Here is a 144179-nt window from a genome sequence, read left to right on the forward strand (position 1 = left end):
CCGTCTAAAATATCTCTCCGTCGAAATATCTTTTCCCATCGAAGTATCGAGCCCCGTCGAACATCTCGCTCGGTCGAAAATCCCTCTCGTCCAAACTATACCTGCCGCCGCTACCGAATGAACTATCTGAAAGGTTGTTTGGTTATCTGTACATTATTGGCATTTCGGAAAGACGATCTATGAAGGTTATTTGGATATTTCATTGAGAGACTAATAAAAGAAGATAAGGAGATTTGTTCATTATTGCATTTTATTGTTTTTTTTGGAAAGAAGATCTATGGTTCAAGTCTGACTGATTAAATGGTTACTCGGACATTCGACTGAGAAAAGAAGATAAAGCGACTTGTTTCTTTAACCAAATATCTGGATTGATTTTTTTTGTTTCTATCTTAATTAACTAATTGGTAGTTTTTTCTACTATGTGGGTTCATTTTATATATATATATTTAGGGGAGGGTTCAATTACTTATAATATTATTAATTGGTAGTTTTGAAAATTTACTTGGGTTAAATATGCTATTTACTTTTTTTCTGCCTTTTTCGGGCTTTGTGGAAAGGAAGGTGGGGTTAGAGTTAGGAATTTTTCCCATTGGGTGGTTCCGGAGCATGCGTGTATTCTATGTGGTTGTATTCTTCATCGCCGCCATTTTTGATCATCCCGTATTGGTATGTGCTCTGCGCATGTGTAAAGTAGAATAAAATTATTGTATGATATTTAAACGGATTAATGTAATAAGTTGGAATGTACGTGGTTGGAATCATCCTATCAAACGAAAAAAGATTTTTAAAATTATTAAACGATTCCAACCTGATATCATTTTTGCTCAAGAGACACATCAGGGCGGGTGATCAAAATGGATTTTTTGGATGCTGGAGGGGTGTGCAGTTTCACTCCACTTCTCAGAGTAAAACTAAGGGCGTGTCTATATTTATTAAATCCAATATATTTACTCAAGAGGATATTGAGTCAGTGTTTAATAGTAGATATTTAATTGTTAAAGGAGTGATCTGTAACAGAAAAAGTTGTTTTGGTCAATCTGTACGGTCCTAACTTAGATGAACTTTTTTTTTAAAAAGTTAATTGCTTTACTGCCTGCTATAAATGAATATTAGTTGATAATGGGCGAGGATTTTAACTGTTGTTTAAAACCTTTGATTGACAAGAGCTCAACCAATCAGCGACTTCCAAATCTCCCCGCGACACTTATTCACTCCTTTTTGACCAATTTTGGATTAATCGAATTATGGAGGTATCTGCACCCTGATAACAGATTATATTATAATCTTGCCTAGTGTTAAAAATTGTGAATATGACGCTATTGCTATACCTGATCGTGCGCTTCTGAGTTTGTCTTTTGAATTTGACGATGTCATTCTTGCCCATCCACCATGGCCCATGTCTCAGACATTATTGTAAAACTCTGACTTTGTCGGTTTCTTTGAAACCCAGATAAAATAATTTTTTTACTTTTAATGATATAGGGGGTACGTCCAAATGAATTATATGGGATATATTAAAGCATTTTTACGTGGTCAGATCATTTCTTATTCAGCTAATCTTAAATACAGACAAAAGCAGAATTAGATAAGATTTCAAAACCATTAAAGACTTCGATAATATTTATGCAATTTCCCCTAATATTGATTTATTCAAACAAAGGGTGAATCTTCAATCACAATATAACCTATTATTAACTCATCCCGTTGAAGGCTATTTGCTTAAGTTAAAGAGCCGATTTTATATTTTTGGAGATAAAAATAATAAACTGCTTGCATCTCAATTAAAAACGTCTAGAGCCAAAAGACAAATTTTGAAAGTTCGTAGGAAAGATGGTACCCTGGCTTGGGAATATGAAGAAATTAATAAGTTTTTATACTGAACTTTATAAATCTCAATGTCCAGTAGATTCTTCAGAAATGAATGCTTTCTTACAAAATATCGCTTTTCCTAAAATTTCTGATGAGGATCTTGATGCCCAAATTACGGAAACCGAAAGTTATAAAGCTATTTTTTCAATGCAATCTGGTAAGGCCCCGGGACTTGATGGCTATGCTGTAGAATTTTATATAAGATTTGGAAAATTACTTTCTCCGTATATGTTGGAAATGTTTAAGGATTCTTTTGTGAAAGGTGATTTACCCTCTACTTTCTATGAGGCTTCTATTTCTTTAATTCTTAAAAAACATAAAGATCCTACTGACTGTGCTTCATATAGACCTATTTCATTACTGAATGTTGACGCTAAGATTCTGCCAAAGATAATTGGCCAATCGGTTGGAGAATATTTTAGGTAAAATATTTTTAAAGATGAAACAGGCTTCATTAAGGGTCGTTATTCTTTTTCAAATGTTCGGAGACTATTTAACATTATATATTGGTTCTCTTTTAAAACTCCATAATGCATCGTCTCTTTGGATGCTGATAAAGTGTTTGATCGAGTCGAATGGAATTTTTTTTTAATGTTTTAGAGAAATTTGGCTTTGGTGTTAATTTTCATAATTAGATTAGAATGATATATAAAGCTCCTATTGCTACTGTTATTACTAGCAACTGTAGGTCACCTTTTTTTCAGCTTTCACGGTGGACAAGACAAGGTTGTCCATTTAGTCCTTTGTTATTTAATTTAATATTAGAACCCTTTGCTATTGTTCTTCGTGAACCTAAAAATATTTATGAGATTTTTGTGAATGAGACAATTCATAAGATTTCTCTTTATGCTGATGATTTATTGCTTTATATATCTAATCCTAAGGAATCTATTCCTGTCTTGCTAAAATTATTCAATGAATTTGGAGATTTTTCAGGATATAAAATAAATTTTAATTAAAGTGAATTGTTTCATTTAAGTGAATCTGTCTCTATATATGATAATACTCCTTTCAAAGTCACGGATTCTTTTAGATATTTAGGTGTTATAATCACTAAAAAAAAGATCTTTATGAAGCCAATTTTGTTCCCATGGTAGACTCTATGAAGTATTTATTTAGTAGATGGGGTCCACTTACATTTTAACTTGTTAGTCACATCCATATAGTCAAAATGATGATTTTACCAACATTTTTACATTTAATTCAGAATATCCTTGTTTTTTGACTAAGAAGTTTTTTGATCGGATTGATTCTATTAGCTTATGTTATACTTCGAATAATAAAAGACCAAGAATTAGTAAATGTCACTTACAAATGTTGAAAAAGGATGGAGGTGTCGCTTTGCCTAAGTTAAGAATTTATTACTGGGCTGTTAATGTGCGATACATGTCCTTTTGGTTATATTCGGTTGAGAAGAACGATCGGCCAAATTGGGTAGACCAGGAATTGAAAGCTGTGAAACCGTTTTATTTAACCTCGTTATTGGGAGCTGCTTTACCTATACAATTAGCTAAAGTTGTTAATTTAAACTTATACCCTGTGATTAAGCATTCTTTACAAATTTGGCGCCAGTTCCACAATTATTTTAATCTTAAAAGTTTTAAACTTTGTAGTTTAATTTATCGAAATTACTTTTTTAAGCCTTCTTTGAGTGATCCAATTTTTTTACTTTGGAAAAATAAAGGTATTAATTCTTCTTTGGATTTATTTGAAGAAGATAGATTGATGTGTTTTGAACAATTAGTTGATACATATTCTCCTTCATAGTCACACTTTTTACAATACATTCAAGTTAGACATTTTTTACAAAAATACTTAAGCAATTTTCCTTATATATTGGATGCTGACCTGTTAGATACTATTATGAGTATGAACCCTTCGATGAAGGGTTCTATTGGAAGAATTTATAATTTACTATTACAATGCTATTACAATACTATTAAATGAAAGCGTCCTTTATTTAAGATTAAACAAGATTGGGTAAAGGATCTCAATTTGACTTTTATGACGGAGGACTGGACGCGGATTCTGAAGCTGGTTAACTCTTCTTTAATCTGCGCTAGTCATTCACTGATTCAATTTAAAATTGTACATCATTTCCATCTGACGAAGGAGAGACTGTCTAAAATATTTTCTAATGTTGATAGTTATTGTGATAGATGTAAAACTGAGACATCTGCACTGACACACATGTTTTGTTCTTGTTCTATACTGGAACAGTTCTGGAAGCTAGTTTTTTTCGATAATTTCTAAAGCACTTAAAATTAAGTTACAGCCTAACAAATTAAATGTGCTTTTTGGAATAATTCCTCAAAATATCCGTGGTATCTCTGTGTCTGACCAACACGCTATTGCATTTGTTACATTGGATGCTAGGAATGCCATTTTGTTGAAGTGGAAGGATACATCAGTTCCCATTTTATCATAATGGTTCTCGCAAGTTGTGCTATGTCTTATTTTGGAGAAAATTCGAAGTCGAACCTTTCAACCTAAATGTCTAATTTTGAGAAAAGATGGGGTTCATTTGCTCGTTATTATCATTTGAGTTAATTGATAGATTTCCTCCACGATCTAATTGTAAATTTTTGGTACATTTTTTTTCTTGCTGGCAGTTTGATGTTAATCTTTAGAAGCTTTTTGTATGAGCATGGCTCCGAGGTTGAACACCTAATAGGGTTTTTTTCCCCCACTTTTTCTTGCTGAGTAGGGTTTTTTTATTATCACCAAAAATTTTTCAATCTTTAAAATTATGGTTTTTTTTCTTGAGACATTCTGAGCGTTGCTTACTTCGATGTACTCATGTTAATTTTGGATAATCATAAGAATACAAAGATTTGAAAAGAAAAAAAATCCCTCTCTTCGAAAATCTCTGTCTCTCCCCGTCCCACCTCATACACACACACACACACACACACACACACACACACACACACACACACACACACACATTACCAACTCTGATGATTCTCTCTCTCTCTGCCCTTCCGTTCGATCACTATTTCTCACCAATCGAATCACCGACTGCCGACTACCAGTCAGTCTCTCTTTAACTCTCTCACCAACCCTAAGCGATGACTCTCCCCCTCTCCACAATAAAGCAGAGACTCTTCTGAATACCTTTCAGACTCTTTCCCTTTTTCCCTACACTTCCGGCACCGATCCTTTCGAATGCTTCCCAACTTGTCTCTCTCCACAGCACCGCCACCGAGGACTGTCTGTCTCTAACTCGCTCTCCCTCAGCGCTCGGAGCCCCGACTGTGCCCCCGCTCCGCCTCGATAGCAGGTTCTGCAATGTCGAAACAACGATGGGTTGAGTGTTTCTCAGTTTCTCACTCCGCACTCCGACTCAGTCCGTTATCGACCACCTCTCAGTATTCTTTCTCAACTCGCAGCCCCGGCTTTTGCCTTCAGCCTCGATCACTCCCTCTCTCCACAATCACAGCACCAACTCTGTCGAACATCTATCAGTCTCTCTCTCTCTCACCACTTCCGGCTCCGATTCTATAGACTGCCTCTCAGTCTTTCTCTCGACAATCACAGCACCGACTCTGACGATTCTCTGTCTCTCCAGTCGTAACGCAGACTACGGCACTTGGCCTCGATTTTTCTCACTCACATAATTCCATGCAGCGACTCTGTCGAAATTCTCTCTCGTCGAAATATCTCTCTCTCCCTCTACCCACAATACCGACTCTATGAAGTGATTCTGAGTCTCTCCCTCTAGATTCCCATTACACACTCTGACAACCGCACCTGTCTCTCTCACTGACAGTCTCTCTCACTGACAATCTCTCTCTCTCTCAGACTCTCTCTCTCTCACACACACACACTCTCTCTCACACTCTCTCTCTCTCTCTCTCTCTCTCTCTCTCTCTCTCTCTCTCTCTCTCTAAAACGAGAATATCTGTAGATGCTGGAAATCCAAAGCAAAAACACAATGTGCCGGAGGAACTCAGCAGACCAGGCAGCATCTATGGAGCAAAGTAAACAGTTGACTTTTCGGATCGAGACCGTGCATCAGGGCCTACGAAGGGTCTTGGCACGAAACAGCGACTGTTCCTCTGGCATTTTCTGTACTTGTCAGCCTCGCTCTCTCTCCTCTCGCAGCCAAGGCTTCGGCCCTCAGCCTCGATAACTGTCCCTCTCCCCTATCAAAGTCCGGCTCTGTCGACCGTCTCTCAGTATCTTTCTCAACTCGCAGCTCCGGCTCTTGCCTTCAGCCTCGATCACTCCCTCTCTCCACAACCGATGTTACCGACTCTGTCGAATATCTATCAGACTCTCCCTCTCCACTTCCGGCACGGATTCTGTCGACAGCCTCTCAGTCTGTCTCTCTCCACAAGGCACCGAGTCTGACGACTCTCCGTCCACAGTCCGAGCGCAGACTGCGGCCCCCAGCCTCGATTACACTCTCTCTCTCTCTCTCTCTCCACTATCGAAACACGCACTCCGTCGATTGTTTCTCGGCCTCTCCCTCTCCCTCTCCACACGCCTACCATCGTCAAGTGTCACCACCTCTCGGTATCTGTCTCGACTCGCAGCGCGACTCCCGCGTCATCCTCGACTACTCTGTCTCTCTGTCTCTCTGTCTCTCTGTCTCTCTCTCTCTCTCTCTCTGTCTCTCTGTCTCTCTCTCTCTCTCTCTCTCGCTCGCTACTGTCGAGCAGGAATGCGTGATTAATGTACCAGGTTTTCGAAGATCGGGGAGGTAAAAGAGAGTGGGACAGGTACACTACTAATCAGGGACAATATCACAGGGGAGACATAGTAGAGGGGTCGGACACAGTTCATTCGGATAGAACTCAGCAACAGGAAGGGTGCAATCACCCTGATGGGGTTGCAGTAAAGACCCCTAATAGCCACCGGAACATTGAGGAACAGATATGTAGTCAGATGAATGAAATGTGTAAAAATAATAGGTTTGTTCTCAACGGGATTCCCTCATATAAGCTGGGACCTACTCAGTGCCAGGGTTTTAGATGCGGCAGAATTTAAGTGTATTCATGAAAATTTCTCAAATCGATAAGGAGATGAAGAAATTTGGATATGGAATAGGTAATAGAGATTAGTGTTTGAGTGTTTTTAATTTGCTTTTTTAGCTGGTTCAGCACAACATTGTGGGCCGAATGGCCTGTTCCTGTGCGGTGCTGTTCAATGTTCGATATTCTATGAAACCGAATCTGTCGAGTGTTTCGCAATGTCACTTTCCACACCCCCATTACCCACTTTGACAACTCTCTCTCTGTCTCTCTGTCTGTCTGTCTCTCTCTCTCTTCACATGCCGAACTCCGACGATTCCGCGGCCTCTCGATTTGTATCTTCTCTCGCAGCTAAACCTCGGCTCTCAGCCTCGATTACTCTCTTTTCGCTACATGTTGAAACTCTGATTCCGTGCACTGTTTCTCGGTCCGTCTGTCTGACTGTGTCTCTCTCTACACCCACTATCCACACCGGCGAGTGATTCTCAGTCTCTCTCTCTCTCTCTCTATGTTCCCATTACACAACATCCCGGAGGAGCTCAGCAGTCCAGGCAGCATCTATAGAAAAGAGTGAACAGTCGAGTTTGCGGGTCGAGACCGTGCATCAGGGCCTCAGAAGGGTCATACACATGAGTTAAAGTTCCATCTTCCACCCTACCCTCAAATTTACTTAACCATTTTCAGCACCTCCCTTCCCTTTCTGAATCTCTCTGTATCCATCTCTGGAGACAGTCTACCTACTGATATCGTTTATAAACCCACTGATTCTCAGAGCTACCTGGACTATACCTCTTCCTTCGCTATCACTTGTAAAAAATGCCATCCGCTTCTCTCAGTTCCTCAGTCTCTGCCGCACCGCACTATCCTCCACGTCCAGCACATTCTTCTCCATAAGTTCTGCATCCCCCACCACCAAGCACATCTTTTCCTGCCTGTCCTCCGACTCTCTGCAGGGATCTCTCCCTACACAACTCACTTGCCCACTTGCCCACTTGCCCCTCCCCACTGATCAACCTCCTGGCACGTACTTATCCTTCCAAGTGGAACAAGTACCATACCTGTGCCTACATCTCCTCCCTCACTACCATTGGGCTCCAAACATTTACCTCCAGGTGAGGTAACCTTTCACCTGCAAGTCTGGTGGGGTCATCTACTGTGTCCATTGCTCCTAGTGTGTCCTCCTGTACATCAGTGAGACCCAACGTAGATCGGGAGACCGCTCCGACGAGTACCTGTGCTCTATCTGCCAGGAAAGGTGGGATTTCCCTACTCCCATTCCCATTCCAAACTGTGAGTGAATGGCCTCTTCTAATGCTGTGATGAAGCCTTACTCAGGTTGGAGGAGCAACACCTTGTATTCCGTCCATCCTGATGGCATGAACACTGATTCCCTGAACTTCCAGTAACTGCCTCCACCTTCTTCTTTAACACTTCCCACTCCTATTTCCCTTTCACCTCATCTCCTTACTTGCCCATCACCTCTGTCCAGTGCTCCAACTTCTTCCCTTTCTTCCATGGTAATCTATAGTCTCCTATCAAATATCCCTTCTCCAGCCCTTTATCCTCCAGTTTCACATATCACCTGCCACCTTGTACTTTTCCTCCCCTCCCCACACCGTTTTACTTTGACTTCCCTCCTTCCTTTCCAGTCCTGAAGTAGGATCTTGGCTGAAAAAGTCGATTGTTTACTCTTTTCCATACATGCTGCCTGGCCTGCCGAGTTCCTCCTGCATTTGAATGGGTTGCTTTGGATTTCCAGCACCTGCAAATGCACACACTAGGAAATCTGCAGATGCTGGAATTTCAAGCAACGCACATCAAAGTTGCTGGTGAACGCAGCAGGCCAGGCAGCATCTCTAGGAAGAGGTACAGTCGACGTTTCGGGCCGAGACCCTTCATCAGGACCAACTGAAGGAAGAGTTAGTAAGAGATTTGAAAGTGGGAGGGGGAGGGGGAGATCCGAAATGATAGAAGACAGGAGGGGGAGGGATGGAACCAAGAGCTGGACAGTTGATTGGCAAAAGGGATATGAGAAGATCATGGGACAGGAGGTCTGGGGAGAAATAAAAGGGGGGGGGAGCCAAGAGGATGGGAAAGGGGTATAGTGAGAGAGAGAGCGGGAGAAAAGGGGGAGAGAGAAAAAAAGAATGTGTGTATATAAATAAATAACGGATGGGGTACGAGCGGGAGGTGGGGCATTAGCGGAAGTTTGAGAAGTCAATGTTAATGTATATAAATAAATAAACAAACATAAATATACAAACAGACCCTCGGTGACCCATCTTTAATTGTGGATGCATCACTTTGCCCTTGTTTATATTGAATTCCATCTGCCTCTCTCTGAAAAACTTCCCCTCTGATCTGTATCCGCAACAACCTTCCTTGCTCTCCACAGCACCATTAACCTGTGTTAGTCACAAACCTAGCAATCATGTCTCCAATATTCACAACTCAGTTGCTAACATATTACACGAGTTACACTGTGGTACGCTACAGGTCACAGACTTTAATCCGAAAAGTATTCCCCCCCCCGCCACCCCCAACGAATACTTGCTATCTCTGATCACCAGGCAAAGTTGGATCAAATTATCCAGTTTGCTCTGGACCAGCCCTCCCTATCAAAGATCTTACCAAAGTGTATGAAGATGACATCTCCCTTACTGCCCTCCTTGATCCTCAGGTACCTCCTCCAAAAAATTCTGTCAAATTCTGATTGGGTGAAGGATGTCCCCATTCAACGAAGAGCTGAAATGCCTGTATTTCTGCTGCATTATTCAGTGACATTCCAGCCCAAGAGCTGGTCGGGTTCCATGGTTGTCTCTCGGGGCGTCCCACATAAAGGGAATATCTGGACTCCTGGATGAATGTGAATGTCTGGGTCAGCTGCGTAAACACCACTGGGCCACATTTACCAAGCATGGGCTTTGCTCACCTGGGACTAATTCCAGCCTCTTTCTCAAATCTGTCAGGGATTTGGATGCGGGATTAATGAAAGTATCTTTCTGGGATGTGAACACCAACTAACCTGGTGTGAAAAGCATCAGTATTGTAAATTTTCTCTTTAGTTGACTTGTATGCAGAGGAAATAGTGTTGTTCGTTAAATGTTCACAATCCAAATACTGAGAGTATACCAGGTCTCGAGGATTTCAAAACGTATTTTCCAACATTCCGTCTTCTGACGACCATCTAACTGATGCCAAGCCAGCATGAGACGATTCCTGTGAAAACATCTCACTGCTGCTGGGTTGTTAAAAAAAAATCACTGTTTTATTTGGCAGTGAAGATAATCAGTGTGTATCATTTTATCATGGGGGGTTTTACAGAATGGAGAGGTATGCCATATGTTCCTCATTGCTGCTAGAAATACAAGAGAGTCTCTACTTTCCTAGATGTTTGAAGAAATTTGGGCTGTCATTGAAGACATTGACAAACTTCTACAGATAGTTGCAAAGAAAATGTTTGTGAACGCTTCGAAATTACCTGTTTTTCTGTATTAATTACTCATAAAATGCAGTCTGATCTTCATCTACATCATAATAATTGACAAACACAATCTGCCTAAACTAATAAAACACAAACAATTGTACTTCTCATCAATACTGGGTACACCATTTTAAAATCGATAAGATAATATTGGAGGTGTAGGTGGCAGAGGTGCCCTGCCATACAAAGAAGACACATAAAGTCAGGTTACTGATAGAGCCTGCTCTTCTCAAGAAAGATCGCTTTAGGTGCACCGTGCCTCGATCAAAGCAACTTTCCAGGGGACTCTAGAAGGAGAACTGTGGAGATGCACACAGCTGGAAAAGGTCACAGAAGCATTTCTAAAGACCTGAGTGTTCATCTGTCCACAGTCAGGTAACTTGGCTACAAATGGAGGAAATTCATTACTGTTGCTACTCTCCCTGAGATTGGGCAAAGATCACACCAAGAGCACAACGTGCAATGCTGAAGGAAGTGAAAAAGAACCCAAGGGTAACAGCAAAACATCTGCAGAAATCTCTGGAACCTGCTAAAGTCTCTGTTTATGTATCCACTACTGTGTAAGAAATACACTGAACAAGAATGTTGTTTATGGAAGGACTGCTTTCCAGAAAAAAAAAATTCCAGCATGTCTCAAGTTTGGAAAAGATCACTTGGATGTCCACAATGTTTCTGGGACAATGTTCTGTAGACAGATGAGACAAAAGTTGATCTTTATGACAGAAGTGCACTGCACAACAACACCAAAACTTCATCCAAAATGTGAAGCACGGTGGAAGGAGCTTCATTGTTTAGGAGCTGCTTTGTTCCCAGGGCCACACATGGAGACGGCCTCAAATACCATCTATAGATTTGCTGATGATACAACCATTGTTACCAGAATCTCAGATGGTGACGAGAGGACGTACAGGAACGAGACTCTCCCTGGGATTGGGCAAAGATCACAACAAGAGCACAACATGCAGTGCAGACTCCCACCCCGCACGCTGTTGTCCAACACCTCTTCGACTATACTTCATTGAGAGTTTGAAGGGATTTGGTATGTCAACAAATACACTCAAAAACTTCTATAAATGTGCCGTGGAGAGCATTCTGACGGGCTGCATCACTGTCTGGTATGTGGGTGGGGGGGGGGGGGGGCTACTGCACAGGACCGAAAGAAGCTGCAGAGGGTTGTAAATTTAGTCAGCTATATCTTGGCTACTATCCTACAAAGTACCCAGGACATCTTCAAGGATTGGTGTCAGTGACCATTATTAAGGACCTTCAGCTCCCAGGGCTTGCCCTTTTCTCAGTGTTGCCGTCAGGTAGGAGGTACAGAAGCCTGAAGGCACCCACTCAGCGATTCAGGAACAGCTTCTTCCCGTCTGCCATCCGATTCCTAAGTTGGACCTGTGAAAACTACCTCAATTTTAAAATATACATTATTTCTCTTTTTCAGGATTTTTTAATCTATTCAATATACGTATACTGTAACTGATTTACTTATTTATTTAATATTATTATTTTGTTTCTTCTTCTTCTACATTACGTAGTGCATTGAACTGATGTTGCTAATTTTAAAAATTTCACGATACATCCCGGTGAAATTAAACCTGATTCTGAATTAAAACGTGAACTGTGCGGCACTGGTGAAAATTGTAGAACAGAGACACCTAGCGGCAGAGGAATTTAATGCACTAACAGTAGTCATACGGGTAAATAGGGCGGTGAAGAGGGTGTTTGGCACACTGGCCATCATGTGTCAGGGAACTGTGTACAGGAAGTGGGACGTCATGTTACAGTTCTACAAGACATTTCTGAGACCGTGCTGGGAGAATTGTGTGAGCTCTGGTAACCCAACAATAGGAAGGATGGAATTAATCTGCAGATGATGCAGGAAAGATGAGGATGTTACCGGGACTGGAGGTTTTGAGTTAGGTACAAGGATCGGATGAGACCTCGAACTTTTATTGTACCTGGTCTCTCAAGCTTCATTGTGATTCATCAGTAAACATGTGGTTTCCCTGACCAGTCACTGATACAGATGGGGACGATGAAATGGAGTTGAGAGTGACCGACAGAGAAAGCAACAAGTTCCTTATCCCTCACCCGCTCTTTCCCTCCCTCATTCTATCGACCACTTCCACCGCCATCACCCAATCCCCGTTCGCCACCCTTCCTCCTGCTGCTTTCCAGTCTCCTCACATCCATCTCCGTCCCTCTACAGTCCCCACCCCAGTTGCCCGAGTAACGGTATGGACTGCATTGGGGAGACGTACAAATTCGAATCTGCGACCGAGCCAGCGCCTCCGCATTCATTGGTAGGAGGTGGGATATCTAGATGGGCGGGGATTATATGGATAACCAATAGGAGGCCTGAGTGGCGGGGGGGGGGGCGGGGATTACTATGGCGCGAAAATAACCATGAGCGCGGGAAATGTCCATCTGTTGTCAGGAAGAGAAGACTCGGGACTCTACAGCCCCGCGCTGAATGGAGACAACAGATGGAATCTGTATCCATGGATTCCGGAGAGGCTGCGGGAAATCAGCAGGTACTGCGATGTCTGTGGAGGCAAATTGGACTGTCTACGTTCCCAGTCGGACACTTCCAGTGAGTCAGTCTGAGGGTTTGCGAGACTGAACAACATCTGTGGGTGTGGGAGAGATGTCCGTGTGTGAGTGAGAAAGATCGACTGTACCCCAGAGGACAGGAAGGGGTTGTGTGTGAGAGAGACAGAGAGATGGTATGAGACGCAGGGCGGATCAGAATCAGGTTTCTTTATAAAGGTGAAATTTGTTGTTTTGCAGAACAGTACAATGCAAAGGGTTAAAATCTCTAAATAATGCAGAACAAGGTGCTGTTGGCGGTTTGCGCGTCTCCTTTATCTCCGCTCCTTTGGGTTCCTTTCTTCACCTCCTCCGTTGGGGAAGAAATATTTGTCCGATAACAGGAACCAAAACTGCTCAATACTATAACCGCGGCCTCACCAACGTCTTCAGTACACTGCATTATAACCTCCCAACTCCTACACCCAGCGCCCTGACAAATGGAGAACAGCGTGATAAGCTCTTCCTTCCCCACCCTGTCTACGTGTGACGCCGCCTTCAGTGAACTATACACGTACTCCGAGGTCCCTCTGTTCCATTGCAGAAAATAGTCTTCACATTTATTTTCACTACCAAAGTGCATGACCATGTATTTTCCAACATCGGATGTCATTTGTTTTCTCAACACTAGCTCCCCCTCCACCGATAATCATATCATCTGCAAACTTGGCAACAAAGCCATCTATTCCACATTCTAAATCACTGATATACAGCACAAAAAGTGTCCAATCTCTGATCCCTGTGGAACAGCACAGCCAACCAGAAAAGAATCCTTTTATTCACAGTCACTGCCTCCTACCACTCGGCCAATGCTCTAACTATGCCAGTAACTTTCCTGTAATGACATGTGGTCCTATCTTGCAGCCTGATGTGAGGTACCTTGTCAAAACCCTTCTGGAAGTCCAAATATGCAGCATCCACGGCATCCCCTTTATCTATCCTATGTGTAATCTCCTCAAAGAATACAAGCAGGTTTGTTAGGCAAGATTTTCCCTTCAGGAAACCATGCTGACTTTGTCCGATCTTGTCTGGTGTCACCAAGTACAATGCTTCTTCTGTAATTTTTTGAGGATGTAACTATGAAAATGGACAAGAGAGAGCTAGTGGATGTAGTGTACCTGGACTTTCAGAAAGCCTTTGATAAAGTCCCACATAGGAGATTAGTGGGCAAAATTACGGCACATGGTATTGGAAAAAGAGTACTGACATGGATTAAAAATTGGCTGGCTGACAGAAAACAAAGAGTAGCGACTAACGGGTCCCTTTCAGAATGGCAGGCGGTGACCAGTGGGGTACCGCAGGGTTCAGTGGTGGGACCGCAGCTGTTTACAATATATATTAATGATTTAGATGAGGGAATTAAAAGTAACATTAGCAAATTTACTGATGACACAAAGCTGGGAAGCAGTGTGAAATGTGAGGAGGATGTTATGAGAATGCAGGGTGACTTGGACAGGCTGGGTGAGTGGGCAGATGCATGGCAGATGCAGTTTAATGTGGATAAATGTCAGGTTATCCACTTTGGTGGTAAGAATGGGAAGGCAGATTATTATCTAAATGGAGTCAAGTTAGGAAAAGGGGAAGCACAATGACATCTAGCTGTTCTTGTACATCAGTCACTGAAAGCAAGTATGTAAGTACAGCAGGCAGTGAAGAAAGCTAATGGCATGCTGGCATAGTTATTGTGCTCCTCAGGGCTCTTATATCTTAAGCTCCCTTATCACCTCTGGTTCATTACATAACGCCCAATCCAGTATAGCTGATCCCCTAATAGGCTCAATGACAAACTGCTTTAAAAATCCATCTCATAGGCACTCCACAATCACCCTCTCTTGGGATCCATTTCCAACCTGACTTTCCAAATTGACCTGCATGTTGAAATCTCACATGACTAACATAACATTGCCCTTTTGACACGCCTTTCCTATTTCCCATTGTAGTCTATGGTCCACATCACCGCTGCTTTTGGGAGGCCTGGCACCAGGGTCCTTTTACCCTCGCAGTTTCTTAACTCAACCCACAAGAATTCAACACCTTCCAATCCTATGTCACATCTTTCTACTAATTGGGTGCCTACTTTCCTATCCCTCCGAGGCAACATGTGACCTTGGTCATTCAGCTCCCAACTACAACAATCCTCCAGCCATGATTCAGTCATGGCCTCAAGGTCAGATCTAATAATCAGTAATATTGCAACAAGATCATCCACCTTATTTCCTATACTACACGCAATTAGATTAAACACCTTGAGTACCGTATTTACTGTCCTTTCCAACTCTGTATCCCCAATGATTTCATACTCAGCTTGTTGGCTGCAACTACATCCCATCACCTGCCCACCCCTCCTGACAATCTGACGTGCACCGGTTTCCAACACCCTGCCAAATTAGTTTCATCCTCACCAACAGCTCTAACACACTGACTGTGAGAACATTGGCTCCCCTCGGGTTCAGGTGCAGCCCGTCACTTTTGAACAGGTCATGCCTCCCGTAGAAGCGACACCAAATATCCAAGAACCTGAAGCCCTGCCCCCTGAACCAGCTTCTCAGCAAAACCACTTTCTGCTTTCCGTTGCGATCGCTCCCTACGCAACTCCCTCGTCCATTTGTCCCTCCCCACTGATCTCCTTGCAAGCAGATCTAGTACAACACCTGTCCCTACATCTCCTCCTTCACTACCCTTCAGGGCCCCAAACAGTCAGTGAGCAAGAGCGTCTTCTGCTCTCTCTGCAAGGAAAGCAGTCGGTCTTCAATCAACATGGGAACATTGACTGGGAGACGCTTCGCCAAGCACCTACGCTCTGTCTGCCAGCAGAAGCGTGATCTCACAGTGGCCATCCATTTTAATTCTTCTTCCCATTCTGATATGTTAATCCATGGCCCCCTTTACTGTCATGATGAGGCCACACTCAGGTTGGAGGAACAACACCAGTCATCCCCTGTTACCCCTCTCACCTCATCTCCTTGCTACCATCACCTCCCTCTGGTGCTTCACCCCCTTTTTCTTTCTTCCAAGACCTTCTGTTCTCTCCTGTTGGACTCCCCATTCTCTAGCTCTGTATCTCTGTTACCAATCAATTTCTCAGCTCTTTAGTTTATCCCTCCCCATCCTGGTTTCACCCATCACCTTGTGCTTCTCTCTCCTCCTCCCCCACCATTTAAATCTACTCATCATTTTTTTCCTCCAGTCCTGCCAAAGGGTCGGTCCGAAACGTCGACTGTACTTTTTTCCCACAGATGCTGCCTATCCTGTCGAGTTCCTGCAGCACTTTGTCTATGTTGCTCTGAAGAACCGTTTTGTGTTTAAAATTAACATGAAATTATATAATTGCTGTTGTTATGTTTATTTTATCTAAATGCAAACAAGGCCACAGCAGCCACTTTATTCTTCCCCTTTCTGATCGACGTCTGAACCTCAGCCTGCAGGCTTCAATGCATTGAGTTGCTGCCACATGATTGCCTGATCAGATATTTGTGTTAATCAGGTGAAGGTAAAAGTGGCTACTGAGGGCAAATGTATCACTCATCTCCCCTGGCCATTTAAGGAGCACCTTGTATCTGCTGCCTATTTCCGGAGCATTGGTAACTGGTTTGCAATTCTCACAAATACCAAGACACAGATCACGCGTTCATCTTCTTGGGTATGAGAAGTTTGGTGATGGCGGGACAGAGGTTGTCCTCGAGTCTTGTTGGACCAGTTTCAAATATTTGTATCTTCTGCTGACGGGTAGTGGAAGAGGAGAGAATGTTCAAGTGCCAAGGGTCCTGAATTCTGCTGTTAGTGGGATCTCACTGTGCGTAGACGCCCCACAACATTCTGTCTGGTCCAGCCTTTATCACGAGCCACACATTCTGCACCTGCATGTAGAACAGAAGGCCATGTGGAGAGTCTGATCACACGGTGATAGAGGTAGGGAGTGATGTTGAGGGAGAGGAGGTGAGATGGGGAGGGGGTTAACAGCTAGACGGGGAACTGAAGAACGGAAGGGGTACAGCGAAGGAACGAATGGTGAGCTCTGGAATAGAGATTCTCCAGGAATGGATGTGGTCACTTACCAGAGAAAGAGAAGCACAACCACAGGCACACAGACTCCCACCGTCACTGGGGAACAGAAATATTATAATTAGAGCAAATTGAGCAGAAACCGACAGTATAAATGTGGAACAGTCTGTTTACATCCACCCCTCACCGTGCAGTTCCATCTATTCCATTGTGCACTCTGGATTGGAATCGATGGAACCGGGTGGTCTTGCCGATGTTGTTTGTTGCTCCTTCTGTTCTGATTTGTACATTTACTGCAGACACCAGAATGTGTGGTGACAATTGCAGGCTGCCCCCTGCACCTCCTTCGGCTGTTAGTCGTTAACACAAACGATGCATTACACTGTATGTTTCAATGTACATGGAACAAACACAGTGAATACAAATTCTCCCACCCTATCCCACTGCATTTTGTGTCAAGAAATATATCCATTGCCTTATGTGTCAAGTGAATGTTTTGTACGCAGTGGCACAGGTAGACAGGAGTGCTGGCCTTCGTCAGTCAGGAGATTTACAATATTGATCACCCTGCTGTTGGACAGATGCCGTTCAGCTGCAAAGAGAGCCGAGGGGATTTGACGATGTTGCCCAGACTCAAGGAACGGAGCTATTGAGAGAAGCTGAACTCGTTGGGATTTTATTCACAGTAGCGCTGGAGACGGAGAGTTGATCTGAGAGAGGGGCATAAAATTTGAGGGATGCAAATAAGGTGAACACATTCTTCTGAACCCTGAGTTGTGGAATCGAGGAGACAGGGGTTTAAGGTGAAAAGAAACATTTAAAAGGGAGCACAGGGTTGAGAAAAATCAGCCGCTGTTCAAATAGCAGCACAGACTCAATGGGCTGAATGGCCTTATTCTGCCCCCTTGTCCTCTGTTGTCAAACTGCCCAGCACTGCAATGGGGAAAAGAGCAGGAGGAGGGGAGAGACCCACTCACTTCTGAGAGTCATTTCAACCTCACCTCGAATTCCCATCAGCATAATAATGTCCCACGTTTCTCCTCTTTTGGAGCTGTCCGTCCTGGTGGACACAATCTCAGAATCCTTGCGGAATGCAGAGAGAAGGGGGGAGGGAAAGATGTGCTTAGTGGTGGGATCCCGTTGGAGGTGGCGGAAGTTACAGAGAATAATATGTTGGACCTGGAGGCTGGTGGGGTGGTAGGTGAGGACCAGGGGAACCCTATTCCTAGTGGGGTGGCAGGAGGATGGAGTGAGAGCAGATGTACGTGAAATGGGGGAGATGCGTTTAAGAGCAGAGTTGATAGTGGAGGAGGGGAAGCCCCTTTCTTTAAAAAAGGAAGACATCTCCCTCGTCCTAGAATGAAAAGCCTCATCCTGAGAGCAGATGCGGCGGGGACGGAGGAATTACAAGAAGGGGATGGCGTTTTTGCAAGAGACAGGGTGAGAAGAGGAATAGTCCAGATAGCTGTGAGAGTCAGTAGGCTTATTGTAGACATCAGTGGATAAGCTGTCTCCAGAGACAGAGACAGAAAGATCTAGAAAAGGGAGGGAGGTGTCGGAAATGGACCAGGTAAACTTGAGGGCAGGGTGAAAGTTGGAGGCAAAGTTAATAAAGTCAACGAGCTCTGCATGCGTGCAGGAAGCAGCGCCAATGCAGTCGTCGATGTAGCGAAGGAAAAGTGGGGGACAGATACCAGAATAGGCACGGAACGTAGATTGTTCCACAAAGCCAACAAAAAGGCAGGCATAGCTAGGACCCATACGGGTGCCTATAGCTACACCTTTAGTTTGGAGGAAGTGGGAGGAGCCAAAGGAGAAATTATTAAGAGTAAGGACTAATTCCGCTAGACGGAGCAGAGTGGTGGTAGAGGGGAACTGATTAGGTCTGGAATCCAAAAAGAAGCGTAGAGCTTTGAGACCTTCCTGATGGGGGATGGAAGTATATAGGGGCTGGACATCCATGGTGAAAATAAAGCGGTGGGGGCCAGGGAACTTAAAATCATCGAAAAGTTTAAGAGCGTGAGAAGTGTCACGAACATAGGTAGGAAGGGATTGAACAAGGGGGGATAAAACCGTGTCAAGGTAAGCAGAAACGAGTTCGGTGGGGCAGGAGCAAGCTGAGACAATGGGTCGGCCAGGACAGGCAGGTTTGTGGATCTTGAGTAGGAGGTAGAAATGGGAAGTGCGAGGTGTGGGAACTATAAGGTTGGTAGCAGTGGATGCGAGATCCCCTGAGCGGATAAAGTCGGTGATGGTGTGGGAGACAATGGCCTGGTGCTCCTTAGTGGGGTCACGATCGAGGGGTAAATACGAGGAGGTGTATCACGTACATCTGCTCTCACTCCATCCTCCCACCACCCCACGAGGAATAGGGTTCCCCTGGGCCTCACCTACCACCCCACCAGCCTCCGGGACCAACATATTATTCTCCATAACTTCCGCCACCTCCAACGGGATCCCACCACTAAGCACATCTTTCCCTCCCCCCACCCTGCATTCCGCAGGGATCGCTCCCTACGCGACTCCCTTGTCCATTCGTCCCCCCCCATCCCTTCCCACTGATCTTCTTCCTGGCACTTATCCGTGTAAGCGGAACAAGTGCTACACATGCCCTTACACTTCCTCCCTTACCACCATTCAGGGCCCCAAACAGTCCTTCCAGGTGAGGCGACACTTCACCTGTGAGTTGGCTGGGGTGATATACTGCGTCCGGTGCTCCCGATGTGGCCTTTTATATATTGGCGAGACCCGACGCAGACTGTGAGACCGCTTTGCTGAACACCTACTCTCTGTCCACCAGAGAAAGCAGGATCTCCCAGTGGCCACACATTTTAATTCCACATCCCATTCCCATTCTGACATGTCTATCCACGGCCTCCTCTACTGTAAAGATGAAGCCACACTCAGTTTGGAGGAACAACACCTTATATTCCGTCTGGGTAGCCTCCAACCGGATGGCATGAACATCAACTTCTCTAACTTCCGCTAATGCTCCACCTCCCCCTCGTACCCCATCTGTTACTTATTTTTATGCACACATTCTTTCTCTCACTCTCCTTTTTCTCCCTCTGTCCCTCTGAATATACCCCTTGCCCATCCTCTGGGTCCCCCCCCCCGCCTTGTCTTTCTTCCCGGACCTCCTGTCCCATGATCCTCTCGTATCCCTTTTGCCTATCACCTGTCCAGCTCTTGGCTCTATCCCTCCCCCTCCTGTCTTCTCCTATCATTTTGGATCTCCCCCTCCCCCTCCAACTTTCAAATCCCTTACTCACTCTTCCTTCAGTTAGTCCTGACGAAGGGTCTTGGCCTGAAACGTCGACTGCACCTCTTCCTAGAGATGCTGCCTGGCCTGCTGCGTTCACCAGCAACTTTTATGTGTGTTGCTTGAATTTCCAGCATCTGCAGAATTCCTGTTGTTTGCTTTAATTTTTTCTCGCTTTTCTAATTGTTGCCATTAAATGCCTGAAGACGCACTTAACACATCCGGGACAGCTCCTCCCCCTCTGCCATCCGATTTCCAAATGGATGTTGCACTTTTATTATTTCTGTTTTTGCGCTGTTTCTTCATGTGACTATTTAATATACATGTATAAAGTTGCTTTAGATCATTTATTTTTCTATATGTTATCATGTATTACATTGTACTTCTGCTGCTAAGTTAACAGATTTCACGACGTATGTGTGTGATTTTAAAACTGATCCTGAATCTGACTTTGTAAGTTTTCAATCACAGACCCATTTTACTGAGATTGCTTTACCGCCCTATCAATTGTCTGGAAAGTGGTCTCCATATTCCACTTCTCTGCCGGTATCTGCATCCCACTCTATCCTTTGCCAGACTTGTACACAATATTATTCACAATACCAGTGAGCTGTCTACAAACCAAAGTCAAAGTCCTGTCCCGAGCCTTTGTGGCTCATCAGCCCGGTGCTTATGCCAGTTTCTGTGGCGTGAAGCGACTGAGAGTACGAGACTCTCCACCCTGGATAGCACGCCAGTCTATCGCGAGGTTGACCCCCAGCATTTTTTGCCGGTACCCATTGTTCAGCTGGGTACACTGGAACATTGTGTGGTTAAGTGCCTTGCTTAAGAACACACGCTGCCTTGTCTGGGCTCGAACTCATGAACTTCAGGTCACTAGTCGAACACCCAAACCACACGGCCACATGCCACAAACCACTCAGCTATATTCTCATCCAAGTCATTGCTATTATCACCAACAGTGACCCAGAGAGATCCCTGCGGAATACCAGTACACATGGGTCTCCCGCCTCTACTCTGACTTCTATGAAACCAAATGGCCAATTCACTGTGGATCCCATAAGACCATAAGACAAAGGAGCAGAAGTTGGCCATTCAGCCCATCGAGTCTGCTCCGCCATTTTATCATGAGCGGATCCATTCTCCCATTCAGTCCCACTCCCCTACCTTTTCACCATAACCTTTGATGCCCTGGCTACTCAGATACATATCAATCTCTGCCTTAAATACACCCAATGACTTGGCCTCCACTGCTGCCCGTGGCAACACATTCCATAGATTCACCATCCTCTGGCTAAAAAAATTTCTTTGCATTTCTGTTCTGAATGGGCGCGCTGCAATCCTTAAGTCATGCTCTCTCGTACTAGACTCCCTCATCATGGGAAACAACTTTGCCACATCCACTCTGTCCATGCCTCTCAACTTTCGAAATGTTTCTATAAGGTCTCCCCTCATTCTTCGAAACTCCAAGGAATACAGTTCAAGAAAGGACAAATGTTCCTCATATGTTAACTCTCTCATTCCCGGAATCATTCTAGTGAATCTTCTCTGTACCCTCTTGAACGTCAGCACATCCTTTCTTAAATAAGGAGACCAAAACTGCCCACAGTACTCCAAGTGAGTTCTCACCAGTGCGTTATAGAGCCTCAACATCACATCCCTGCTCCTATACTCTATTCCTCTAGAAATGAATGCTAACATTGCATTCGCCTTCTTCATTACCGACTCAACCTGGAGGTTAACTTTAAGGGTATCCTGTACAAGGACTCCCAAGTCCCATTGCATCTCAGAACTTTGAATTCTTTCCCCATTTAAATAATAGTCTGCCCGTTTATTTCTTCTGCCAAAGTGCATAACCATACACTTTCCAACATTGTACTTCATTTGCCGCTTCTTTGCCCATTCTTCCAATCTATCCAAGTCTCTCTGCAGACTCTCCATTTCCTCAGCACTACCAGCTCCTCCACTTATCTTTGTATCGTCCGCAAACTTAGCCACAAAGCCATTGATGTACAATGTAAAAAGAAGCGGCCCCAACACTGATCCCTGTGGAACACCACTGGCAACTGGCAGCCAACCAGAATAGGATCCCTTTATTCCCACTCTCTGTTTCCTGCCAATCAGCCAACGCTCTATCCACGTATGTAACTTTCCCGTAATTCCATGGGCTCTCATCTTGTTAAGCAGCCTCATGTGTGGCACCTTGTCAAAGGCCTCCTGAAAATCCAAATATACAACATCCACTGCATCTCCCTTGTCTAGCCTACTGGTAATTTCCTCAAAAAATTGTAATAGGTTTGTCAGGCAGGATTTTCCTTTAAGGAATCCATGCTTGCTAAGTTCTGCTTATCTTGTCAAATGCCTCCAGGTACTCTGTAACCTCATCCTTGACAATCGACTCCAACAACCTCCCAACCACCAATGTCAAGCTAACAGGTCTATAATTTCCCTTTTGCTGCCTTGCCGCTGCCTTAAATAACTGAGTGACATTTGCAATCTTCCAGTCCTCCAGAACCATGCCAGAATCAATCGACTTTTGAAAGATCATTGCTAATGCCTGTGCAATCTCCACAGCTACTTCCTTCAGAACACGTGGGTGCATTCCATCTGGTCCGGGTGATTTATCTACCTTTAGACTATTCAGCTTCCTGAGCACTTCCTCTGTCGTAATTGTGACTGCGCACACTTCTCTTCCCTGCCACCCTTGAGTGTCCAGTATACTGCTGATGTCTTCCGCAGTGAAGGCTGATGCAAAATACTCGTTCAGTTCCTCTGCCATCTCCTTATCTCCCATTACAATTTCTCCAGCGTAATTTTCTATCGGTCCTATATCTACTCTCACCTGTCTTTTACTCTTTACATACTTGAAAAAGCTTTTAGTATCCTCTTTGATATTACTTGCTAGCTTCCTTTCATAGTTAATCTTTTCTCTCTTAATGACCTTCTTAGTTTCCTTTTGTAAGGTTTTAAATACTTCCCAATCCTCTGTCTTCCCACTAATTTTTGCTTCCTTGTATGCCCTCTCCTTTGCCTTAACTTTGGCTTTGACTTCTCTTGTCAACCACGGTTGCATCCTTTTTCCATTCAAAAATGTCTTCTTTTCTGGAATATACCTGTCTTGCACCTTCCTCACTTCTCGCATAAACTCCAGCCACTGCTGCTCTGCCATCTTTCCAGCCAGTGTCCCTTTCCAGTCAACTTTGGCCAGTTCCTCTCTCATGCCACTGTAGTTTCCTTTGCTCCACTGAAACACCGACACATCAGATTTCGGCTTCTCTTTTTCAAATGTCACAGTGAACTCAATCATGTTATGATCACTGCCTCCTAAGGGTTCCTTCACCTCAATCTCTCTAATCACCTCCGGTTCATTACACAATACCCAATCCAGTACAGCCGATCCCCTAGTGGGCTCAACAACAAGCTGTTCTAAAAAGACATCTCGCAGACATTCTACAAATTCTCTCTCTTGAGATCCAGTGCCGACCTGATTTTCCCAATCCACTCACATGTTAAAATCCCCAACAATTATAATAACACTGCCCTTCTGACAAGCCTTTTCTATTTCCTGTTGTAATTTGTAGTCCACATCCCTGCAGCTGTTTGGAGGCCTATAAATAACTGCCATCAGGGTCCTTTTACCCCTGCTATTTCGTAGCTCAACCCATAAAGATTCTGCACCTTCTGATCCTATATCACCTCTTTCTAATGATTTAATATCATTTCTTACCAATAAAGCCACACCTCCCCCTCTGCCTACCTTCCTATCCTTCCGATACACCGTGTATCCTTGGACTTTCAGCTCTCAGAGACATGCATCCTTTAGCCACGTCTCAGTGATGTCCACAATATCATACCTGCCAATCTGTATCTGTACGACAAGATCATCCACCTTATTTCTTATGCTGCGTGCATTTAAGTATAACACCTTAAGACCAGTATTTGGTACTTTTCGATTTGATTTCACTGCAACTTTATTGCACTGCAACTCGTCCCAATGGCTACAAATTTGCCCCATCACCTGCCTGTCTTTCCTGACATCTTTACTGCTCACTATCTTAGATTTATTTCTGTTTTCCCCTTCCTCCGCTCTATCATTCCGATTCCCATCCCCCTGCCAAATTAGTTTAAACTCTCCCTAACAGCTCTATTAAACTTTCCCGCCAGGATATTGGTCCCCTTCAGGTTCAGGTGCAACCTGTCCTTTTTGAACAGGTCATGCTTCCCCCAGAAGAGATCCCAATTATCCAAGAATCTGAAGCCCTGCCCCCTGCACCAGTCTCTCAGCCATGCATTCATCTGCCTGATCCTACTATTCTTGCCCTCGTTAGCACGTGGCACAGGTAGCAATCCCGAGATTACTACCCCGGAGGTCCTGCTTCTCAGCTTCCTTCCTAACTCCCAGAAATTTCTCTTCAGGACCTCCTCCTTTGTCCTATCTATGTCATTGGTACCAACATGTACCAAGACAACTGGCTGCTCACCCTCCCCCTTCAGAATATTCAGGACCCGATCCGAGACATCCCGTACCCTGGCACCTGGGAGGCAACACACCACGCGGGTATCTCTGTCAGGCTCACAGGATCTCCTGTCTGTTCCCCTGACTATGGAATCCCCTACGACTACCGCATTCCTCTTCTCCCATGCATTTTATCTTCTGGATGAGAGAGAGAGAGAGAGAGACCGATGGTCGGTGTGAGAGAGAGAGAGAGAGACGGACGGTCGGTCCGTGTGTGAGATAGAGTGGCAGGGACAGTCGGTGTCTGAAAGAGAGAGACTGTCAAACTCCAGCCTCGGCTCAGCACAGTTTCACTACACAGACTCTTCACCTACGCCTCACCTTGCCCCAATGGGACTCCCGCTCCAGGATCCCCACTTTGGCAATCGCTGCCTCTGTTGTCGGAAGAAAAACCTCACCATCCCGATCCTGGGATCTTTACCTGAGGGTATTCGGCTGTGGGATGATGCCATTCTCCAGGGGGACAATCTAGACACAGTCAGCCAAACAGAATAGGCCACTTTATTCCCACTCTTTCCTTACTGCTAGGTATCCAATCTTGTATCCATGCAAGTATTCTTCCTGTAATACCGTGGGCTCTTAACTTGTTAAACTGTGTCATGTGCAACACCTTGTCAAAGGGCTTCTGAAAGTCCAAATAAACAATATGAATTGGCACTCCTTTATCTATCCTGCCAGTTAACACCTCAAGGAATTCCAATGGATTTGTAGACAAGATTTCCTCTGATGGAAGTAATGCAGATTTTGGCCTATTTAATCTTGTGGCTCCAAGTACTCTGAAGCTCAACCTTATTAACGGACTCCAACATCTTCCCAACTACTAAAGCCAGTTAAATGGCCTATAATTTCCTTTCTTCTGCCTCTCTCCCTTCTTAAGTAGTGGAGTGACATCAGTCCCGAGGACACATTCCAGATTGTAGTGATTCTTGAAACGCCTCCACAGTCTCTTCAGCAACTTCATTTAGAATCCTGGAGTGTTGGTAGTTCATCTGGGTCCAGCTGACTTCTCTACTTTCAGACCTGCCAGTTCCCCAAACACCTTCTCCCTAGTAATGGCAATTTCACTCACTTCTGTCCCCTGACACTCTCGCATTTCTGGCATTCTGCTATTGTCTTCTAAAGTGAAGAATGAAGGAAAATACTGTTTAGTTCATATTTTTGTCCCCATTACTACCTCTCCAGTGACATTTTCCAATGGTCTGATATTAACTCTGGCCTGTCTTGTATTTCGGGGAAAATATTTTGTACCCTCTTGCTTACTATTGTCTGGCTTACCTTCATATTTCATCTTCCTCAGCCCCCATGTTTTTTTTTGCTGCCTTCTGTTGGTTTTTAAAGCTTCCCTATTATCCCACTAATAGTTGCTCTACTAAATGCCCTCTTAGCTGCGGTTCCCTCATCCTCGCTTTAGAATACTTCTTCATCTTTGGGACTCGGGATTCATATGCATAATGTTGCAAAGCACTCTGGTACAATTTAGGTTCCATTTTGTTATGACAAGTAAAATACATTTCCAGATCGCCTCCTTTTTGTCACTTAATGACAACACTACATTTCACCAAATACAGTAATTGAAATGATGCAGTTTCAAAGCCCAACCCCAAAATTCCCTTTTCATCCGTCCACCTTAATGAGTGCCAATTCCTTTCTTTAATATCCTCTCCTTTATCCTGCTATTTCACACAATAATTGTAAAAGAATACCAGCCATTTCTATAATTCCGATAGTTATACCTGTACCAGAACACAGAATGGTTGCCCACCATGCTTCCAGTGTCCTGAAAGTCCGCCATCCACCTCCCAGAGTGTAATAGTTGTCATATTGATCCCCCCCTCTTTCCTACTCTCTTTGGTAGCTTCTCCAATGTGGTTTGCCAAGTTAGTTCTATTTTCTGATTGTTCAGGTTTGTAAGTACAGCAACACAGGTGATCCCTTTCTCTGAAAGAATAGAATCCCAAGCCATTCTGTCCTGTAATGCAAGTGTACGAGCAGCCATTGGTTCTGCCGACAACTTGGTTAATGCTTATTGGGTGTGATCAAAGGCAAGTGTAGTTTCATTCATTATTTTCTACAAATCCGATGCATATTAATCAATTCGCAGGACAGTCTTGCAGTCCCATATCCCAGAAAGGCAATCATCCAGAATCACTTGGCCTCTGTTATGGATGTCTGGTGCCACCAGACCAGAGGGTGGTGAGGTAGTGACGCCAAGAATTGCATGTAGAGGACCACGTAGGCATAATAACCACAGCCCTTTCCAGGCCACAACAGTCTCCACTATCCTTCATATTCAGGGAACATGTACAGCAGCCAAGGGTGGGTCTGGTAACCACATACCCAGTAAGTACTGTTCAGTGGACGAGGAGGGCTGTGATTTATCAGATCTGTATATAGACCTTTACTGCTCCCTGGGAGAGGCATTCACCCTCCAAGTTGCAGTGACATGCTACCTGATGTCAGTACTTTGGTCACAGAAACAGCTATTTCAATCAAATCTACTGCTAGAACAACCTGTGTTAAGACTAGTCAAAACCAAAAAAGAATCTGAACAAATTATAACTTTGCAAGGACAGATTTCCTCCACCCACTATAAGCTCAAAACAATGGCAACCAGTTCTGCATTATACACTGATAACTAGTTAGTAAGGCATTTATTGTTACTTTATTGTAATTCAGGCACAAACACAACCACACTGACATTCCCTGTTAAATTATCTTTTGATCCATTAGTAAAAATGGTTAACATATCACAATAATTTACATTAACATACGGATGAACCAACAGACTCAGGCTTATCAGGATCCTTGGATTTCATTAAATCATGCAATCTAAAATCAACTAAAGCCATTGGAAAAAATCATGGTGGGGTTAATGAAAAAGCTACAGTGGGACAAATTACATAATCCAGCAAACCCATATTCCTAGCGTGATGAGAACCCAGCCAACGAAAACTAAAAGCACTCTCCTTGTGATGTTCCCAACAGTCTTGAAACACAATTTTAACAGGGTGATCATTCCTCTGCCCCCTCAAATTAACCCAGTATGTTAACAACAACTTCATCCTCCACAACTGCAAGGGTAATTGTCCCTTTTCAACCAGTAAAGCTGAAACAGGGGATGACCTTACTGCACCACAACACAGTCTTAAAGCCGGAGCTGGTATCACATCCAAACATTTTAAATTTGAAGATGAAGCTGATGCATAACCCACACAGCCATAATCAAGTACTGTACCGATATAATTAAACAAATATATAAAGTCAACAGAAATTTTCGGGTAGCATCCCAAAAATACCCACATGCCTTTTTACATTTGTCAAGAATCTTACTGATATATTGTTTCAATGCCAGCTTATTATCCAGCCAGATACCAAGAAATCTTACCACTGACGCTTCTTCAAGAGTTTGACTATGCAATTTCAAATTGAGTGCTGGTCTATTGATCCTCCTTGTAAAAGATATAAATTGTGTTTTACCTACTGAAAGCTTAAAATCCCATCTATTTGCCCACCGTTCGAACTTATTAATCGCTAATTGTATCCTACATACAGTTAAATTGATTTTTATCCCCTCTGATCCATAAAGCTCCATCATCTGCAAAAAGTGCCTATTTCGGACAAAATGGCATTAAACAATAAGCGGCTACAAATACCGCTTGTGCAGTCCCATTCTCTAGCCGTCTGAATATAGCTTTCATAAATTTACACAAAGAAAACTCTACATCTCTAATACCATCATTGCTACAGCTAACTTCCAACACATTAGGGTATTCACTTAGAATCTTATCTCTACATTGCTTAGCTTCTTCACTTCAATAATCTTGATTATGAATTGCAATAAATGACCAAGCCAGTAACTCAACCTTCTCTGTTTCAGTAACAATCGTACTACCTTTAATCAATATTGAAATGTTACTAGCCCTATGAATTACCCCACCACTCATTTTTAATCATTCCCCAATTATCTCCAAGTTTAATATCGCTTCTAATACTATCAGAATACGACCACCCGTAAAACCTTTTTCGCAAACTTCACTATTTTCCTCACCAGGGCCTGTACCTTTTATACTGAACGCGGTGCGGAGCTCGCCGGCAACTGTACCTCTCCGGGAACGAACCAGCCGCTGTCAGTCACAGATGTATAGCCAATCAGATGGATGGATCAGACAGACGGTGCAAAAAAACCCGGAATGCATTGATTGACGGGAGGTGTTTGCGGCGGCAGGGTCCGCACTGAATGATGTGGAGAGGTGAGAAGTCGTGTTTCATTGTTCATCCCGAGCAGTTGAGTGACAGAGGACTCTCACATCTCCGGGCTGTTTGCAGGGACACACAAGGAGACGGACGTCAATTGCAGCCGGCAGATCATCAACTCGGTGAAAGGCGCCTTTGGTCCGCCCGACCTCATTGATCATCGAGATGTCCGTGGATGGGAGCTGCCGAATGGCGACAAGACACCGTGCTGAGGGAGGCGCTGAAGCCGGGTTCAGGCACCGCAGGGCTAGATGAGGAAGCGCCACAGTGTAGTGTTCCTTCACTACTGGAGAGGGAGGGGCGGGGTTGGTTGAGGAAGCCCCTCAATTACTGTAGTAGTGTACATGATTGATAACGTGGTGTGATGGTGTTAAGGAATGTAATCGAACACGAATGAAAGCATTGACTACCAATTTAAGAACGAAAGGCGCTTGTTCTTGTTTCTTTAAAATTATGAATAAAGATATATTTCAAGTATAAAAATGTTGCAAAACCATTGGGAATCCTTCTAAGCCAACATCTCTCACCACAAATCCATCGGACAGTGGTCTGCGCGGAACTTTCTGCCGACACTGCGGGACAGCGACCGTGGGGTGAATCGCTGAGCAAACGGCCGAACGCCGCATCGCCAGATCTCAGTAACAAGCACAAAGACATCGCTTGGCTGGCGGTGAAAGTGTCCCTCCCGGTAGGAATCTTCCTCTATCATTACCACAACACGTTACCTTCGGGACGGCTGTGATCGGGAACTCACGGTCACCACCTCTCAGCAGACCGTGGAGACAGATGCAAGGGTCCGTGTACCGGTTCATCCCAATCAGCTGTGAAACGAAGGATTCTCTGAGAAACAGACTATTTCCCAGGTCACACACAGACGGGCATCTGGAAGATCATCGGGTCGATGAAGGACGTCCTTTGGTCTGTCGGAAATTTGTTGGTCTCTCCTGACAGTGAGATGTCGGTGGGAGAAAGCTGGTTACTGGCACAGTCCAGGCTGCAAGAGGAGGTACTTCAGGAAGTGTCCTGGGTCCTCCAGCAGTGATGGGGCTTTTTCTCCACTGTCCCTGTCGCCTCAGAGTCCGCACTTTACGGAACGACCGCCAGGGGGCGCTTGGTGCGCTGGTTCGCTGTTGCTCTTTGGGAGCCCGTACACGGTGGTCAGGAATAGGAGTGCGAGCGTCTTCAGGACGAGCAGGATGTAAAAAGGCAGTGGCTCCCGAGGAGAACCTGAGAGTAAGTCGGAGTTCAGAGTGAGACGGTTTACCGAGGTGAGCTAGGGATGGGTTGTATTCTGAGGGTTCAGGGGTTTATATATTGAATAACATTGTTGCGAGTGGGTTACAGGGTGGGATGTAATCCAAGCGTTCTGGGTGAGGGGGTTATATATGAAATAAGAGAACTGGACCTGCGATCCAGTCCCAGGAGGAATCAGGGAAGTGGCGGTGAAAGGTGATACCGGCGACTCACCTCGTACCAGGACCACGGTCCCGTTCCCTCGGAGCAGCAGCTGCCGGTCGGGAAGATGAACGGACGCCAGGCAGCGGTAGGTGTTGGAGTGGCTCGGACGGAGGTGCCGGAGTTGGAGGGAGAGTCCCGTGCCGATCTCACTCTCAGGGAGAGCATCTTGCCGCCGGGATCCCTCGGGGGGCGGATAGACGACACGTTCCTCTCCCTCCTCCTCTGTCCCGCCGACCACCCAATAGTGGTAGATGATCACCCGGGACTCCGTCAGCCCCAGAACTTCGCAGTGCAGCGTCACGTTGGAACCACTCGGGACCTCCAACCTCCGAGGCCACTGGGACACGGAGAGGGTGGCGAGCGAGATGTCTGTAACACAGTGAGGGAGGGAGAACGGTGAGCGAGCGTCTGTAACACATGGAGAGAGAGAAAGAGAGCGAGAGAGTAGTGAGGGAGCGTCTGTAACACAGAAAGGGAGGGAGTGGTGTGAGGGAGCGTCTGTAACACAAGGAGGGAGAGAGTAGTGAGGGAGGGTCTGAAACACAGGGAGGGAGAGAGTCTGTACAGAGAAAGAGGATGGGAGGGGCAGAGATTGAACGTGGAGTGATATCAAACTGTAAGGAAAGAGTTAAACATGATTCGTCCTTGGTAAGTGCTAAAATAAAAAGGAAGTCTGCCAGACAACATGGTGTTAACCCGGAGTGGAACTGATTTGAGAAAGTGGAAGGAGTACAAGTCTCCAGCCGAGAGAGTAGAACATGATTAATACAAGTTTGAGCGGGGAAGGCGAGGCCTTTGTTCAGGTACCAAATAGTCACCCATCAGGGAGAGTTCTGGGATAAGAGTTATGTTGGAGTTTTAAAGGGATATTGAAGGATGTTAATACGGGTAAATCTTTGTGCAAGTGGGGAGAATTTTCCATCAGAGCACGTTAGGACCAGTGATAACGGTAAGAGTTGGGGAAGATAGACACAGTTACGTCCAGAGAGAGAGAGAGTTTTCCATCCGGCATTTGCAGATCAGCTCGTTCAGTGGACGGGAAGTGTTTGTTTTTCGCTACATCATTAACCCTTCTTTTTCCTTTTTGCATTGCATGGTTACATAGTTCTAATAAAACAATTTATTGTAGTTTAACACGTGTACAGTTGTCCCCTTTGTTTGCAAACACAGACCCGAGTGCTTATTGCTAACTCAGGAAAGAACACAACGAATTTTTAAACAATTATCGTTACGCAAGCACAACCCGAAATCGGGCAAACTCTGCCTAACACCCCCATTTTCCCCATGTCCCTCCTCCCATTCATCCCGTTTCCATGACATTTCCCTCTCGTCCTCAGGCGTTCCCTGCTCCCTCTCTCCCAACCCAAGTCCCATTTCCACATCCCACTCACAACTCCACTATTCCCCACTCGCACAATTTGTACACAGACACACACACAATTAGATACACTAATATACTCCCCAAGATCGGGTTACAGATGGAATCTTCTCTAGTGCTTCGACGGAAATGTATCTATGGAAAAACTGCACCGAATACGGGATCAGCTCCCAGGAATGATGCGGGAATCTGGGGGCAGCTTGCGGGGAACGAGGGCAGTGGGACCGGAGACTCACCTCGTACCAGGAGCACGGTCCCGTTCCCTCGGAGCAGCAGCCGCCGGTCGGGAAGGTGAACGGACGCCAGGCAATGGTAGGTGTTGGAGTGGCTCGGTCGGAGATGCCGGAGTTGGAGGGAGAGTCCCGTGGCGATCTCACTCTCAGGTAGGGCGGCTTCCTGCCGGGATTCCTCTGGGGCTGGGTAGACGACACGTTCCTCTTCTCCCTCCTCCGTCCCGCCGATCACCCAATAGGGGTAGATTATTACCCGGGGCTCCGTCAGCCCCAGAACCTCGCAGTGCAGCGTCACATTGGAGCCACTCGGGACCTCCAACCTCCGAGGCCACTGGGACACGTAGAGGGTGGCGAGGGAGCTGTCTGTAACACAGTGAGAGAGAATAGTGAGGGAGCGTCCGTAACACATAGAGGGAAGGAGAGGGAGCGGTAGATGAGAGAGTTCATGTAACACAGTGAGGGAGGGGGATGGCGAGTCTGTAATACCTGGAGAGAGAGTAGTTAGGGAGCGTCTGTAATACAAGGAAGGAGGGAGTGGAGTGAGGGAGCGTCTGTAACACAGGGAGGGAGAGAGTAATGAGGGGGCGTCTGTAACACAGAGAGGGAGTAGTGAAGGACCGTCTGTACACAGGAAGAGGACGGGAGGGGCAAAGATTAAATGTGGAGTGATAGCAAATTGTAAGGAAAGAGTTAAACATGATTCGTCTTTGGTATGTGCTAAAATAAAAAGGAAGTCTGCCAGACAACATGGTGTTAACCCGGAGTGGAACTGATTTGAGGAAGTTGAATGAGTACAAGTCTCCAACCTGGAGAGTAGATCATGATAAATACAAGTTTGTGTCGGGAAGGCGAGGCCTTTGTCCAGGTACCAAACAGTGATCTATCAGGGAGAGTTCTGGGGTATGAGTTATGTCAGAGTTTTAAAGGGATATTGTAAGGGTGTAGGTACGGGTAAATCTTTGTTTAAGTGGAGAGAATTTTCCATCAGACCACGTTAAACTAGATTTGCAGGTGGAGGGGAACCAGAGTGTTAGAGCAGATAGTGAGGTGGAGGAGGATAAAGGTCATGTGAGAACAGCAAGTATAGTGCATGGAGTAAAGCCAGTCTAACATATAAACATGCTTTGAGGAAAGAGAAACAGAATCAAGGGTGTAAAGGTAGTAAGGTAGAAGGGCTAAAGTGCGTGTACTGCAATGCAAGAAGCATCAGGAACAAAGGTGATGAACTGAGAGCTTGGAAACATGCATGGAATTTTGATGTCGTGGCCATTACAGAGACTTGGATGGCACCAGGGCAGGAATGGATACACAATATTCCTGGATTTCAGTGCTTTCAAAGAGATAGAGAGGGGGGAAAAGGGGAGGAGGGGTGGCATTATTGGTCAGGGATACTATTACAACTACAGAAAGGGTGGGCAATGTCGCAGAATCCTCTTTTGAGTCAGTATGGGTGGAAGTCAGGAACAGGAAGGGAGCAGTTACTCTATTGGGAGTATTCTATAGGCCCCCTGGTAGCAGCAGAGATACCGAGGAGCAGATTGGGAAGCAGATTTTGGAAAGGTGCAAAAATAACAGGGTTGTTATCATGGGTGACTTTAATTTCCCTAATATTGATTGGCACCTGATTAGTTCCATTGGTTTAGACGAGGCAGAGTTTGTTCAGTGTGTCCAGGACAGATTCCTGTCACAGTATGTTGACAGGCCGACTGGCGGGGGATGCCATACTAGATCTAGTATTAGGTAAAGAACCGGGTCAGATCACAGATCTCTCAGCGGGTGAGCATATGGGGGACAATGACCATCACTCCCTGGTCTTTAACATTATCATGGAAAAGGATAGAATCTGAGCGGACAAGAAAATCTATAATTGGCGAAGGGCAAATTATGAGGCTATAAGGCTAGAACTTGCGGGTGTGAGTTGGGATGATGTTTTTGCAGGGAAATGTACTATGGACATGTGGTCGATGTTTAGGGATCTCTTGCAGGATGTTAGGGATAAATTTGTCCCGGTGAGGAAGATAAAGAATGGTAGGATGAAGGAACCAATGGTGACAAGTGAGGTGGAAAATCTAGTCAGGTGGAAGAAGGTAGCATACATGAGATTTAGGAAGCAAGGATCAGATGGGTCTATTGAGGAATATAGGGTAGCAAGAAAGGAGCTTAAGAAGGGGCTGAGCAGAGCAAGAAGGGGGCATGAGAAGCCCTTGGCGAGCAGGGTAAAGGAAAACCCCAAGGCATTCTTCAGTAATGTGAAGAACAAAAGGATGACAGGAGTGAAAATAGGACTGATTAGAGATAAAGGTGGGAAGATGTGCCTGGAGGCTGTGGAAATGAGCGAGGTCCTCAATGAATACTTCTCTTCGATATTCACCAATGAGAGGGAACTTGATGATGGTGAGGACAATATGAGTGAGGTTGATGTTCTGGAGCATGTTGATATTAAGGGAGAGGAGCTGTTGGAGTTGTTAAAATACATTAGGATGGATAAGTCCCCAGGGCCTGACGTAATATTCCCCAGGCTGCTCCACGAGGCGAGTGAAGAGATTGCTGAGCCTCTGGCTAGGATCCTTATGTCCTCATTGTCCACGGGAATGGTACCGGAGGATTGGAGGGAAGCGAATGTTGTCCCCTTGTTTAAAATTAAGGTAATTGGGATAGTCTGGGTAATTATAGACCAGTGAGCCTTACGTCTGTGGTGGGAAAGCTGTTGGAAAAGATTCTTAGAGATAGGATCTATGGGCATTTAGAGAATCATGGTCTGATCAGGGACTGTCATCATGGATTTGTGAAGGGAAGATCATGTCTAACAAACCCGATGGAGTCCTTTGAGGAGGTGACCAGGCATATAGATGAGGGTAGTGCAGTGGATGTGATCTATATGGATTTTAGTAAGGTATTTGACAAGGTTCCACACGATAGGCTTATTCAGAAAGTCAGAAGGCATGGGATCCAGGGAAGTTTGGCCAGGTGGATTCAGAATTGGCTTGCCTGCAGAAAGCAGAGGGTCGTGGTGGAGGGAGTACATTCGGATTGGAGATTTGTGACTAGTGGTGTCCCACAAGGATCTGTTCTGGGACCTCTACTTTTCGTGATTTTTATTAACGACCTGGTTGTGGAGGTAGAAGGGTGGGTTGGCAAGTTTGCAGACAACAAAAAGGTTGGTAGTGTTGTAGATAGTGTAGAGGTTTCTCGAAGATTGCGGAGAGACATTGATAGGATGCAGAAGTGGGCTGAGAAGTGGCAGATGGAGTTCAACCCGGAGAAGTGCGAGGTGGTACACTTTGGAAGTACAAACTCCGAGGCAGAAAACAAAGTAAATGGCAGGATACTTGGAAGTGTGGAGGAGCAGAGGGATCGGGGGGTACATGTCCAAAGATCCCTGAAAGTTGCCTCACAGGTAGATAGGGTAGTTAAGAACGCGTATGGGGTGTTAGCTTTCATAAGTCGAGGGATAGAGTTTAAGAGTCACGATGTAATGATGCAGCTCTATAAAACTCTGGTTAGGCCATATTTGGAGTACTGTGTCCAGTTCTGGTCACCTTACTATAGGAAGGATGTGGAAGCATTGGAAAGGTTACAGAGGAGATTTACCAGGATGCTGCCTGGTTTAGAAAGTATGCATTATGATCAGAGATTAAGGGAGATAGGGCTTTACTGTCTAGAGAGAAGGAGGATGAGAGGAGACATGATAGAGGTATACAAGATATTAAGAGGAATAGATAGAGTGGACAGTCAGCGCATTCTCCCCAGGGAACCACTGCTCAATACAAGAGGACATGGCTTTAAGGTAAGGGGTGGGAAGTTCAAGGGGTATATTAGAGGAAGGTTTTTTACTCAGAGAGTGGTTGGTGCGTGGAATGCACTGCCTGAGTCAGTGGTGGAGGCAGATACACTAGTGAACTTTAAGAGACTGCCAGACAGGTACATGGAGGAATTTAAGGTGGGGAGTTATATGGGAGGCAGGCTTTAAGGGTCGGCACAACATTGTGGGCCGAAGGGCCTGTACTGTGCTGTACTGTTCTATGTTCTATGTTCTGTGTTACGACCAGTGATAATGAGAAGAGTTGGGGAAGATAGAGCTAAGTGTGGTGAGGTAGCGTCTGTATTTCCGGTGAGGGAGCGGAGCGGGGCAGAGAGTGACCCGGATGCAGCGTCCAAAACAGCTCAAAGTCAGGCAGCTTCTGCTCAATATCAACCAGCACTTCTCCCCACGATCCATGACCTTTCCCGAATCCATGACATTCCCCTGTCAACAACACACACCCCTTCTCCTTCTCCACTACATTGACAGCGTAACTCTTTCACCCCCAAACGACGGAAATTCTTCCCAACACTCCGACCCTTCATGCATACTGTCACTCTATGGGGAGCTGGCCCCACAGACACAGACTCTTTCTGTCATTTTTCAATCTCTCTCTCTCACACACACACACACACACACACACACACACACACACATACACACACACACACACACACACATACACACACACACACACACACACACGTGTCCCGAGCAGTAAGGAGGTTCTTACCCAACAGAAGGAGGAGCAAGATCAGTTTTCGAAGCTGCGCCCTCATCGCCCAAAGTATTTTCAATTAACACAACTCTGAGGGGGCAAAAAGAAATATCTTAGCACAGTTTTGCCGGGCCGAAGGGACATAATAGCTTGCTGTAGTGAAAATAATGATCTGTATGGACATGAATTTCTGAACAAATTTCCGTGTCTTTGGTGAAATACCAAATCTCATCAAACTCCTAATGAAATATATATACCACTGCATCTTTGTAATTGCATCGATATGCTGGGCCCAGTCTAGATCCTCAGAGATATTGACACCCAGGAACTTGAAATTGTTTACTCTTTCTTCTTCTGATCCGTCTGTGATGACTGATGTGTGTTCCCTTGTCTTACCCTTTCTGAAGTCTTTCTGAGATTGAGTGCAAGGTTGTTGCTGTGACACGACACAACAAACTGATACACCTTGTTCCTGTACGCCCTCTCGTCACCATCTGCGATTCTGCCAACAATAGTTGTACCATCTGCAAATTTATAGGTGGCATTTGAACTGTGAGGGTGTAGAGAGAGTAGAGCAGTGGGCTAAGGACACGTCCCGGAGGGGCTCTGATGTTGTCAGCTAGGTGGAAATGCTATTTCCGATTCAGACAGACAGACTGTGGTCTCCAGTTCAGTAAGTCGAGGATCCAGTTGCAGAGGGAGGTACAGAGGCCCTGGTTCTGCAGCTTATTGATCAGAACTGGAGGACAGATTGTGTTAATTGTTGAGCTGTAGTCAATAATCAGCATCCTGTCACAGGTATTTGTAATGTCCACGTTATCCAAGGCCGTGTGAAGAGTCTTTCAGATCGCATCCGCCGTAGACCTTCCTCAACCCGTCCCTTTCCAATCTACGTTTCTCTCTCTCTCTCTCTCTCTCTTTCTCTCATTTTTCTGCCCTTTGGTTTTTCTCTCTCGTTTCCAATCTCGGGCTCTCGTTCCCCTACTACCCCAAGATATTTTTCCAGCCCACACTCCCTCCTTATATATTTCCCTCTCTCTTCTTCACCCCATCCTCCTCCTCTCCACTTTTCTCCTCCTCACACTGCCCCTCTCTCTCTGCTCCCTCGCTCTCCCTGCACCCCCACTCACATCCCCCACCTCCGCCTGGTGTCATCTACACCACATCCTGTTCACCACGTCTCCCCCTCTGCTGTGTTTCGCTGTGACTAATTCACTGACCGCACACTGGCAGGCCAGTTCCGTTCCGCAGTACTGTAACTGTGTGTGGTGCGGACTCTGTGACAACACTCTCACCCGATTTGCTTCAGCGCTACCGGGTCTCAGCGGCACTACATGATCCCGGGCACCGGAAGATGGCCCGCCAGTTATACAAACGGGAACGGGAACCTCTTTCTCCTGAGTTACCTCACTGGTCGTGCGGCCCTCACTTGCCCTATCTCCTCACCGCCCCTCCCGCTGTGGTTCCTCAGCCGAGGAGTTCAAACTGATCTGCACCGAGAATCGCCATCTTTGTGATTCAAATCAGAGTGACAAGACACAGAGAGAGGGAAAGAGCAAGGGCGAGAGTGATGAAGAGAAAGAGGGAGGGAGATGGGGTCATGGAGATGTGGGGAGACAGAAAGAAGTGGTTAGGGTTAATGGAGACGGAGAGACAGGCAGATACTCATAGAGCTCCGGGCCGCCAACAGCTCCTCACCCGCCCCCTGCTCATAGGCTGTCCACTGAGTTCAGTCAGCGCCTCCGACCTGTCGCTCCCTTCCCCACCAGGCGAGCTCTCCTCTTCGGTTGGGACCAGCCGATCCCACTGGAGCTGCTTTCCTCTCGGGGTCGAGCGCTGGCGCTCCGGACACCCGACACGAAAGGAGCAGCTGCCGCTCACCCGGGACAGGAAGGTGCGGCAGCGAAAGTCAGGTCCCCTTTCACTGTCTGACGTCCTGTCCGGGGGCCGGACTGTACCTGACCGTCCGGAAACTCACAACACAGTTCCATCGGATGTGGGGGCGGGTGGAATAGCCGCCCTGAGGCGGACCGAGGGAGAAGACTTGAAGAGGGAACGTCACGGAATAAGCGGCGAGGAGTGAGAAAGGGACGGAACACAACGGCCACTGCATCCCTTTCATTTACCCTCTTCCCCTATTCCTCATCGCTACAAAGCCTTCCTTCACCCCTCCCGACTCCCTCCACCCGAAGCCCTACCCTCCCCATTCTGCCCCCCACACAGACAATGGTGCGAGAAACACAACACATCCAGTAAATGGCAGTTCTATTGGTGAACCCGCCTTGTTAATGAGAGGTCAGACTGGTTCAAGCTGACGGGTTGGGGACAGTAACTCAAACAATCACGCGATACAACAGTGTGTGCAAAAGCCCCCCTGAATGCCCAACACATCGAACCTTGAAGTGGATGACGCAGGTCACGAGCACACGGTCAGTGGCCACTTTATTAGGTACAGGGGTTCCTGATGAGGCGTCCGCTGAGCGTAAGTGGTAACGGTGCCATGGTGCAAACTACTGGATCAACCGAATGACACGAAATTTGCATAATATGTACAGTATTCTATTATGAATAAGGTTTATTTTTGAAATTAAAATCGTTCCACAGTCTGCTGGATAATTGAAGTTTTAAACAAGGCCAAGTCTAAAGTGTGAACTGTTAAGCGTTGCAGACAGAGACTAGTGGTATAAGATTTTAATTCACTGATAAACTGGGCGGTGAAGGTGTTTGGCACACCAGTCGTCATGCGTCAGGGAACTGAGTACAGGAAGTGGGACGTCATGTTACAGTTGTATAAGACATTGCTGAGACCGTACTGGGAGAATTGTGTGAGTTCTGCTGACCCAGCAATCGGAAGGATGTTATTAATCTGGAGATGATGCAGGAAAGATTTATGAGGATGTTACCAGGACTGGAGGTTTTGAGTTATGTATGACAGAACGGGAGTGTTTTCTTTGGAGCGAAGAGGGCTGGTGGGGGGTGGGGGGGTGTAGCTCATCGTTTTTTTGAACATAATGAGGAAAGGTTTAGAGGGACGTGGGCCCAAGGCAGTGAAACGGGACCAACCCAGGAACACAACTCAGTCGACATGGATAATTTGGGCCGAAGTTCTCTGCTCTGTATAGCTCCAGGACCTTTATTGTGCCTGGTCTCTCAAGCTTACTAAATGACTACTGTGATTCATCAGTAAACATCTGATCTCCCTGGCCAGTCACCGATACAGATGGGGACGAAGGAGATGGGCATTGACTCTAGGAAGCGGGCAGAGTACACGTCCCTGTCCCTGCTGAGGTGCATATAGTTGAGAGGTTCAGGTTCCCAGGAGTGAACATCACCATTTCTCCTGGTCGAACCACATACACCCTGTGGCCAAGAAAGATGCCAATGTCTGTTCTCCTCACAAGGCGAAGCATCGCCATAGCGTAGCGGCCAGCTCGTGGCGTCGGAATTCAGAGTTCAATTCCAACGTTGTCTGTGAGATAATTGTACGTCCTTCCCATGAGAGTGTGAGTTTCCCCAGGCAGTCAGGGTTCCTCCCACAGTCCAAAGATGTAGATTAATAGGTCATTATAAATGGTCCGGTAATTGGGCGATGGTTAAATAGTTGTATTACTGTGCGGAGCGACTCGTTGGACAGCTTCTGTGTCGTATCTCGAAATAAATGAAAAAAAACAAAAACTTCCCTCTCGACCTTCCTATCTCTGCCACTTTTTCCCGGAACTCCTCTCTGACCCCTCTCACTCTACCTGGCCCTCTGTCCTCCTGCCCCTTTCCCCCTTTCCCTTCGCCCTCCTACCCTTTTCACCCTCTCTGTGCTCCTGCCCCCTAACCCCTCGCCCTCTATCCTCCTGCTCCTTTCCCCTCTCCCTTCGCCCTCCTACTCTTTTCAGACTCTCCCTCATACCCTTTCCCCCCGTCTCTGCCTACGCATTCGTTGCCATGCTTCGTAATGCCCCCGCTCCTCCCCTCTCCCTCTCTCTGACCCTCCCTGACCACCCCCTCTCTCTTGTGTTCTTTTCTGATGTAGCAAATGACATTAGCAAACAAACGAGACATTGTACACGTATAACATCGGCCGGTGCTTTCGTGGCATCAGCACCAAACTTCAACCCCAAAAGGTATCTGGTTCGAATTCGGCCGGCTCTCTCCACCCTTTCTATCCGTGCTGCGATGAGCTTCGAGTTAGCAACTCGACCTCGTAAAAGAGGCAATTGCCAAGGAAACAGCAATGAATACCGTCCGACGCAAGAAGGAAGAACAATTTGTTAGTTCTATAAAACATGTAATGAAGCATTACTGAAATACTTTTCATCCACTGTATGAGCTGATCCACAGAATGACAACAAACTTTTTTCTTTCTCCTTCTCTCTCTAATTACACCTTTTATATCGCCTCGAAAATCCCTTACTCTAGTACTTTTCATGCATTAGGTACCTGCACCTGCCTAGTGATCTCCCCTTCTCCAGAAAAACATGTTATTCACCATTATGGCTGTAGACTTGTCCCCCTTAACTTTCTGAAATAGTGGACTGGTTCTTTTGCACTTTCTCAAAACACTGCAAGCTAACACCAACCTTCCACTCTATTTTAGCGAAAGGAAGGGAGAATCACATTTAACTTTTTTCTTTTCCATATTATGAATTGAACTAAAATCACTTCCATAACTTAGTAAAGTATTTAAATGAGAACTGTCAACCCCCAAAGCTTGTAGTGCAGATGTGTTCAACTATTTCATAATGTTGACAACACCTACACACCCCAGAGTGATGTTTTGCAACAAGATATGAGGAATAATGAAGCATGGTAGAGTATGCCCAATTCTAAGTCGAGTCAATATAATTATTTCCCTTCTTGTCTTACCTCCTTCTCCCGTCAGTCCTACAGTTTCATGTATTCTATAAAGGTGTCTCTCCTGATTCCCATTATCCCACAAGTCTTATCATCATCCCCTGTCTTACCCCCACCAACCCCTTAGCTTCCGATTTGCTTCATGGACGGACTATATCCACAGATGAACTTTTAACAGCTCCTTTGGTCAAACAATCAACTCACTCATCCCCCTCAACACCTCTATGTGCAGGAACCCATAAGAAGAGACATGTAGATCAATACTTTAAAGGTGAAATAAAGTTTGAAGAGCTTCCAGCAGTAAATCTGACCTACTGCTAAAATAAACTGCTTTAAAACGAGCCTAAACAGAAAAAGAATCTTAAATAATTATAAATTTGTAAGGACAGATTTCTTCCACTCACTGTAAGCCTAGAACGATGGCAACCAGTTCTGCAGTATACACTGATATATAGTTAGTAAGGCATTTCTTCATTGTTACCTGTAATTTAGGCACAAACACAGCACACGGTTATTTCCCGTTATATTATCTTTTGATCCATCAGTAAAAATGGTTAACATATCACAATAATTCTCTCTAAAATACTGATGAACCCACAGACTCTCGGGCATTTCAGGAACTTCGGATTTCATTAAAACATTCAACCTATAATCAACTAACGCCATTGGGGAAAAACCATGATGGGGTTACCGAAAAACATACAGTGGGACAAATTACATAATACAACAAACCCATATTCCTAGCCTGATGAGAACGCAGCCAACGGAAACTGAAAACTCTCTTCTTGTGATGTTCCCAACAGCCTTCCAGCAAACTTTTAACAGGGTGATCATTCCTCTGCCCCCTTAAGTTAGCCCAGTATGTCAACAACAACTTCATCCTCCACAACTGCAAGGGTAATTGTCCCATTTCAACCAGTAAAGCTGAAACTGGAGTTGACCTGACTGCAGCAAACTCAATTCTTAGAGAATGTGCAAAAAGCATTCTTAAAGAATGTGAGTGGGAACGGCAGTGGGTGTGGAGGCAGATCGGATGTCTCTGATCATGTGCACAGCATTTTGAAGTGGGAGGGTGATCAGCCAGATGTCATGGTACACATCGGTACCAATGACATAGCAAGAAAGAGTGAGGAGGTCCTGGAGAGTGAGTATAGAGAGCTTGGTAGGAAGTTGAAAAGCAGGACCTCGAGGGTGGTAATCTCAGGATTGCTACCTGTGCCACCTGCCAGTGAGGGCAAGAATGGGATGCCTCTGGCAGATGAACACGTGGATGAGGAACTGGTGTAGGTGGCAGGGTTTCAGATTTCAGGATCATTGGGACCTCTTCTGGGGCAGGTGGGACCTGTACAAGAGAGACGGGTTACACCTGAACTACAAGGGGACCAATATCCATGCAGGGAGGTTTGACAGTGCTGTTGGGGAGGGTTTAAACTAGATTTGCAGGGGGATGGGAACCAGGGTGCCAGAGCAGATAGTGAAGTGGGGATGAAAGTAAATGATGTTAAAGGTTCATGCAATGTCACAAATTGAAGGGTTGTGTGTGGTTGTAATAATCTTCTGAGGTGTATCTATTTCAATGCAAGGAGTATTGTGGGGAAGGCTGACGAACTGAGGGCGTGGACTGACACATGGAATTACGACATTATAGCCATTAGTGAAACTTGGCTGCAGGAGGGGCAGCACTGGCAGCTTAATGTTCCAGGGTTCCGATGTTTCAGACGTGATAGGGGAAGAGGAATGATGTGTGGGGGGTTTGGCATTGCTAGTCAAGGAAAATGTTACTGATCCTGATCCCGGGATCTTTATCTGAGGGTATTCTGAGGTGGGATGATGCTATTCTCCAGGCTGGCAATTTAGACACAGTCAGCCAAACACAATAGGCCCCCTTTATTCCCACTCTTTCCTTCCTGCCAGGTATCCATTCTTCTATCCATGCAAGTATCCTTCCAGTGATATCATGGGCCCTTAACTTGTTAAACTGTCTCATGTGCAGAACCTTGTCAAAGGGCTTCTGAAAGTCCAAATAAACAATATGAATTGGCACCTCTTTACCTATCCTGCCAGTTATCACCTCAAGGAATTCCAATGGATTTGTAGGCAAGATTTCCTCTGATGGAAGTAATGCAGGTTTTGGCCTATTTAGTCTTGTGGTTTCAAGTACCCTGAAGCTCCTCCTTAGTAATGGACTCCAACATCTTCCCAACTACTAAAGCAGGTTAAACGGCCCATACTTTCCTTCTGCCTCTCTCCCTTCTTAAGTAGTGGAGTGACATCTATATTTTTCCAGTCCGGAGGATGCATTCCAGATTGTAGTGATTCTTGAAATCCTCCACAGTCCCTTCAGCAACCTCGTTCAGAATCCTGGAGTGCTGGTAGTCCATCTGGGTCCAGGTGACCTTTCTACTATCAGACCCGTCAGTTCCCCAAACACCTTCTCCCTAGTAATGGCAACTTCACTCACTTCTGCCCCCTGACACTCTCGCATTTCTGGCATTCTGTTATTGTCTTCCACAGTGAAGACTGATGGAAAATACTAATTAATCCATCCACCATATCTTTGTCCCCATTACTAACTCTCCAGTGACATTTTCCAACGGTCTGATATTAACTCCCGCCTCTCGCATATCAGGAGAAACATTTTGTACCCTCTTGCATATTATTGGTTAGTTTGCCTTCATATTTCATCTTCCCCAGCCCCCATGATTTTTTAGTTTTGCTGCCTTCTGTTGGTTTTTATAACTTCCCAATTATCTAATTTTTCACTAATTTTTCCTCTAATAAATGCCCTCTTCTCAGCTATGGTTCCCTCGTCCTCGCTTTAGAAAACTTTTTCATCTTTGGGACTCGGTATTCATATGCATAATGTCGCAAAGCACTCTGGTACAATTTAGGTTCCATTTTGTTATGACAAGTAAAGTATATTTCTGGATCGCCTCCTTTTTGTCATTTCATGACAACACTACATTTCACCAAACAGATGCAGTTTCAAAGTCCAACCCCAAAATTCTCTTTTCATCCATCCACCTCAATGAGTGCCCATTCCTTTCCTTGATATCCTGTCCCTCATCCTGTTATTTCGGTTGGTGTGTGTGCGAGACAGATGATCGGTGTGTGAGGAGCTCGCCGGCAACTTCACTTCTCAGGGAATGAACCAGCCGCTGTCAATCACAGATGTATAGCCAATCAGATGGATGGATCAGACAGACGGTGCAAAAAAACCCAATGCAATGACTGACGGGAGGTGTTTGCGGCGGCAGGGTCTGCACTGAATGATGTGGAGAGGTGAGAAGTCGTGTTTCTTTGTTCATCCCGAGCAGCTGCGTGACAGAGGACTCTCTCATCTCCGGGCTGTTCGCAGGGACACACAAGGAGACAGACATCAAGTGCAGCTGGCAGATCATCAACTCGGTGAAAGGCACCTTTGGTCAGCCCGACCTCATTGGTCATCGAGATGTCCGTGGATGGGAGCTGCCGAATGGCGACAAGACACCGTGCTGAGGGAGGCGCTGAAGCCGGGTTCAGGCACCGCAGGGCTCGGTGCTGAAGCGCCACAGTGTAATGTTCCTTCACTACTGGAGAGGGAGGGGCCGGGTTGGGTAAGGAAGCCCCTTAATTACTGTAGTAGTGTACATGATTGACAACGATCCTATTGGTGTTAAGGAATGTAATCAAACACTAATGAAAGCATTCACTATGAATTTAAGAACGAAAGGCCGCTTGTTCTTGTTTTCTTTAAAAAAATTATTAATAAAGATATTTTTCAACTACGAAAACATTGCCACACTATTGGGAATTCTTCTAAGCCTACACCTCTCTCCACAAATCCATCGGGCAGTGGTCTGCGCGGCACTTCCTGCAGACACTGCGGCACAGCGGCCGTGGGGTGAATAGCTGAGCAAACGGCAGAACGCCGCATCGCCAGATCTCAGTAACACACGGTCACCACCTCTTCGCAGACCGCGGATTCGCTCGGGCGGTGTGGAGACGGATGCAAGGGTCCGTGTACCGGTTCATCCCCATCAGCTGTGAAAAGAAGCATTCTCTGAGAAACAGACTATTTCCCAGGTCACACACAGACGGGCATCAAGTTCTACTAGAAGATCATCGGCTCAATGAAGGACGTCCTTTGGTCTGTCGGAAATTTGTTGGTCTCTCCTGACAGTGAGATGTCGGTGGGAGAAAGCTGGTTACTGGCACAGTCCAGGCTGCAAGAGGAGGTACTTCAGGAAGTGTCCTGGGTCCGCCAGCAGTGATGGGGCTTTTTCTCCGCTGTCCCTGTCGCCTCAGAGTCCGCACTTTACGGAACGACCGCCAGGGGGCGCTCGGTGCGCTGGTTCGCTGTTGCTCTTTGGGAGCCGGTACACGGTGGTCAGGACTAGGAGAGCGAGCGCCTTCAGGACGAGCAGGATGTAAAAAGGCAGTGGCTCCCGAGGAGAACCTGAGAGTAAATCGGAGTTCACAGTGAGACTGTTCACCGAGGCGAGCTAGAGATGGGATGTATTCCGAGGATTCGGGGGTTTATATAGAGAATAACATTGCTGGGAGTGGGTTACAGGCTGGGATCTAATCCAAGCGTTCTGGGGGAGGGGTTATATATGAAATAACAGAAATGGACCTGCGATCCAATCCCAGGAGGAATCAGGAAAGTGACAGTGAAAGGTGATAACGGCGACTCACCTCGTACCAGGAGCATGGTCCCGTTCCCTCGGAGCAGCAGCTGGCGGTCGGGAAGGTGAACGGACGCCAGGCAGCGGTAGGTGTTGGAGTGGCTCGGTCGGAGGTGCCGGAGTTGGAGGGAGAGTCCCGTGCCGATCTCACTCTCAGGGAGAACATTTTGCTGCTGGGATCCCTCGGGGGGGGGGGGGGCGGATAGACGACACGCTCCTCTCCCTCCTCCTCTGTACCGCCGACCACCCAATAGGGGTAGTTTATCACCCGGGGCTCCGTCAGCCCCAGAACTTCGCAGTGCAACGTCACGTTGGAGCCACTCGGGACCTCCAACCTCCGAGGCCACTGGAACACGGAGAGGGTGGCGAGCGAGATGTCTGTAACATTGTAAGGAAGAATCGTGAGGGAGCATCCGTAACATATAGAGGGAAGGAGAGAGAGAGAGAGAGAGAGAAGTGGATGAGTGAGTTTCTTTATCACAGTGAGGGAGGGAGAATGGCGAGTAATCGTCTGTAAGACCTGGAGACTGTTGTGAGGGAGGGTCTGTAATGCAAGGAGGTAGAAAGTGTAGTGAGGGAGTGTCTGTAACATAGGGAGGGAGGGAGAAAATAGTGAAGGACCGTCTGTACACAGGAAAGAGGAATGGAGGGGCAGACATTAAACGTGGAGTGATATCAAACTGTAAGGAAAGAGTTAAACATGATTCGTCCTTGGTATGTGCGAAACAAAAAGTAAGTCTGCCAGACAACATGGTGTTAACCCGGAGTGGAACTGATTTGAGAAAGTTGAATGAGTACAAGTTTCCAGTCTGGAGAGTAGATCATGATGAATACAAGTTTGTGTCAGGAAGGCGAGGCCTTTGGCCAGGTACCAAACAGTGACCCAGCAGGGAGAGTTCTGGGGTATGAGTTATGTTAGAGTTTTAAAACGATACTGAAGGGTGTAGGTACGGGTAAATCTTTCTGCAAGAGGGGACAATTTTCCATCAGACCACGTTACGACCAGTGATAACGGTAAGAGTTGGGGACGATAGAGACAAGTACGTTGAGAGAGAGAGAGAGATGTAAGTTTGTGGGATCTGCGATGTCTTCCGGAATCTGCAAATCAGCCCGTTCAGTGTGTTTATTGCGACATCATTAACCCTTGGTTTTCTTTTTTGCATTGCATGGTTATATAATTCTAATGCTGTAAAATAATTTATTGTAGATTAACACGTGTACAGTTGTCTCCTTCGTTTGCAAATACAGACCCGAATGTCTATTGCTGTAACAGGAATGAATACGGAACGAATTTTTAGACAATTATCGTAGCGCAAACACAGCCCCAAATCGGGCAAACTCTGCCTAACACTCCCATTTTCCCCATGTCCCTCCTGCCATTCATCCCGTATCCATGACATTTCCGTCTCGTCCTCAGGCGTTCCCTGCTCCCTCTCTCCCAACCCAAGTCCCAGTTCCACATCCCACCCACGACTCCCCTATTCTCCACTCGCACAATTTGTACAGTTACACACACAAATAGATACACTGATATACTCCCCAAGATCGGGTTAAAGATGGAATCTTCCCCAGCGCTTCGACGGAAAAGTATCTATGGAAAAACTGCACCGAATATGGGATATTGTCCCAGGAGTGATGCGGAATCCGCGGGTAGCTAGTGGGGAACGAGGGCAGTGGGACCGGAGACTCACCTCGTACCAGGAGCACGGTCCCGTTCCCTCGGAGCAGCAGCCGCCGGTCGGTAAGATGAACGGACGCCAGGCAGCGGTAGGTGTTGGAGTGGCTCGGGCGGAGGTGCCGGAGTTGGAGGGAGAGTCCCGTGCCGATCTCACACTCAGGGAGAGCATCTTGCTGCCGGGATCCCTCGGGGGGCGGGTAGAGGACACGTTCCTCTCCCTCGTCCTCTGTCCCGCCCACCACCCAATAGGGGTCAATTATGACCCGGGGCTCCGTCAGCCCCAGAACTTCGCAGTGCAGCGTCACGTTGGAGCCACTCGGGACCTCCAACCTCCGAGGCCACTGGGACACGTAGAGGGTGACGAGGGAGCCGTCTGTAACACAGTGAGAGAGGGAGAAAAGTGAGCGAGCGTCTGTAACACATGGAGAGAAGTGGAGAGAGAGTAGTGAGGGAGCGTCTGCAACACAGAGAGTGAGGAAGTGGAAGGAGGGAGCGTCTGTTACACAAGGAGGGAGAGAGTAGTGAGGGAGCGTCTGCACACAGGAAGCGGATGGGAGGGGTAGAGGATAAACGTGGAGAGATAAATAACCATGATTTGTTCTTGATATGTGCCAAAATAAAATGCAATGCTGCCAGACAACATGGTGTTAACCCGGGGTAGAACTGATTTGAGGAAGTTGAATGAGTACAAGTCTCCAGCCTGGAGAGTAGATCGTGATGAATACAAGTTTGTGTCGGGAAGGCGAGGCCATTGTCCAGGTACCAAATACAGGTAGTGAAAATTAAGGAGAGTTCTGGGATAAGAGTAATGTTAGAGTTTTAAAGGGATATTGAAGGGTGTAGATACGGGTAAATCTTTGTGCAAGTGGGGACAATTTTCCATCAGACCACGTTACGACCAGGGAAAATGATAAAAGATGGGGAAGATAGAGATAAGGACGTCGAGTGAGAGAGAGATGAAAGAGTGTGGTATCTGCGAATCCTTCTGGCATCTGCAAATCAGCTCGTTCAGTGGACGGGATGTGTTTGTTTTTCGCGACATCATTAACCCTTCGTTTGGCTTTTTGCATTGCATGTTTATATAACCCTAATAAAACAATTTATTGTAGTTTAACACGTGCACAATTGTCACCTTTGTTTGCAAATACAGACCTGATTACCTATTGCTGTATCAGGAATGAGCAAGGAACGAATTCTTAAACAATTATCGTCGCGCAAACGCAGCCCCAAATCGGGCAAACTCTGCCTAACACTCCTATTTTCCCCATGTCCCTCCTCCCATTCATCCCATATCCATGACATTTCCCTCTCGTCCTCAGGCGTTCCCTGCTCCCTCTCTCCCAATCCAAGTCCCAGTTCCACATCCCACTCTCAACTCCACTATTCTCCACTCGCACAATTTGTAAAGAGTTACACACAAAACTAGATACACTGATATACTCCCCAAGATCGGGTTAAAGATGGAATCTTCCCCAGCGCTTCGACGGAAAAGTATCTATGGAAAAACTGCACCGAATATGGGATCCGATTGCAGGAATGATGCGGGAATCTGGGGACAGCTGGTGGGGAACGAGGGCAGTGGGACCGGAGACTCACCCCGTACCAGGAGCACGGTTCCGTTCCCTCGGAGCAGCAGCGGCCGGTCGGGAAGGCGAACGGACGCCAGACAGCGGTATGTGTTGGAGTGGCTCGGGCGGAGGTGCCGGAGTTGGAGGGAGAGTCCCGTGTCGATCTCACTCTCAGGGAGAGCATCTTGCTGCTGGGATCCCTCTGGGAGCGGGTAAACGACACGTTCCTCCTCTCCCTCCCCCTTCTCACCGACCACCCAAAAGGGGTAGATTTTCACCCGGGGATCGGTCAGTCCCAGAACCTCGCAGTGCAGCGTCACGTTGGAACCACTCGGGACCTCCACCCTCTGAGGCCACTGGGTCACGTAGAGGGTGGCGAGCGAGATGTCTGTAACATAGTAAGGGAGGGAGAATGGTGAAGGAGCGTCCGTAACATATAGAGGGAAGGAGAGAGAGAGAGAGGTGGATGAGAGAGTTTCTTTAACATTGAGAGAGGGAGAATGGCGAGAAATCGTCTGTAACACATGGAGGCAGTTGTGAGGGAGGGTCTGTAATACAGGGAGGGAGGCAGAACGTAGTGAAGGACCGTCTGTACACAGGAAAGAGGAATGGAGGGGCAGAGATTAAACGTGGAGTGATATCAAACTGTAAGGAAAGAGTTAAACATGATTCGTCCTTGGTATGTGCTAAACAAAAAGCAAGTCTGCCAGACAACATGGTGTTAACCCGGAGTGGAACTGATTTGAGGAAGTTGAATGAGTACAAGTCTCCAGCCTGGAGAGTAGATCTTGATGAATACAAGTTTGTGTCGGGAAGGCGAGGCCTTTGGCCAGGTACCAAACAGTGACCCAGCAGGGAGAGTTCTGGGGTATGAGTTATGTTAGAGTTTTAAAACGATACTGAAGGGTGTAGGTACGGGTAAATCTTTGTGCAAGTGGGGACAATTTTCCATCAGACCACTTTAGGACCAGTGATAATGGTAAGAGTTGGGGAAGAGAGCGCTTTCCATCCGGCATTTGCAGATCAGCTCGTTCAGTGGACGGGATGTGTTTGTTTTTCGCGATATCATTAACCCTTCGTTTTCCTTTTTGAATTGCATGGTTATATAATTCTAATAAAGCAACTTATTGCGGTTTAACACGTGCACGCTTGTCCCCTTTGTTTGTAAATACAGAGCCGAATGCTTACTCATGAATCAAGAAAGAACACGGAAGGATTTTTTAAACGATTATCGTTACGCAAACACAGCCCCAAATCGGGCAAATTCTGCCTAACACTCCCATTTTCCCCATGTCACTCCTCCCATTCACCTCGCATCCATGACATTTTCCTCTCGTCCTCAGGCGTTCCCTGCTCCCTCTCTCCCAATCCAAGTCCCAGTTCCACATCCCACTCTCAACTCCACTCGCACAATTTGTACAGAGTTACACACACAAATAGATACACTGATATACTCCCCAAGATCGGGTTACAGATGGAATCTTCCCCAGCGCTTCGACGGAGATGTATCTATGGAAAAACTGCACCGAATATGGGATCCGACTGCAGGAATGATGCTGGATTCTGGGGACAGCTGGTGGGGAAACGAGGGCAGTGGAACCGGAGACTCACCTCGTACCAGGAGCACGGTCCCGTTCCCTCGGAACAGCAGCTCCCCGTCGGGAAGGCGAACGGACGCCAGACAGCGGTATGTGTTGGAGTGGCTCGGGCGGAGGTGCCGGAGTTGGAGGGAGAGTCCCGTGCCGATCTCACTCTCAGGGAGAGCATCTTGCTGCTGGGATCCCTCTGGGATCGGGTAAACGACACGTTCCTCCTCTCCCTCCCCCTTCTCACCGACCACCCAAAAGGGGTAGATTTTCACCCGGAGATCGGTCAGCCCCAGAACCTCGCAGTGCAGCGTCACGTTGGAACCACTAGGGACCTCTAACCTCCGAGGCCACTGGGACACGTAGAGGGTGGCGAGGGAGCTGTCTGTAACATAGTGAGGGAGGGAGAATGGTGAGGGAGCGTTTGTAACACATGGAGATAGGGAGAGAGTAGCGAGTGTAGAGGTTGGGAGGGGCAGAGAGTAAACGTGGAGTGATATCAAACTGTAAGGAAAGAGTTAAACATGATTCGTCCTTGGTATGTGCTAAATAAAAAGGAAGTCTGCCAGACAACATGGTATTAACCCGGAGTGGAACTGATTTGAGGAAGTTGAATGAGTACAAGTCTCCAGCCTGGAGAGTAGATCGTGATGATTACAAGTTTGTGTCGGGAAGGCGAGGCTTTTGTCCAGGTACCAAATACAGGTAGTGAAAATCAAGGAGTGTTCTGGGATAAGAGTAATGTTAGAGCTTTAAAGGGATATTGAAGGGTGTAGATACGGGTAAATCTTTGTGCAAGTGGGGACAATTTTCCATCAGAACACGTTACGACCAGGGAAAATGATAAAAGATGGGGAAGATAGAGATGAGGACGTCGAGTGAGAGAGAGAAAGAGAGAGAGATGAAAGAGTGTGGTATCTGCGAATCCTCCTGGCATCTGCAAATCAGCTCGTTCAGTGGACGGGATGTGTTTGTTTTTCGCGACATCATTAACCCTTCGTTTGGCTTTTTGCATTGCATGTTTATATAACCCTAATAAAACAATTTATTGTAGTTTAACACAATTGTCAGCTTTGTTTGCAAATACAGACCTGATTACCTATTGCTGTATCAGGAATGAGCAAGGAACGAATTCTTAAACAATTATCGTTGCGCAAACGCAGGCCCAAATCGGGCAAACTCTGCCTAACACTCCTATTTTCCCCATGTCCCTCCTCCCATTCATCCCATATCCATGACATTTCCCTCTCGTCCTCAGGCGTTCCCTGCTCCCTCTCTCCCAACCCAAGTCCCAGTTCCACATCCCACTCTCAACTCCACTATTCTCCACTCGCACAATTTGTACAGAGTTACACACACAAATAGATACACTGATATACTCCCCAAGATCGGGTTAAAGATGGAATCTTCCCCAGCGCTTCGACGGAAATGTATTGTGTCGGGGTCCTGAATTACCCCCTATGAACTGTACTTTTGAAAAGAGAAAGAAAAAGAGAGAGAGAAAGGAAGAGAGAGAGAAACGAAGACTAACTTTTACGGTCACTTTAAGGCATGAGGAACTTTTGGATTTCTGCTGAGTTGGAGATGGCACCCAGAAGTTCCCAAGTTGCTACGGTGACCGAAGGCGACGTTATTTGATGGACAATCGATATTATGATTTTTCGATAGCGTGTTCATACTTCTCAAGGACATTCGCCTGCTTGTGCATTTCTAACACAGAGAAAGGAAGGAGGAGTTATTCGAATGACAGTTGGTACTCAGTACGGTGAGATAAATAGGAGGTCAGATGATATAGACCTCAGACACCTGTTCTGGACACTGAATGAGCTTAGTTGTGCACGCAAAAAAAAAGTGGGTTATTGGAGGATCGATCAGGCAGATCGATCTGTGGCTCTTGCACAAGTCTGCAATGGCACGTGGGAAGAGCATACTGCAGCGGTAGAAAAACTGTTTGACAGACTTTCCAAGGCCACTCTTACTGTGAACCTCGCTAACAGCGAGTTTGGCCACGCCACAGTTACATATCTTGGCTATGTAGTAGGCCAAGGCCAACTGGCTCCTGTGCAGGCCAAGGTTCAAGCTATTGCTGAGGTACCTGTTCCGACAGGTAAGAAAGCTTTGAGAAGGTTTTTTAGGAATGGTTGGGTCTTATTGTAAGTTTTGTAAGAACTTTGCTGACATTTCTCTCCCCCTAACAAAACTCCTAGGGAAGAGTGAAAGATTTGTATGGAATGACCTTTGCCAGGGGGCATTTGAACGTCTGAAAACCATCCTGTGCTCAAAGCACCTGATTTTTCCAAGCCATTTTCTATAGCAACAGACGCTAGTGACGAAGCTGCTGGGGCAGTACTGTTACAGAAGGGTGTGGATGACATTGAACACCCAGTAGCTTATTTCTCTAAGAAATTTAATTTGCACCAGAAAAATTATTCAACTGTTGAAAAGGAATTACTAGCACTTATTCTGGCCGTACAACATTTTAAGGTCCATGTTCAGAGACCTCAAAATCTTTCTGGTGCCTAGAGACCACTTGTGATTTACATGGTCCATAATCCGTTGGTGTTTCTAACTAAGATGAAGGATAAGAATAGAAGGTTGTTAAATTGGAGTCTGATATTGGAAGAATGTGACTTAAAATCAAACATGTGAAAAGTACTGACAATATTCTAGCTGATTGTTTATCTAGATGTTAAGTTGGTAATTGAACACGTTTTTCCTCTGTCATCTGATGATCAGACATGTAATGTTTTAAAATCTGTAATTTACATTTGGACTAAAAAAATTTTCGCCTTCATCAAAATTGTTTTTTCTGAAGAAAGGGGCTGTAATGGGGTCCTGAATTACCCCCTATGAACTGTGCTTTTGAAAAGAGAAAGAAGGAGAGGGAGAGAAAGAAAGAGAGAGAGAGAGAGAAGAAAACTAACTTTTGGATGGTCACTTTAAGGCACGAGGAACTTTTGGATTTCTGCTGATTTGGAGATGGCACCAAGTAGCTCGTAAGTTGCTATGGTGACCACAGGCGGCGTTATGTGATGGACAATCGATGTCATGATGATATAGACCTCAGACACATGTTTTGGACATTGAATGAGCTTTGTTGTGCCCGCAGAAAAAGTAGGCTTTTGGAGGATCAAGCAGGCAGTTCAATCAGTGGCTCTTGCACTGAAAAGAAAAGGCAGTGACCGGTGGGGAGTTATCCATGTGTCCACCCTTGCCTGGGTAACAGCTCCACCACAGGAAACCTGTCCCTTTGTTGTGGACACTGTCGGTGAATTTTAAAGGATTTCGGAGGACAACGAGAAGATCGACGGCGTTAGCTCACCTGAAGACTCAAATCTCTGCCCCTCTCTCCATCACTACTCAACTCAATACCACGAACTGAACTGAAATTTACTCATCATTGTAAGATTGTAACTTCTTACCCCGACTTGAAAAAGCTTGATTTTCATATATTTCCACACTTACTGATTTACTTACCTATATATAATCATTGCTAATCTGTTTGATTTACCTACATTTATATTAGTGTATTGCGTAGTTATTAATAAATATTATTAGTTAATAGCAATGCTGGACTTCGAAGTGTTTTCTATTTCTGCTGGTTCTTTATTCCCGTCACGGCGTACGTGACAGTATCTATGAAAAAACTGCACCAAATATGGGATCCGATCCCAGGAATGAGGCGGGAATCTGGGGGCAGCTAACGGGGAATGAGGACAGTGGGACCGGAGACTCACCTCGTACCAGGAGCACGGTCCCGTTCCCTCGGAGCAGCAGCTGCCGGTCGGGAAGATGAACGGATGCCAGGCAGCGGTAGGTGTTGGAGTGGCTCGGGCGGAGGTGCCGGAGTTGGAGGGAGAGTCCCGTGCCGATCTCACTCTCAGGTAGGGTGGCTTCCTGCCGGGATTCCTCTGGGGCTGGGTAGATGACACGTTCCTCCTCTCCCTCCCCCATCCCGCTGATCACCCAATAGGGGTAGATTATCACCCGGGGCTCCGTCAGCCCCAGAACTTCACAGTGCAGCGTCACGTTGGAGCCACTCGGGACCTCCAACCTCCGAGGCCACTGGGACACGTAGATGGTGGAGAGGGAGCTGTCTGTAACACAGTGAGAGAGGGAGAATGATGAGGGAGCGTCTGTAACACATGGAGGGAAGGAGAGAGAGACGGATGAAGGAGTTTCTGTAACACAGTGAAGGAGAGAAAGCGGCGGGCATCAGTAACCCCTGGAGAGAGAGAGTTGTGAGGAGGATCTGTAATACAAGGAGGGAGTGAGTATAGTGAGAGAGTGTGTGTAACACATGGAATGAAGGAGAGAGAGTAGATAGGGAGCGTCTGTAATACAAGGAGGGAGGGAGTGAGTGAAGTGAGGGAGCGTCTGTAACACAGGGAGGGACGGAGAAAGTAGTGAAGGACCGTCTGTACACAGGATGAGGATGGGAGGGGGCAGAGATTAAACGTGGAGTGATATCAAATTGTAAGAAAAGAGTTACACATTATTCGTCCATGGTGTGTGCCAAAATAAAAAGGAAGTCTGCGAGACAACATGGTGTTAACCCGGAGTGGAACTGATTTGAGGAAGTTGAATGAGTACAAGTCTCCAGCCTGGAGAGTAGATCATGATGAATGCAAGTTTGTGTCGGGAAGGTGAGGCCTTTGTCCAGGTACCAAATAGTCATCTATCAGGAAGAGTTCTGGGGTAAGAGTTATGTTCCAGTTTTAAAGGATGTTGAAGGGTGTCGATACGGGTTAATCTTTGTGTATGTGGGGAGAATTTTCCATCAGACTACGTTACGACCAGTGATAGTGATAAGAGTTGGGTAAGATAGAGACAAGTACGTCCATTGAGAGAGAGAGATGAAAGATTGTGGGATCTGTGATCCTTCCGCCATCTGCAGATCAGCTCGTTCAGTGGAGAAGAAGTGTTTGTTTTTCGCGACATCATTAACCCTTCGTTTTCCATTTTTCATTGCATCCTTATATAACACTAATAAAAAAATTTATTGTAGTTTAACACGTGTACAGTTGTCCCCTTTGTTTGCAAATACAGACCCGAATGCTTATTTCTGAATCAGGAAAGAACACAGAACGAAATTTTAAACCATTATCGTTCCGCAAACACAGCCCAAAATCGGGCAAACTCTGCCTAACCCTCCCACTTCTCCCCATGTCCCTCCCCAGGATACAGACAAGGAGCAGGGACAAGAACGCAGATTTGGGCTAGGACATGGACTAGTCACAGGGAACCCGGACAAGGAACTATGAACTAGGAGCCTAGGCTTGGACTCCGAGCCAGAGACTGGACAAGGACCCAGGACCTGGGTCTTGCCTCGGGCTCGGACCCCAGAACTAGGCAAGGACATGACATGGCTACAGGACAGGACGTGGCTGGGAGTCTAGAGGCTTGAGGCTGGGGTCTTGGCTCTTGAAAACAGAGGCTGATAACTCGGAGGCTGGAGCTCGGAAACAGACTGGGAACTGTACATCAACAAAGAGCCGGGACTTATTCATCGAAAAGCTGGAACTCATCTTTAACACGACACCAACATGAGACAGGACAGTACATGGACAGAGAGCCGGGACTTATACTTAGACAAGCTGGGACTCAACTTCTTCTCCACACCAAAGTGGGACAGGACCATCCGTCGGGTAACGGCAGAATGGCCGGACTTACCCAACAGAGGCAAAGACATGACAAGGCACGACAGGCCCCCGCAGGGCAACGGCAGAATGGCCTGTTGTACCCCATGGAGGTGAAGACAAGACAAGACAGATCCCTCCCGCAGGGCAACGGCAGAACGGCCTGACTTATCCCACGGAGGCGAGGACAAGACAAGACAAGACAGATACCACCGCAGGGCAACAGCAGAACGGCCTGACTTACACCATGGAGGCGAGGACAAGAAGAGATAAACACCGAAGAATGAGAAACAGTTCCATCTCTGCATCGGGGTTGATCCAAGTAGCAGTTCGGCCAGAAACTTCAACTGGCTACGGAAACAGCCGGATCCCAACCTAGCTCGGAGTGGCTGGCAGCCAGTCAGCTGGCCCAGGAAACAGCCGAATCCATACCACAAGGACAGCTCCGACTACTGACAGCAAGGGTCCATGAAGCGATGGTTCTCCAACACGGCCTAAAGAGGACAAGTGGCCGCTCAAGCCTTCCACCAGCAGGTTGCTCCCAGGGGATCTTGACAAGACAAACCAGCAGCCCACAGTTGTCCCCAAGGCTACTTATATTCCAAGCCCCAAGGTGGGAATCAGGTGCCTATGATTAACTCAACCAAAACAAGGGACAGCTGGAATACCCGGAGTCCTGAATCCACAGACTGGACCGTGAACTGGAATGTGGACTTCACGGACCGGACAATGACATAAAAGGCACTTGATTCGGTTAATTGGAACTTTCTTTACCGAGTTTTACATAGGTTTGGTCTACATGACACAATTATTAAAACTATACGACAATCCTACTACCAGGATTAAAATCAATGGATATTTATCTAATAGCTTTACCCTAGAAAGGGGCACTAGACAGGTTTGTGCATAGTCACCGCTACTCTTCGCATTATATCTGGAACCACTAGCTCAATACATCAGACAAAATGAAGATATCAGGGGAATTACTATTAAAGGGACAGAGCGTAAATTGGCCTGTTATGCCGATGACATTTTGATCTATCTAGGGCAACCAACATACTCTTTACCTAAATTGATGCAATCCTTTGAACAATATGGGCAATTATCAGGATACAAGATCAACATAGATAAAACCCAACTACTTTCATATAACTATAGCTCACCAAGAGAAATTGAAAGTAGATATCCTTGGGCATGGGAAACAGGGTCCGTCAAATATTTGGGCACCATTATGCCAAAAGATTCGGCAAAATTATCAGAATGCAATTATCAGCCTATACATAAAAATTAAGGAAGATATAACAAGATGGAACCTAATTCCTTTTCGTGGTCTCAGTTTAAGGATTGAATCTATTGAAATGAATATACTGCCCAGACTATTATATCTCTTTCAGACCCTAACAATAGAGATTAACCAAGATCAGTTCAATGAATGGAACAAGATGCTATCAAGATATATATGGCAAGGTAAAAGGCCTAGGGTTCGTCTCAAAACTTCGCAATTAGCCAAGGAAAAGGGGGGTGGGTCCTACCTTCTCTTAGAGATTATTATTTTGCAGCAGAGTTGAGAGCTGTGATAAGCTGGTGAAACCCATCATATGACGCTCAATGGAAAAACATTGAGGAGAGGATACTTTCCTTCCCCATACAGGCAATTTTGGTTCATAATAGCCTACAAAGTTACATAAATAATAATGACAACCTGATGCTGAAATGGACTCTTAAAATATGGAAAACTATTATAAAAGAATATAAACTAGAGAGAGAGGTTGCAATTCTTAAATGGTGTGCATATGACTCGGATTTTACGCCGAATAAACTGGTGCTAGATTTAAGGACTGGACAGCTGAAGGAATAACAGCTATTTGCAATATAATGAAAGAAGGAACACTGTTCAGATTTGAAATGCTCAAAGAGAAACACTTATTAGAAAAACAAGACTTTTACCGGTATTTACAGATCCGACAATACGTTAATAGGACGGTTAAAAATGTAACCAAGGCAAGTACATGTCTGACAGAGCTATTTAGAAAAGCATATAATTCAGACAACGGTAGTAGAATAATTTCAAGTGTGTATAAGGGTTTGTTAAATTTTAAAACACATTCAATTTCATACATTAATACAAAATGGGAGAAGGAAGGAGGGATAATAATATCTGAGGAAGACTGGGCAATAATATGGAGGTATCAATGGAAGTGTACCAGTTCACAGAAATGGAGGGAGTTCAGGTGGAAAAACTTGATAAGATATTTTATTACACCCTCTCAGAAATCCCATTATGATAATAACCCCCCTGTTTGCTGGAGAAATTGTAGAAATCAAAATGCAAACAATTATCATATTTTCAGGGAATGCCCCGTTATAAAAGACTATTGGATTTGGATACATAATGCCCTACAAGACAGCTTTAAATGTGAAATACCCTTAGAGAGTAAGACCATATATTTTGGGTATATACCTCAAGAATGGTTGAAAAGAGATTAATATTTAATGAATAGACTGCTGGTGGCTGGTAAAAAGACCCTTACCAGGAAATGGTTATCACAGGAGAGCCCAACTTTAAATGTATGTATGGAAATTACAATGGACATTTACAAAATGGAGAAGATAACAGCATCGGTTCATCATAAATTGGAACAATTTTATTCATACTGGAAAAAACGGTTTAACTACGTAACACCTGATTTTATTCTCACAAGTCAATGAATATGTTGTAAAAAAAAGATCACTCCCTAATCTGTACATAGTTTTCTCCTTTCGATTGTTCTTTCTTTCCTCTCCTTTTTTATAAGTGTATACCTCAGATAAATATTATGTGGAGATTTGTGACAAATATGGTATCATATATATGTACATTATCTGAAATACATCTTATGGAATTGTTTGTTTGATGATGAAATTCAATAAAAATAAATTACCAAAAAAAACGCTGAACAAGAAATGGAATCGGAAAGCGGGAACTGGGGGCAGCTAGTGGGGAAAGAGGGCAGTGGGATCGGAGACTCACCTCGTACCAGGAGCACGGTCCCGTTCCCTCGGAGCAGCAGCCGCCGGTCGGGAAGGTGAACGGACGCCAGGCAGCGGTAGGTGTTAGAGTGGCTCGGGCGGAGGTGCCGGACTTGGAGGGAGAGTCCCGTGCCGATCTCACTCTCAGGTAGGGCGTCTTCCCGCTGGGTTTCCTGTGGGGGCGGGTAGACGACACGTTCTTCTTCCCCCTCCTCCGTCCCGCCGATCACCCAATAAGGGTAGATTATCACCCGGGGCTCCGTCAGCCCCAGAACTTCGCAGTGCAGCGTCACGTTGGAGCCACTCGGGACCTCCAACCTCCGAGGCCACTGGGACACGTAGAGGGTGGCGAGCGAGATGTCTGTAACACAGTGAGGGAGGAAGAATGGTGAGGGAGCGCCTGTAGTGCATTGGAGAGAGGTGGTGAGGGAGCGTCTGTATCTCAGGGAGGGAGGGAGTGTAGTGAGAGAGCGCCGTAATACAAGGAGTGAGGGAGAGAATAGTAAAAGATTGTGTACATAGGGAAGTGGATTAGAGGGCAGAGAGTAAACGTGGAGTGATATCAAACTGCCAGGAAAGAGTTAAACATTATTCGTCCTTGGTATGTGCTAAAATAAAAAGGAAGTCTGCCAGACAACATGGTGTTAACCCAGAGTGGAACTGATTTGAGGAAGTTGAATGAGTACAAGTCTCCAGCCTGGAGAGTAGATCATGATGAATACAAGTTTGTGTCGGGAAGGCGAGGCCTTTAGCCAGGTACCAAACAGTGACCCATCAGGGAGAGTTCTAGGGTAAGAGTTCTGTTAGAGTTTTAAAGGGATACTGTAAGGGAGTAAGTACGGGTAAATCTCTGTGTAAGTGCGGAGAGTTTTCCATCAGACCACGTTAAACTAGAGTTTCAGGGGAGGGAACCAGAGTGTTAGAGCAGATAGTGAGGTGGAGGAGGATAAAAGTCATGCGAGAACTGCAAGTATAGTGCATGGAGTAAAGCCAGATCTAACATATAAACATGCTTTGAGGAAAGAGAAACAGAATAAAGGGTGTAAAGGTAGTAAGGTAGAAGGGCTAAAGTGCGTGTACTTCAATGCAAGAAGCATCAGGAACAAAGGTGATGAACTGAGAGCTTGGAAACATGCATTGAATTATGATGTCGTCGTCTTTACTAGACTTGGCTGGCACCAGGGCAGGAATGGATTCTCAATATTCCTGGATTTCAGTGCTTTCAATGCAATGGGGTGGGGAGGGGGCGGGAATGGGAGGCAGGGTGACATTAATGGTCAGGGATACTATTACAGGTACAGAAAGGGTGGGTAATGTAGCAGATCCTCTTTTGAGTCAGTATTGGTTGAAGTCAGGAACAGGAAGGGAGCAGTTACTCTATTGGGAGTATTCTATAGGCCCCCTGGTAGCAGCAGAGATACCGAGAAGCAGATTGGGAGGCAGATTTTGGAAAGGTGCAAAAATAACAGGGTTGTTATCATGGGTGACTCTAACTTCTCTAATATTGATTGGCACCTGATTAGTTCCAGTGGTTTAGACGGGGCAGAGTTTGTTAAGTGCGTCCAGGATGGATTCCTGTCACAGTATGTGGACAGGCCGACCAGGGGGAATGCCATACTAGATCTAGTACTAGGTAATGAACAGTGTCAGGTCACAGATCTCTCAGTGGGTGAGCATCTGGGGGACAGTGACCACTGCTCCCTGGCCTTTAAAATTAACATGGGAAAGAATAGAATCAGAGAGGACAGGAAAATCTTTAATCAGGGAAGTGCTAATTATGAGGCTATAAGGTTAGAACTTGCGGGTGTGAATTGGCATGATGTTTTTGCAGGGAAATGTACTATGGACATGTGGTCGATGTTTAGAGATCTCATGCAGGATGTTAGGGATAAATTTGTCCCGGTGAGGAAGATAAAGAATGGTAGAGTGAAGGAACCATGGGTGACAAGTGAAGTGGAGAATCTAGTCAGGTGGAAGAAGGTAGCATTCATGAGGTTTAGGAAGCAAGGGTCAGATGGGTCTATTGAGAAATATAGGGTAGAAAGAAAGGAGCTTAAGAAGGGGCTGAGGAGAGCAAGAAGGGGGCATGAGAAGGCGTTGGCGAGTAGGGTAAAGGAAAACCACGAAGCATTCTTCAATTATGTGAAGAACAAATGGATGACAAAAGTGAAGGTAGGACTGATTAGAGATAAAGGTGGGAAGATGTGCCTGGAGGCTATGGAAGTGAGCGAGGTCCTCAATGAATACTTCTCTTTGGTATTCACCAATGAGAGGGAACTTGATGATGATGAGGACAATATGAGTGAGGTTGATGTTCTGGAGCATGTTGATATTAAGGGAGAGGAGGTGTTGGAGTTGTTAAAATACATTAGGATGGATAAATCCCCGGAGCCTGACGGAATATTCTCCAGGTTGCTCCACGAGGCGAGGGAAGAGATTGCTGAGCCTCTGGCTAGGATGTTTATGTCTTCGTTGTCCATGGGAATGGTACCGGAGGATTGGAGGGAGGCGAATGTTGTCCCCGTGTTCAAAAAAGTTAAAAGAGATAGTCCGAGGAATTATAGACCAGTGAGCTATACGTCTGTGGTGGGAAAGCTGTTGGAAAAGATTCTTAGAGATAGGATCTATGGGTATTTAGAGAATCATGGTCTGATCAGGGACTCTATCACTCTATGGGGAATGGGTCCCACAAACACAGACTCTTTCTGTCATTTTCTCCATCTGTCTCTCTCTCTCTCTCTCTCTCTCTCTCACACACACACACACACACACACACACACACACACACACACACACACACACATATCTTTCTGTCTCTTTCTCCATCACACACATACATACACGTGTCCCGAGCAGTAAGGAGGTTCTTACCCAACAGAAGGAGGAGCAAGATCAGTTTTCGAAGCTGCGCCCTCATCGCCCAAAGTATTTTCAATTAACACAACTCTGAGGGCGCAAAAAGAAATATCTTAGCACAGTTTTGCCGGGCCGAAGGGACATAATACCTTGCTGTAGTGAAATGATCTGGATGGACATGTATTTCTGAACAAATTTCCCTGTCTTTGGTGAAATACCAAATCTCATCAAACTCCTAATGAAATATATATACCACTGCATCTTTGTAATTGCATCGATATGCTGGGCCCAGTCTAGATCCTCAGAGATATTGACACCCAGGAACTTGAAATTGTTTACTCTTTCTTCTTCTGATCCGTCTGTGATGACTGATGTGTGTCCCCTTGTCTTACCCTTTCTGAAGTCTTTCTGAGATTGAGTGCAAGGTTGTTGCTGTGACACGACACAACAAGCTGATACACCTTGTTCCTGTACGCCCTCTCGTCACCATCTGCGATTCTGCCAACAATAGTTGTACCATCTGCAAATTTATAGGTGGCATTTGAACTGTGAGGGTGTAGAGAGAGTAGAGCAGTGGGCTAAGGACACGTCCCGGAGGGGCGCCGGTGTTGTCAGCGAGGTGGAAATGCTATTTCCGATTCAGACAGACTGTGGTCTCCAGTTCAGTAAGTCGAGGATCCAGTTGCAGAGGGAGGTACAGAGGCCCTGGTTCTGCAGCTTATTGATCAGAACTGGAGGACAGATTGTGTTAATTGTTGAGCTGTAGTCAATAATCAGCATCCTGTCATAGGCATTTGTATTGTCCACGTTATCCAAGGCCGTGTGAAGAGTCTTTCAGATCGCATCCGCCGTAGACCTTCCTCAACCCGTCCCTTTCCAATCTACGTTTCTCTCTCTCTCTCTCTCTTTCTCTCATTTTTCTGCCCTTTGGTTTTTCTCTCTCGTTTCCAATCTCGGGCTCTCGTTCCCCTACTACCCCAAGATATTTTTCCAGCCCACACTCCCTCCTTATATATTTCCCTCTCTCTTCTTCACCCCATCCTCCTCCTCTTCACTTTTCTCCTCCTCACACTGCTCCTCTCTCTCTGCTCCCTCGCTCTCCCTGCACCCCCACTCACATCCCCCACCTCCGCCTGGTGTCATCTACACCACATCCTGTTCACCACGTCTCCCCCTCTGCTGTGTTTCGCTGTGACTAATTCACTGACCGCACACTGGCAGGCCAGTTCCGTCCGCAGTACAGTAACTGTGTGTGGTGTGGACTCTGTGACAACACTCTCACCCGATTTGCTTCAGCGCTACCGGGTCTCAGCGGCACTACATGATCCCGGGCACCGGAAGATGGCCCGCCAGTTATACAAACGGGAACGGGAACCTCTTTCTCCTGAGTTACCTCACTGGTCGTGCGGCCCTCACTTGCCCTATCTCCTCACCGCCCCTCCCGCTGTGGTTCCTCAGCCGAGGAGTTCAAACTGATCTCCACCGAGAATCGCCATCTTTATGATTCAAATCAGAGTGACAAGACACAGAGAGAGGGAAAGAGCAAGAGCGAGAGTGATGAAGAGAAAGAGGGAGGGAGATGGGGTCATGGAGATGTGGGGAGACAGAAAGAAGTGGTTAGGGTTAATGGAGACGGAGAGACAGGCAGATACTCATAGAGCTCCGGGCCGCCATCAGCTCCTCACCCGCCCCCTGCTCATAGGCTGTCCACTGAGTTCAGTCAGCGCCTCCGACCTGTCGCTCCCTTCCCCACCAGGCGAGCTCTCCTCTTCGGTTGGGACCAGCCGTTCGCACTGGAACTGCTTTCCTCTCGGGGTCGAGCGCTGGCGCTCCGGACGCCCGATACAGGAGGAGCAGCGGCCGCTCAGCCGGGACAGGAAGGTGCGGCAGCGAAAATCAGGTCCCCTTTCACTGTCTGACGTCCTGTCCGGGGGCCGGACTGTACCTGACAGTCCGGAAACTCATAACACCGTTCCATCGGATGTGGGGGGCGGGTGGAATAGCCGCCCTGAGGCGGACCGAGGGAGAAGACTTGAAGAGGGAACGTCACGGAATAAGCGGCGAGGAGTGAGAAAGGGACGGGACACAACGGCCACTGCATCCCTTTCATTTACCCTCTTCCCCTATTCCTCATCGCTACAAATCTTTCCTTCACCCCTCCCGACTCCTTCCACCCGAAGCCCGCACCCTCCCCATTCTGCCCCCCACACAGACAATGGTGCGAGAAACACAACACATCCAGTAAATGGCAGTTTTATTGGTGAAACCGCCTTGTTAATGAGAGGTCAGACTGGTTCAAGCTGACGGGTTGGGGACAGTAACTCAAACAATCACGCGATACAACAGTGTGTGCAAAAGCCCCCCTGAATGCCCAACACATCGAACCTTGAACTGGATGACGCAGGTCACGAGCACACGGTCAGTGGCCACTTTATTAGGTACAGGGGTTCCAGAAGTGCTGTGGGAACAAACTAAAGTTAACGTCCTGACGAAGGGTCTCAGCGGAGATATCAAAAATTGATTAATTTCCCTTCTTGACTGTTGACTCTGCCTGCTTTAATGCGTTGAGTTCGTGCCACATGATTGACCGATTAGATATTTTCATCACCAAGTCGGTGGAGCTAATAAAGTGGCCACTGAGTGCACTAATGTCCTGTACTGTTGCAAGAACTCATCTTTGGGACATTTATACCCGGGTTAGGTCCGCCATGACAACTTACAGATAACGGCAATGAATTTGACATTAGATTTTTGAATTTAATAAGCTTATCCTCGAGTCTGGTAGGACCAGTTTCAAACTTTAGTATCTTCTGCCTGACGAGAGCGGGGAGAAGAGAGAATGTCCCGTGTAGGAATGCTCTTTAATACTGTTGGCTGCTCCTCCCATTCTTGCGGGGCCTTGGACACGGTATAGGGGGCTCCGAGTTGCAGTGGGGACATGAGTGAGAGATTGAGAGAAGATTTGGCAAACAGACCCGAAGTATCCCCAGTAGTGTCCAAGCCTGAAGGGTTTAGGTGAGGGGGTACGGAGGTCTCGGAGGATTAGGAAACTCCCAGATAGGTTGACCTATGTAGCGCCTGAGGGACAGGGCATAAGGTCTACTGTTCGGGGAGCAATGTTTCTGTTTGTACCCGGATTGGGTTCTTGTGCCTGCAGGAAGGGTTGGCGAGTTATTTAGAAGTCATGAGGACATGACTAAATTTGGTGGGGGGAGAGTGTAATGGGTTTCTTCTTTTATGTTACTGCTAAGGCTAATAAAATGGCTTCGTTGTTATGTTATAATAAAATGGTTTCTCTGTGATGTTAACTGCTGAGACAGTGGTTCTCTATAGCAGCTTGTTTTGGGTCATAATTACTGATAACGAGAACTGTATTCATTTGCTAACCAATTGGGATAGATGTCATTCTTTCTTGTGTGTCTATAAGCTATTGTTTTCACGGGCATTGGGCAGAAGGCGCGATGGGGACAGAGAGAGGAGACGTGATGCTGTAAGCTGGGCGAAGGAACGGACCCCAAGCAGGAGTCCGAGGCCCAGTGTCTTCGGCGATGAGAGGAGACACAGACAAACTCGAGTAGAGTGTTTGGTTGATCACCGAGGGTTGTCCCATTCGTGGGTTGGCGGAGTTTGGAGGACATCGACTGGAGAAAGGGGGACCCGGTTCTGTAAGAGCTCCAACGATGTGCACTGCACACAAACTGGATAATAATAATGTCTCCTTTAAAAAAAACAGTTAAACAGTTCTTATTTTGTTCCTTTACTATCTACATAGTCAAAGTAAGAGTTATAAAGTGTAATCATTTAATCGCATATGGTGTACTGTCTGTTATTTGGCGTGGTGGGATACATCACACAGCATCTACACAAACTTGATGACACAGTTTGGCGGGGACCAAGGCCACTCCTCCTAGGCGAAAGTGAGCTGAGCGAGCCTGAGGCTTACCAGGGGGCTACATATATTCCAGTCCTCTCAAAATGAATGCTAACATTGCATTTGCTTTCCTCACCTCTTGACTCAACCTATAAGTTAATGTTTAGGGAATCGTGCATGAGGACACCCAAGTCCATTTGCATCTTAGATTTTTGAATTCTCTCCCCATTTAGAAAATGGTAATTTCTTAGACCGTTCTCCTAATCAGTACAAGTCTTCAGTCTCCCTGCTACTTCAATTCTATCTGCCCCTCCACCCATCTTTATATCATTGTGAAACTGGAGCACAAATCCACTAATTCCGTCATCCAAATGATTTACATACAACGTGCAAAGAAACGCTCCCTAAAACAACTGGCACAGACCACTAGAGACTGGCAGCTTTAATTCCCACTCTTTGCCTCCTTCCAATAGCTAATGCTGTATTCATGCTCGTTCTTTTCCTGTCATACCATGGATTCTTATCACTTATCTTATCTTAACATGTGCAGCACCTTGTCAAAGGCCCTCTGAAAATCCAAGCACAACATCCACAGGTTATCCTTTGTCTATCCTGCTTGGTATTTCCTCAAAGAATCCCAAGAGATCTGTCATGCTAGGCTTTCCCTCAAGCAAACATATGCTGACTGTGGCCTGTTTGATCATGTGCCTCTGAGTTGTCATGGTCCAATCCGTGAAGTCCGCTTTCCAGTTCACGGTCCGGTCCATGGACTCAGGACTCTGGGTCTTGCAGCTGTCCCTTGTTTTGGTTGGGTTATTCATAGGAACCTAATTCCCATCTTGGGGCTTGGAATATAAGTAGCCTTGGGGTCGAGTGTGGGCTGCTGGTTTGTGTTGTCAAGATCCCCTGGGAGAAACCTGCCGGAGGATGGCTAGAGTGGCCACTTGCCATCTTCAGGTCGTGTTGGACATCTGTCGCTTCATGGAGCCTTGATGTCAGTAGTTGGAGCTGTCTTTGCTGTATGGATTCCGCTGTTTCCTGGGCCAGCTGAGTGGCCATCAGCCACTCCAAGTGAGGTAGGGATCTGGCCTTTTCTGTAGCCAGCCGAGGTTGCTGGCCGTAACTGCGACTCGGAGCAACCCCTATGCAGAGATGGAACTGTCTGTTGTGCATCGGTGTTTGTCTCTTGTCCTTGCCTCCAGAGGGTAAGTCAGGCAGTTCAGCTGTTGCCCTGTGGGGCATTTGTCTTGTCTTGTCCTCGCATCCGTGGGGTAAGTCAGGCCGTTCTGCCATTACCTGACGGATGGACCTGTCCCACCTTGGTACGGAGATAAAGTTGATAAAGTTGAGTCCCCACTTTTTGAAGGGTAAGTCCCAGCTCTATGTTGATGTACAGTTCCCAGTCTCTGATCCCCAGCCTCTGAGTTACCAGCCTCCAGCCTCAAGCCTCAGACTCCAGAACCTAGCCTCAAGCCTCAGGACCCAAGACCCCAGCCTCAGCACCCAAGACCCACGATCCCAGCTTCAACCCTCCAGCCTCAGGACCCAAGACCCACGACCCCAGCCTCCAGCCTCAAGCCTCAAGCCTCAGGACCAAAGACCCAGGACCCCAGCCTCAATCCTCAAGCCTCAGGACCCAAGACCCACGACCCCAGTCTCAAGCCTCAGGACCCAAGACCCACGACCCCAGCCTCAAGCCTCAGGACCCAAGACCCACGACCCCAGCCTCAAGCCTCAAGCCACAGGACCCCAGACCCATGACCCCAGCCTCAAGCCTCAAGCCTCAGGACCAAACACCCATGAACCAAGCCTCAAGCTTCAAGCCTCAGGACCTAAGATCCACGACCCCAGCCTCAAGCCTCAGGACCCAAGACCCAAGACCCACGACCCCAGCCTTAATCCTCAAGCCTCAAGCCTCAGGACCCAAGAGCCACGACCCCAGCCTCAAGCCTCAGGACCCAAGACCCATGACCCCAGCCTCAAGCCTCAAGCCTCAAGACACAGGACCCAAGACCCACGACCCCAGCCTTAATCCTCAAGCCTCAAGCCTTTCCGACAATACCGTGCGGTGATTGTTGAAGTGGGGTTCCCGGTGCAGGAGTCGTGTTGTGGTGAGGTGTGCAGGCGTGGGGTGGGGGTGGGGGTGGGGGGAAGAGCCTGTGTAGCAAAACAGCTGATCTGACGCCGGTGGATCTACCTGGAACGCGACCTGTCACTACCGAAGGAAGCGGGGTTTGAGTTAGGAACTGGACCGTCGGGAGGAATAGTGACAGAAAGTGTCGGGGCAAAACACACAAAATGCTGGAAGATCTCAGCAGGCAGCATATATGGAAGTGAATAAACATTCGATGTTTGGGGCCGAGAGCCTTGCTTTCCAGTCCTGCTGAAGGGTCTCTGCCCCAAATATCGAATGTTTACTCTTTTCTATAGATGCTATCTGGCCTGCTGAGTTCCTCCGCATTTTGTGTGGTTGCTTGGAGTTCCAGTTTCTGCAGGTTTTCTCGACTTAGTAAAACGTGTGAACGACAGAAAGTTAACGACACTTGTAAAGCTAATCGTAAGAATCGCCAAACATGCGATAAACTACAAAAACATGATAGTGAAAAAATAATCTAAAAAGCAAATTTTTGCATGAACCGTAAGGTGTTCAGTATAGATATGAAGTTTCGCTTGGGTGGATGCTCAGCTTGTGCAGAACGCCTCGGGGAATGGAACATTCAATGCCACTGTACGTATAGCCTACATTAGAATAAGGAACTACTTTACGTTAGATAATGCATGTGTTGAGTTATACTTGTGCGTATGGAGTACGCCGTAGGGCTGATTACTTTTGTGTAGCCCTATGCCGTAGCGAGCATGCGTAGTTGTGTCTGCGTCGCTCTGAATACTCGCAATCCGCGTAGGTCACTTGCAAATACAAAATAATCTGCAGATGCTGTAAAAGATCAAAGCAACTCTTTCAGTATGCTGGATGAACTCAGCAGGTCGGGCAGCATCAATCAAAACGATGAGTCGATGTTTCGGGCTGGAACCCTTCGTCAGGACTGAAGAATGAAAGATGGGGAAGGATTTAGTCATAGTCATAGTCATACTTTTTTAATCCCGGGGGAAATCGGTTTTCGTTACAGTTGCTCCATAAATAATAAATAGTAATAGAACCATAAATAGTTAAATAGTAATATGTAAATTATGCCAGTAAATTATGAAATAAATCCAGGACCAGCCTATTGGCTCAGGGTATCTGACCCTCCAAGGGAGGAGTTGTAAAGTTTGATGGCCACAGGCAGGAATGACTTCCTATGACGCTCTGTGTTGCATCTCGGTGGAATAAGCCTCTGGCTGAATGTACTCCTGTGCCCAAACAGTACATTATGTAGTGGATGGGAGACATTGACCAAGATGGCATGCAGCTTGGACAGCGTCCTCTTTTCAGACACCGCTGTCAGAGAGTCCATTTCCATCCCCACAACATCACTGGCCTTACGAATGAGTTTGTTGATTCTGTTGGTATATGAAGAATGCTTGTAGCGTCATTTGAGAGACCAGTAATTTGAAAGACAAAGGGGTGGGGAGGGGAAGCAATGACGTCATAGCCCTGAAAACAATGGGTGGTAGAAGAAGGAGGCGGAACCATGAGGGAGTTGGGAGAGGGGGTAGAGTGAAATAGGGATAGAGGAAGGGAGGGGGAGGGAATTACCAGAAGTTGGAGAATTCTATGTTCATACCAAGGGGCTGGAGACTACCTAGACGGTATATGAGGTGTTGCTCCTCCAGTCTGAGTTTAGCCTCATCATGGCAGTAGAGGAGGCCATGTATGGACATATCTGAATGGGAATCGGAAGCAGAGTTGAAGTGGGTGGCTGCCGGGAGATCCTGTCTGTTGTGGCGGACAGAGTGGAGATGCTCGACGAAGCGGTCCCCCAATCTGCGTCGGGTTTCACCGATGTAGAGGAGGCCACACCGGGAGTACCGGATGCAATAGATGACCCCAACAGACTCACAAGTGAAGTGTTGCCTCACCTGGAAGGACTGTTCGGGGCCCTGAATCATTGCAAGAGATGAAGTGTAGGGACAGGTGTAGCACTTACGCTTACAGGGATAAATGCCGGGTGGGAGATCAGTGGGGATGGACGTGTGGATAAGGGAGTCGTGGAGGGACCGATCCCTGCGAAAAGTGGAGAGGGGTGGAGAGGGAAGGATGTGCTTAGTGGTGGGGTCCTGTTGAAGGTGGCGGAAGTTGCAGAGGATAATGTGCTGGATCTGGAGGCTGGTGGAGTGGTATGTAAGGACAAGGGGAACACTGACCCTGTTGTGGTTGCGAGAGGATGGGGTGAGGGCCGAAGTGCGGGAAATGGAGGAGATGCGAGTGAGGGCATCATTGATGACGGTAGAAGGGAAACCACGATCCTTAAAGAAAGAGGACATTTGAGATGTCCTGGAATGGAAGGCCTCATCCTCGGAGCAGATGCGGCGGAGATAGAGGAACTGGGAATAGGGAATGGCATTTTTGCATGTGGTGGGGTGGGAAGAGGTATAGTCGAGGTAGTTATGAGATTCAATGGGCTTGTAGAAGATGTCAGTGGACAGTCTGTCTCCAGAGATGGAGACCAAGACATCGAGAAAGGGGAGAGAAGTGTCCGAGATAGACCAAGTGAATTTGAGGGCTGGGTGGAAGTTTGAAGTAAAGTCGGTGAAATTGACGAGCTCAGCATGGGTGCAGGAAGCAGCACCAATGTAGTCGTTAATGTACCAAAGGAAAAGTTAGGGAGCAGTACCAGAATAGGTCTGGAGTACAGACTGTTCCACATAACCAACGAAGAGGCAGGCGTAGCTGGGTCCCATGCAAGTTCTTATAGCTACACCCTTAGTCTGAAGAAAGTGGGAAGAGCCAAAAGAGAAGTTATTAAGTGTGAGAACCAGTTCTGCCAACCGAAGGAGGGTAATGGTGGTGGGGAACTGGTGAGGTCTATTATCCAGGAAGTAGCGGAGGGTTTTGAGGCCTTCTTGATGGGGAATGGAGGTGTATAGGGATTGGAAATTCATAGTAAAAATGTAGCAGTTGGGACCAGGGAATTGGAAGTTATTGAAGAGATGGAGGGCATGGGATGTTTCCTGGATGTAGGTGGGGAGGGACTGAACTATGGGTGACAAAATGGAGTCCAGGTAGGCAGATACAAGTTCGGTGGGGCAGGAGCAGGCAGAAACTATGGGTCTACTGGGACAGTCAGGCTTGTGGATCTTGGGGAGGAGGTAAAACCGAGCAGTGCGGGGTGTGGGAATTCTGAGTTTAGTGGCTGAGGATGGAAGGTCTCCTGAGTTGATAAGGGCGGTGATGGTGCGGGAGACAATGGTTTGATGTTTTCTGGTGGGGTCCTGTTCCAGGGGTAAGTAAGAGGAGGTGTCAGAGAGCTGCCGTTTTGCCTCAGTGCGGTAGAGGTCCATCCGCCAGACTACTACGGCACCACCTTTGTCAGCAGGTTTGATGGTGAGGGTGGGATTAGTGCGGAGAGAGTGGAGGGCAGTGTGTTCAGAGGGAGTGAGGTTGGAACAGGAGAGAAGAGTGGTGAAGTTGAGACGGTTGATGTCTCGGCACCAGTTGGAGATGAAGAGATCGAGTTCAGGTAGGAGGCCCGGGCGGGGTGTCCAGGAGGAGGAGGAGGGTTGAAGACAGGAGAAGGGGTCATCTATAGCGGGAGGGGAATCCTTGCCAAAGAAGTAGGCTCGGAGATGTAGGCGACGGAAGAAGAGTTCAGTGCCATGGTGGGTACGGTATGATAGGTATGGTAGGTCACTTGCGTAGGCTACCGCGTCGAGTTAACGCAGAAGTATAATCATTCACCACCAAAGCGCTAGTTGGCTGTGGGGTTTCTATGCCACTGTGAGTTTCTTCGTGAGGGCAAGGAAATGCATTTCAAATATTATCGGATGTCGGCAGGTAGAGTTGATGATTTGGTTCGTCGTCTCCGACCATTTATTTCGCGTCAGGGTACAGACATGATGGAGAAAAGCAACTGGAAATGCATAGGAGGAAATGCGATGCTACCAAGCGGACCAATATCAATTGTTGTGGTCTGTGTCGCCACGACGCGTGATTGCGAGGTGCACATCACCCTACGGCGTACATTTGACGCTGAAGTATAAATTGGGCTTAAGGCGCATATTGCTATGTGTGTGTGTGTGTCAAGTTCGGACTATAGCAGTAAAGAACCATGAAACTTAGTTCCCATCTCCAGTGTTTTTATTAATAACATAGTTATGTAAATAGGCCACATACACAACAAATTGGTGATGAGAATTATGAACCTACATCTTATCAGAACGCTGTGTTTTAGTTGATAAGGTCACGTACCCCGTGACGGGAATAAAGAACCAGCAGAGATGAAAAACACTTTGGAGTCCAGTATTGCTATTAACTAATAATATTTATTAGTAACTACACAATACAGTAATATAAATGTAAATAAATCAAACAGGTTAGCAATGATTATACAGAATAATATATAATATGCAAGTATATCAGTAAGTGTGGAAATATATGTATGAAAAACCAAGCTTCTTTAAGTCTAGGGGTAAAAAGATACGCTCTTATGATGATGAGTAAAGTTCAGTTCAGTTCAGTTTGTGGTATTTCGTTGAGTAGTGATGGGAAGAGAGAGAGAGAGAGAGAGATTTGAGTCTTCAGGTGAGCTGATGCAGTCGATCTTCTCGTTGTCCTTCGAAATCCTTTAAAAGTCACCGACTGTGACTTTAACAAAGGGGACCGGTTTTCTGTGGTGGAGCTATCCCCCAGGCGAGGGTGGACACATGGACAACTCCCCACCAGTCAACCCCTTTCTTTTCCACTGCAAGAGCAATGGATCAATCTGCCTGATTGATTCTCCAAAACCCACTTTTTCTTCGGGCACAACAATGCTTATTCAGTGTCCAGAACATGTGTCTGAGGTCTATCATCTGACCTCCTATTTTACCTTCCCGTGCTGAGCATCAACTGTCACTCAAATAACTCCTCCTTCCTCTCTCTGTGAAGAAAATGCAAGCAGGCAAAAGTCCTTGAAGAAGTATCAACAACCTGCCGAAAATCATAACATCAATTGTCAATTTAATAACGCCCTCAGTCACCATAGCAACTTATGAGCTGCTTGGTGCTATCTCCACTTTAGCAGAAATCCAAAAGTTAACGAGTTCTTTCTCGTGCCTTAAAGTGACAGTATAACAGTCAGTCTTTGTCTCTCTCTCTTCAAAACAAGATATCGATGTTAAATATCTCTCTCTCTCTTTTCAAAAGCACAGTTAATAGGGGTAATTGAGCACAGTTCAAAGGGGTAATTCAGGACCCCGTCACAATAATGACACTCGGAAAAGAGAGAGAAGGGAGATGAAAAGGAGTGACACACACATCCAGACGGAGTGCGCTCGTTGCGCTAGCAAAAAGGACATGTGAGTCAAGTGAAACGTGCAATGACGTGTCCCTGAAATGTGTAAAGAAAACAAGGAAAAATGGGCTAAATTATCATAACAAAGATGGCGATGATTGGAGTCATTACAGTATTTGATAGTGGCATTGAAAACTGGGTAACTTACATTGAAAAAGTGGAGTTATATTGTGATGCTAACAGTGTTAATGATGAAAAGAAAGCCAGCGTCTTACTCAGTGTTATGGGAGCAAAAACATTGGGGCTGCTGTGGAGCTTGTCAACCCCTGAGAAGCCAGCTGACAAAACGTTCAAGCAAATAGTAGACACTCTCAAAACAGCATTCAAACCCCAAACCACTGGTAAATATTGTTGAAAGATTTAAATTTCACAAACGGAATCAGAGCAAAAATTAAAGCATTTCTGAATATTGTGCTGAGTTGTGCAAATTATCAGAACATTAACAGTTTGGAGCTGGTCTATCGGACACATTGAGGGACAGGTTAGTGTGTGGCCTGCACTGTGAAACCATACAGAAGAACCTCCTGTGTGAAAAAGACCTTACATTAGAGAATGCGCTGAACATTGCAATATCACTGGAAATAGCAACAAAAATCTCTGGAATATGCTGCAAGTAAAATGTCACTGAACAGAAATGAAGGGAAGAAATGTTACCGCTGTGGGAGCATGTCACATGACACAGAGGACTGCTAGTTTAAAAACAAAGAATGCAGAAACTGTGCTAAACAGGGCCATATTGGCAGAGTATGCAAAGCTAGTAAACAGCAGAAAAAGGACAAAGTACAGAGAAACAAGAAACCCCAGAAAGGGAAACACAACAGTACACAAAATGAAGGAAAGCAGATCTGATGAAAATGACTCAGACAAAAGTGAATTGTCTTGTCTGCAACTTCACAGTGTGAAAGAGACAGATGATCGAAGAGTAATATGGATCACTCCACAAGTGACAGGCACGAGACTGAAAATGGAGTTGGACACAGGCTCAGCTTTAACAGTGATCTTTGCACACGACTACAAATGACTGCCTCTCACATACCTCTGCAACAAATGAAACTACTGCTAAAGACTTACACAGGACAGGGAGTGTGTCCCAAAGGTAAAATTAAAATGACAGTGACCTACAGAGACAAAACACAGCAGCTGAACCTCTATGTACTGAAAACTGGAGGACAACCATTGCTGGGACGTGAATGGCTCAGGAAAATCCAGTTGGATTGGTACACCATCAAGGCACTAGATGTGTCAACAAAGGAGGGCAGCAAGGCTACATCTGAGAGACTGTCACAAATACTTGCTGACTCTGAGGAAGTTTTCATGACAGGAACAGGAACACTTCAGGGCATGAAGGCAAAGACTGAGATTGAGGAAAATGCATGTCCAAAATTTCACAAAGCCAGACCAGTGCCATCTGCAATCCATCCACAGTAGAGGCAGAGCTGAAAAATCTGGAGCAGACTGGGGTCCTGCCAAAGGTGAGTTAGAGTGAATGGGCCACGCTTATTGTTCCAGTGATGAAGAAAACCTCCAGCACAAAACCAGGAAAACCAAGCAAGATGCGCATATGTGGAGACTTTAAAGTGACTGTTAATCCAGTTCTCCGCACAGTACAGTATCCTCTACCTTGTATTGAGGACATCTTTGCTTCTCTCTCAGGAAGGGAACATTTCACAAAAATCAATTTGGCCCAGGCTTATCTCCATACGAAAATCGATGAAGCATCTAAGAAATGGCTGAAATAAATGCACACAAAGGACTTTATCAGTACAATAAGTTGCTGTTTGGGATAGCATCAGCTCCTGCAATCTGGCAAAGGGCAATGGACCAGGTTCTTCAGGGGATTCCAGGGACCAGTGTTACCTAGATGACATCATTGTCACCAGCAAAGATGATGACGAACATCTTTCTAAACTTGAACAAGTGCTCACCAGGTTATGAGAATATGGGCTCAGAGCTAATCAACAGAAATGTGAGTTTTTCAGAAAGGAAATCTCATACTGTGGGCATGTGATCAACAAGGATGGCTGACACGTGTCTCAAAACAAGAGAGAAGTGGTGCTTAGGCACCGTCACCTGAAAATGTGTCGCAGCTGAGAGCATATCTTGGACTAGTGAACTGTTACCACAAGTTCTTGCCTAACCTATCCACAGTCCTACACCCACTAAATGTACTATTACAGACAGGGACACGATGGAAGTGGACTGAGAGCTGTGAGAGAGCGTTTGAAGAAACTAAAATACTCATAACTTCAGAAGGGGTGCTCGCACACTTTGACCCCTCTTTACCAATCCGACTGGCTTGTGATGCCTCACCCCATGGGATAGGAGCTGTGTTATCGCACAAGTTTCCAGATGGCTCAGAAAGACTTTGCCTCGAGAATGCTAACTTCAGCTGAACGCAACTACGTACAGATTGACAGAGAGGCCCTAAGCCTCATGTGGGGATTCAAGAAATTCCATCACTACCTGTATGGTCAAAAGTTTACCCTGTTGACTGACCATCAGCCTCTCGTGTCAATCTTCAACCCAAGAAAAGGCGTTCCAGTGATGACACAGTGATGACAGTGATGATTGAACACAAGGGGACCAAGCAACATGGCAACGCAGATGGCTTGTCATGTTTACCACTACTGACTTCGGTGATAACTACACAAATGGATTCAGCAGAGGTCTTTCACACAACAATAGGTGAACAAACAGCCTCATTGAAAGAGAAACACGCAATGACCGTATGTTGTCAAAAGTGTATGACATCACAGTAAAGGGATGGCCAGCACGTGGAAACACTGTTTCCAGACTTCTCAGCAAGGAAGGAGCAGTTGTCAGTGTGTCGGGGAACAGTAATGTGTGGTTAAATGAAGACAATCACATAGGAAAATACCATTACAGTTCTGAGGGCCATGTTCGCCAGGAATGGCATACCAGAACAAATCTGCACAGACAATGGATGACAATTTGTCTCTGAAGAATTCCAAAGTTTTGTGAAGAACAATGGAATCAAGCACTTTACATCTGCTCCTTACCATCCATCCACAAATGGCTTGGCAGAAAGATTTGTGCAGACATTCAAGAAAGCCGTCAAGGCAAGGGACAGCGAAAATCAATCACTGCAACACAAGATACACAACTTCATCCTTGCCTATCATAATGCAGTACATGCAACCACTAATCAGACTCCAGCGATGATGTTTCTGAACAGGAACCTGAGATCCCGCATAGATCTTCTCCAACCAGATGTACGGCGTGATGTGGAGAACAGACAGTTCAAACACTTGAACGCTAAGTCAACATGGAGCTTCAGTGAGGGACAGTCAGTTCTTGCACGTGATTACTCGACTGAAAAGTGGCAGCCGGGTACAATTTCCGCCATAGACAGGCCACTGATGTATGCAGTGGAGGTGGGAGAGAACGTATGGAGACGTCATGTGGACCAAATCCTGGATGCTCAGGTGAAAAACACAACACCTCGCCCAGAATCCCCTGACATAGAAGCAACACTCCTGATGTGACCACATCAGCCTCATCTACAGATAAGCCTGTCATCAGTGCTGATGTACCAGTGGAGACTCATTCCCCAAAGCAAACGTTTCAGGACAGACGTTACCCGGAGAGGCAGAGAAGGCCTCACCAGAGACTTGAGCTATAAATGAGTCTTAGACCAAAAGTAAAAAGTTAAAAAAAAGCTTGTTATAATTTGATATTATTAAGTTACTTTGTTATAATTTGTAAACAAATGGTAGGCATTTATATGTTAAGGGTAAACATATTTGCTTAGCATAGTGCCCCAGATTTTAAAAAAACATTTAAAATAAAAGGGGAGGAGTGTACCGTATAGCTTACATTATAATAAGTGACTACTTTATGTTTTACTAACGTGTTGTTGCATGCGCTATTAGGCGAGTATTGATCTGTTGTGTGTGTCAAGTTCGGACTTTACCAGTAAAGAACCATGAAACTTAATTCCTGTCTGCAGCGTTTTTATTAATAACATAGTTGTGTAAACAGGCCACATGAGAATTACAAGACTTCGGGAACAGCGACACCGAGGAAGTATGGAATGGACACGATATGGACTCTGCAGGAGCCCCTAGCAGCTCACATGAGAATGACAGTGATGAAACAAAAAGATTGTCAACTATGTCAGATGAAACTATTGCTAATTAATTTATTGACAAGCTAGTGGCAGATCGATCAACTATTGCTCATTCACCTGCTGAAGGATGAACCTCTGATTCTCAAAGAACAACTGAAAGTTGACAATGTGTTCTGTCCTCCATTAAGTATCTGATACAGCTGTACTAAATTGTCAATGAGAAACAAATGATAAGTCTTAATTCAAGAACAGGAGACTGACAGCATCATATTAGTTATTACTCTGCCAAAGATTTGATCCTATTCACTGAAGGTTCCTCAGTAATTCAAAGGGTTTCAAATGCCTGTTACTGGAACGGAGGGTTTGATCAGGTAACATGAAGGGTGAATACCTGTACCTGGGGAGCAGTAAAGCTGTATGTATGGAATTGATCAATCTCAGTTCTCCCTGTCTGCTGAACAGTACTTATTGGGTATGTGATTACCAGACCTACCCCTGTTCCCCTAGTAGGAGGGGAGGAGAGAGCCGTGTCCCCGGAAGGCCAGCTATATCTTCCTTACAAAGTGCCCCACATGTGATATTTGGCAGCACTACCTCACCAGCCTCTGTTCCAGCACCAGAGGTCAATAAGATCCAGAGATTCTGATCAATTGGTCCATATCCCTGTTCATGTATATATCTAAGAGCCTTTTAAACACTCGTCATATCAAATTCAACCGGCACATTCCAGGAATTCACCATGAATGAAAACCTGCCTCGCACATCCCCTTTCAACCAAATTTATAGCTGCATTCCTCCTAGTGTTAGCCATTACAATCCCAAGGAAAAGATGGCGGCTGTCCATGCCTCTGGTAATGTCATAAGATGTCCCCTCACTCTCAAACGCTCCACAAACAACCCCGTCAAACAGTGCAGCCACATTCTAGATTCCTCTGTACATCAACAGTGTTAATGGTCTGGCCTTTAACCGTGCACTGTCCCTTTACATTTGATCTCACAAACTCCAACACCTCAATTTGTCAGGACTGGACTTCATTGACTATCATCTGTGAACACATTGACCCATACATCCAGCAGAAATTGTAGTACAGAAACCCTGCAGAACACCTCCAGTATTCCAACTGGAAGTCATTGACACCTGATCAATCACTATCCTGTCTTCTAAATCCAAACAGCCAACTTCTGATTCACAGCCAACTCACTGTTGATCCACGTATCTTAATCTGGATGAGCTTCCCATCAGGGATGTTGTCATAGACCTTGTAGACAACATCCACAGCTCGACCTTCATCAATCACCCTTGTCACCTCTTCAAAAAATTCAATCAAGTCAAAAGAATCACACGACTTACTATACACAATTCAGCCATGGTTTTCCAATGAATACTAACCCAAAGGAACAGTAAGAGCAGACAGTTGGACAGTTTCAGCTGTTCATGACTATCTGAGGTGGGATCAGATTCTGCGGAGTTCACTCCTCACTTCAACCTATCTTTCTCCTCAGGTCCATCGCAGTCTGTGTGTGGCTGTTCATGGTCGTATCGGCTGCTCGTAAGTACAGCATAGCATAGAGAGAGAATCATTCTGTGTCTGATCCCTGTGATAGGACAGTGTGCAGGGAACTGCATTTCATCAGACCCATGGAGTGGGCAATGGGACATTGCAGAGGGAGTTTCACCCTGTATCTGGTTCCAGTATGGTATTATGGGGCAGTAGGGAGAGGGAGAGATTCATTGTTTGTCTGACCCTGAGGCTGTGATAGGGCAGTGTATAGGGAACCACTCTATGAAGGGGAGGAAGACCTCCCTCTGAACCCACTGACTAGATGCTCCTCTCCTGACAGGTGAACAGAGCCCCTGTAAGTTCATTCCAAACACCATCTCCCTCAGCTGTCCCTGCACGATATCCTGGTCCCAGATCCTGTGGCTTCACAACCTCCGACAGTTCCAGGATAACTGCACCAGAGGCAAAGGCAACGAACTCCACTGTCAGATTGCCAGCCAGGCCAGGGTGGAAGCTGACAGAGTCACCCTGAACTACACCCGGGTTATCCCTGGCACCGTCTACTGTGAGATCTCCAGCAACACATCAGGTAAGTGCCAATGGGAGAGAGAGTACCGTGAGGGTCTGATACTCCAGACTGCCACCATTCCGATGTTTATTCTCTCCGTGCCATTAGAGCAAGACTCTAGTTTCTAGATTCAGAACAGTACAACACACGAACAGGCACTTTGGCCCAAAATACTTTGTCAAATCGATTAAACCAGTAATTAACTCAGAACTAAATAACTCTCTTCTGCCTGCCCGATGGCCACGTGGCTCCAGTCTCTGCCTGATGGTCCATATCCCTTCCCAGTCACATCAGCTTCTAATAGGTTCCTTCACGTCTTAATCATATTAGAAATCAGAATTAGTTTATTGTGTCATGTGTACCAAGATAGTGAAAAGCTTGTCTTGCTCACTGTCCATACAGATCAGATCATTACACAATAGAACAAGGTTAAATAATGACAGGAAGCAGAAAAAAGTGTAGCAGCAACAGAGAAAGTGCAGTACAGGTAAACGATAAGGTGATTGATGATAATCTATCTACCTATCATGACGAGGGTCATGGATGGGGTGAATACACATAGCCTTTCTCTCATGGTTATGCGGAGTTTTAAGCAGCATTTTCACCCAGAAGAAGGTCCATACATGGAATGAGCAGCCAGTTTGGTGCCGGTTACAATAACAACATTTAAAAGTCACACAGAAAGGTACATGGATGGGAAAGGTTTCAGAATGAATACAAGCCAATGGGACTGGCTCTGTTGGTTTGTCCCCAAAGGGCATGTTTCTATGGAGTGTGATTGTGTCACTGAGTCCTGGGACAGACCAGCTCTGTGGGACAGGCTCACCCCTTGCTCCCTTTGCACCGAGCTCACCGCTCCTCCCCACAGGACTCATCCGACCTCGGAGAAGCGCGGATCGAAGGACAGCAGCTGGGCTCTGAGATGTACCTGCTGTGTTTTGAAGGTGTGGAGTGTCCCAGGCAGAGGACACAAGTAGACCAGTTGTCTATCCCACCACAGACAACATCTCGGAAGCCAGTATCCACTGAGACAGACGGAAGACAGGTGCAGGACAGAATTACGAGTGCACATGAGAAGATAGTAATTGCAGGTGAATTTCCACAGATTTAACAGTTTCTGAATGGTGAAATTCCTCATCATAATTCCAAAGTGACTTCCCTTTATCCCATCACAAACAGGAGAAAAGCTGCAGATGCTGGATATCCAAGCAGTGCACACAACATATTGGAGGAACTCGGCAGGCCAGACACCACCAATGGAAAAGAGTATGTCATTCAGGATGAAGGATCTCGGCCTGAAACATTGACTGTTTACTGTTTTACATAAATGTTGCCTGGCCTGCTGAGCTCCCCCAGCATTTTGTGTGTGTCCTTTATCCTGTTGCTGTTTCCTCGGATTCTGATGGAAATGTCCTCCCTGTGTCCACTCTATCCAGGACTTTCTGTATCCAGGAGGCTTCAATGAGACCCCCTTCCCTCATCATTCAGAACTCCCAGGAACATCAAACACTTCTCAGGAGTTATTGTGAACTTCTGGACTGACCCCCCGAATGGCACCTTTCATTCAAAGTAACTAGAAACACACTGACCAACACAATATTCCAAATGCAGCCTCACCAATGTCTTGCACAACTGCAATGTAATGTTCCAGCTTCTATACTCAGTGACTTGACTGATGAAAGCCAGTGTGCCAAACACCTTCTTCACCATCCTGTCTACTGGTGACACCATGCCTACAGAACCCTGTACTTGCGATTTAGAAAGGGTTTGGAGAGATACAAAAGGCAGTGAAGATGGGGAGTAAGTGGGAGTATGGGATGGATGGAGGTACAGCCGGGATGGGTGTGGATGGTGATGCAGCCATGGGAGTGGGGAGGAGGATGGGTATCAGACTTTCCCATATCAATCGAGTATGTTTCTGGTCAAACCAGTCTAATTGTAACATTTCCATTCTACAGGGGTGGTGGGAGTCAGTGTGCTGGTTGTCCTGGTTGTCGTTCTGTGGTAAGTAACCTTGTTGCTTCCTGGGGTAGCCTAGTGTTCAGCTCTCTCAACTGCGGCATCCTCGCTCGCCGTCCCTCCGGTGCCCCACCTCGCTCACTGTCTCCGTGACCCATCTCTGTCACTCAGTGAACAGACTCTCAGTGACCTTCCCCTCTGTTGTACCTCCAGGAAACAACGTCATAAAATGTGTCCAAGATTGTTGGCCCGAATGGAGATGCAGAGGGTGCCAATGCACAGGGAGATCCCCACTATCAGCAATGTCGATACCTCAAGCAGTAGGTCCATCAGGTCTCCCCTCAGCCTCCGATACTCCAGAGGAATCTGCTCCAACCCATCCAATCATTCCACGTGACTAAAGCCCCCACCACCTGATCCCGACAACATCACAGGGTATCTCCTCGGCTCTCCCTCCAATGTGAGGCCAGCCTTCCTGTAGTGCAGTCAGCTGAAAACACAGTGATTGAAGTGCAGTCTGACCAGTATCTTGTCGAGTTCTAACATAACATCCTAACTTTTACATTGCATACCCTGATCCCAGGGGTCTCTGTAATTGTATCCCACGGACTCTCTGTTCCACACCCCCAGTGCCCCATCATTAATTGTGGATGTTCTTCCTGAATTTGACTTGCCAGAATACATCACCTTGTCCTCATTTGTATTAAACTCCATCTGCCTCTCTCTGCCCAACTTTCCACCCGATCTGAATCCAAGCCAACCTTGTCAATTCTTATAGTTACCTCTTTAAAAAAACTTGTGGAGGGGAGGAATTCCCCTGTGCAAGGATGAGCTGAAAGGCCTGTATCTGTGCTGTATATTTCTGTGACATTCCAGGCCAACCTATTCCGGGTTGGAATTGACGGTTGTTTGTCTCCCAGGGGTCCAATGTATGGGGGGTGGGGGAGAAATGCTGGACCCCTGGGTGTACGTGCATCCCTGGGTCATCAATATAAACCCTGGCATAGGAGTCCTCGATATCAAAGATCTTACTAAAGTGTATGTAGATAACATCTACCTCACTGCCCTTATCAATCCTTTTACCACCTTAAAAAAACTCAGGCAAATTAGATTGACAGGATGAGCTACAAAGATGAGCTGAAGTGCCTGTATCTGGAAAATTCCGTGACTTTCCCAGCCAAAAGCCAGTCAGATCCATGGTTGTCCCTTGTAAATAGCACATCTCCCAGGATGTGCCATGTACAATTTTCTCTCTAATTTTTAGTAGTCAGTGTGTGCAAAAATCTTACGTTGTGCAAATTTTTTTCCTGTGACAAAAGTATGTGTGCACTGAATGCACACATGGCATAGTTTATGTAGGTTTACTAAATATTTGACATAAAACGGCACAGAATAACAACAAAATCACATACGTATTTAAGTCACTCAGTTATTTTTTTCTCCCTCCTGTCTTTGGCATTTACCCATTCTTTGTAAATTCTATCAAGACTGATGGAAATTCTATCCAATTGATAGCTTTTGACTCTCATTAACATACCCAAATGACATTCCCTAAACGGTTTCTCAGCTTCTTTTTGAGTTGATTCATTAAGCTAAAACCTCGCCCACAGTCCGCGCTAGACGCAAGAAAGGTTCCCCCAGCATGTACCAACTGTGCAAGGTCACAAAACTGTTCATTTTGAAGTCCAAATGTCACCATTTGAGCAAAGTTTGAAATCAGTTTGGATTTAATTTTTTCTTGCATGGAAAATTTGAAGTCATTAAACTGTCTAACTATTACAGTATTTTCAGCTGGTAAATCCCAATATTTTATACATAAGGCATTAACTTGTTCATCGCTAAATGTGAAGTCACAATCAGCAATTGCAGAGAAATCAAAAGCTGACCATTCTTGTACCTCACCTTCAGGAAACCTGTCTTCTATAGAACACAAAGACAATTTATAGAAGTCAGCAGCGAACTTGTATCTACTGTGGCATTTTCTTCATGTTGTTCGCTTAGCAAAACTCTAACTTTGTCACCCCACAAAACATTGTCCCCTAGATACTGCTTTCTTATCTTGTTAATTTTGCCTCTGTCTTTAAGAACTTTGATCTCCTCTGGGTTGGATGGTTTTTGCTCTCACTCATCTGTACTCAACCATAACACGCGTAGCACTCCTGTAACAGGTTGTTTCTCGTAGCTGAACGTTCATGACCTCATGAGCTTTCAGTGTAGCAATTTCTACTATTAAGCCATTCAACTTTTAAAAAAAATTGCAGTTCTTTTGCACTTCACGCACTTCACCTCTTTTGAATTCGACATAGTGAAATAATTTTTTTTCAATAAGAACTTAGTAAGCTATCTGCAGGATTTGAAACAGATCTTTGTAAGCTTTACGATATAAACACTGTCCGCCAAACATGGCTGCCAACGTGATGCAGCTGTACAAACCGGAACAGGAAAGGTGAGGTGACGTAAATTTGTGAGGTGCATTGTGGTATTTGAAAAAGCGACTAACTAGTTAACAGAAACAGTGAGCTAAAAGATTATTTTTAATAAGTATAGTTATTAATTACTACATTATTTTAGGTAACTAAACTTTTGTGTGCACATTAATTTCCTTTGTGCGCTGGTTGAAAAATGTGTGCGTGCACAGCTTAGAGGCAACATAGGCCATGTGTAAGGGAATCTGCAGACCCCTGGGTGAGCATACACCTCTGTGTCAGCTCTGCAAACCCAGGGGTGGGATTTGCACACAGTCCGGGATCTCCTGGAAGTAATTCCTACCTCTTTCCCAAATCTGTGGGAATGACGAAGGTAGTTTTCTGGAATGTGAACAGAAGCTACTCCTGGTGTGAGAGGGATCAGAGTTATAAGTATGAATTTTAATATTTATGGTTATAAATTATTCTTGTATTTATGACAATACATTATTAAATTAAAGTATTCAGCCTGGACTGAATATTATTTTTTGATCACACATGCCCAAATGGAGAATAATCTTCTACAGCGAACTCTCTCGTGTGCCATTGTAATTTTGAGCAGAGTTTATGATTGATTACTTTGTAACAATAAATATGTACTTTTTCCTTAAAGGATGTCCCACTGTTTATTGACATGTATTCACTGTTTCACTATTAATAGAAGTATAACAGGCAGATTGCCATTGACAATTCTGTCCCGTCTCGAAATCAGAAGGATGTTGTCCCAATGCCGTTCGTGCACTGCTGCAGGTTTAGAATAAATCAGAGTGCGGCGTAGCACCTTCCAGTTTCAGCAATTCTCGAAGTACAACAGGAGGAATGCATGAAGTGGCGGGCAGTGAACAAGGGGAGAGTAAAAGTAAAAGCGTGGTGAGGGAGCACCTACAACACAGGGAAGGAGTTTGATCAGTCAGCTCAATCACACGTGCACACACACACACTCTCTACTTTCTTACATTTAGACCATAATAGATAGGGACAGGATAAGGAACTCAACCCATTGAGTCTACTCTACCATTCCATCAAGGCAGAACACACCACCTTGTCCTCCTTTGTATTAAACTCCATCTCCCTCTCTCTGCACAACTTTCCATCTGATCTGTATCCGAGCCAATCTTCCTCACTCTCCACAATACCATCAACTTGTCTTTGCCACAAACTGACCAATTATGTCTTCAACATTCACAACTCAGTTGTTATCATATCACACGAGTTACCCTTTGATACATCACAGAGTAACGGACATCAATCAGAACTGCAACCTCCCAACTCTACCATCAACTTCTGATCACCAGCTAATGTTGGATCCAATTAACCAGCTTACCTTGGACCTCAAGAGCCTCTGGACCAGCTCTCCCTATCAAAGGTCTAACCAAAGTGTATGTAGGTAACATCTACCTCACTGTTGTTGTCAATCCTTACAGTTACCTCCTTAAAAGATTTTGTGGGAGGGGTTGAATTCTCCTGTGCAAGGAGGAGCTGAAGGGCCTGTAAAGTTCTGTGACATTCCAGGTCAACCAATTACCGTTTGGAATTGATGGTCGTTAGTCTACCAGGCATCCAATGTATGGGGGAACTTCTGGACCCCTGGGTGCATGTGCGTCCCTGGGTCAGTTATGTAAAACCTGGCTTCCAGGCATTCAACTTCATATACTAAGAATGGGCTTTTCACGCAATCCACAATCTCATAGGAGTAATTCCTGCCTTTCCACACATCTCTCAAAGGATTGGATGTGGGAATGACAAAGTCTGCTTCCTGGGATGTGAACACCAACTATCCCTCCCTGCTGCGAGAGGGATCAGTGTTGTAAATATTTCTTGTAGTTATGGCAATATATTATTGTTATATTGAAGTGTTCGGCTCAGAGTGAGGGAGTGGGGGATGGAGATTGGAAATGTAATCCGGAAAAGATGGAAACATTCAGCAGGTCAGGCAGTATCTGTAGGAGCTCTTGTACGAGTCTTGTGACTTCGCGATCTTCCAATGAGCACATTGCGGCCCTGATTGTGTACCTGCACCCGATTTTCTCTGTAACTCTAACACTATTATGTATTCTGTTTCCCATTTGCACTGCCCTGATGAGCTGATGTAGACATGATCTTTCAGGACAGGACAGCACACAAATTAAAGCTCCTCACTGTTCCTCAGTACAAGTGAGAATAATAAAGCAATTATCAAAATGCAGAAGTGGGTAAATTGTAAATTCTGTTTGTGGAACTGCGGGGGGGAGTGGGGGTGGAGGATGTCTCTGATGGGATAAAACCGGGGTAACCACAGGGAGAAGGTGCTGACAAGCTCACCGAGTGATTGGGAGCAGTTAGGGAGTGAGAACAGACAGGAGACCATACGTCACAGGTTTACAAACACCTAATCTACAGACACCCTCATGCTGTTCAAATAAGTTTGCACATATCACCAAATATGGTGAGGTAATGGGCAATGAAGGGTGTTATCTCACGTGATAGTGGGTTCCAGATGACTGGGAACTGAATCAAGGAACTGCAGATGGAGTTTAACTCAGGGAAGTGAAACACATGTTTGTGTAGGGGAATACTTTGCATCTAGTGATCACAATGCCATTAATTTCAAGGTATTTATGGAAAAGGATAAGTCTGGTCCTGGGGATGACATTCCAAATTGGAGAAAGGGTGATTTAGATGTACAATATCAGAAAGATCTAGCAAGTGTGGATTTGGATAAGGTATTTTCTGGCAAAGGTAACATGGTAAGGGGGAGGCCTTCAAATCTGAAATTTTCAGAGGACAAAGCTTGTATTTGCTAGTCAGAATAAAAGGCAAGATGAACAGGTTTCTGGAACCTTGCTTTGAGAGAGATTGCTGTCCTGGTTAAGGAAAAAAGGAGGTGCATCGCAGATAGGAACAAATGAGGTAGTTGAGTTGGAGGAATGCAGAACACTAAAGAAAGAAATCAGGAGGGCTAAAAGAAGGCATGAGCTTGGAATAACAGACAAGGTGAAGGAGCAAAATGATTGCAAGGCAGAAAATTTGCCCTCTGGAAGATCAGAATGTTCATCAAGGCTTGGAGCCAAAAGAAAGAGGGGAGATCTTAACTGGACGTTTTGCATATGAATTCAGTCAGGAGATCGACAGAGTCGATGGGAGAGAGGTGGTGGATTCTGTGCACGTTACAGAGCAGGAGGTGCTTGTTGTCCTGAGGCAAGTCAGGGTGGACAGATCCCCAGGGCCTGACAAGGTGTCCCTTTGAAAAGCAGGTGCAAAAATTGCAGGGGCCCTAGCAGAGATATTTAGAGCAAGTGAGGTAGCCGGTGATTGGAGAATAGCTAATGTTGCTCTGCTGTTTCAGGAAGACTCTGTGAATAATCCAGGAAATTATAGGCCAGTGAGTCTGACATTAATGGTGGACAAGTTATGATAAGGTATTATCGGGACTGGATGATTGAGTATTTGGATTGACATGGACAGATTAGGGACAGTCAACAAAGAGGGATATAACCAGGAAAAAGGAGCAAAATGGTGAGGTAGACCATGGGTTCATAGACCATTCAGAAATCTGATGGTAAACTGGAAGTTGTACTAAAAAGGTATTGTTTAAATTTTTATTTAGATATAAAGCACAGTGACAGGCCCTTCCAACTGGACAAACCTGCACTGTGCGTTACTCCGTACAAATCTGTCCCTTTTGGAATGTGGGAGGAAACTAGAAACCTGAGCACCCGTCGGATCCCATGCGGTGACAGGGAGAACATACATCTCCTTAAGAGACGGTGGTGGGAATCGAACCTGGGTCGCTGGCTCTGTAATAGTGACCTGCTACCCGTTATGCTACTGTGCTGTCCATGATGAGTGAGTGTCCTCAGTCTCCGGTACCTCCTCCCTCACAGCAGTAATGAGAAGAGGGTGTGGTGAGCAAAGCGACTTAGACCATAAGACAGAGGAACCAATTTGGTCATTCGGTCCATCACGTCTGTTCCGCCATTTGACGGTGGTTGATCCATTTCCCTCTCAACTCCATTTACTTGCCTTCTTCCCATAATCTTTCATGCCCTGACTCATCAATAAACTATGAACCTCCGCCTTAAATACACCCCGGCCTCTACAGCCACATGCAGCAATAAATTTCACGGATTCATCACGCCATGGCTAAAGAAATTCCTCCAGACCTCCTTTAAAAATGAGCAGCTAAGGATGTGTACTCTGGTCCCAGACTCCCTCACTGCAGGAACCATCCTCTCCACATCCACTCTATCTGGGCCTTTCAACATTCGATAGAACTCAATGAGATCCCCCCTCATTCTTTTGAATTCCATTGAGTACATGACCAGAGCCGTCAAATGCTCCTCCTAAGATAGGCCTTTACTTACGGGGATAATTATCATGATCCATCTCCAATGTCAGCACATCTCAGATTTTTGAATTCTCTCCCCATTTAGAAAATAGTAATTTCTTTGCCCATTCTGTGAATCAGTGCAGGTCTTCTGCAGTCACCCTGCTTCCTCAATTCTATCTGCCCCTCCACCCATCTGTATATCATTCGCAAACTAGGGCACAAAATCACCAATTCCATCATCCAAATTATTTACCAGCCAGAGACTCTGGTTTCTAGACTTAGAACAGTACAGCATAGGAATAGGCACTTTGGCCCAAAATACTTCAGATTGATTGAACCAGTAATGAAACCCATAACTGAACGGATCTCTCCTGACTGCACATGGTCCAAATCCCTCCATTCTCTGCACAATCACATCAGTTTCTAAGAAGTTCCTGAATATCTTAATCATATCAGAAATCAGAATTGGTTTATTGTGTCATGTGTACCGAGAGAGTGAAAAGCTTGTCTTGCACACTGTTCATACAGATCAGATCACTACACAATAGAACAAGGTAAAATAATGACAGGAAGCAGAAATAAGTGTAGCAGCGACAGTGAGAGTGCAGTGCAGGTGAACGATAAAGTGCAGGATCATAATGAGACCCAGACAATCTACTGCACCGAGGAACCACACAACAGTCTGAGAAGAGAAGGGCAGAAGCTGACTTTGAGTCTGGTGGTACGTCTGTCAGATTTCTGTGTCTCTGACTTATGGGAGGGGATGGAAAGAGACTGTCTGGGGTGGCTGGAATCTTTAACACAAGTGATTCAGCAGATACTGGAAATCCAGAGCAATTCTCACAGAATGCCAAAGGAAGTCAGCAAGTCAGGCGTCATATGTAAATCATTAAACCGTCGAAGTTTCGGTACTTCCACAGGACTGAAAGGGAAGAGGAAAGAACTAAATGGTCGGGGCGTGGGGGGGGGCGGGAGGGAGAGGAGATCTAGACAGAGGTGAGGGGTGAAGGCCGGTGTTTGGGAAAGGGAAAGGGCTGGGGAAGAGGGAATCTGTTGTGAATGGAGAATGGATCATGGGAGAAAGGGAAGAAAGGCACGTGGGTGAGGTGGGGGACAGATCAGGTGAAGAGGTAGAGATCAGAGTGGGGAATAGAGGAATCTGTCGTTTGTCTGTACAGCTGTCGAGCAGCCAGCATAATCAGTCCATGGATGGGAGGATGGTTTCTGTGATATGTCGAGCTGTGTCTACAGATTACTACAGTTTCATCTGATCCTGTACAGAGCATCTGCCGTACCAAATGTGAAGGGTACGTACAGGATGTTTTCAGTGATGTCTTAATAGATTGGTAAGGGTCAACAGAGTAATTTATTTTGCCTCCTGAGGAAGTAAAGGTTCCCACCAGCACCACAACTTGGTTCATTGCTAAGTGCAGTCTTTGTAGTCCCATATGGCAGGTGTTCTTTGTCTTCATACTTCATGGCTCATGGGCAGGTTGGCCCAGAAATAATGCTGTGGGGCGTCTACGCGCAGTGAGATCTCACTATCAGCAGAGGACGGGAGGGTCAGCCTTATCCCACTCAACAGAAATCAGGACCCATCCAACCCTGAGCATTCTCTCCTCTCCCACCTCCTGTCAGGCAGAATATACAAACATTTGAAATTCATCCGACCAGACTCAAGGACAACGCCTGTCCCACCAGGACCAAACCTCTCGGACCCAAGAAGATGAACTCGTGATCTGTGTCTTGGTACATGTGACAATTGGAAGCCTCTGGAAACAGGCAGCAGACACAAGGTGCTTATTAAATGGCAAGGAGGGGTGGTATCTCTGATGGGGCAAAAACAGGGTGCCCATGGGGAGAAGATGCAGATGGGGTCACCAAGTGAATGGGAGCAGGTAGAGAGTGAGAACAGAGCCCCAGATTTACAAAACCCAGAAAGTCATAACGTAATTAAATCCAAAAGTCTGATGTCAAGCTAATTATTGTTGTCTCTCAGATTGTCACAGCAGCCACACCTCAGGTATAAATGTCACCAAAATAGCTTTTCCCAGCTGCAATACAGTACAGTAAGTTTGCATTCAGCAAGTTAACTACAGTTGTTGGTTACTGTAAATAAGGAATCAGCCAATCATGTATCAGCAACTCAATGCATAAAGTTCTGCAGACTCAAGAGTTTGAGATGTTGTTCAGACCAGACATCAGAATGGGGAAGAACAAAGTGGCAGCTGTGTGTAGTTTGCATGCTCGCATTTAAACAAAATAAACACAACAGCTATTATATACAATTTCTTGTTAATTTTAAATACACAAGTTCTTCAGAGCAACACTGACAAAAATGCTGGGCAAATCAACAAGACAGGCAACATCAATGGAGGGAATAAACAGTCAACATTGAAGGTTTCACCCGGGATCCTTCATCAGGATATTAATTTTAGTTTGTAAACTTTGGAAACCCGACCTTCCAAACAGCAGGGAGTCTGCAAAAGGACTTGGACAGATTGGGAGAATGGGCAAAGAAGTGACAGATGGAATTTAGTGCATGGAGATGCATTTCCATGGACTTTGGAAGAAGGATAAAGATGTAGACTATTTACTAAACAGGGAGAAAATTTAAAAATCAGGAACCAAGGGGCTTAGGAGATCATGCAGGATTCCCTGAAGATTGCTTCTGTGTGTTGGAAGGCAAATGCAATGTTAGCATTCATTTTTGGGAGGACTAGAATATAACAGCAAGGCTGTAATGCTGAGAATTTATAAGGCATTGGTCAGACTGGGGTATTGTGAGCAGTTTTGGGCCTCTTATCAAAGAAAAGATTAGCTGCCATTGAAAAGGTTCAGAAGAGGGTCACGATAATGAATTTGTGAACTAATGGGTTAAAGAATGAGGGGCATTGAATGGTTATGGTCCTGGACTTGCTGGAGTTTAGAGGAATGGAGGAGGGAGGGGAGGAATATTGAAAGGCCTACACAAGAGGGCACAGCCTCAGAAGAGAAGGGCATCCATTTGAAACAGAACTGAGAAGGGATTTCTTTAGCCAGAATCTGTGGAATTCACTGCCATGGGTGGCTGTGGATGCCAGGTCATTGCGTATGCCTAAAGCAGAGGTTGATGCCTTCTTGGTTCAGGCATCAAAGGTTACAAGAGAAGGTGGGAGAATGGGTTCAGAGGGATAACAAATCAGCCATGATGAAACAGTGGAGCAGACACGATGGGCCAAGAGGCCTAACACGCTCCTATGCCTTATGGGATCCAGGAGGAGACAGTGGGCTGGATTTAGAACGGCTCAGTGGTAGGAAGCAGTGTGTGATGGTCAAGGGTTGCTTGTCGAACTGGGGGCCTGTGTCCAGTGGAATTCCACGGGGTTAGTGCTGGGTCCTTTGCTGTCTCTAAGTCATATAAATGATTTGGATGTGAAATAGGACACAAGTGATAGGAACTTTGCAGACGACAGTGAAACAGGTACTGTTTTGGGAGATCAGACAAGGGTTGAACTTGTACAATGAATGGTAGGGTCCCTGGGGAGTGCAATGGAATAGAGGGACCTCCAAGTACGAGTAGAGTTCACTGAGAGCGGAGTCACACGTAGACAGGGTGGGAAGGAAGAGCTTGGCTCGCTGCTCTCCATTAGCCAGGGCGCTGAGTACAGGAGTTGGGGTTGTAATGCAGTTTACATATGACGTTGGTGAGGACTCGGTTACAGTCCTGTTTTGGTTTTGTTTTGCAGTTTTGGTTCCTCTTTTCGGACAAATGACTCTTCCCCAATGGAGGGGGTGAAGAAAACTCCCCATAGGGGCGGTGAGAAAGGAGACGCGCGAACTGTCAACAACGCCTTGTTCTGCATTATTATTTAGAGATCTTAAGCCTTTGCATTTCACCTTTATAAAGAAACCTGATTCTGATCCGCAGGCAACAGGCAAAACCCTGCGCCTCATACTGTCTCAGCTCCGGGGTAATTCACCCCTGGGTCCCGCCTTCCTGAGGGTGATTCTACCCCTGATTCTGTCCACTCGTAATGCCGGCCTGGCCTGACCCAAGCCCACCTCCCGCTGCTCGCCACTGATCGTACGGTTCCCGAGTTCCTCTGTCGGAATGTTTCCACAAACCCAACTCCTCCGATTCTGGGGCATGTACCTGTAGTGGGATGATACTGTGCACTCGTCCCGCTTGATCGCAGCTAATGTCCGGGGACGGGTTTGGATCCAGCCGCTTCTTCCCTCGGCCGGGAGACATTTTCCGCAGTTCCTGTTCCAACGCAGAGGGAGAGACCGCTGTAATTCCGAGATGGGACAGCGGGCGGAGCAAGATCAAAACCCCAGCTCCGCAGGCGGACGGGACTCGTCACAGGAGGACCCTCACTGGGGTCGAGTCCGTGTCGGTGTCTCTGTCTCCGTCTCCGTCTCCCATCTCCATACGTAACCCTAACTGGGGAACGAGTCTGTCTCTCACACAGAGCAATTGTCCCCCACCCACTCCTCCCGCTACCCTACATCTTGAATCACTGGAAGTGTCCGACCCAGAACGGGCATTCCATACAACCATAGAACATTACAGCACATAAACAGGCTTTTTGGTCCTTCTTGGCTACGCCGAACTATTTTTCTGCCTAGTCCCACTGACCTGCACCTGGACCATATCCCCCCATACACCTCTCGTCCATGTACCTGTCCAAGTTTTTCTGAAATGTTAAAAGTGATCCCGTATTTACCACTTCATCTGGCAGCTCATTCCATACTCCCACCACTCTCTGTGTGAAGAAGCCGCCCCCCCATGTTCCCTTTAAACTTTTCCCCCTTCACCCTTAACCGATTTCCTCTGTTTTTTCCTCCCCTAGCCTCAGTGGAAAAAGCCTGCTTGCATTCACTCTATCTATACTCATCATAATTTTATATACCTCTATCAAATTTCCCCTCAAGTTTCTCAAGTCCCGGCAACATCCTTGTAAACCTCCTCTGTACTCTTTCAACCTTATTAATATCCTTCCTGTAATTTGGTGACCAAAACTGAACACAATACTCGAGGTTTGGCCTTACCAATGCCTTATACAACCTTATCATAACGTAACATTCCAACTCTTATACTCAATACCTTGATTAATAAAGGCCAATGTACCAAAAGCTCTCTTTAGGACTCTGTATTCCCAGATCCCTCTGTTCTACTGCACTCCTCAGTGCCCTACCATTTACCTTGTATGTTCTACCTTGGTTTGTCCTTCCAAAGTGCAATACCTCACACTTTTCTGTATTAAACTCCATCTCCCATGTTTCAGTCCATTTTCCAGCTGGTCGAAATCCCTCTGCAAACTTTTAAAACCTTCCTCACTGTCCACTACACCACCAATCTTTCTATCATCAGCGAATATGCTGATCCAATTTACCAATCATCCACATCATTGAGATAGATGACAAATAACAATGGACCCAGCACTGATCCCTGTGGCACACCACGAGTTACAGGCCTCCACTCAGAGAAACAATCCTCCACTACCACTCTCTGTCTTAATCCATTGAGCCAATGTCTAATCCAATTTACTACCTCTCCATGTATACCCAGTGACTGAATCTTCCTAACTAACATCCCATGCGGGACCTTGTCAAAGGCCTTACTGAAGTCCATATAGACAACATCCACTGCCTTCCCTTCATCCACTTTCCTAGTAACCTCCTTGAAAAACTCCAATAGATTGGTTAAACATGGCCTACCATGCACAAAGCCATGTTGACTCTCCCTAATAAGTCCCTGTCTATCCAACTACTTGTAGATCTTATCTCTTAGTACTCCTTCCAATAATTTACCTACTACCGACGTCAAACTTACTGATGTATAATTTCCCAGATTACTTTTAGAGCCTTTTCTAAATAACGGAAGAACATGAGCTATCCTCCAATCCTTCGGCACCTCACCCGTAGATACCGATATTTTAAATATATCTGCCAGGGCTCCTGCAATTTCAACACTAGTCTCCTTCAAGGTCCGAAGGAATACCCTGTCAAGTCCTGGGGATTTATTTACTCTGATTTGCCACAAGATAGCAAGCACTTCCTCCTCCTCAATCTGTATTGGTTCCATGACCTCACTACCTGTTTGCCCTATTTCCATTGACTCCATGCCAGTTTCCTTAGTAAATGCAGACACAAAAAACCCATTTAAGATCTCCCCCATTTCTTTTGGTTCCATAGATAGCCGACCACTCTGATCATCAAGAGGACAAACTTTATCCCTTACTATCCTTTTGCTCTTAATATACCTGTAGAAGCTCTTTGGATTATTCTTCACCTTGACTGCCAAAGCAACCTTATGTCTTCTTTTAGCCCTCCTGATTTCTTTCTTAAGTTTTTTATTGCACTTTTTATACTCCTCAAGCACCTTATTTACTCCCTGTTTTCTATACATGCCATACATCGTTCTCTTCTTCTTTATCAGAGCTCCAATATCACTTGAGAACCAAGGTTCCTTATTCTTATTCACTTTGCCTTTAATCCTGACAGGAACATACAAACTCTGCACTCTCAAAATTTCTCCTTTGAAGGCCTCCCACTTACCAATCACATCCTTGGCAGAGAACAACCTGTCCCAATCCACGCTTTTTAGATCCTTTCTCATTTCTTCAAACTTGGCCCTTTTCCAGTTTAGAACCTCAACCCGAGGCCCAGATCTACCTTTATCCATGATCAAGTTGAAACTAATGGTGAAACTAATTGATCATTGGAACCAAAGTGTTCCCCTACACACACTTCTGTCACCTGTCCTAAATCATTTCCAAATAGGAGATCTAATATTGTATCCTCTCTAGCTGGTACCTTTACATATTGATTTAGAAAACTTTCCTGAACAGATTTTACAAACTCTAACCCATCTAGACCTTTAACAGTATGGGAATCCCAATCAATATGTGGAAAATTAAAATCCCCTACTATCACAACTTTATGTTTCCTGCAGTTGTCTGCTATCTCTCTGCAGATTTGCTCCTCCAATTCTCGTTGACTATTGGGTGGTCTATAATACAACCCCATTAATGTGGTCATACCTTTCCTGTTTCTCAACTCCACCCATATGGCCTCGGTAGACAAGCTCTCTAATCTGTTCTGCCTGAGCACTGCTGTAACATTTTCCCTGACTAGCAATGCCACCCCCCACCCCTCATTCCTCTGCCTCTCTCACGTCTGAAACTTCGGAATTCTGGAACATTAAGCTGCCAGTCCTGCCCCTCCTGAAGCCAAGTTTCACTAATGGCTATAATGTCGTAATTCCATGTGTCAATCCATGCCCTCAGCTCATCAGCCTTCCCCACCATACTCCTTGCATTGAAATAGACACTCCTCAGAAGATTATTACCACCAGACACAACCCTTCTCTTTGTGACTTTGCATGAATTTTTAACGTCATTTATATTCACCCCCACTCCATTATTTGCTCTGGCACTCTGGTTCCCATTCCCCTGCAAATCTAGTTTAAACCTACCCCAAAAGCAGTAACAAACCTCCCTGCAAGGATATTGGTCCCCTTGTAGTTCAGGTGTAACCCGTCTCTCTTGTACAGGTCCCACCTGCCCCAGAAGAGGTCCCAATGATCCTGAAATCTGAAACCCTGCCACCTACACCAGTTCCTCAGCCACGTGTTCATCTGCCAGAGCATCCTATTCTTACCCTCACTGGCAGGTGGCACAGGTAGCAATCCTGAGATTACCACCCTCGAGGTCCTGCTTTTCAACTTCCTACCAAGCTCTCTATACTCACTCTTCAGGACCTCCTCACTCTTTCTTCTTATGTCATTGGTACCGATGTGTACCATGACATCTGGCTGATCACCCTCCCACTTCAAAATGCTGTGCACATGATCAGAGACATCCGATCTGCCTCCACACCCACTGCCGTTCCCACTCACATTCTTTAAGAATGCGTTTTGCACATTCTCTAAGAATTGAGTTTGCTGCAGTCAGGTCAACTCCAGTTTCAGCTTTACTGGTTGAAATGGGACAATTACCCTTGCAGTTGTGGAGGATGAAGTTGTTGTTGACATACTGGGCTAACTTGAGGGGGCAGAGGAATGATCACCCCGTTAAAAGTTTGCTGGAAGGCTGTTGGGAACATCACAAGAAGAGAGTTTGCAGTTTCCGTTGGCTGCGTTCTCATCAGGCTAGGAATATGGGTTTGTTGGATTATGTAATTTGTCCCACTGTATGTTTTTCGGTAACCCCATCATGGTTTTTCCCCAATGGCTTTAGTTAATTATAGGTTGAATATTTTAATGAAATCCAAGGTTCCTGAAATGCCCGAGAGTCTGTGCGTTCATCAGTGTGTTAGAGAGAATTATTGTGATCTGTTAACCATTTTTACTGATGGATCGAAAGATAATATAACGGGAAATAACCGTGTGCTGTGTTTGTGCCTGAATTACAGGTAACAATGAAGAAATGCCTTACTAACTATATATCAGTGTATACTGCAGAACTGGTTGCCATCGTTCTAGGCTTACAGTAAGTGGAGGAAATTGTCCTTACAAAGTTATAATTTTTTAAGATTCTTTTTCTGTTTAGGGTAGTTTTAAAGCAGTTTATTTTAGCAGTAGGTCAGATTTACTGCTGGAATCTCTTCAAACTTTATTTCACCTTTGAAGTATTGGTCTACATATCTCTTCTTATGGGTTCCTGCACATAGAGGTGTTGAGGGGGATGAGCGAGTTGATTGTTTGACCAAAAGAGCTGTTAAAAGTTCATCTGTGGATATAGTCCGTCCATGAAGCAAATCAGAAGCTAAGGGGTTGGTGGGGATAAGATTAGGGGATGATGGCAGGATTTGTGGGATAATGGGAATAAGGAGAGAGACCTTTATAGAATACATGAAACTGTTGGATTGACGGGAGAAGGAGGTAAGACAAGAAGTGAAGGAATTATATTGACTCGACTTAGAATTGGGCATAAGTCAGGTGCGGGTATCTAATGTATGGGAAAGTAGGGTAAGGGATTTTCGAGGCGATATAAAAGGTGTAATTAGAGAGAGAAGGAGAAAGAAAAAAGTTTGTTGTCATTCTGTGGATCAGCTCATACAGTGGATGAAAAGTATTTCAGTAATGCTTCATTACATGCTTTATAGAACTAACAAATTGTTCTTCCTTTTTGCGTCGGACGGTATTCATTGCTGTTTCCTCAGCGATTGCCTTTTTTACGAGGTCGAGTTAATAACTCGGAGCTCAACACAGCACGGATAGAAAGGCTGGAAAGAGCCGGCCGATTTCGAACCAGATACCTTTTGGGGTTGAAGTCCGGTGCTGATGCCACTAAACCACCGGCCGGTGTTATACGTGTACAATGTCTCATTTGTTTACTAATGTCATTTGCTACATCAGAAAAGAACATAAGAGAGAAGGGGTGGTCAGGGAGGGTCAGAGAGAGGGGAGGAGCGGGGGCATTACGAAGCATGGCAACGAATGCGTAGGCAGAGACGGGGGAAAGGATATGATGGAGAGTCTGAAAAGGGTAGGAGGGTGAAGGGAGAGGGGAAAGGAGCAAGAGGATAGAGGGCGCGGGGAAAGGGGGCAGGAGCACAGCGAGGGTGAAAAGGGTAGGAGGGCGAAGGGAAAGGGGGAAAGGGGCATTAGGACAGAGGGCCAGGTAATGTGAGAGGGGTCAGAGAGGAGTTCGGGGAAAGAGTGGCAGAGCTGGGAAGGTAGAAGGGGAAATTTTTGTTTTTATTTTTTATTTATTTCGAGATACGACACAGAAGCTGTCCAAGGAGTCGCTCCGCTCTGTAATCCACCTATTTAACCATCGCCGAATGACAGGACAATTTATAATGACCTATTAACCTATATCTTTGGACTGAGGGAGGAACCATGAGTGCCTGGGGAAACCCACACTCTCATGGGAAGGATGTACAAACGTCTCACAGACAACGTTGGAATTGAACTCTGAATTCCGACGCCTAGAGCTAGTAGCTGCGCTATGGCAATGTTTCGTCTTGTGAGGAGAACAGATGTCGGCATCCTTCTTGGCCACAGGGTGTATGTGTTTCGACCAGGACAATTGGTGATGCTGACTTATGGGAACCTGAAGCTCTCAACTATCTCCACTTCAGCAGGGACAGGGACGTGTACTATGCCTGCTTCCTAGAGTCAATGCCCAGCTGTTCCCCAGCTGTATCGGTGACTGGCCAGGGAGAAAAGATGTTTACTGATGCATCACAGTAGTCATTTAGTAAGCTTGAGAGACCAGGCACAATAAAGGTCCTGGAGCTTTACGGAGCAGAGAACAGGCCCTTCGGCGCAAATTATCATGTCGACTGAGTTGTGTTCCTGGATTCGTCCCGTTTCACTGCCTTCGGCCCACGTCCCTCTAAACCTTTCCTCATTATGTTCAAAACAACGATGAGGTACACCCCCCCACCCCCCGCCAGCCCTCTTCGCTCCAAAGAAAACACACCCGTTCTGCCATACATAACTCAAAACCTCCAGTCCTGGTAACATCCTCATAAATCTTTCCTGCATCATCTCCGGATTAATTACATCCTTCCTATTGCTGGGTCAGCAGAACTCACACAATTCTCCCAGTACGGTCTCAGCAATGTCTTGTACAACTGTAACATGACGTCTCACCTCCTGTACTCAGTTCCCCGACGCATGACGACTGGTGTGCCAAACACCTTCACCGCCCAGTTTATCAGTGAATTACAATCTTATACCACTAGTCTCTGTCTGCAACGCTTAACAGTTCACACTTTAAGACTTGGCCTTGTTTAAAACTTCAATTATCCAGCGGACTGTGGAACGATTTTAATTTCAAAAATAAACCTTATTCATAATAGAATACTGTACATATTATGCAAATTTCGTGTCATTCGGTTGATCCAGTAGTTTGAACCATGGCACCGTTACCACTTACGCTCAGCGGACGCCTCATCAGGAACCCCTGTACCTAATAAAGTGGCCACTGACCGTGTGCTCGTGACCTGCGTCATCCACTTCAAGGTTCGATGTGTTGGGCATTCAGGGGGGCTTTTGCACACACTGTTGTATCGCGTGATTGTTTGAGTTACTGTCCCCAACCCGTCAGCTTGAACCAGTCTGACCTCTCATTAACAAGGCGGGTTCACCAATAGAACTGCCATTTACTGGATGTGTTGTGTTTCTCGCACCATTGTCTGTGTGGGGGGCAGAATGGGGAGGGTAGGGCTTCGGGTGGAGGGAATCGGGAGGGGTGAAGGAAGGCTTTGTAGCGATGAGGAATAGGGGAAGAGGGTAAATGAAAGGGATGCAGTGGCCGTTGTGTTCCGTCCCTTTCTCACTCCTCGCCGCTTATTCCGTGACGTTCCCTCTTCAAGTCTTCTCCCTCGGTCCGCCTCAGGGCGGCTATTCCACCCGCCCCCCACTTCCGATGGAACTGTGTTGTGAGTTTCCGGACGGTCAGGTACAGTCCGGCCCCCGGACAGGACGTCAGACAGTGAAAGGGGACCTGACTTTCGCTGCCGCACCTTCCTGTCCCGGCTGAGCGGCAGCTGCTCCTCTCGTGTCGGGTGTCCGGAGCGCCAGCGCTCGACCCCGAGAGGAAAGCAGTTCCAGTGGGATCGGCTGGTCCCAACCGAAGAGGAGAGCTCGCCTGGCTGGGAAGGGAGCGACAGATCGGAGGCGCTGACTGAACTCAATGGACAGCCTATGAGCAGGTGGAGTGTGAGGAGGTGATGGCGGCCCAGAGCTCTATGAGTATCTGCCTGTCTGTCCGTCTCCATTAACCCTAACCACTTCTTTCTGTCTCCCCACATCTCCATGACCCCATCTCCTTCCCTCTTTCTCTTCATCGCTCTCGCCCTTGCTCTTTTCCTCTCTCTGTGTCTTGTCTCCCTGATTTGAATCACAAAGATGGCGATTCTCGGTGCAGATCAGTTTGAACTCCTCGGCTGAGGAACCACAGCGGGAGGGGCGGTGAGGAGATAGGGCAAGTGAGGAATCGCACGACCAGTGAGGTAACTCAGGAGAAAGAGGTTCCCGTTCCCATTTGTATAACTGGCGGGCCATCTTCCGGTGCCCGGGATCATGTAGTGCCGCTGAGACCCGGTAGCGCTGAAGCAAATCGGGTGAGAGTGTTGTCACAGAGTCCGCACCACACACAGTTACTGTACTGCGGACGGAACTGGCCTGCCAGTGTGCGGTCAGTGAATTAGTCACAGCGAAACACAGCAGAGGGGGAGACGTGGTGAACAGGATGTGGTGTAGATGACACCAGGCGGAGGTGGGGGATGTGAGTGGGGGTGCAGGGAGAGCGAGGGAGCAGAGAGAGAGCAGCAGTGTGAGGAGGAGAAAAGTGAAGAGGAGGAGGATGGGGTGAAGAAGAGAGAGGGAAATATATAAGGAGGGAGTGTGGGCTGGAAAAATATCTTGGGGTAGTAGGGGAACGAGAGCCCGAGATTGGAAACGAGAGAGAAAAACAAAAGGGCAGAAAAATGAGAGAAAGAGAGAGAAAGAGAGAAACGTAGATTGGAAAGGGACGGGTTGAGGAAGGTCTACGGCGGATGCGATCTGAAAGACTCTTCACACGGCCTTGGATTACGTGGACAATACAAATACCTGACAGGATGCTGGTCTCTGTTGGAAGAACGGCCGATCTGCTGCCTGTCGTATTGGGGCTAGCCCATTGGGCGCAGAGGGAGAGAGGGAGGGAGTTGAGAGGACTGTGTGGTAAATGGAGCCGGCGTGTATATGGGAGATAGTAATGTCATGGCTACGGATAGAAGGTTTGGGTAGGGGATCACGGGGAGAGTTGGGGACGGTTATTGTCCAGAGGTTGCCAGTCTTTGGACCCCGTCACCCTCCGCACCTTCCCCTCCATCCCGGTGTTTCAGATGCTCCCTCACTACCCTCTCCCTCACCACAAGCTCGTTAGGGACTCCGAGTAGCTCCTACGTGAGAGTCCACAGCGATGTTCGGGGAATGATGGACCTACGGGCTTTGATCTACTCCTAATCGTTTAGTTTATCCGTGAGAGATCCCGACTGGGTGCAGCCTTCACTGAAACTGAGATTGGCTCCGGGACTCCCTCCACTTCGCCTTCTCCCACCGAGCCACTCTAACACCGACCACTGACTGGCGTCCCGAATGGCAGCCGCTGCTCCGAGGTTTCAGCAGAATTCCGGTAATCCACAACCAGTTGTTCAGGGCCCTGATGCTTCAAGATACCCGTTTCTCGCTCCGTTTGAACCCAGCGAGGTCCATTTCCCGCTCCTTTTTCAACCCACCACGACCCCGTTTTCCGCTCCCTTTAACCCCACAGGGATCAGTTTCTCCCTGTCGTTAAACCGACCGGGACCCGCTTCCCGCTCCATTAACGCACAGTTTGTTCCTCTCTTCAAATACACCGAAACCATTTCCTGCTCTCTTTAACCCACAGGGACCATTTGCTCGCTCCCTTTAAACCCACTGGACCCGTTTGCCGCTCCCTTTAAAACCACAGGGACACAATTTGTTGCTCCCTTTAAACTGAACTAATTCAATATATAAATAATATTCTCTGCGTGAAAGATCATTTCAATGTGCTGTGCCAGGCAGCCCACTGGGCAGTTTCGCCACTTAGGATGCCCACAATTTACTAAGATTGCTTTCAAGACCAGAGTTATTTGTCATATGGACGTGGAAATAGACAGTGAAATGGGTTGGTTGCATCGATGACCAACACATTGCCAGGATTGTACTGGGCCCACAAATGTCTCCATGCCTCCCGTGCCAACATAGCCTGTGCAAAACTGACTAATCTGTACCCGTACGCCTTTGGAATTTGGGAGGAAACCGGAGCACCCAGAAACCCAAATGTTTGGGTAGCGACGGGAATCGAACCCGGATTATTCTCGAAATGACGTCTTCCTGCAGAGTTAAGGTTGTTTATCAAACAATTTTGGTGTAGTATGATCAAATTCGTAGAGAGATTGTAGATGACAGGTTTGCAAAGGGGGGTTTTCAGTTCTGTGCCAAATTTCAGCAACGTTGGACAGAGGAAACAAGCAGTGTGTGTGTGTGGGGGTGGGGGGCGTGGGGGGAGGGGGTTGCACATCAGTCCTTGGAGACCTGATGTACAGATTCGAGCAGGTCCACAGCTCCCTGAATGAGACAACGTGTGCATGGGGTGGTGAAAATATGGAACTGGTAAGTTGGTTTATCATTGTCACAGTGAAAAACTTTGTTCTGCACGTCAGTCCAGATCATTTCACTACAGCAAGGTATTTCGTCCCTTCGTCCGCCGACACTTGCTAAGGTGTTTCTTTATGCGTCCTCAGAGCTGTGTTAATTGAAAATAGTTTGACTGTGCGATGATGAGGGCGCAGCTCCGAAAACTGATCTTGCTCCTTCTTCTTCTGGGTAAGAGAACCTCTCTTTCTGCTCGGGACACGTGTGTATGTGTGTGCGTGTGTGTGTGTGTGTGTGTGTGTGTGTGTGTGTGTGTGTGTCTGTGTGTGAGAGAGAGAGAGAGAGAGAGAGAGAGAGATTGAAAAATGACAGAAAGAGTCTGTGTCTGTGGGGTCCGTTCCCCATAGAATGACAGTATGCATGAAGGGGCGGAGTGTTGGGAAGAATTTCCGTCGTTTGGGGGTGAAAGAGTTAGGCTGTCAATGTAGAGAAGAAGAAGTGATATGTGTTGTTGACAGGGGAATGTCATGGATTCGGGAAAGGTCATTGGTTACGGGGAGAGGTGCTGGTTGATATTGGGCAGAGGCTGCCTGACTTTGAGCTGTTTTGGACGCCGCATCCGGGTCACTCTCTGACCCGCTCCGCTCCCTCCCGGTGATACAGACGCTCCCTCATCACACTTGTCTCTATCTTCCCCAACTCTTACCATTATCACTGGTCGTAACGTGGTCTGACGGAAAATTCTCCCCACTTGCACAAAGATTTACCCGTATTTACACCCTTCAATATCCCTTTAAAACTCTAACATAAGTCATACCCCAGAACTCTCCCTGATGGGTCACTGTTAGGTATCTGGACAATGGCCTCGCCTTCCCCACACAAACTTGTATTAATCACGATCTACTCTCCAGGCTGGAGACTAGTACTCATTCAACTTCCTCAAATCGGTTCCACTCCGGGTTAACCGTTGTCTGTTGTCTGGCAGACTTCCTTTTTATTTAGCACATACCAAGGACGAATCATGTTTAACTCTATCCTTACAATTTGAGATCGCTCCACGTTTACTCTCTGCCCCTCCCAACCTCTACCCTCGCTACTCTCTCCCTGTCTCCTTGTGTTACAGACGCGCCCTCTCCACTCTCTCTCTGTACCACTCTCCATGTGTTACGGACGCTCCCTCACTATTCTCTCTCACTGTGTTACAGACAACTCCCTCGCCACCCTCCACGTGTCCCAGTGGCCTCGGAGGTTGGAGGTCCCGAGTGGCTCCAACGTGACGCTGCACTGCGAAGTTCTGGGGCTGACGGAGCCCCGGGTGATCATCTACCCTTATTGGGTGATCGGCGGGACGGAGGAGCGAGAAGAGGAACGTGTCATCTACCCGCCCCCACAGGAAACCCGGCCGGAAGACGCCCTACCTGAGAGTGAGATCGGCACGGGACTCTCCCTCCAACTCCGGCACCTCCGCCCGAGCCACTCCAACACCTACCGCTGCCTGGCGTCCGTTCATCTTCCCGACCGGCGGCTGCTGCTCCGAGGGAACGGGACCGTGCTCCTGGTACGAGGTGAGTCGCCGGTCCCACTACCCTCGTTCCCCACTAGCTGCCCCCAGTTTCCCGCTTCCCTCCTGGGATCCGATCCCATATCATGTTCAGTTTTAATATATATAATTTTCCTGACTTGCTGGGTTAGATCCTAGTCTCTAACCGGGTCACGGGTAGTGTATCTGTGTATCTTTGGATAAATTGTGGAAATCTGAGGGAATGAGGGAGCTGGAGAATTGTTGTAGGAGAGAAGGAGGAGGGGACGCCTGAGGAGGAGAGGGAAATGTCACGGATACGGATGGAATGGGAGGAGGGATATGGGGAGAAGTGGGAGGGTTAAGCAGACTTTGCTCGATTTGGGGCTGTGTTTGCCGAACGATAATTGTTTAAAATGTCGTTCTGTGGTCTTTCCTGATGCAGCAATAAGCATTCCGGTCTATATTTGCAAACAAAGGGGACAACTGTACACATGTTAAACGACAATAAATTGTTTTACTAGGGTTATATAAACATGCAATGCAAAAAGGAAAACGAAGGGTTTATGATGTCGCCAAAAACAAACACTTCTCGTCCACTGAACGAACTGATCTGCAGATGCCGGAAGGAATCACAGATACCACAAACTTTCAGTTCTTTCCCTCTCTCTCTCTCTCTCTCACTGGACGTAATTGTCTCTATCTTCGCTAACTCTTACCATTATCACTGGTCGTAACGTGGTCTGATGGAAAATTCTCCCCACTTGCACAAAGATTACCCGTATCTGCACCCTTCAATATCCCTTTAAAACTCTAACAGAACTCATACCCCAGAGCTCTCCCTGATGGGTCACTGTTTGGTACCTGAACAAAGGCCTCGCCTTCCCCACACAAACTTGTATTAATCCATGATCTACTCTCCAGGCTGGTGACTTGTACTCATTCAACTTCCTCAAATCAGTTCCACTCCGGGTTAACACCATGTTCTCTGGCGGACTTCCTTTTTATTTTGGCACATACCAAGGACGAATCATGTTTAACTCTTTCCTTACAGTTTGAGATCACTCCACGTTTAATCTCTGCCCCTCCCATCCTCTTTCTCTGTACAGACGCTCCTTTACTACTCCCCCCTCCCTGTGTTGCAGACGCTCCCTCACTACTCTCTCCACTTCTCTCCATGTGTTACAGACGCTCCCTCACCATTCTCCCTCTCTCACTGTGTTACAGACATCTCGCTCGCCACCCTCTCCGTGTCCCAGTGGCCTCGGAGGTTGGAGGTCCCGAGTGGCTCCAACGTGACGCTGCACTGCGAAGTTCTGGGGCTGCCGGAGCCCCAGGTGATAATCTACCCCTATTGGGTGGTCGGCGGGACAGAGGACGAGGGAGAGGAACGTGTCGTCTATCCGACTCCCGAGGGATCCCGGCAGCAAGATGCTCTCCCTGAGTGTGAGATCGGCACGGGACTCTCCCTCCAACTCCGGCACCTCCGACCGAGCCACTCCAACACCTACCGCTGCCTGGCGTCCGTTCATCTTCCCGACCGGCAGCTGCTGCTCCGAGGGAACGGGACCGTGGTCCTGGTACGAGGTGAGTCGCCGATATCTCTCCCCTCGTTCACTTTTCACCGCCGCCTACATGATTCCTCCTGGGACTGGATCGCAGGTCCATTTCTGTTATTTCATATATAACCCCTCCCCCAGAACGCTTGGATTGGATCCCAGCCTGTAACCCACTCCCAGCAATGTTATTCTCTATATAAACCCCTGAACCCTCAGAATACAACCCATCCCTAGCTCGCCTCGGTAAACCGTCTCACTCTGAACTCCGATTTACTCTCAGGTTCTCCTCGGGAGCCACTGCCTTTTTACATCCTGCTCGTCCTGAAGACGCTCGCACTCCTAGTCCTGACCACCGTGTACCGGCTCCCAAAGAGCAACAGCGAACCCGCGCACCGAGCGCCCCCTGGCGGTCGTTCCGTAAAGTGCGGACTCTGAGGCGACAGGGACAGCGGAGAAAAAGCCCCATCACTGCTGGCGGACCCAGGACACTTCCTGAAGTACCTCCTCTTGCAGCCTGGACTGTGCCAGCAACCAGCTTTCTCCCACCGACACCTCACTGTCAGGAGAGACCAACAAATTTCCGACAGACCAAAGGACGTCCTTCATCGACCCGATGATCTTCTAGTAGAACTTGATGCCCGTCTGTGTGTGACCTGGGAAATAGTCTGTTTCTCAGAGAATCCTTCGTTTCACAGCTGATGGGGATTAACCCGATCACAGCCGTCCCGAAGGTAACGTGTTGTGGTAATGATAGAGGAAGGTTCCTACCGGGAGGAACATTTTCAGCTCAGCCTAGCGATGTCTTTGTGCTTGTTACTGCGATCAGGCGATGCGGCGTTCTGCCGTTTGCTCAGCGATTCACCCCACGGCCTCTCGTTCTTAAATTCATAGTGAATGCTTTCATTAGTGTTCGATTACACTCCTTAATACCAATAGGATCGTTGTCACTCATGTTCACTACTACAGTAATTAAGGAGCTTCCTCACCCAACCCGGCCCCTCCCTCTCCAGTAGTGAAGGCCCTTCCTCATCCTGCCCTGCGGTGCCTGAACCCGGCTTCAGCGCCTCCATTAGCACGGTGTCTTGTCGCCATTCGGCAGCTCCCATCCACGGACATCTCGATGATCAATGAGGTCGGGCGGATCAAAGGCGCCTTTCACCGAGTTGATGATCTGCCGGCTGCGCTTGATGTCCGTTTCTTTGTCTGTCCCTGCGAACAGCCCGGAGATGAGAGAGTCCTCTGTCACGCAACTGCTCGGGATGAACAATGAAACACGACTTCTCACCTTTCTCACCTCTCCACATCATTCACTGCAGACCCTGCCGCCGCAAACACCTCCCGTCAATCAATGCATTCCGGGTTCTTTCCTGCAGCGTCGTCTGATCCATCCATCTGATTGGCTATACATCTGTGACTGACAGCGGCTGGTTCGTTCCCGGAGAAACACTCGCAACGCGCTGGAGGAACTCATCAAGTCGGGCAGCATCCGTGGAAAGGATCAGTCAATGTTCCGGCCCGAAACGTTGACTGATGCTTTCCACGAATGCTGCCCGACCTGCTGAGTTCCTCCAACGTGTCGTGCGTGTTGTAATAACATTTCAGTATTGATTAAAGAAGGTAATACGATTGTTACTGAAACAGAGAAGGTTGAGTTACTGACTTGGTCATTTGCTGCAATTCATAATCAAGATTATTTAGGTGAAGAGGCTAAACAATGTAGAGATAAGATTCTAAGTGAATACCCTGATATGTTAAAAGTTAGCTACAGCAATGATAGTATTAGAGATGTAGAGTTTTCTTTGTGTGAATTTATGAAAGCTATTAATAGTACAGGTCAGACGGCTCCAGGAACGGATGATGGAAAACATCACTCTGGGGTGTGCAGGCGTTTTCATTATTACGAAACAGTTGAACACATTCTTCTGCAATGTGAAGCATACAAGGTGAAAGAAAGCAATGCAGGCTGCACTACTAGCTTTGGGGGTTGACAGTTTTCATTAAAATACTTTTCTAAGTTATGGAAGTGACTTTAATTTAATTCACAATATTGTCTTCCATGATTTGAAATCTATAGGTCTTCTCGGGTAATTTAGTTTTCAGTTGATAAAGAGCTAGGAGGGATGTTATTTCCCAACACTCTACACCACACTGCAGTCCCGTTGGTGGCAGTCAAGCACATTTAAGTTGAACTGCCAACTGCCATAAAAAGGAAGAAGGAGGAGGATAATAATAATAATAGAACCATAGAACACCACAACACAGAAACCAGGCCCTTCTGCCCTTCTAGTCTGTGCCAAAAATTTATTCCGCTAGTCCCAATAACCTGCACCCAGTCCATAATCCTCCAGACCTCTCCCATCCATGTATCTATCCAATTTATTCTTAAAGCTTTAGAGTGAATCCGCATTTACCACGTCAGATGGCAGCTCGTTCCACACTCCCACCACTCTCTGAGTGAAGAAGTTCCCCCTAATGTTCCCCCTAAACCTTTCCCCTTTCACCTTAAAGCCATGTCCTCTCGTATTTATCTCTCCTAATCTAAGTGGAAATAGCCTACTCGCATAACAATATTAATAGACCGCCATGGCGGAGCTCAGTCTGACGGTACAGAGTCCTGTGATGAGGAAGCGCCCCTGAACCAGGAGGGAACGCTGCTGGGAGTGCCGAAAGAGAGTCCCTCGGTAGTGGAGCGTGTGGGGATCAGGTAGAAAGCAGCGCTGGGTCAGAGAACAAGTAACACAGGGCCGATGAGGGAGCGTCTGTTGGTGAGCGGGATGAGGGAGAGGAAAATGGAGTAAAATCCGGTCGCATTTCGAGGGTTTTTTTCATACAAAATATCTTTATTACAAATTCAGTGTTATATATACAAAACAGTGACTAACACAATTACTTCACTACTAATAGACAATACACATTAAACCAAAATGTTTCCATCTCTATCAATGATGGCAATTACCACCCCGCGGAGCCCAACGGTCCCGGAACGCCTTCATGGTCACCGTGGACTGCCCGTGTTCCTTCTTAATATTTACCCGAGCAAGAACATACTCCCTAAGCATTTCTAGGCAGTCTACCCGGGAAGCAGCCCACGCAGATACGCAAAAAGGGGCTGCAGCCTCACATATTCCATGTACATGTGGTAGACGGTCTGCTCCAGCCCGCAGAAGTGACATGCGACTGGGAGATCCGGGAACAAACTAAAGAATTTATTACAAGGCACCGCTCTATGCAGCAGCCTCCACCCCAGATCCCCAAGGTGCTTGGGAAGAACTCCCTCATAAACGGACTTCCATTGGGGACCCCCCTCACCTCGGGTTGACTCTCTTGAACAGCGTGACGTTGTCCTCTGTCACAGGGTCACTGGGTGACTCAGGGATCCGTATGTCTGTAGTTCTATTCTCCCTTTCAAACCGTGCATAAAAGGCGTTGAGTACGCCTGGGAGTGAAACATCACCGCCATTCATGTTCTAAAGTTTCGCTTTCTAGGAAGCAATGGCCTGTAAACCCTGTCACTACTGATTCGCATCCGAGTTCGCCTCCAACCTCGTTCAGAATTTTCCCTTAGCTCTTGAAATAGCCCTCTGCAAGTCCTACCTGGTTTTCTTGTCCGGACCTGGGTGGCCAGACTTGCATGCCACAGATCTAGCCCTTAGCGGAGGATGGACCTCCTGGTTCATCCACGGCTTCTGATTTTGTATGTGAACACACACTGAGCCACATGCGTTTTAATGAAGTCAGTGACAGCAGTGGTGTACTCATTCTGAGTCGAAGATGAATCCCTGAAGACAGTCCTGTCCGCTGTTTCAAAGCAGTCCTGTAGGAGCTCCTGCACCTCCCTTGACCGTACCTGCTTGGTCCTCACTACTGGTGCTGCAGTCTTCGGTCTCTCTCTATACTCAGGAAGAAGAAGTACAGACAGGTGATCAAACTTTCCAAAGAGTGGACGTGGGATGTCACAGTAAGTGCTCTCGATGGTGGTGTAACTGTGTGCTGTTTAAAGACTGTTTCAAGCTGGCCTTATTAAAATCCCCAAAACGATGTGGATGACATCAGGATGCGCTGTTTCATGCCTGTTGATTACATCACTCAGTTCGTCTAGAGCCTGTTTTACACCGGCCTGAGATGGGATGTACACCGTTACCGAGAATGTACCCTTTGCTTAACAAAATCAAAATAAATGCTAAGTTTTCAATCTTCATTCTAAATATTCATAGTATGCATATTACAAAAGAAAACACACATTTTATCCACTGATGTCTATTCCAGACACTCTGATTCTCGTAGCTCGCTGGACTATACTTCCTCCCATCCTGTCACTTGCAAAAATGCCGCCCCTTCTCTCAATTCCTCTGTCTCCACTGCATCTGCTCTCAGGATGAGGCTTTTCATTCTAGAACGAAGGAGATGTCCTACTTCTTCAAAGAAAGAGGCCTCCCTCCTTCCACCCTCAACACCGCCCTCATCCGCTTCTCTTCTATTTCATGTACATCTGCTTTCAGCCCGGCCTCCGAGCAGCCTACCAGGGATACGGCTCCTCTTGTTGTCACCTACTACCCCAGCAGCCTCTGTGTCCAGCACATAATTTCCCTGAGGGGTGCAGTAGAACAAAGGGATCTGGGAATACAGGTCCACAATTTATCGAAAGTGCTGTCACAGGTGGTTCGGGTCATGAAGAAATCATTTGGGACACTAGCCTTCATAGATCAAATAACAGGGGATGTGATATTTTGTTGAAGTAGTATAAGACATTGGTGAGGCCTAATTTGGAGTACGGGGTGCTGGGTTGACGAAAATTTACAAGGGTGTTGCTGGACCTGAGTTATAAGGAAAGACTGAACACGTCAGAACTTTATTCCGTAGTGCATAAAGGGAGCATAACAGTGAGATAGTGTTCATGGGTTCACAGAATGTTCTGAAATCTGATGGTGAAGAGTATAAAGCTGTTCTGAAACTGTTGCTAAATTTTTATATAAAAGTAAAGCACGGTAACAGCCCCTTGCAACCCAACAAACCTGCTCTGCTCAATTACACCGTGTGAACAATTCATTGGAATGTGGGAGGAAACCCGACAATCCAGAGGAAACTCAAGCGGTGACAGGGAGACCGTACCAAGCTACAAGGCTGGGGAACTGGAATGAGAGTTTGATGTTCCAGGGTTTCAATGTTTTAGCAAAGATACAGAGGAGATTAAGGGTGGGAAGGGAAGGGAGCTGCACGGTTAATCAGGGACTATATCACAGCCTCCCTCAGAGAGCACATAATGCAGGGGGAGGTGATACAGGACCTGGTGTTGGCCACGTGACTGACATTCCCACGGGAGAATTGGTCAGGGAACAGTGACAAGTCCGGTCAAGATGGTGCCACTGAACAACGCTTTTTTGATATTCCATGAAACAGCTCAATTCGTTTCTTCAATGTTTGCTTTTTATCTTAAATGTGTTCCTGGGGCGTTCTTGTTCCTTGATGTTCTTGTTGCTGTTTGCGTGATATTTTTTTCAGATGCGGCGGGGTGGGGGGGGAGTTGGTGGTTGGTGACTGTGTTGCCGTTGCATGCTATTCGTTTATTTTGTGTGTGTGTGTGTGTGTGTGTGTGTGTGTGTGTGTGTGTGTGTCGGGTAGGGGGAAGGGTTTGACGCTCTTTCCATTTACATGATTTGTTTTTCTGCGTGGCGGGGTTCGATGTTGCCATTTGCGTGATGTTTTTTGCAGGGAGTTTGACGACTCCCATGGGTTTCTTTGTTCTGTGCAGAAGACGAATCCCAGAGCTGTACAGTGCATCCATACTTTGATGGTGAACCTTTGATGATAGCTCTCGATAAGGGTAAGTACGGATCATGTGAGAGAGTATTAAGTCAGAGCACATCAAATTACGAAACGATCAGGCAGGATCGAGGGAGAGTCAGCTGCGAACAGTAGCTCTAAGACAAGTCCACATCTGACATGAAGAGGGTGTTTAAAGACCAACTGCACAGAGTACTGGACAGGTTTGTACCTGTAAGGGGGACAAGGAAGGCAAGGTGAAGGAATCTTCGATGTTGAGAGAGATGGTGAATTTAGTCAAGAAGGAAAAGGAAATGTAGCTAATGCTTACAAATGTAGAATCATACAGAAAATGAGAATTATAAAGAAACAGAAAAGAACTCGAGGGGAATTAGAAAAACCAGGAGCGACTGTGAAATACCTCTGGCAAGTTGGTGAGAATCCAAGGCACTCTACTCATCCAGACGATCAAGAGCAGAGTGTAAAAGGGAGAGGGTAGGATCACTCACGGGTTAAGGAGGGAACATGTGTTTGGAGGTGGACGATGTGGACAACGTCCTAAATGAGTAACTTACATCAGTATTTACCAATAAATGAGATTAATGTGGACTGAGCCAATTTAATTCATCCTGAGATATAGAGGAGGAGGTAGTGTTGGGTTGTTTGAAGAACATTAAGGGCGGTTAAGTCCCCAGGCAGGACGTAAACAAAAATGTCAGGGCCATGGAGAATTTTATAGATCAGACAGACCAATATGCAATTTATAACAAAATAAACAATGACACTTGTAGAAGTTCAGAATCAGATAAAGTTTATTATCACTGATATATGTTATGAAATTTGTTGTTTCCAGTCCGTGGCTCAGGGGAAAGTTACAGTGCCTGTAAAAAGTACTCACCCCACTTGGAAGTTTTCATGTTTTATTGTTTTACATCATCAAATCACAGGGGACTTAATTTGGCTTTTTTGACGCTGATCATGAGACAAGAACACTTTCATGTCAAAGTGAAAACAGATCTCTACAAAGTGATCTACATGAATTCCAAATATAAAACACACAGTAATTGATTGCATAAGACACCCCCTTCAAGTCAGTATTTAGTAGATGCACCTTTGTCACCAATTACATGTGCGGGGGCGGGGGGGGGGTGTTGAGTACTTTTTATAGACACTGTGTATAAACGGCAATAAATAAATTGTACAAAATTGGAGCAAATTAGTAAAGTAATGTTCATAGGTTGCAGACCATTCCGAAATCTGATGGTGAACTGGTGGAAGTTGTTCTGAAAATGCTTTAGAGAAATTTTATTGAGATATGAAGCGGAGTAACAGGCCCTTCCAAATGGACAAACCTGCAGTGCTTGTTACTCTCTACAAAATCTGTCTCTTTTGAAATGCGGGAGGAGACCAGAAACCTGAGCACCCGTCGGATCCCATGCGGTGACGGGGAGAACATACATCTCCTTACAGATGGTGGTGGGAATCGAACCTGGGTCGCTGGCTCTGTAATAGTGACCTGCTACCCGTTATGCTACTGTGCTGTCCATGATGAGTGTGTGTCCTCAGTCTTCCGTACCTCCTCCCTCACAGCAGTAATGAGAAGAGGGCGTGGTGAGCAAGGCGATTTAGACAATAAGACAGAAGAACAAATTAGGCCATTCAGTCTATAACGTCTGCTCTGCCATTTGATCGTGGTTGATCCATTTCCCTCTCAACTCCTTTTTCTTGAATTCTTCCCATAACCTTTCACATCCTGACTTATCAATAATCTATGAACCAACACCTTACATACACACAATGACCTGGCCTCCATAGATTCATCACCCTCTGGCTAAAGAAATTCAAACAACAGGAATTCTGCAGATGCTGGAAATTCAAGCAACATACATCAAAGTTGCTGGTGAACGCAACAGGCCAAGCAGCATCTGTAGGAAGAGGTGCAGTCGACGTTTCAGGCCGAGACCCTTCGTCAGGACTAACTGAAGGAAGAGTGAGTAAGGGATTTGAAAGCTGGAGGGGGAGGGGGAGATGCAAAATGATAGGAGAAGACAGGAGGGGGAGGGATAGAGCCGAGAGCAGGACAGGTGATAAGCAAAAGGGGATACGAGAGGATCATGGGACAGGAGGTCTGGGAAGAAAGACAAGGCGGGGGGGGGGGGGTTGACCCAGAGGATGGGCAAGAGTATATTCAGAGATTTCCTTTAACAATGGACATCTGAGATTGTGTCCTCTGGTCCTAGACTCCCTTACTACAGGAAACATCCTCTCCACATCTACTGTATCTGGGCGTTTCAACATTTGATAGGATTCAATAAGATCCTTTCTCAGATAAGGAGCCCAAAATTGCTCTGAATCCTCCAAGTGAAGCTTTACCTGTGCCTTAGAAAGCCTCAGCATTATATCCTTGTTTTTATATGTAAGGGGTTTATTTTATGTTACTGATAAGGCTGATGAAATGGCTTCTTTGTTATGTTATAATAAAATGTCTTCTCTGTGATGTTAACTGCTGAGATAGTGCTTCTCTATAGCAGCATGTTTGGGTTATAATTACTGATAACGAGAATTGTATTCATTTGCTAACCAATTGAGATAGATGTTATTCTTTCTTGGGTGTCTATAAGCTATTGTTTTAGAGGGTTCTGGGCAGAAGGCGGATGGGGACAGAGAGAGGAGACGCGATGCTGTAAGCTGGGCGACGGAACAAACTCCGAGCGTTTTGTCCATCACCGAGGGTGGTTTCAATCGTGGGTCGGCAGAGTTCGGAGGACATCGATTGGAGGAAGGGGGACCCGGTTCTGTACGAGCTCCAACGATGTGTGCACAAACTGGTTAATAATAATGGCGCCTTTTTCTTTTTTTTAAAAACAGTTAAACAGTTCTTATTTTGTTCCTTTGCTATCTACATAGTGAAAGTAAGAGTTATAAAGTGTAATCAATTAATCGCATATGGTGTACTGTCTGTTATTTGGCGTGGTGGGATACATCACACAGCATCTACACAAACTTGATTACACAGTTTGGCGGGGACGAAGGCCACTCCCCATAGATGAAAGCGAGCTGAGCGAGCCTGAGGCTTACCAGGGGGCTACATATATTTCAGTCCTCTCAAAATGAATGCTAACATTGCATTTGCCTTCCTCACCTCTGATTCAACCTATAAGTTAATGTTTAGGGAATCGTGCATGAGGACACCCAAGTCCATTTGCATCTTAGATTTTTGAATTCTCTCCCCATTTAGAAAATAGTAATTTCTTAGACCATTCTCCTAATCAGTACAAGTCTTCAGTCTCCCTGCTACTTCAATTCTATCTGCCCCTTCACCCTTCTTTGTACCATTGTCAAACTGGGGCACAGAACCAATTCTGTCATCCAAATGATTTATATACAACGGACAAAGAAACGTTCTCTAAAACAACTTGTGTAGAGCACTAGAGACAGGCAGCTTTAATTCCCACTCTTTGCCTCCTTCCAATAGCCAATGCTGTATCCATGCTAGTTCTTTTCCTGTCATACCATGGATTCTTATCTCTTATCTTATCTTAACATGTGCAGCACCTTGTCAAAGGCCCTCTGAAAATCCAAGCACAACATCCACTGATTTTCCTTTGTCTATCCTGCTTCGTATTTCCTCAAAGAATTCCAACAGATCTGTCATGCCAGGATTTCCCTCAAGCAAACATATGCTGACTGTGTCCTGTTTGATCATGTCCCTCCAAGTTGTCATGGTCCGATCCGTGAAGTCCGCTTTCCGGTTCACGGTCCAGTCCATGGACTTCGGACTCCGGGTTTTTCCAGCTGTCCCTTGTTTTGGTTGGGTTATTCATAGGCACCTGATTCCCATCTTGGGGCTTGGAATATAAGTAGCCATGGGGTCGAGTGTGGGCTGCTGGTTTGTCTTGTCAAGATCCCCTCGGAACAACCTGCTGGAGGAAGGCTAGAGCGGCCACTTGCCATCTTTAGGCCACGTTGGGGAACCATCCCCTCATGGATCCTTGCTGTCGGTAGTTGGAGCTGTCTTTGTGTTATGGATTCGGCCGTTTCCCGGGCCAGCTGAGTGGCCGTCAGCCACTCCAAGCAAGGTAGGGATCCAGCTGTTTCTGTAGCCAGCCGAGGTTGCTGGCCGTAACTGCGACTCGGAACAACCCCAATGTAGAGATGGAACTGCCTGTCGTTCTTTGGTGTTTGTCTCTTCTTGTCCTCGCATCCGTGGGGTAAGTTAGGCCGTTCTGCTGTTACCCTGCGGGAGGATATGCCTTGTCTTGTCTTTGCCTCTGTTGGGTAAGTCCGGTCGTTCTGCCGTTACCAGACAGATGGACCTGGTATGAAGATTAACTTGTCCCCACTTTTTGAAGAATAAGTCCAGGCTCTATGTTGATGTACAGTTCCCACTCTGTCTCTGAGCTTCCAGCCTCTGAGTTACCAGCCTCTGGCCTCAAGCCTCAGGACCCAAGATCCCAGCCTCAAGCCTCAGAACCCAAGACCCCAGCCTCAAGACATCAAGACCACAGCCTCAAGCCTCAGGACCCAAGGCCCATGACCCCAGCCTCAACCCTCAGGACCCAAGACCCACGACCGCAGACTCAAGCCACAACAGCCAGGACCCACGACCCTATCCTCAAGCCCTAAGCCTCAAGCCTCAGGATCCGAGGCCCACGACCCCAGCCTCAAGCCTCAAGCCTCAGGACGGAAGACCCACGACTCCAGCCTCAAGCCTCAAGCCTCAAGCCGCAGGACCCAAGAGCCACGACCCCAGCTTCAAGCCTCAAGCCTCAAGCCACAGGACCCAAGAGCCACGACCCCAGTCTCAAGCCTCAAGTCTCAAACCTCAGGATCCAAGACCCACGACCCCAGTCCCCAGCCTCAAGCCTCAAGCTTCAGGACCCATGAGCCACGACCCTAGCCTCAAGCCTCAGAACCCGAGAGCCTCAACCCCAGCCTCAAGCCTCAAGCCTCAGGACAGAAGACCCACAATCCCAGCCTCAAGGCTCAAGCCTCAAGCCTGAGGACCCAAGACCCACGACCCCAGCCTCAAGCCTTAAGCCTCAGGACCCAAGATCCACGACCCCAGCCTCAGACCTCAAGCCACACGACCCAAGAGCCACGACCCCAGCCTGAAGCCACAGAGCCAGGACCCACGACCCTCGCCTCAAGCCTCAAGCCTCAGGACCCAAGAGCCACGACCCCTGCCTCAAACCTCAAGCCTCAAGCATCAGGACCCAAGAGCCAAGACCCCAGCTTCAAGCCTCAAGCCTCAGGACTCAAGACCCACGACCCCAGCCTCAAGCCTCAAGCCTCAGGACCCAAGACCCACGACACCAGCCTCAAGCCTGAAGCCTCAAGCCTCACGACCCAAGAGCCACGACCCCGGCCTCAAGCCACAAGCGTCAGGACCCATGAGCCACGACCCCAGCCTCAAGCCTCAGGACGCAAGAGCCAAGAACCCAGCCTCAAGCCTCAAGAGCCACAACCCCAGTTTTAAGCCTCAAGGGTCACGACCCAGCCACGTCCTGTCCTGTAGCCATGTCATGTCCTTGCTTAGTTCTGGGGTCCGACCCCGAGGCATGACCCAGGTTCTGGGTCCTTGTACAGTCTCTGGCTCGGAGTCCAAGCACAGGCTCCTAGTTCATGTTTCCTAGCCCTGGTCCCGCTTTCCTGAGCCCAGGCTCCTAGTTCATAGTTCCTTGTCCGGGTTCCCTGTCTAGTCCATGTCCTAGCCCAAGTTTGCGTTCTTGTCCCTGCTCCTTGTGTGACGTCCCTACTCTAGTCAAGTCCTGTTCCTAGTACTTCCGCATCTGTGTCTTGCATTTGGGTCCGTTCCCAGTGCCCACCTTGTGACACATGTACCCTGAAGCTCTGCCTTATTAACGGACTCCAACATCTTCCCAACTAACAAAGCTGTCTAACTGGCCTACAACTTCCTTTCTTCTTACCCTCCCGTTCCCTTCTTGAAGAGTGGAGTGAAAATTTCAATTTTCCAGTCCTCTGGAACCATACAGAATCTAGTGATTCTGGAAAGATCATTACTGCTGCCTCCACGATCTCTTCAGCTACAACTTCCTGAACCCCAGAGTGTAGTCCATCTGATCCAGGTGGCTTATCTACCTTCAGAGCATTCAGCTTCCCAAGCACATATTCCCCCGTGATAACGACTGCACTCTGTTCTCCCCTCTGACACTCTGAAGCCTCCAGCGTACTGTTAGTTCCTTCCACGGTGAGGACTATTGCAAAATACCTATTCAGTTGGTCCTCTATTTCCTTGTTTCACCACCCCCCTCCACCACTGCCTCCCCAATGTCATTTTTCAGTGGTCACTTTCTAGTCTTGCCTCTTTTACTCTTTATATAACTGTAAAAAAATTGGTATCTTTGATATTATTGGCCAGCTTACCTTCATACTTCATATTTTCCTTCCTTGTGGCTGTTGTAGTTGCCTTCTGTTGGATTTTAAAAATTTCCCAGTCCCATTTTGCCAGTGAGTTTCACCTCACAGGACCTTAAGAGAAACATATTTGGACATAGATAGTGACTGGTTGATCGGGTAACAGACAGCAGCCAATAGAAAGAAGTTGGGGTCAAGCGGACTAGGCTTTTTGGAGTAGGAATGTGGAGATGCGATCGGGGGTCAGCAGGCTCCGGCATGAAGAGGCTGAGTAAGTGGCCCAGGGGTGGGGCGTGGCAGCAGAGAGAAGTGAGAAGTCGCAGGTAAGAACAGTCGTAAAATGTTTTATTTTGCTGTTGACCTTTGGCATTTTTTTCAGTGCAGGATTACAGGATGGTAGTGTTGGATTAGTGTGTAACAATGTTCTTTTTCTTCTAGTTTGCTTATAATGTTTATATAAGCACCTGTATGAGTTATTGTTCATTGAATTTTCGGTAACAGTAGTATAGCCTGAATCTGTACTTTTGCAGAAGTTTCTTTGCAGTCTGTGTCATGCAATTGAACCTGACCAGTTGATAGGTAACTCCTTATTAGTGGAATGTCTTATTAACTCTCTAGTCTGAGTTAATCTTGCTAAAAATTACAACTTCTTTGGTCTTTGTTCATCTTTCTTTGTTCTTCCTTCTCTCCCTTCCTTGCAGTCAATTAAGCTGTTAACCGTTAATTTTGTTTTTGATATCAACACCTAATTAACGGCTGTAATTGCAGATTCCAGAGGAAGTTCACAAGAATGATCCCAGAGATGAAAGTGTTACTTATTGAGGAGCATTTGATGATTCTGGGCCTGTACTCGATGGAGTTTAGAAGAATGAGGGGGCATTTCACTGAAGCGTTTCAGATGTTGAAAGTCTGAGATAGAGTGGACATACAGAGGATGTTTCCTACAGTGGAGTCTACGACCAGAGGGCACAGTCTCAGAATACAAGGATGCCCTTTAGAACAGAGATGAGGAGGAATTTATTCGGAAGATGGTGAATCTGTGAAAATTTATGGCTAAGTCATTGAGTTATTGCTGTGTGGGACAGATCCTTGATTAGGAAGGGTACCAAAGATTACAGGGAGAAGGCAGGCGAATGCAGTTTTGAGAGAAAATAAATCTGTCATGATGGAATGGCAGAGGGGACCCGATAGACAGAGAGAACTAATTCTGCCCCTATGTTTGTGTGTTGATATTTTTATTCATTTATTTCTGTCTGTTATCTGTTTGTTTATTGATTGTTAAGATACAGCGTGGAATTGCCCTTCCAGCCCTTCGAGTCACGTGGCCCAACAATCTATACCTGGGGTTTGGACTGCCTCAGGGTTCTGGTTTAACCCCTTTTAAGTGACCCCAGCAGTGAGTGGGCATCTCCCCTCCTCCCTCCCTGCATCCCTGCCTTACCCCCACTCCTTTCTTGTCTCTGTGCTGCTGGGCACTTGGACAACAGAAGGTAAAGAAGCAGAATGAGGCCATTCGGCCCTTTGAGTCTGTTCTGCCATTTAACTGTGAATTTCTCCCAACTCTCAGCTCCCTTTTATATGTTTCCTCTCACCTTAAACATGTCTCCTTGATTCCCCAACTCTGGCGGAATACACTGCAAGCAAATTAGCTGCCCCCGCCCGCCCCCCCAGCCAGAGAAGATACACTGAAAGCTTTTCCCCAATCTCCTGACACAGGTATGGAAAACCCCCCAGGTGCTGCATTTTGCTTCCAGTCGAACCAAACGCATTTCCCCCGCTTTCAGATAACTGGCAGCTGTCACTAAGGGGTAATTGACCCTGACAGTTCTAACACCGTCACCAGCCCGCCTACCCAAACTTTCAACCAATCCCTGTCGCTCTCCCTCAACCGAGCACTGCCACTCGTGTAACAACTGAGAGACCCGTTCCGCCCACGTCTCGTATGCCTCCGCCCCTTTAGGGGTGGACATTATCCCAAAAACCAGGCGGAGCCTGCTATAGCTGGAACATTTAGTCGCAGACACTACCTCCGAATCAGACCACTCTTTCCTCTCTCTCCTAACCGTATGAACAGCCCATGGCCCCGCCTCACCCGGGGCACCAATAGACATTGGCAGTTCCACCACCATCTCGTCAGCGCTAGTGTGAACCCGAACAAAGACCTCCGGGGTACCAACAGCCACCCCACCCAACACGCATGCAGTAATAACCGGCAATCCCACAGAGCTACACTACCCTTCCGCCCTCGCAGCAGGCATAACTTAAACAGGCCGATCACACAGCTTCCACAGAATCCGAACCCCGACCATGGCCCCCACCATGTAGACCCCTGGTAAGCCTCAGCCTCGCTCAGCTCGCTTTCGTCTAGGGGGAGCAGCCTTCGGCCCCTCCAAACTGTGTAATCAAGTTTGTGTAGATGCTGTGTGATGTATCCTACCACGCCAAATAACAGACAGTACACCATATGCGATTAAATGATTACGGGGTGTGTGGGGTGTCAGGGATGGGTAGCACCTCTGGTGGGGGAACATGGCGATTAGTCCACCTTTGGTCCCCACCTGGAACTCAGCTCTCACCTGTGGCTCCCTGTAGCTGTTTGCATGCAACAGCGGCCACACCCCGGGCAACGGCTTCGACAAGCCGGCTAAACCAGGTGAGGGTAGCCGACGGGTCTCAAACCCTCGATGAGGTAGGGAGTTGTCTACCCCAGCATGTGAAGACAGACTCCGGCGGATTGAGCGGACGAGACCAATGGAAGATCCAACAGTCAAGAAGGCGGTCTCTGCAAGCTTCGTGGAACGTATAGAGCAGGACAAGACACAGAAGACGTCCTGGTCATCCACTGCGCCTAGTCCCATCTCCAGCCGTCTCGACTCTGTCTTGCCACTGGATCCAGATGGGAATTGGGAAGAGAGAGTGAGGCTGACGCTGCGCAACTCTCCCTCACTTAAATCCAAATCACGCACTAGTCTCGACACAGTGGCGACGATGGACGAACCAAATGATTACACTTTATAACTCTTACTTTGACTATGTAGATTGTAAAGGAACAAAATAAGAACTGTTTAACTATTTCAAAAAGAAGAAAACGGCGCCATTATTATAAACCAGTTCGTGCACACATCGTTGGAGCTCTTACAGAACCGGGTCCGTCTTCCTCCAGTCGATGACCTCCGAACTCTGCCGACCCACAAATGGGACCACCCTCGGTGATCGACCAAACGCTTTACTCGAGTCTGTCCTCGTCTCCTCTCCTCGCCGAAGACCCTGGGCCTCGGACTCCCGCTCGGGGCCCGTTCCGTCTCCCAGCTTACAGCATCGCGTCTCCTCTCTCTGTCCCCATTCGCCTTCAGCCAAAGCCCTCTAAGACAATAGCTCACAGACACCATTATTAGCCTTAGCAGTAACATAAAAGAAGAACCCCCTTACATATAAAAACAAGGATATAATTCTCAGGCTTTCTAAGGCACTGGTAAAGTTTCACTTGGAGTATTCAGAGCAATTTTGGGCTCCTTATCTGAGAAAGGATCTTATTGAATCCTATCAAATGTTGAAACGATACAGTGGATGTGGAGAGGATGTTTCTTGTAGTTAGGAAGTCTAGAACCAGAGGACACAACCTCAGATGTCAACTGTTAAAGGAAATCATGATGAACTTCTTTAGCCAGAGGGTGATGAATCTATGGAGGCCAGGTCATTGTGTGTATGTAAGGTGTTGGTTCATAGATTATTGATAAGTCAGGATGTGAAAGGTTATGGGAAGAATTCAAGAAAAAGGAGTTGAGAGGGAAATGGATCAACCACGATCAAATGGCAGAGCAGACGTTATAGACTGAATGGCCTAATTTGTTCCTCTGTCTTATTGTCTAAATCGCCTTGCTCACCACGCCCTCTTCTCAATACTGTCATCAGGGAGGAGGCACCGGAGACTGGGAACGCACTCTCATCATGGACAGCATGGTAGCATATCAGATAGCAGGTCACTCTTACAGAGCCAGCGACCCAGGTTCGATTCCCAGCACCGTCTGCAAGGACTGTGTATGTTCTCACCATCACCACATGGCATCCGACGGGTGCTCAGGTTTCTGGTTTCCTCCCGCATTTCAAAAGACACAGATTTTGCAGGGAGTAACAAGCAGTGCAGGTTTGCCCATTTGGAAGGGCCTGTTACTCTGCTTCATATCTCAATAATAGTTTTTCTAAAGTATTTTCAGAACAACTTCCACCAGTTCACCATCAGATTTCTGAATGGTCTGTGACCTATGAACACTACCTCACTGATTTGCTCTAATTTGCACAATTTATTTTTTGCCCTTTATATACAGTGTCTATAAAAAGCACTCACCCCACTGCACCCCGCCCCCCGCACATGTAATTGGTGACAAAGGTGCATCTACTAAATACTGACTTGAAGGGGGTGAATTCTTATGCGGTCAATTACTGTGTGTTTTATATTTGGAATTCATGTAGATCACTTTGTAGAGATCTGTTTTCACTTTGACATGAAAGAGTCCTTTTCTCATGATCAGCGTCAAAAAAGCCAAATTAAGTCCCCTCCGATTTGATTATGTAAAACAATAAAACATGAAAACCTCCAAGTAGGGTGAGTACTTTTTATAGGCACTCTAACTTTCCCCTGAACCACTGATTGGAAACAACAAATTTCACAACATATATCAGTGATAATAAACTTTATCTGATTCTGAACTTCTACAAGTGTCATTGTTTATTTTGATATAAATTGCATATTGGTCTGTCTGATCTATAAAATACTCCATGGCCCTGACATTTTTGTCTACGTCCCGCCCTGGGGACTTAACCGCCCTTAATGTTCTTCAAACAACCCAACACTACCTCCTCCTCTATATCTCAGGATGAAGTAAATTGGCTCAGTGCACACTAATCTCATTTATTGGTAAATACTGATGTAAGTTACTCATTTAGGACGTTGTCCACATCGTCCACCTCCAAACACATGTTCCCTCCTTAACCCGTGAGTGATCCTACCCTCTCCCTTTTACACTCTGCTCTTGATCGACTGGATCGCTTTGGATTCTCCTTATACCTATCTGCCAGAGATATTTCACAGTCGCTCCTGTTGTTTTCTAATTCCCCTCTTCAGTTCTTTTCTGTACCCTTATAATTCTCATTTTCTGTTTGATTCTACATTTCTAAGCATTACCTACATTTCCTTTTCCTTCTTGACTAAATTCACCATCTCTCTCAACCTCGAAGATTCCTTCACCTTGCCTTTCTTGTCCTCCTTACAGGTAAAAACCTGTCCTGTACTCTGTGCAGTTGGTCTTTAAACACCCTCCTCATGTCAGATGTGGACTTGTCTAAGAGCTACTGTTCGCAGTTGACTCTCCCTCGATCCTGCCTGATCATTTCGTAACTTGCTGTGCTCTGACTTAATACTCTCTCACGTAATCCGTACTTACCTTTATAGAAACCATACAAACCACAGAAAAACTACAGCACAGAAACAGGCCTTTTGGCCCTTCTTGGCTGCGCTGAACCATTTTCTGCCTAGTCCCACTGACCTGCACACGGACCATATCCCTCCATACACCCTCCATCCACGTATCTGTCCGATTTATTCTCAGATGTTAAAAAAAAAACCATATTTACCACCTCGTCTGGCAGCTCATTCCACACCCCCACCACTCTCTGTGTGAAGAAGTCCCCCCTATTGTTCCTTTTAATCTTTTCCCCCTTCACCCTTAACCCATGTCCTCTGGTTTTTTTCTCCCCTTGCCTCAGTGGAAAAAGCCTGCTTGCATTCACTCTATCTATACCCATCATAATTTTATATAGCTCTATCAAATCTCCCCTCGTTCTTCTACGTACCAGGGAATAAAGTCCTAACCTATTCAACCTTTCTCTGTAACTGAGTTTTCAAGTCCCGGCAACATCCTTGTAAACTTTCTCTGCACTCTTTCAACCTTATTAATATCCTTCCTGTAAATTGGTGACCAAAACTGAACACAATACTCCAGATTCAGCCTCACCAATGCCTCATACAATCTCATCATAACATTCCAGTACTCAGTACTTTGATTAATAAAGGCCAATGTACCAAAAGCTCTCTTTACGACCTTATCTACCTGTGACTCTACTTTTAGGGAATTTTGTATCTGTATTCTAGATCTCTCTGTTCTACTGCACTCCTCAGTGCCTTACGATTTACCCTGTATGTTCTACCTTGGTTTGTCCTTCCTAAGTGCAATACCTCACACTTGTCTGTATTAAACTCCATCTGCCATTTTCAGCCCATTTTTCCAGCTTGTCCAAATCCCACTACAAGCTTTGAAAACCTTCCTCACTGTCTATTACACCTCCAATCTTTGTATCATCAGCAAATTTGCTGATCCAATTTACCACATTATCATCCAGATCATTGATATAGATGACAAATAACAATGGACCCAGCACTGATCCCTGTGGCACACCACTAGTTACAGGCCTCCACTCTGAGATGCAATCCTCTACTACCACTCTTTGGCTTCTTCCATTGAGCCAATGTCCAATCCAATTTACCACCTCTCTATGTCTTCCTAGCGACTGAATTTTCCTAACTAACCTCCCATGTGGGACCTTGTCAAAGGCCTTACTGAAGTCCACGTAGACAACATCCACTGCCTTCCCTTCATCCACTTTCCTGGTAACCTCTTCGAAAGACTCCAATAGGTTGGTCAAACATGACCTACCACGCACAAAGACATGTTGACTCTCCCTAATAAGTCCCTGTCTATCCAAATGTTTGTAGATTCTGTCTCTTAGTACTCCCTCCAATACCTTACCCACTACCGACGTCAATTTACTGGTCTATAATTTACCGGATTACTTTTCGATCCTTTTTTAAACAACTGAACAACATGAGCCATTCTCCAATCCTCCAGCACCTCACCCGTAGACACTGACATTTTAAATACATCTGCCAGGGCCCCTACAATTTCAACACTAGTCTCCTTCAAGGTCGGAGGGTATATCCTGTCAGGTCCTGGGGATTTATCCACTTTAATTTGCCTCAAGATAGCAAGTACCTCCTCCCTTTCAATCTGTACTGTACAGTTTCCACGATCTCACTACTAGTTTCCCTTAATTCCGTAGACGTCATGCCAGTTTCCTTAGTAAATACAGATGCAAAGAAACCATTTAAGATCTCCCCCATTTCTTTTGGTTCCGCACATAGCCGACCACTTTGATCTTCAAGAGGACAAATTTTGTCCCTTACAATCCTTTTGCTCTTAATATACCTGTAAAAATTATTTGGATTATCCTTCACTTTGGCTGCCAAGGCAACCTCATGTCTTCTTTTAGCCCTTCTGATTTCCTTTTTAAGTATTTTCTTGCATGTTTTATACTCCTCAAGCACCTTATTTACTCACTGTTTCCTATACATGTCATACAACTCTCTCTTCTTCTTTATCAGAGTTGCAATATCCCTTGAGAACCAAGGTTCCTTGTTCCTATTCACTTTGTCTATAATCCTGACAGGAACATACAAGCTCTGCACTCTCAAGATTTCTCCTTTGAAGGCTTCCCACTTACCGATCACATCCTTGCCAGAGAACAACCTGCCCCAACCCACGCATTTTAGATCCTTTCTCATTTCTTCAAATTTGGCCTTCCTCCAGTTGAGAACCTCAACCCGAGGACCAGATCCATCTTTATCCATGATCAAGTTGAAACTAATGATGTTATGATCACTGGAACCAAAGTGATCCCCTACACACTCTTCTGTCACCTGTCCTAACTTGTTTCCTAATGGGAGATTTAATATCGCATCCCCTCTAGTTGGTACCTCTATATGTTGATTTAGAAGACTTTCTTGAACACATTTTACAAACTCTAACCCATCTAGATCCCTAACAGCATAGGAGTCCCAATCAATATGTGGAAAATTAAATTCCCCTACCACCACAAATTTATGTTTCCTGCAGTTTCCTGCTATCTCTGCAGATTTTCTCCTCCAATTCTCGCTGACTATTGGGTGGTCTATAATACAACCCACTAATGTGGCCATACCTTTCCTGTTTCTCAGCTCCACTCATAAGGACTCAGTAGACAAGCCCTCTAATCTGTCCTATCTGAGCACTGCTGTAACATTTTCCCTGACAGGCAATGCTACAGCCCCCACCCCCCCCCCCCCCCGCCACCTTTCATTCCTCTGCCTCTATCACATCTGAAACATCGGAACCCTGGAATGTTAAGCTGCCAGTCCTGCCCCTCCTGTAGTCAAGTTTCACTAATTGATATAACGTTATAATTCCACGTGTCAATCCACGCCCTCAACTCTTCCGCCTTCCCCGCAATATTCCTCGCAGTGAAATATATACACCTCAGAAGATTTTTACCACCACTCACAACCTTTCTATTTGCAGCTTTGCTTGAACTTTTAACATCATTTATTTTCACCCCTGCCCCACTGTCAGCTCTGGCAATCCCATCCCCCTGCAAATCTAGTTTAAAGCCTCCCCAATAGCACTAACAAACCTCCCTGAAAGGATATTGGTCGCCTTGTAGTTCAAGTGTAACCCGTCTCTCTTGTACAGGTTCCACCTGCCCCAGAAGTGGTCCCAATGACCCTGAAATCTGAAACTCTGCCCCCTACACCAGTTCTTCAGCCACTTGTTCATCCTCCAGAGCATCCTATTCTTACCCTCACTGGCACGTAGCACAGGTAGCAATCCTGAAATTACCACCCTCGAGGTCCTGCTTTTCAACTTCCTACCAACCTCTCTGTACTCACTCTCCAGGACCTCCTCACTCTTCCTTGCTATATTATTGGTACCGATGTGCACCAAGACATCTGGTTGATCAACCTCCCACTTCAGAATGTCATGCAAGCGATCAGAGACATCCTTGACCCTGGCACCCGGGAGGCAACAAACCATCCTGGATTCTCTGTCACGACCACAGAACCTCCTTTCTGTACCTCTAACTATCGAGAGCTATCATCAAAGGTTCACCATCAAATTATGTATGCCTGTACAGCTCTGGGATTCGTCTTCTGCACAGAACAAAGAAACTCATGGGAGTCGTTAAAATCCCTGCAAAAAACATCACGCAAACCGCAACGAGAACACCAAGGCCCCTTTCGTGCAGAAAATACAATCATGCAAACAGCAGATCGCCAGCTCTAAACACTCCAGGAACACATTTAAGATAAAAAGAAAACATTGAAGAAATGAAATGAGCTGTTTCATGGAATATCAAAAAAGCGTTGCTCGGTGGCACCATCTTGACCGGACTTGTCACTGTTCCCTGACCAATTCTCCCGTGGGAATGTCAGTCACGTGGCCAACACCAGGTCCTGTATCACCTCACCCTGCATTATGTGCATTCTGAGGGAGGGTGTGATATAGTCCCTGATTAACAGTTCGGTTCCCTTCCCTTCCCACCCTTAATCTCCTCTGTATCTTTGCTAAAACATCGAAACCCTGGAACATCAAGCTCTCATTCCAGTTCCCCAGCCTTGTAGCTTGGTACGGTCTCACTGTCACCGCTTGAGTTTCCTCTGGATTGTCGGGTTTCCTCCCACATTCCAATGAATTGTTCACACGGTGTAATTGAGCAGAGCAGGTTTGTTGGGTTGCAAGGGGCTGTTACTGTACTTTCATATAAAATTTAGAAACAGTTTCAGAACAGCTTTATACTCTTCACCATCAGATTTCAGAACATTCCGTGAAACCCAGGAACACTACCTCACAATTATGCTCCCTTTATGCACTACAGAATAAAGTTCTGACCTGTTCAATTTTTCCTTATAACTCAGGTTCAGCAACACCCTTGTAAATTTTCGTCAAAGCAGCACCCCGTACTCCAAATTAGGCCTGACCAACGTCTTATACTACTTCAACATAATATCTCATCCCCTGTTATTTGATCTATGAAGGCTAATGTCCCAAATGATTTCTTCATGACCCTAACCATCTGTGACAGAACTTTCGATAAATTGTGGACCTGTATTCCCAGATCCCTTTGTTCTACTGCACCCCTCAGGGAAATTATGTGCTGGACACAGAGGCTGCTGGGGTAGTAGGTGACAACAAGAGGAGCCGTATCCCTGGTAGGCTGCTCGGAGGCCGGGCTGAAAGCAGATGTACATGAAATAGAAGAGAAGCGGATGAGGGCGGTGTTGATGGTGGAAGGAGGGAGGCCCCTTGCTTTGAAGAAGTAGGACATCTCCTTCGTTCTGGAATGAAAAGCCTCACCCTGAGAGCAGACGCAATGGAGACAGAGGAATTGAGAGAAGGGACGGCATTTTTGCAAGTGACAGGATGGAAGGAAGTATAGTATTGGTAGCTGTGAGAATCAGAGTGTTTGGAATAGACATCAGTGGATAAAATGTGTGTTTTTCTTCCTAATATGCATACTATGAATATTTAGAATGAAAATTGAAAATTTAACCCTTATTTTGATTTTATTAAGCGAAGGGTACTTCCTCGGTAATGGTGTACATCCCATCTCAGGCCGGTGTAAAACAGGCTCTAGACGAACTGAGTGATGTAATCAACAGGCATGAAACAGCGCATCCTGATGTCATCCACATCGTTTTGGGGATTTTAATAAGGCCAGCTTGAAACAGTCTTTAAACAGCACACAGTTACACCACCATCGAGAGCACTTACTGTGACATCCCACGTCCACTCTTTGGAAAGTTTGATCACCTGTCTGTACTTCTTCTTCCTGAGTATAGAGAGAGACCGAAGACTGCAGCACCAGTAGTGAGGACCAAGCAGGTACGGTCAAGGGAGGTGCAGGAGCTCCTACAGGACTGCTTTGAAACAGCGGACAGGACTGTCTTCAGGGATTCATCTTCGATTCAGAATGAGTACACCACTGCTGTCACTGACTTCATTAAAACGCATGTGGCTCGGTGTGTGTTCACATACAAAATCAGAAGCCGTGGATGAACCAGGAGGTCCATCCTCTGTTAAGGGCTAGATCTGTGGCATGCAAGTCTGGCCACCCAGGTCCGGACAAGAAAACCAGGTAGGACTTGCGGAGGGCTATTTCAAGAGCTAAGGGAAAATTCCGAAAGAGGTTGGAGGCGAAATCGGATGCGAATCAAAACTGACAGGGTTTACAGCCATTGCTTCCTAGAAAGCGAAACTTTAGAACATGAATGGCGGCGATGTTTCACTCCCAGGCGTACTCAACGCCTTTTATGCACGGTTTGAAAGGGAGAATAGAACTACAGACATACGGATCCCTGAGGCACCCAGTGACCCTGTGACAGAGGACAACGTCACGCTGTTCAAGAGAGTCAACCCGAGGTGAGGGGGGTCCCCAATGGAAGTCCGTTTATGAGGGAGTTCTTCCCAAGCACCTTGGGGATCTGGGGTGGAGGCTACTACATAGAGCGGTGCCTTGTAATAAATTCTTTAGTTTGTTCCCGGATCTCCCAGTCGCATGTCACTTCTGCGGGCTGGAGCAGACCGTCTACCACATGTACATGGAATATGTGAGGCTGCAGCCCCTTTTTGCTTATCTGCGTGGGCTGCTTCTCGCTTTCCGGTTGCATTTTAGCCCCACCCTATTTATATACGGTCATCCGGTAAAGAAGGGGGCATGGAGGGATGAGGATGCCCTTGTCAACTTGCTCCTGCGGCTGGCGAAAACAGCCATCCGTGGGTCTTGGAAACGGGTGGCGGAAAGATCTGCCCGGATGGACTGCCTGGCAATATTTAGGGAGTATGTTTGTGCTCGGGTGAATATTGAAAAGGAACACGCGCAGTCCACGGCGACCATGAAGGCGTTTCGGGACCGTTGGGCTCCGCGGGGTGGTAATTGCCATCATTGATAGAGATGGAAACATTTTGTTTTAATATGTATTGTCTATTTGTAGTGAAGTAATTGTGTTAGTCACTGTTTTGTATATATAACACTGAATTAGTAATAAACATATTTTGTATGAAAAAAACCCTCGAAATGCGACCGGATTTTACTCCATTTTCCTCTCCCTCATCCCGCTCACCAACAGACGGTCCCTCATCGGCCCTGATTCACTTGTTCTCTGACCCAGCGCTGCTTCCTACCTGATCCCCACAAGCTCCACTACCGAGGGACTCTCTTTCGCCACTCAGCGTTCCCTCCTGGTTCAGGGGCTCTTCCTCATGTCAGGACTCTGTACCGTCAGGCTGAGCTCCGCCATGGCGGTCTATTAATATTGTTATGCGAGTAGGCTCTTTCCACTTAGATTAGGAGAGATAAATACGAGAGGACATGGCTTTAGGGTGGAAGGGGAAAGGTTTAAGGGGAGCATTAGGGGGAACTTCTTCACTCAGAGAGTGGTGGGAGTGTGGAACGAGCTGCCATCTGACGTGGTAAATGCGGATTCACTCTAAAGCTTTAATAATAAATTGGATAGATACATGGATGGGAGAGGTCTGGAGGATTATGGACTGGGTGCAGGTTAATGGGACTAGCGGAATAAAGTTTCTGCACAGACTAGAAGAGCCAAAGGGCCTGGTTTCTGTGTTGTGGTGTTCTATGGTTCTATTATTATTCTTATCCACCTCCTTCTCATCCCTTTTTATGGCAGTTGGCAGTTCAACTTAAATGTGCTTGACTGCCACCAACGGGACTGCAGTGTGGTGTAGAGTGTTGGGAAATAACATCCCTACTCGTTCTTTATCAACTGAAAACTAAATTACCCGAAATGTCCTATAGATTTCAAATCATGCAAGACAATATTGTGAATTAAATTAAAGTCACTTCCATAACTTAGAAAAGTTTTTAAATGAAAACCCCCAAAGCTAGTAGTGCAGCCTGCATTGCTTTCTTTCACCTTGTATGCTTCACATTGCAGAAGAATGTGTTCAACTGTTTCGTAATAATGAAAACGCCTGCACACCCCAGAGTGATGTTTTCCACCATCCGTTCCTGGAGCCGTCTGACCTGTACTATTAATAGCTTTCATAAATTCACACAAAGAAAACTCTACATCTCTAATACTATCATTGCTGTAGCTAACTTTTAACATATCAGGGTATTCACTTAGAATCTTATCTCTACATTGTTTAGCCTCTTCACCTAAATAATCTTGATTATGAATTGCAGCAAATGACCAAGTCAGTAACTCAACCTTCTCTGTTTCAGTAACAATCGTATTACCTTCTTTAATCAATACTGAAATGTTATTACAACACGCACGACACGTTGGAGGAACTCAGCAGGTCGGGCAGCATTCGTGGAAAGCATCAGTCAACGTTTCGGGCCGGAACATTGACTGATCCTTTCCACGGATGCTGCCCGACTTGATGAGTTCCTCCAGCGCGTTGCGAGTGTTTCTCCGGGAACGAACCAGCCGCTGTCAGTCACAGATGTATAGCCAATCAGATGGATGGATCAGACGACGCTGCAGGAAAGAACCCGGAATGCATTGATTGACGGGAGGTGTTTGCGGCGGCAGGGTCTGCAGTGAATGATGTGGAGAGGTGAGAAAGGTGAGAAGTCGTGTTTCATTGTTCATCCCGAGCAGTTGCGTGACAGAGGACTCTCTCATCTCCGGGCTGTTCGCAGGGACAGACAAAGAAACGGACATCAAGCGCAGCCGGCAGATCATCAACTCGGTGAAAGGCGCCTTTGGTCCGCCCGACCTCATTGATCATCGAGATGTCCGTGGATGGGAGCTGCCGAATGGCGACAAGACACCGTGCTAATGGAGGCGCTGAAGCCGGGTTCAGGCACCGCAGGGCTCGGTGAGGAAGCGCCAGAGTGTAATGTTCCTTCACTACTGGAGAGGGAGGGGCCGGGTTGGGTAAGGAAGCCCCTTAATTACTGTAGTAGTGCAGATGAGTGACAACGATCCTATTGGTGTTAAGGGATGTAATCGAACACTAATGAAAGCATTCACTATGAATTTAAGAACGAAAGGCCGCTTGTTCTTGTTTTTTTAAATTATGAATAAAGATATGTTTCAACTATGAAAACGTCAAACCATTGGGAATCCTTCTAAGCCAACATCTCTCACCACAAATCCATCGGGCAGCGGTCTGCGCGGAACTTCCTGCAGATACTGCGGGACAGCGGTCGTGGGGTGAATCGCTGAGCAAACGGCAGAACGCCGCATCGCCAGATCTCAGTAACAAGCACAAAGACATCGCTTGGCGGTGAAAGTGTCCCTCCCGGTAGGAACCTTCCTCTATCATTACCACAACACGTTACCTTCGGGACGGCTGTGATCGGGTTAATCCCCATCAGCTGTGAAACGAAGGATTCTCTGAGAAACAGACTATTTCCCAGGTCACACACAGACGGGCATCAAGTTCTACTAGAAGATCATCGGCTCGATGAAGGACGTCCTTTGGTCTGTCAGAAATTTGTTGGTCTCTCCTGATAGTGAGATGTCGGTGGGAGAAAGCTGGTTGCTGGCACAGTCCAGGCTGCAAGAGGAGGTACTTCAGGAAGTGTCCTGGGTCCGCCAGCAGTGATGGGGCTTTTTCTCCGCTGCCGCTGTCGTTGTTGCCTCAGAGTCCGCACTTTACGGAACGACCGCCAGGGGGCGCTCGGTGCGCGGGTTCACTGCTGCTCTTTGGGAGCCGGTACACGGTGGTCAGGACTAGGAGTGCGAGCGTCTTCAGGACGAGCAGGGTGTAAAAAGGCAGTGGCTCCCGAGGAGAACCTGAGAGTAAATCGGAGTTCAGAGTGAGACGCTTCCCCAAGGCGAGCTAAGGATGGGATGTATTCCGAGGGTTCAGGGGTTTATATATAGAATAACGTTTTTGGGAGTGGGTTACAGGCTGGGATCTAATCCAAGCGTTCAGCGGGGTTACATATGAAATAACTGAACAGGACCTGCGATCCAGTCCCAGGATGAATCAGGGAAGCGGTGGTAAATGGTGAACGAGGCGACTCATCTCGTACCAGGAGCATGGTCCCATTCCCTCGCAGCAGCAGCCGCCGGTCGGGAAGGTGAACGGACGCCAAGCAGCGGTAGGTGTTGCAGTGGCTCGGTCGGAGGTGCCGGACTTGGAGGGAGAGTCCCGTGCTGATCTCACACTCAGGGATCTTGCTGCCGGGATACCTCGGGGGGCGGATAGACGACACGCTCCTCTCCCTCCTCCTCTGTCCCGCCGACCACCCAATAGGGGTAGATGATCACCAGGGGCTCCGTCAGCCCCAGAACTTCGCAGTGCAGCGTCACGTTGGAGCCACTCGGGACCTCCAACCTCCGAGGCCACTGGGACACGTAGAGGGTGGCGAGCGAGATGTCTGTAACACAGTGAGGGAGGGAGAACGGTGAGGGAGCGTCTGTAACACATGGAGAGAGAGAGAGAGAGTAGTGAGGGAGCGTCTGCAACACAGAACGGGAGAGACTGGAGTGAGGGAGCGTCTGTAACACACGGAGGGAGAGAGTAGTGAGGGAGGGAGTGGAGTGAGGGAGCGTCTGTTACACACGGAGGGAGAGAGTAGTGAGTGAGGGTCTGAAACACAGAGAGGGAGGGAGTAGTGAAGGAGCGTCTGTACAGAGAAAGAGGATGGGAGGGACAGAGATTAAACGTGGAGTGATCTCAAACTGTAAGGAAAGAGTTAAACATGATTCGTCTTTGATATGTACTAAAATGAAAAGGAAGTCTGCCAGACAACATGGTGTTAACCCGGAGTGGAACCGATTTGAGGAAGTTGAATGAGTACAAGTCTCCAGCCTGGAGAGTAGATCGTGATAAATACAAGTTTGCGTCGGGAAGGCGAGGCCATTGTCCAGATATCTAACAGTGACCCATCAGGGAGAGTTCTGGGGTATGATTTATGTTAGACTTTTAAAGGGATATTGAAGGGTGTAAATACGGGTAAATCTTTGTGCAAGTGGGGAGAATTTTCCATCAGACCACGTTACGACCAGTGATAATGGTAAGAGTTGGGGAAAATAGAGACAAGTGTGATGAGGGAGCGTCTGTATCACCGGGAGGGAGCGGAGCAGGTCAGAGAGTGACCCGGATGCGGCGTCCAAAACAGCTCAAAGTCAGGCAACCTCTGCCCAATATCAACCAGCACCTCTCCCCGTAACCAATGACCTTTCCCGAATCCATGACATTCCCCTGTCAACAACACATATCACTTCTTCTTCTTCTCTACATTGACAGCCTAACTCTTTCACCCCCAAACGACGGAAATTCTTCCCAACACTCCGCCCCTTCATGCATACTGTCACTCTATGGGGAAAGGACCCCACAAACACAGACTCTTTCTGTCATTTTTTAATCTCTCTCTCTCTCTCTCACACACACAGACACACACACACACACACACACACAGACACACACACACACACACACACACACACACACACACACACACACACGCACACACACACACATACACACACGTGTCCCGAGCAGAAAGAGAGTAGCAGAAGAAGCAAGATCAGTTTTCGGAGCTGCGCCCTCATCATCGCACATTCAAAGTATTTTCAATTAACACAGCTCTGAGGACGCATAAAGAAACACCTTAGCAAGTGTCGGCGGCCGAAGGGACGAAATACCTTGCTGTAGTGAAATGATCTGGATTGACGTGCAGAATAAAGTTTTTCACTCTGACAATGATAAACCAAGTTACCATTTACATATTTTCACCACCCCATGCACACGTTGTCTCATTCAGGGAGCTGTGGACCTGCTCGAATCTGTACATCAGGTCTCCAAGGACTGATGTGCAACCCCCTCCCCCCACGCCCCCCACCCCCCCCCACACACACTGCTTGTTTCCTCTGTCCAACGTTGCTGAAATTTGGCACAGAACTGAAAACCCCCCTTTGCAAACCTGTCACCTACAATCTCTCAACGAATTTGATCATACTACACCAAAATTGTTTCATAAACAACCTTAACTCTTCAGGAAGACGTCATTTCGAGAATAATCCGGGTTCGATTACCGTCGCTACCCAAACATTTGGGTTTCTGGGTGCTCCGGTTTCCTCCCAAATTCCAAAGGCGTACGGGTACAGATTAGTCAGTTTTGCACAGGCTATGTTGGCACGGGAGGCATGGAGACATTTGCGGGCCCAGTACAATCCTGGCAATGTGTTGGTCATCGATGCAACCAACCCATTTCACTGTCTATTTTCACGTCCATATGACAAATAACTCTGGTCCTGAAAGCAATCTTAGTAAATTGTGGGCATCCTAAGTGGCGAAACTGCCCAGTGGGCTGCCTGGCACAGCACATTGAAATGATCTTTCGCGCAGAGAATATTATTTATATATTGAATTAGTTCAGTTCAAAGGGAGCAACAAATTGGGTCCCTGTGGTTTTAAAGGGAGTGACAAACGGGTCCAGTGGGTTTAAAGGGAGCGAGCAACTGGTCCCTGTGGGTTAAAGAGAGCAGGAAATGGTTTCGGTGTATTTGAAGAGAGGAACAAACTGTGCGTTAATGGAGCGGTAAGCGGGTCCCGGTCGGTTTAACGACAGGGAGAAACTGATCCCTGTGGGGTTAAATGAAGCGGGAAACGGGTCTCGGTGGGGTTAAAGGGAGCGGAAAACGGGGTCGTGGTGGGTTGAAAAAGGAGCGGGAAATGGACCTCGGTGGGTTCAAAGGGAGCGAGAAACGGGTATCTTGAAGCATCAGGGCCCTGAACAACTGGTTGTGGATTACCGGAATTCTGCTGAAACCTCGGAGCAGCGGCTGCCATTCGGGACGCCAGTCAGTGGTCGGTGTTAGAGTGGCTCGGTGGGAGAAGGCAAAGTGGAGGGAGTCCGGGAGCCAATCTCAGTTTCAGTGAAGGCTGCACCCAGTCGGGATCTCTCACGGATAAACTAAACGATTAGGAGTAGATCAAAGCCCGTAGGTCCATCATTCCCCGAACATCGCTGTGGACTCTCACGTAGGAGCTACTCGGAGTCCCTAACGAGCTTGTGGTGAGGGAGAGGGTACTGAGGGAGCGTCTGAAACACCGGGATGGAGGGGAAGGTGCAGAGGGTGACGGGGTCCAAAGACTGGCAACCTCTGGCCAATACCCGTCCCCAACTCTCCCCGTGATCCCCTACCCAAACCTTCTATCCGTAGCCATGACATTACTATCTCCCATATACACGCCGGCTCCATTTACCACACAGTCCTCTCAGTTCCCTCCCTCTTTCCCTCTGCGCCCAATGGGCTAGCCCCAATACGACAGGCAGCAGATCGGCCGTTCTTCCAACAGAGACCAGCATCCTGTCAGGTATTTGTATTGTCCACGTAATCCAAGGCCGTGTGAAGAGCCTTTCAGATCGCATCCGCCATAAACCTTCCTTAACCCGTCCCTTTCCAATCTACGTTTTTTTCTCTCTCTCTTTCTCTCATTTTCTGCCCTCTGTTTCTCTCTCGTTTCCAATCTCAGGCTCTCGTTCCCCTACTACCCCAAGATATTTTTCCAGCCCACACTCCCTCCTTATATATTTCCCTCTCTCTTCTTCACCCCATCCTCCTCCTCTTCACTTTTCTCCTCCTCACACTGCCCCTCTCTCTCTGCTCCCTCGCTCTCCCTGCACCCCCACTCACATCCCCCACCTCCGCCTGGTGTCATCTACACCACATCCTGTTCACCACGTCTCCCCCTCTGCTGTGTTTCGCTGTGACTAATTCACTGACCGCACACTGGCAGGCCAGTTCCGTTCCGCAGTACAGTAACTGTGTGTGGTGCGGACTCTGTGACAACACTCTCACCCGATTTGCTTCAGCGCTACCGGGTCTCAGCGGCACTACATGATCCCGGGCACCGGAAGATGGCCCGCCAGTTATACAAATGGGAACGGGAACCTCTTTCTCCTGAGTTACCTCACTGGTCGTGCGGCCCTCACTTGCCCTATCTTCTCACCGCCCCTCCCGCTGTGGTTCCTCAGCCGAGGAGTTCAAACTGATCTGCACCGAGAATCGCCATCTTTGTGATTCAAATCAGGGAGACAAGACACAGAGAGAGGGAAAGAGCAAGGGCGAGAGCGATGAAGAGAAAGAGGGAGGGAGATGGGGTCATGGAGATGTGGGGAGACAGAAAGAAGTGGTTAGGGTTAATGGAGATGGAGAGACAGGCAGATACTCATAGAGCTCCGGACCTCCATCACCTCCTCACCCTCCACCTGTTCATAGGCTGTCCACTGAGTTCAGTCAGCGCCTCCGACCTGTCGCTCCCTTCCCCACCAGGCGAGCTCTCCTCTTCGGTTGGGACCAGCCGATCCCACTGGAACTGCTTTCCTCTCGGGGTCGAGCGCTGGCGCTCCGGACACCCGACACGAAAGGAGCAGCTGCCGCTCAGCCGGGACAGGAAGGTGCGGCAGCGAAAGTCAGGTCCCCTTTCACTGTCTGACGTCCTGTCCGGGGGCCGGACTGTACCTGACCGTCCGGAAACTCACAACACAGTTCCATCGGAAGTGGGGGGCGGGTGGAATAGCCGCCCTGAGGCGGACCGAGGGAGAAGACTTGAAGAGGGAACGTCACGGAATAAGCGGCGAGGAGTGAGAAAGGGACGGAACACAACGGCCACTGCATCCCTTTCATTTACCCTCTTCCCCTATTCCTCATCGCTACAAAGCCTTCCTTCACCCCTCCCGACTCCCTCCACCCGAAGCCCGCACCCTCCCCATTCTGCCCCCCACACAGACAATGGTGCGAGAAACACAACACATCCAGTAAATGACAGTTCTATTGGTGAACCCGCCTTGTTAATGAGAGGTCAGACTGGTTCAAGCTGACGGGTTGGGGACAGTAACTCAAACAATCACGCGATACAACAGTGTGTGCAAAAGCCCCCCTGAATGCCCAACACATCGAACCTTGAAGTGGATGACGCAGGTCACGAGCACACGGTCAGTGGCCACTTTATTAGGTACAGGGGTTCCTGATAAAGTGACCGCTGAGCGTAAGCGGTAACGGCGCCATGGTGCAAACTACTGGATCAACCGAATGACACGAAATTTGCATAATATGTACAGTATTCTATTATGAATAAGGTTTATTTTTGAAATTAAAATCGTTCCAGTCAGCTGGATAATTGGAGTTTTAAGCAAGGCCAAGTCTTAAAGTGTGAACTGTTAAGCGTTGCAGACAGAGACTAGTGGTATAAGATTGTAATTCACTGATAAACTGGGCGGTGAAGGTGTTTGGCGCACCGGCCATCATGCGTCAGGGAACTGAGTACAGGAGGTGGGACGTCATGTTACAGTTGTACAAGACATTGCTGAGACCGTACTGGGAGAATTGTGTGAGTTCTGGTGACCCAGCAATAGGAAGGATGTAATTAATCTGGAGATGATGCAGAAAAGATTTATGAGGATGTTACCAGGACTGGAGGTTTTGAGTTATGTATGACAGAACGGGAGTGTTTTCTTTGGAGCGAAGAGGGCTGGTGGGGGGTGGGGGGGTGTAGCTCATCGTTTTTTTGAACATAATGAGGAAAGGTTTAGAGGGACGTGGGCCCAAGGCAGTGAAACGGGACGAACCCAGGAACACAACTCAGTCGACATGGATAATTTGGGCCGAAGTTCTCTGCTCTGTATAGCTCCAGGACCTTTATTGTGCCTGGTCTCTCAAGCTTACTAAATGACTACTGTGATTCATCAGTAAACATCTGATCTCCCTGGCCAGTCACCGATACAGATGGGGAACAGCTGGGCATTGACTCTAGGAAGCGGGCAGAGTACACGTCCCTGTCCCTGCTGAGGTGGAGATAGTTGAGAGCTTCAGGTTCCCAGGAGTGAACATCACCATTTGTCCTGGTCGAACTACATACACCCTGTGGCCAAGAAAGATGCCAATGTCTGTTCTCCTCACAAGGCGAAGCATCGCCATAGTTTACCGGCCAGCTAGGGGCGTCGGAATTCAGAGTTCAATTCCAACGTTGTCTGTGAGATAATTGTACGTCCTTCCCATGAGAGTGTGGGTTTCCCCAGGCACTCAGGGTTCCTGTCACAGTCCAAAGATGCAGGTTAATAGGTCATTATAAATTGTCCTGTAATTAGGCGATGGTTAAATAGGTGGATTACTGGGCGGAGTGACTCGTTGGACAGCTTCTGTGTCGTATCTCGAAATAAATAAAAATTAAAAACAAAAATTTCCCCCTCTGCCTTCCTATCTCTGCCACTCTTTCCCCGAAATCCACTCTGACACCTCTCATTTTACCTGGTCCTCTGTCCTCATGCCCCTTTCGCCCTCCTATCCCTTTCACCCTCGCTGTCCTCCTGCCCTCTTTCCCCTCTCCCTCTATCCTCCTGCCCCTTTCCCCCTCCCTTCGCGCTCCTACCCATTTCAGACTCTCCCTCCTACACTTTCCCCCCCGTCTCTGCCTACGCATTCGTTGCCATGCTTCGTAATGCCCCCGCTCCTCCCCTCTCCCTCTCTCTGACCCTCCCTGACCACCCCCTCTCTCGTGTTCTTTTCTGATGTAGCAAATGACATTAGTAAACAAATGGGACACTGTACACGTATAACATCGGCCGGTGGTTTAGTGGCACCAGCACCGGACTTCAACCCCAAAAGCTATCTGGTTCGAAATCGGCCGGCTCTTTCCCTCCTTTCTATCCGTGCTGCGTTGAGCTTCGAGTTAGCAACTCGACCTTGTAAAAAAGGCAATCGCTGAGGAAACAGCAATGAATACCGTCCGACGCAAAAAGGAAAAACAATTTGTTAGTTCTATAAAACATGTAATGAAGCATTACTGAAATACTTTTCATCCACCGTATGAGCTGATCCACAGAATGACAACAAACTTTTTTCTCTCTTTCCTTCTCTCTCTAATTACACCTTTTATATCGCCTCGAAAAGCCTTACCCTACTTTCTCATGCATTAGATACCTGCACCTGCCTAATGATCTCCCCTTCTCCAGACAAACATGTTATTCACCATTATGGCTGTAGATTTGTCCTCCTTAACTTTCTCAAATAGTGGACTGGTTCTTTTACACTTTCTCAAAACACTGCAAACTAACACCAATCTTCCACTCTATTTTAGGATATAGGAAGGAAGAATCACATTTAACTTTTTTCTTTTCCATATTATGAATTGACTAAAATCACTCCATAACTTAGTAAAGTTTTTAAATGAGAACTGTCAACCCCCAAAGCTTGCAGTGCAGATGTGTTCAACTATTTCATAATGACAACCCAGAGTGATGTTTTGCAACAAGATATGAGGAATAATTAAGCATGGTACAGTATGCCCAATTCTAAGTCGAGTCAATATAATTCCTTCACTTCTTGTCTTACTGCCTTCTCCCGTCAATCCAATAGTTTCATGTATTCTATAAAGGTGTCTCTCCTTATACCCATTATCCCACAAGTCTTGCCATCATCCCCTATCTTATTCCCACCAACCCCTTAGCTTCTGATTTGCTTCATGGACGGACTATATCCACAGATGAACTTTTAACAGCTCCTTTGGTCAAACAATCAACTCGCTCATCCCCCTCAACACCTCTATGTGCAGGAACCCATAAGGAGAGACATGTAGACCAATACTTCAAAGGAGAAATAAAGTTTGAAGAGCTTCCAGCAGTAAATCTGACCTACTGCTAAAATAAACTGCTTTAAAACTAGCCTAAACAGAAATAGGATCTTAAAAAATTATAACTTTGTAAGGACAATTTCCTTCACTCACTGTAAGCCTAAAATGATGGCAGCCAGTTCTGCAGTATACACTGATATATAGTTAGTAAGGCATTTCTTTATTGTTACCTGTAATTCAGGCACAAACACAGCCACACTGATATTTCCTGATATATTATAGTGGGGGTAAGAATAGGATGCTCTGGCAGATGAACACGTGGATGAGGAACTGGTGTAGGGGGCAGGGTTTCAGATTTCAGGATTATTGGGACCTCTTCTGGGGCAGGTGGGACCTGTACAAGAGAGACGGGTTACACCAGAACTACAAGGGGACCAATATCCTTGCAGGGAGGTTTGTTAGTGCTATTGGGGAGGGTTTAAACTGGATTTGGAGGGGGATGGGAACCAGATTGTCAGAGCAGATAGTGGAGCGGGGGTGAAAATAAATGATGTTAATAGTTCATGCAAAGTCGCAAATAAAAGGGTTGTGTGTGGTGGTAATAATCTTCTGAGGAGTGTCTATTTCAATGCAAGGAGTATTGTGGGGAAGGCTGACGAGCTGAGGGCATGGATTGACACATGGAATTATGACATTATAGCCATTAGTGAAACTTGTCTGCAGGAGGGGCAGGACTGGCAGCTTAATGTTCCAGGGTTCCGATGTTTCAGAGGTGATAGAGGAAGAGGAATGAAGGATGGGGGGTGGGGCCCGGGTGGTATTGCAAGTCAGGGAAAATGTTACAGCAGTGCTCAGGCAGGACAGATTAGGGGGCTTGTCTACCGAGGCCATATGGGTGGAGTTGAGAAACAGGAAAGGTATGACCACATTAATGGGATTGTATTATAGACCACCCAATAGGCAGCAAGAATTGGAGGAGCAAATCTGCAGAGAGATAGCAGACAACTGCAGGAAACATAAAGTTGTGATAGTAGGGGATTTTAATTTTCCACATATTGATTGGGATTCCCATACTATTAAAGGACTAGACAGGTTAGAGTTTGTAAAATGTGTTCAGGAAAGTTTTCTAAGTCAATATATAGAGGTACCAACTAGAGAGGATGCAATATTAGATCTCCTATTAGGAAACAAGTTAGGACAGGTGACGGATGTGTGTGTAGGGGAACACTTTGGTTCCAGTGATCATAACACCATTAGTTTCAACTTGATCATGGATAAAGATAGATCTGGTCCTTGGGTTGAGGTTCTTAACCGGAAAAAGGCCAAATTTGAAGAAATGAGAAAGGATCTAAAAGCGTGGATTGAGACAGGTTGTTCTCAGGCAAGGATGTGATTGGTAAGTGGGAGGCCTTCAAAGGAGAAATTTTGAGAGTGCAGAGTTTGCATGTTCCTGTCAGGGTTAAAGGCAAAGTAAATAAGAATAAGGAACCTTGGTTCTCAAGGCATATTGGAGCTCTGATAAAGAAGAAGAGAGAAATGTATGACATATATAGGAAACAGGGAGCAAATAAGGTCCTTGAGGTGTATAAAAAGTGCAAAAAATACTTAAGAAAGAAATCAGGAGGGCTAAAAGAGGACATGAGGTTGCTTTGGCAGTCATTGAAGGATAATCCAAAGAGCTTCTACAGGTATATTAAGAACAAAAGGATAGTAAGGGATAAAATTTGTCCTCTTGAAGATCAGAGTGGTCGGCTATGTATGGAACCAAAAGAAATGGGGCAGATCTTAAATGGATTTTTTGCATCTGTATTTACTAAGGAAACTGGCATGGAATCAATGGAAATAAGGCAAACAAGTCGTGAGGTCATGGAACCTATTCAGATTGAGGAGGAGGAAGTGCTTGCTATCTTGAGGCAAATCTGAGTAGATAAATCCCCAGGACCTGACAGGGTATTCCCTCGGACCTTGAAGGAGACTAATGTTGAAATTACAAGGGCCATGGCAGATATAGTTAAAATGTCGGCATCTACGGGTGAGGTGCTGAAGGACTGGAGGATAATTAATGTTGTTCCGTTATTTAGAAAAGGCTCTAAAAGTAATCCTGGAAATTACAGGATGGTAAGTTTGACGTTGGTAGTAGGTAAGTTATTGGAAGGAGTACTAAGAGATAGAATCTACAAGTATTTGGACAGACAGGGATTTATTAAGGAGCATCAACATGGCTTTGTGCGTGGTAGGTCATGTTTAACCAATCTATTACAGTTTTTCGAGGAGGTTACCAGGAAAGTGGATGAAGGGAAGGCAGTGGATGTTGTCCACATGGACTTCAGCAAGGCCTTTGACAAGGTCCCACATGGGAGGTTAGTTAGGAAGATTCAGTCACTGGGTATACATGGAGAGGTAGTAAATTGGATTAGACATTGGCTCAATGGAAGAAGCCAGAGAGTGGTAGTGGAGGATTTCTTCTCTGAGTGGAGGCCTGTGACTAGTGGTGTGCCACAGGGATCAGTGCTGGGTCCATTGTTATTTTTCATCTATATCAATGATCTGGATGATAATGTGGTAAATTGGATCAGCAAATTTGCTGATGATACAAAGATTGGAGGTGTAGTGGACAGTGAGGAAGGTTTTCAAAGCTTGCAGAGGGATTTGGACCAGCTGGAAAAACGGGCTGAAAAATGGCAGATGGAGTTTAATACAGATGAGTGTGAGGTATTGCACTTTGGAAGGACAAACCAAGGTGGAATATACAAGATAAATGGTAGGGCACTGAGGAGTGCAGGAGAACAGAGGGATCTGGGAATACAGGTACAAAATTCCATAAAACTGGCGTCACAGGTAGATAGGGTCATAAACAGAGCTTTAGGTACATTGGCCTTTATAAATCAAAGTATTGAGTATAAGAGTTGGAATGTTATGGTGAGGTTGTATAAGGCATTGGTAAGGCCGAATTTGGAGTATTGTGTGCAGTTTTGGTCACCAAATTACAGGAAGGATATTAATAAGGTTGAAAGAGTACAGAGAAGGTTTACAAGGATGTTGCTGGGACTTGAGAAACTGAGTTACAGAGAAAGGTTGACTAGGTTCGGACTTTATTCCCTGGAGCGTAGAAGAATGAGAGGAGATTTGATAGAGGTATATCAAATTATGATGGGTATAGATAGAGTGAATGCAAGCAGGCTTTTTCCACTGAGGCTAGGGGAGAAAAAAACCAGAGGACATGGGTTAAGGGTGAAGAGGGAAAAGTTTAAAGGGAACATTAGGAGGGGGCTTCTTCACACAGAGTGGTGGGAGTGTTGAATGAGCTGCCAGATTAAGTGGTAAGTGTGGGCTCACTTTTAACATTTACGAGAAACTTGGACAGGTACATGGATGAGAGGAGTATGGAGGGATATGGTCCGTGTGCAGGTCAGTGGGCCTAGGCAGAGAATTGGTTTGGCACAGCCAAGAAGGGCCAAAAGGCCTGTTTCTGTGCTGTAATGTTCTATGGTTCTATGGAACGCCCGTTCTGGGTCGGACCCCTCCAGTGAGTGAAGATGAAGGGTAGTGGGGGGAGTGGGTGGGGTCGATTGCTGTGTGTGTGTGAGAGAGACAGAGACACAGATACAGACTCGACCCCATTGAAGATCCTCCTGTGACGAGTCCCGTCCGCCTGCGGAGCTGGTGTTTTGATCTAGCTCCGCCCGCTGTCCCATCTCGGAATTACAGCGGGCTCACCATATGCGTTGGAACTGGAACTGCGGAAAATGTCTCCCAGCCGAGAGAAGAAGCGGCTGGATCCAAACCCGTCCACGGACATTAGTTGCGGTCAAGCGGGACGAGTGCACAGTATCATCCCACTAC

The 144179-nt window shown here is 46.5% G+C and overlaps 4 protein-coding genes across 7 annotated transcripts in view; 2 read left to right on the plus strand and 2 right to left on the minus strand.

Annotated features, from left to right (window-relative positions):
- Positions 1-16255: 16255 nt before the first annotated feature.
- Positions 16256-38422, minus strand: LOC134350233 (uncharacterized). 4 transcript variants are annotated; one of them, XM_063055242.1, is made up of 6 exons: positions 38243-38422; positions 36560-36634; positions 32028-32387; positions 30423-30782; positions 16977-17022; positions 16256-16778 (listed from the first exon to the last, which is right to left on the minus strand). In XM_063055242.1, the coding sequence occupies exons 2-6, from the start codon at positions 36603-36605 to the stop codon at positions 16757-16759; spliced, it is 834 nt and encodes a 277-aa protein (XP_062911312.1). In that variant the 5' UTR covers positions 36606-36634; positions 38243-38422; the 3' UTR covers positions 16256-16756. The 4 variants fall into 4 exon arrangements, with proteins under 4 accessions (XP_062911312.1, XP_062911311.1, XP_062911309.1 ...); XM_063055241.1 differs by lacking the exons at positions 16256-16778; positions 16977-17022 and adding an exon at positions 30023-30182; XM_063055239.1 differs by lacking the exons at positions 16256-16778; positions 16977-17022 and having other exon boundaries at positions 30063-30782.
- A 3366-nt stretch (positions 38423-41788) lies between these two features.
- On the minus strand, positions 41789-92830 carry LOC134350234 (uncharacterized). Its single transcript, XM_063055244.1, has 8 exons — positions 92725-92830; positions 62408-62482; positions 59538-59897; positions 54626-54985; positions 49331-49690; positions 47748-48107; positions 46067-46434; positions 41789-45827 (listed from the first exon to the last, which is right to left on the minus strand). The coding sequence occupies exons 2-8, from the start codon at positions 62451-62453 to the stop codon at positions 45783-45785; spliced, it is 1899 nt and encodes a 632-aa protein (XP_062911314.1). The 5' UTR covers positions 62454-62482; positions 92725-92830; the 3' UTR covers positions 41789-45782.
- Positions 92831-100080: 7250 nt separating this feature from the next.
- Positions 100081-107750, plus strand: LOC134350235 (uncharacterized). Its single transcript, XM_063055245.1, has 5 exons — positions 100081-100244; positions 102846-102927; positions 103902-104261; positions 105443-105802; positions 106055-107750. The coding sequence occupies exons 2-5, from the start codon at positions 102879-102881 to the stop codon at positions 106207-106209; spliced, it is 924 nt and encodes a 307-aa protein (XP_062911315.1). The 5' UTR covers positions 100081-100244; positions 102846-102878; the 3' UTR covers positions 106210-107750.
- A 36326-nt stretch (positions 107751-144076) lies between these two features.
- Positions 144077-144179, plus strand: part of LOC134350893 (uncharacterized) — a 13609-nt gene continuing 13506 nt past the window's right edge. The window contains exon 1 of the mRNA XM_063056701.1: positions 144077-144179. This exon is cut by the window's right edge and continues 2 nt beyond it. The gene's annotated coding sequence lies outside the window, so the exon portion shown is untranslated.

Source organism: Mobula hypostoma, chromosome 8, assembly GCF_963921235.1.
Source record: "Mobula hypostoma chromosome 8, sMobHyp1.1, whole genome shotgun sequence".
Lineage (NCBI taxonomy): Eukaryota > Metazoa > Chordata > Chondrichthyes > Myliobatiformes > Myliobatidae > Mobula > Mobula hypostoma.

Coding starts and splice junctions, on each gene's coding strand:
- LOC134350233 (XM_063055239.1), bottom strand. CDS start 36,605: ATGAGGGCGCAGCTTCGAAAACTGATCTTGCTCCTCCTTCTGTTGG. Junction 32,388..36,559: donor CTTGCTCCTCCTTCTGTTGG/GTAAGAACCTCC, acceptor ACTGTGTTACAG/ACAGCTCCCTCGCCACCCTC. Junction 30,783..32,027: donor GACCGTGCTCCTGGTACGAG/GTGAGTCTCCGG, acceptor ACTGTGTTACAG/ACATCTCGCTCGCCACCCTC.
- LOC134350234 (XM_063055244.1), bottom strand. CDS start 62,453: ATGAGGGCGCAGCTTCGAAAACTGATCTTGCTCCTCCTTCTGTTGG. Junction 54,986..59,537: donor GACCGTGCTCCTGGTACGAG/GTGAGTCTCCGA, acceptor ACTGTGTTACAG/ACAGCTCCCTCTCCACCATC. Junction 49,691..54,625: donor GACCGTGCTCCTGGTACGAG/GTGAGTCTCCGG, acceptor ACTATGTTACAG/ACATCTCGCTCGCCACCCTC.
- LOC134350235 (XM_063055245.1), top strand. CDS start 102,879: ATGATGAGGGCGCAGCTCCGAAAACTGATCTTGCTCCTTCTTCTTCTG. Junction 102,928..103,901: donor CTTGCTCCTTCTTCTTCTGG/GTAAGAGAACCT, acceptor ACTGTGTTACAG/ACAACTCCCTCGCCACCCTC. Junction 105,803..106,054: donor GACCGTGGTCCTGGTACGAG/GTGAGTCGCCGA, acceptor ATTTACTCTCAG/GTTCTCCTCGGGAGCCACTG.